A 122,706-nucleotide genomic window follows, 5' to 3' on the forward strand; every position below is an offset into this window, starting at 1 on the left:
GCTGTGGGTAACTTAAGTTACACACACACACGGCCGTTTAAGTACAGTGATATAATTAACTGTCGATTGGACCACGGATAAGCGATATAAATCATAGCTCTGTAAGCGCTATCGACAGTTAACCAAAAAATTAAAAATCAATGCAAACGATTTGAAAGAACCAACATTAAAAATTCATTGTTCATAGACATAGGAAGATGTGGCAGTCCAAATTTTCCCGACCATGATCCCAAAATGGCCTCTATTGTGAGAAGACCTACCTATAGTATATTTGTGTACTTGTTCCCGTCCTGAATATGCATGAAATATTTGCCACTGGACGGCAAGCAACCAATAATTTGGTATTCTTGTTCACCATGTTAGTTGTACATTGAACTACATTTTAAACATCAAACATTCTTTAAATATCTCCTCAGCGTTTTTAATGGCTGTCTCTCTTTGACTTTTTTTACAGCTGTTTTCATTTCCTTAAAACCCCCAAGGGTGACTGGGGTATAGAAATATGGTCACTTGGTCTTCTCTCGACCGGCAGTAAGACGCTTGCCGAAGTGGGGCGTCCGTTTGGCTGTGCGGGATGTACCAAGTTAGCAGTCACGTCCGGTCAGAAGGGGGACGCTAAATCCAATGCCTCGTGTAAAGAGATTGCCACGCTCTTTGTACGTTAAGAACCCTTGCAACAACTCTTCGAGGGGTCCGTAGGTGGCCTGTTGCAAGGCAAAATTTCTGTCCCTATCCAATATACCCTCATTTTCTAGTGGCAGTCCAAATTTTCTTGACCATCATCCCAGATGACCTCTATTGTATCAACCTACCTATTGTATTTATTGTGAACTTGTTCTCGTCCTGAATATGCATGAACTATTTGCCACTGGACGTTAAGCAACCAACAATCAATCAATCATTTCCTTAAACTTCAATTGTATCATCTCTCGAACAGGTGAAAAGTCTTGCAATGGCTTCGCATTGACTTTAATCTGTTGCTATAGTTTTAATTTAACAACAATGTCTACTGCACCATGATGACGAGAATAGCCTTCTATGAAATGTGCTGCATCTTCAATAAATAACGGACATGGGTGTGTTTGTCTAGAGTCCATGGTAAAGATCCTGTCTTTCATCACACGAATAGCCAGCCAGTGTGCCGAACTTTTCAAACGTACCAGTAAATCGCATGCCTCAGCTTTTGCTTGATGTACCGATAGTAAATGTATTTCTGTAGGTGGTAAATCTTCAAAAGCGTTTGCACTTACTCTTGTAAGAGATATTCCTTTTGCTTCTAGTGTTACAGATTTGACCTTGTAACTGTAGAAACCTTCTCGTTCACGTAAAGGTTCCGCTCGCTCTAACAAACCTAATGCTGAATTGGTTATCATATTTATGCACAATAATTCCTTGATTTTAACCGAGTCAAGGTTCTAAATGCCATATTACCGATAGATAAATCGAAAAATAAATAAATGTAAATTAATAACATTGCAATAGTACACTTCACTCATAGTCCAATATACACATAATTCTACCAAAATTTTCATAACTGCCTCTCAAAATCATACCCCCAACTGAATATTCGTGGTATGCTGTTTCTTCAATGAATTTGTCCAATTCTTTATATACCTCCACCGTAGCGGAGGAGGCAATTGAGTTCTTTCCTTGTCTAACTTTACGCACGTACGTACGTCCCAAAGTCGGTTTCCGTTCTCTGACTTCATTTTGCCTTAACCAACTGTTATGCAGCTTCTACACAATGCGTGTAAATAATTTGAATACTATGGACAAACTTTGCCCAAGATTGACAATTGTGATGACACAGCAACAGTTGTTGTCATCTTAAATAGAAATTTATCAACATTGGATTAGTTGGACGTCAAAGTATAAAACTAATCAAACGAATGACTATCTAGGTTTAAAATACTGTCCGCAAGTTAAGATGGCGGACATGGCTAAAAATAGTACACATGGTAAATTGCAGTGTTAAGCTCATATCTCTGAAACCATAACAAAACTGACGATTAAATGTTCATTAGGTCAAGATATATCTGCCCGGACCATTCAGGCAACGTGTTGTTGGGTTGCTGCCCCTGAATTGGTAAGTTTATGAAAATTTTGTAGCTTCTGGTTATTATCTGAAATATTATTATAGATAGAGGTAAGCTGTAAACAGCAATAATGTACATAAAGTAAGACTTATCTTATTTCAACCAAAATGGGTCAACTGACCATTTAATAAGTTATTCCCTTTAATAGTCAATTTCGAACAATTTTCGTAATTTTGTGGATTTTTACAAAATATTGTCCACTGTAACCACTAGGTCTAGTTAATTGTAGATAGAGATAATGTAAGCAGCAAGAATGTTCAGTAAAGTAAGATCTACAAACACATCATCATCATCGCCAAAATACAATTTTGTCATGAATCCATCTGTGTCCTTTGTTTAGTATGCACATAAACCACAAGGTGAGCGACACGTTACTGATATCAATGGGTGAATGTCCCTATTTCTAGAAGAATAAACTCGCGCAAAACTTCACTAAATTCGTGTTCATTGTTTTGATTTTGACGCCCGACAACTTCACATAAATGACCGTTTGGCTGTGGGGGATGTATCAAGTTCACAGTCACGTCCGTTAAATCCGATGCCTAGTGTAAAGAGAGTGCCACGCTCTTTGCACGTTATGAACCCCTTCAACAACCCTTTGAGGGGTCCGTAGGTGGCCTGTTGCAAGGCAACATTTATGTCCATATCAATATAACCTCATTTTCCAGTGGCCGTCAAAATTTTCCCGACCATCATCCCAGATGGCCTCTCCCGTGAAAAGACCTACCTATTGTATTTATTGTGAACTTGTTCTCGTCCTGAATTTGCATAAAATGTTTGCCACTGGACGTTAAGCAACCAACAATCAATCAATCCCTCCCCTGTACCAATTTATCCCTTTGATAGAAAACACGATCAAAGATGGGATCCTCTCTGCTCAGGCTCCTTGCCATGCTTCCTACTTAAAACTGAAATCTAGTTTGTCGTAAGTCAGTGAGTGAGTTAATATAATGTTAAAATGGTAATTAAGCAAGTTGATCTATCATAAGGTCATGCTTGTGCTAGGCTAAGTCAGGAATATGACAGTTGTTGTCTATTTGTTTGATGTGTTTTCCCTTTGAATATGATACTTGATCGGGGACTTTCCGCTTTGAATTTGCCTCGGATCTCGGTATTTTTGTAAATGTACTTTTTCCAACAGACGAGCAGATGAAAACTCTGCTTTTCCTGGTAACCTCTGAAATGCTATCCATAAGGGACATTGAAAGCTGATACCGATATGTAAGCTACATTATAAAGGCTCTGAATGACGATGAAAAATATTTCTATCGAGACAACTAAGGGCCTAATTTTTGAACAAAAATGTATGAAAAGCAAATAGGTTACATTTAAACAAACAGCAACCACTAAATTAAAGTCCCTTGACTTGGTGGTAATTTGGTTAGGTGAATTTAATGTTCTAATATGCAATTTGGATGTAACAATTTTTTTCATTGGCTAAAAGTTGCCGTCAAATCCACAGTTGACCAGGCGTAACTAAGGCGAGACCCGCCATTTTGAATTGATGAATCAACAAATGTTCGATTACTGCTATATAATCGAACTTAAAACAACACCTACCTCGAATTCGCCGTTTTAATGTAATTTTATTCGAATTTGAAGCGTACAGGTAACGTAATAACCTCCAGTTTGTAAATTTTCATTTGTATGACGTCACGTTTAGCCATGACGTCTTTGTGCCAAAATCATTCATGAAGTTTCGCGGATTTTTTTTTTATTTGACAAATTTCGACTTTTTTTAAAGTTTTATCTTTTTTTTTCTTTTCGTAATAAACCCCAAGGGTGACTGGGGTTAAGAAATATGGTCACTTGGTCTTCTCCCGACCGGCAGTAAAACGCTTGCCGAAGTGGGGCGTCCGTTTGGCTGTGCGGGATGTATCAAGTTCGAAGTCACGTCCGGTCAGAAGGGGGACGTTAAATCCGATGCTTCGTGTAAAGAGAGTGCCACGCTCTTTGCACGTTAAGAACCCTTGCAACAACTCTTTGAGGGGTCCGTAGATGGCCTGTTGCAAGGCAAAATTTCGGCCCCTATCCAATATACCCTCATTTTCCTGTGGCAGTTCAAATTTTCCCGACCATCATCCCGAATGGCCTCTATTAGGACCAGACCTACCTATTGTATTTATTGTGAACTTGTTCTCGTCCTGAATATGCATGAAATATTTGCCACTGGACGTTAAGCAACCAACAATCAATCATGAATGTGACCTACCGAATTAGACTATATACCGGATTTGTAATCACATAAGCAACACGACGGGTGCCATATGTGGAGCAGGATCTGCTTACCCGGAGCACCTGAGATGACCCCTAGTTTTTGGTGGCGTTCGTGTTGTTTATTCTTTACTTTTGTATGTTGTATCATGTGTACTATTGTTTTTCTGTTTGTCTTTTTCATTTTTATCCATGGCGTTGTCAGATTTATGAGTTTGACTGTCCCTTTGGTATCTTTCGTCCCTCTTTGAAAGTTGAATCCCGACAATTTCAAGCTATTTTTCATGGACCTACATTGAAGTTCAATTATATGCTCTTCTAGACGTTTCATTTTTTCCAAATTTTCAGATATGTATGGCTTATTTTTATCTGCCTCGATTTCCAGAAGTTTTACTTTTATTTTGTATATTTCTGGTCTGTTTTAACACGAACGATAACGACATTTCTACCGTACTCAAACCTCCCACACTGATTTCTATTTTAAAATTCCGTCAATTTATTTCGCTTTATTTTATTGCTATAGGGGAAGCTGAAAAGGTTAAATTTCCTCTGCCATTGTTGCTATGTAAGGATGACGAATATATTTAGGAATAATGGATTCCATCCATTTGAATGGTCCATTTCAGCTAATAATCCTTGATATCCATTTGCGAAATAAGACATACATGTACACGAAGCTTTTTATATATTTAATAGACTAACTAACATGTGCAGATTATAAAATTCAAATCAAATTAATACCGCATTGGAGGAGACTGCTAAATATAATCCTTCTTTCCCTATTTTTGTTCAACTGGTAATACTTCTATCATACTAACGCTACTATCTTTACAATGATTCGTATTCCTAAAAACCTTCGCGTATATACAAAAATCAAATAAATATATAATATAGAAAAACACATAACAGAAAAGAATGATTATATAGTTATCATCAATTTTAAAATAGTTAAGCGAAGATAACAATTGATATCTAGTAATTCTTAAAAAGAGGTGTAATGTATAATATTAACCAATTGATTTAATCAACGTTTATTTTTAGTATTTCTTTACCTTTACTATGTATTCTGATCATGCAAACTTCTCAGCTACATTTCATTATGGCATCTCGACAGTTTCTGCTGCTGTTTGTCATTCCTTCCTCATACTCCACGTTCAAAATTTCTTTATTCTCTTTACACAAAAATAAATTCACTTCTTTTTCTGTGACCATCTGTATCTCTGGACTAACAACTTCCGACAGTGCACCATTGGATTATTGTCTTTGTCTCACATGATGATACCTCTTTGCAAGGTCTACTGTTTGGTAAGTTCGAAATTAAAATCGGTTGTCTCAACATGTGGCAGTATGGGTGTTGAAGATGATATTCCTGTTTAAGACGGCGTCTGACTTAATGAGACTGTGATGGGAGAAATTTGATACAATGTTTCTGATGCTAACGGTTGCTTTGATGATGATGTTTTTATTAGTTCAATTGTTTCAATCATGTCAGAAGCTTTGAGACAACACATAATCTGATCCTAAGTACGTTGGTTGTGTTTATCTATACAGGTCTAGTTATGATGGGCGTGATTGTTTCTTCATTCAATGATAGAGCTGTTATGATTGGCATGGTTGTTTCTGCCATGACTCGATACTGTTGGATGATTATTTAAATCTGCTGGCTTTTTTTCATCTTCAGGTGATGGGTACTTTGTGGTGTATTTGATATACTTTGTAGATGTGGTTCACTATTATCTTATATATAAGGTATGTTGTTTGTTAGATTTTGAATATCAACCTTGGTACAAAACAGTTATTTCTTGCCCATTTGTGCCCTGGAAATATAACTGATTAATTTTAATTATATTAAAATATAGTTCATGAAAAAAATATAACTGAATAGTTAAAATGAAATAAAATGTTTCTTTATTTCATTTTTTATTTTGATTCAATTTTCTGAATTAATTTTGTTAGTTCTCGAGGTTTTTATGCCTTGATCTCTTATTTGCTGTAGCAAATTCATCTTGCTTTAATTTTTATTAGTTCCAAATTTATGATATCAAATTATCCTTTAAAATGACCAAATACATACACATAATATTTTGTAATGTCCTCCTTCAGAAAATTATAATAAGTAGCGGTCAATTAGTAAATTTCTAGCCCAGATAGATTAACTGATGCAGAAATATCTTTGTTTTATGTAGTGATTTCAAGTCCCGCATAATCATCGCAGTAGTTCATGACAATAACATACTTGGAAGATAATGAAAACACGGCACAGTCTATAGTAACTTCTTCTTTCGTTAAGAACCCTTGCAACAACTCTTTGAGGGGTCCGTAGGTGGCCTGTTGCAAGGCAAAATGTATGTCCCTATCCAATATACCCTCATTTTCCTGTGGCAGTTCAAATTTCTCCGACCATCATCCTGAATGGCCTCTATTATGACCAGACCTACCTATTGTATTTATTGTGAACTTGTTCTCGTCCTGAATATGCATGAAATATTTGCCACTTGACGTTAAGCAACCAACAATCAATCAAACTTTCCATTCATTAAGTCTCCTGATGACTGGTTTCATTCCTTCGGCAACGTTGTCATTCCCGAGTATGAATCGTACACATTCACTGACTCTAAAACCCAACGTACACTTAATTCGAGTAACTCATCTCTAAAGACATCATGTTTATATTATTTGTCACAAACTTATTGTTCAGCGTTTATATGACAATAAATATTTGAATTGAATTGAATTAAAATAAGATTCAAAGGGTTTACTCCTTTTTAGGGAAAGTGTATCGGAAAAACTTTTAAACGTTGCTAGATTGTCTAATTGCATTAAGGCTTTAACTTCTGCTCGATAAATTGACATGTCATCTGCGTTGCCATCATGTGTTCGTAACCACTGTTTGACATCTCGCTGCAAAAGCTTGGCTTGAGGCACGTGTGTTTTAATGCATTGCCCAAAAAAAATTCTCTATCAGTACCAATTACAACCGTGTCTCTCTTCATATTAAGTACATGTTAAATCGTTCTCTCCCGAAACTGACAATGTTCATCACCACATTCTATCATGTATATAAATAGGCTGCTGGTACGGTTACTCCGCCTTGATACAGAACATGTTTTAAGGTAAGAGTATGTTAAAAGTAATGTCATATGATAACAATGCAGGTACTTCTGACTTCACCAATAACACCTTGTTGAAATAGGTTAATATGTGTGAATGAGCTACTATACAGACCAAGTCTGGAATATGGTAATGTCGTGGACAACACCGTATAAATGATAGACTAGTTCTAACGTACTATAATCTCGTCAGGTGTCAGACGCTTCTATCTGCGCAACAGACGCTGTTGGTTTCTTACTTGCTCTGTATTCCCATGATTTAGGACTCCTTAGTACATCTTCGACCAGTTTGCTGACAACCATTTCTTTATATATTTTATGTGATTCTTTTCACATTTAGAACACTTGCAATAACTCTTTGAGGGGTCGGCAGGTTGCCTGTTTCAAGCCAAATTTCGGACCCTAATTTAATTAACCCTCATTTTCCTGTAACAATCCAATTTCCCCGACCATCATCCCAGATGGCATCTATTGTTACAAGACCTTCCTATTGTATTTGATATTCTCGTCCTGAACAACCATAAAATATTGCCACTGAACGTTAAGCAACTCACAAACAATCAATTTAGCACCTAACAAAAACGTTTGGGCTATTCTTTGGAAGTCCATAGCGAATTCTGCTTATTCATCTGTAACCATCGCAACTCCAGTTTCTTTGATATTCCCAGTATTCGTTGGTGGTATAGTAGATCTTTTTGATCTGTCGGGGTTTTCAAACAGTGATAAAATTTCAATGCTTCGTTTCTTGTGTGATATACTATTGTGTGCAGTTCAACACCTCCGCCAACAATGTCACATAATGGAAATCGACTAATGTAAAATGTTATAATAAATTTTGCGTTTCGTTAAGCTGAAGCTTACTTGTGTTCAATAATGATAAAGACTGCTTGGAACGGTTTTCAATTGTAGCTTTCTGATATAGCGTAGACACTCTTGATGGTCTGATAAAGGTTGACAGAGACAGGACTGATCGGCAAACAAAACCTTGTACTGTTGGTAACACGCGGCATCTGCCGCGATTAACTATCTTTATAAGTGGGGCGTCTGTTTGGCTGTGCGGGATGTATCAAGTTCGCAGTCACGTCCGGTCAGAAGGTAGACGTTAAATCCGTTGCCTCGGGTAAAGAGAGTGCCACGCTCTTTGCACGTTAAGAACCCTTGCAACAACACTTTGAGGGGTGGCCTGTTGCAAGGCAAAATACTGTCCCTATCCAATATACCCTCCTTTTCCGGTGGCATTCCAAATTTCCCCGACCATCATCCCAGATGGCCTCTATTGTATCAACCTACCTATTGTATTAATTTTGAACTTGTTCTCGTCCTGAATATGCATGAAATATTTGCCACTGGACTTTAAGCAACCAACAATCAATCAATTTACCATTGTTACAGTTGTTAAAATTTTGAAAAATTCATACCAACTAAAATTTATCTTATAATTTTTTCAATTGAGATAAAACAAGATTCTTCAACTTCATCATTCAAAGATTTCACTAAAACAATATTCAAAGTCCCTTTCAAAATGGTATAACGATTCTTCATTACTCCAATGAATCTTTCAATGTGAATTCTTACACTCGCTAGCTTTCGTGAGCTTTCAACCTCTCTTGACAGGTAATTGTTTTTTACCTTAAGTAAAGGCTGGTATAAGTATAAGATGAGCACTCTGTTGCAAAGTCATCTTTAAATAGGAAGTCCCTATCTGCCAGAATCTGATCACCTGGGTGGTGGTATTTACGGTCGATAAAACAAGAGCGCACAAGTGCATTATCTTATACTCTACCATCCCATGCATTTGATAGAAAAGTAACAACCCCTAATTAATGGGTTGCATGCTATGAAAAACTTTACAGTGCTATGTTTTTTGTGATTTGTATATACTTTAGCTCTTGTCTGTAGGTTTTTAGGACGTTCAATAAAAATTTCAAAACTGTCCACAATTGATGTAAGTCTTTGGAATTTGGCCTTAAAAATACCCGGAGTAGTCTGTTAAATAATTTCTCGGTCTGGCCAGTGAATCAGGCAGTCCAATTGTGCATGCATTAGGTTAATCCAGCGCCATAAAGTATTGTTTATTGTTGATAATGCAATACCTCTGTGATGAGCTATAAACTCAAATGTCAAGTTTAACCGTAGTTAATTAAAGTTGTGAACATTTGATCTCTTAGTGAAAATGTGTCAGTAAGAGGAGTCATTGGCAAACATTGGGACAAATAAGTATTTACACTCATAAACAGTCCAAGAGAGTCCAGTAAAATATTTACATTTCTGGTCAGGTTTTTCTTCACAGGCCGAGTTTAACTGAGCTTTCACTAGCTTATCATGTACACTTTGGTTCTCAATCAGAATATTGTCATTTTCATCACTTAAATTGCTGATTTCTTCGAAGAACATTACACGCTCAGGTTGTTCTGTTGGTTTGTTGAAGCCGTGTGTACAAGTAGAAATGGGTTCTGATATATACATCGGCTGTATTATTTTTTCTAATTTCCTGGAAATAGCTCTTTTGGAAATAGCATTAGTTTCTTGCACTCGTGACACCTGATTTACAATAGGGGTTGTTTCATACTTTCTTTTCAATGCATTTCCATGCCTCTGAAGTTTTTGTTGTTGATGTTTCTTTGAGCTTAGATTCGTGTTGTAGTTGAAAAATGTTGGAACATAATCTGGGTGAGTTTGATCACTTTATGGTTTTCCTACAAGAGCAAAAACAAAATATTTGTCAAGTAATATGAATAAAAACATAGAAAAAAGGTGTTTGTAAAGATTCTGTAAAGACTGTTAATTTACAAATATAAGAGAAGCATGATTTAGTTTACTTATACTTATATATAGAATATAGCAACTCTTCTCACATGTCTGACAAAATATAATATCTGTGACTGAGACTCACCAAATTTTATGAACAGATTAAATATAAATAATCAAGGACAGATATATAATATTCATCCTTGGTATAAAACATTCGAATAACATTTTCAGACTGTATATTTCTTCGTTCATATGACAACCAACGTGAATTGTATATGGAAGCGAAATAAAAATGCTACATTTAATGTTATGTATAAAACAGGTTAATTTTAGCGAAAAATAGCTTTTATTCTAACAGGTTATCGACATAGTATGTCATGCTTCGTTCAGAGTTTATTTAATCCCACAGTTTATCAACTTGAACATCAGCAAACTACTTGATCTTTTATTTCTTGTCTTGTAACAGGGTTTGTACCAACACGACAGGTGCCACATGTGTAGCAGGGCCTGTTACCTTTCCTATTCACCTCAGATCACACCTAGATATTGTTAAGCTTCGTATTGCTGGGTCTTTAGTTTTCTAAATTTTGATGGCGTACTTTTGTTTGTAAGGAAGTTAGGGGAAATATATCTTTAAATCATCAGTTTGTTTGTGTCAACCATTTTGATAACTATATTTTAAGTTTGCAGGTTACACAAATTATTTCAAATCTGTTTCAGGTAAATGCAAAACGTACATTGATAATATTTGACTTTAAAAAACGCAAAACTGATTGATTTAAAGATTATCTCTATGAACCAATATACAAAAGATTAAATTTACCTTTTTTAATTGCTTGCTCCCAAGAAGCAATTCTCCGCCATATATTTCTGTCTGCAAGTTACTTTAGCGTCATCCTACTCGTAAAAATCAGGTGATCGCAATACGCACGGGTCTGTCATTGAAACAAACTATTATCTGATTGAACATGCTATACACGTGTTCAATACCCATGCTTGTTTGTTGATAGTTTACTATATATACCTTATAAGTTGACACTCGGCCAAATACGGATTCAAAACACGACAAAAATTACCTGCTATATTTTCAATTCAAAACACACAGACAGAGAAAAAATCTGACGATTATGTGATATGTAAATAGCTACAGATAAAAGTAGGAGTCGACATCTCGACACTGTGATATAAACTCAAATGGCAAGTCTAACCGTAGTTAATTAAAGTTGTGAACAGTTGATCTCTTAGTGAAAATGTGTCAGTATGAGGAGTCATTGGCAAAAATTGGGACAAATAAGTATTTACACTCATAAACAGTCCAAGAGAGTCCAGTAAAATATTTACATTTCTGGTCAGGTTTTTTCTTCACAGGCCGAGTTTAACTGAGCTTTCACTAGCTTATCATGTACACTTTGGTTCTCAATCAGAATATTGTCATTTTCATCACTTAAATTGCTGATTTCTTCGAAGAACATTCCACGCTCAGATTGTTCTGTTGGTTTCTTGAAATCGTGTGTATTTATACAAGTAGAAATGGGTTCTAATATATACATCGGCTGTATGTTTTTCTCATTTCCTGGAAATAGCTCTTTTGGAGATAGCATTAGTTTCTTGCACTCTGACACCTGATTTACAATAGGGGTTGTTTCATACTTTCTTTTCAATGCATTTCCATGCCTCTGAAGTTTTTGTTGTTGCTGTTTCTTTGAGCTTAGATTAGTGTTGTAGTTGAACAATGTCGGAACATATTCTGGGTGAGTTTCATCACTTGATGGTTTTCCTACAAGAGCAAAAACAAAATATATGTCAAGTAATATGTCTAAAAACATAGAAAAGAGGTGTTTGTAAAGATTCTGTTAACACTGTTAATTAACAAATATAGGATGATCATGATTTAGTTTACTTATACTTATATATAGAATATAGCAACTCTTCTCACATGTCTGACAAAATATAATATCTGTGACTGAGACTCACCAAATTTTATGAACAGATTTTAAAAATATAAATAATCAAGGACAGATATACAATATACATCCTTGGTATAAAACATTCGAATAACATTTTCAGACTGTATATATCTTCGTTCACATGACAACCAACGTGAAGTGTATATGGAAACGAAATAAAATTTGTTAATTTTAGCGAAAAATAGCTTTTATTCTAACAGGTTATCGACATAGTATGTCATGCTCTGTTCAGAGTTTATTTAATTCCACAATTTATCAACTTGAAAATCAGCAAACTACTTGATCTTTGATTTCTTGTCTTATTTTCTATCAAAAACCAAAGAAATCAAAGATCAAGTAGTTTGCTGATGTTCAAGTCGATAAACTGTGGGATTAAATAAACTCTGAACGGAGCATGACATACTATGTCGATAACCTGTTAGAATAAATAAACTCTGAAAGGAGCAATATTAAGTATGTTGATGACTTGTGGAATTGCGTGAACTCTTAAGTCTCGGTTACAACAGATCGTACGTTTTTTGTCGTGGAAGATCTATAAAGTAGTTGTCGTGGCGCTGTCGTGCAAAATGTAAAAAAAATTATTTCGAGTGGTCACATCAGCTACGACATGTCCATGATGGTTCCACAATAGGTACAATACAGAAAAACAGAATTATAATTGTAATGTCGTGGGTTTGTCGCAAGTAGGTAGGTCGTGCGACAGTCGTGCGATAATCGTACGACCATCGTAAGTTGTTTGGGGCTTTTTTCAGGTTTTCATGTCATGGAATGCGCGTGTTACTGTCGTTTCACTGTGGTGCCACTGCCGTACGACTGTATTGTCACTGTGATGCAACTTTCAACAAAAGCTCTTGAAAGATGCCAGGCTGCATTCGCGTGAATCCAACGAAATCATCGACAGATTCTCACCCCAACTCTTACATCAGTGTTCTATACTGCCCAAACAACAGGCGCCGTTCGATCAATGACCTAACCCAACAACGTCGGGCGTTTCTCTGCTTTCTATACGGTTCACGGGCTCGAATCAACACTTACAGGACCATAGTTTGCCCTTGTTGGAGTCAGACAAGGCGCCTTTTCAGCAGAAGCAAGCATAATCGTTCTGATAAAATAGCCATCCTGTTTAAACGGTAGCGGAATAATTTTCCGAACATTCATTCCCGCCGAATTGTATTCTTCTAAATGAAACGAAAATATATTGAACGACGAACGTACCACTGTCGTACGACAGACACTCAATTTTGTGCGATCATCGTACGAAATTTGGTATTCGTGAGACAATATTGCAACTGTATCACGAGTGTCTTGCGACAGTCGTGAGATTGTCGTAGGACAGTCGTGCGACGATCGTTTGATTAAAATGCATTATATTTATACCCACGGCAATGTGTTTATCGCACGACGATTGTAAGACACTTTCACGACATAAAAAATACAGTGACACGATAAAACATCGTAGAGCAAAATAGCGTCATGTCCAATTTTCGTTACACGACAGCTCTACGATGCTCAAAATATTGTGCGACTGTCGTGCGGTAGTCTTACGATGACCCGCGATTCGACCAAATTGCATGTCGTGGCGCTGTATAGATGTGTCATGGGTTCGTTGTGACCAGGGCTTTAAGGAAGCAAGACAAAGTTTTTTGATAAGATCTGTGATCAAATGAACACTGTACCATGTGGACAGAGTATGTTGTTAACCTGTGGGATTAAATAAACACTAAAAAGAGCAAGACCGAGTATGTTGATAACCTTAACAGAAAGTGATTAAAAAAACATTTTTTTAAGAATTTGGCCTACAGAATTAGACTTGTAACAGGATTTATACTAGCACGACATGTGCCACATGTGTAGCAGGGCCTGTTACCTTTCCTGGTCACCTGAGATCACACATTGTTAAGCTTCGTGTTCTCTTTTGATGGTGTACTTTTGTGTGTAAGGAAGTTCACCTACGTTAAGGGAAATGTATCTTAAAATCATCAGCATGTTTTTGTCAACCATTTTGATTATTATATTTTAAGTTAGCAGGTTACACCAATTATTTCAAATCTGTTTCATGTAAAAGCAAAAAGTACATTGATAATATTTGAATTTAAAAAACGCATAACTGATTGATTCAAAGAATTATCTTCATGAACCAAGATCTGTCATTGAAACAAACTATTATCTGATTGTACATGTTATATATGTGCTCAATACCCATGCTTGTTTGTTGATAGTTTACTATATATACCTTATAATAAAATTAACGGTACCAATTTTCTTGCACCAGATGCGCATTTCGACAATACATGTCTCTTCAGTGATGCTCGCGGTCAAAATATTTGAAATCCAAAGCTTATATAAAAGATGAAGAGCTATAATCCAAAAGGTCCAAAAAGTATAGCCAAATCCATAAAAGGAATCAGAGCTTTGCATGAGGGAGATACATTCCTTAATTTATAATAATTTCTAGTATTTTATAACAGCAAATTTTAATAACACAAAACATCCGTATGTTCATGCCAGTACCGAAGTACTGGCTACTGGGCTGGTGATACCCTCGGGGACTAATAGTCCACCAGCAGAGGCATTATAAGGTGACACTTGGCAAACCCAACAAAAATTACCTGTTATATTTTCAATTCAAAACAAACAGACAGAACAAAATCTGATTATATAATATGTAAATAGCTAAAGATAAATAAAAAAGGGGGGTCGACATCTCGACACTGTGATATAGGGTTTATACATGTGTATTTGTAAGCCAAAAACAAACAGATAAAAAAATGGAGGGAGTAACAATGGAAATAAATTATTGTATGTTAAAAGTATAATGTACGCAGAAAATAATTATTAATCATTTAGTTTATTCCGTGTTTATGTTATGGATTAGTGTAAAGTTCTCTTTTTGTTTCCGCATCTCTATTTGTTTTTTATCAAATGATGGTATGGCTGACTTAAAGGAGTGTTTTGCTTCCTTTGAGTGTTATTCAAAGTGGTTATCAAAGGTACCAGGATTATAATTTAGTACACCAGAGGCGCATTTCGTCTACATAAGACTCATCAGTGACGCTCATATCAAATTAGTTATAAAGCCAAAGAACTTAAATATTTTACTTAGGGAAAAAAAATCATCAGTTTAAAAAAAAATAAGGAGGAATCAATGACAATGAATATACTATATTCAATATGTTTGCATAGAAAATAATTACTGATCATTTACGTAGTTTCTTCCGTGTTTATGTTATGTTTTAGTGTAAAGTTCACTTTTTAATACAGCATCTCTGTTTTTTTATGATAAACGTATGGTTGACTTGATGGTCAACTACCTTTCAGTTTTATTCCCTTGAATTAACCGTTATTAATCTTGAAATGGTGAACCTATTTACTACATAATAAAATTATAAAGAATCTTAAATTCTCAAATTGTGAAGTAACCTTTTTACAAATTACGCCAAAACGTCCAGAATCGTGCAAAATGAACATACTGATTTCCTAAATAACTTTAAGTTAACAAAGATCAGCCTGAAATACATATATAAATCGAATAATAAATACCCTTGCTACATAAGGATTTGTAAAAATATATAAATGAAAATTATTGTTTACCTTCCATCTTGTTGGCCTGTTGTGGTTTAAGTGAGAAATATTTATCTACTTAAAATCTACATTCGTTTCCTTTTCGCTGGAAACTTTTCATTTATACTCACGTAATGCTATGTTTGAGTCATTATAAATATTGTGAATATGAGAAAGATACGATTAATTACAAAACAAAGGCTCGAAATAATGTGCGGTTTGCGTAGAACTACTTTTCTTTTAAACTTTGATTTTCTTTGGAATTCCGTAGTATTCCTTAAAAAGATTTAATTTGGTCGACTGTTGGTTGTTAAACGTGCAGTGGCAAATATTTCATGAATTTTCAGAACGAAAGCAAATTAGTAATAGCGTTGCACTCTCTTTACACGAGACATCAGATTTAACGCCCAAATCTGACCGGACGCGTCTGCAAATGTGTACATATGACAAAACCATACGGACACCAAACTTTGGCGAGGGTATTACTGTTGGTCAGGGGAAGACCAATGGTGACCATACTTCTATACCCCGTTACACTTTCGGTTCATTTTACTTTTTGTGAAAAGGGAAGTAGTTAGTCTTTCTCTTCACATCAAGTCCTGTGTCGTACCTCCCTTTGATAAATGATTGATACTGAGCATCAAAAGGCATCAAGCAAAACTAACGGACAGGTTGGTCTCATGAACCTAGTAAGGCGTTCTGTTTAGGAGAAGGGACACTCTTATTTCAAATCCCGGTTGCTGGTATTCGTACGTCCTTTCAAGACAATTACTCCAGTTATTTGACAAATAGAAACCTTTCAGTATTCGAACCCCCCGCTTGGACAAATGTTTGGGGTTAAAGCGGATTACAGCAACACGAAAACGAAAATTAACGAACCTTGGGTGAAAGAGAAAGACGTCTTACATAGAAGGAGAATGACGAGGGAGCTTTTCAACTGAGGCTTCTTTGCTTTAAATCTGCAACAAAGATAGGAACATGCAAAAGAGAGATATATACCAAAGGGACAGTCAAACTCATAAATCTAAAACAAACTGACAACGCCATGGCTAAAAATGAAAAAAGACAAACAGACAAACAATAGTACACATGATACAACATAGAAATCCAAAGAATAAACAACACGAACCCCACCAAAAACTATGGGTGATCTCAGGTGCTCCGGAAGGGTAAGCAGATCCTGCTCCACATGTGGCACCCGTAGTGTTGCTTATGTGATATAAATGTGCGGTCTAATTCGGTAGGTCACATTCATGAAAGGGATATATGTGAGATCTATGATGGATCTGTACCAATCACTGTGCAAATCACAATCTGATAATAGGTGGAAAGGTCTTCAAACACCAAAAATGTCATCTAGTTATAACATGGGTATCTCCAGACAAGAACACTGAAAATCAAAAAGACCATGTTTACATCTCAAAGAAATTTAGAAGAAGTGTACAATGTGTTCGAGTTAAAAGAGAAGTAAACGCTGCCACTGACCACCGACTTACTACTGCACTACTATTACTTTTATTACTATATAAATGAAAGTGTTATTACTATACTTAATCCATATATATTTCTAGAGTTAGTTCATAGAATGCTTATTATGCTTATTTATTTTACTTGCTTGCTTATTGTGCCACAAGATATATATAATTATGTTGATACATGTAAATTCATGAAGAAAAAACAAAGTTATAAAAATATATATACGAATAATAGTTATCAAATGTACCAGGATTATAATGTAGTACGCCAGACGCGCGTTTCGTCTACATAAGACTCATCAGTGACGCTCATATCACAATACTAATAAAGCCAAACAAGTACAAAGTTGACAACAAAGCTCCAGGTCCTGACAATATACTTGCTTAAGCACTGAAAGCAAACATTGAACGATCAACTCAAATGCTATATGAACTGTTTGAAAAAGATCCGAGGAGAAACAAAGGTCCCTTTAAATGGAAAGAAGGACACATGGTAAAACTTTGTGACAACCAAGTTGGATTTGAAAATATTGAAAACTTTTCATTGATAGTGAGTTGCTACCACTAAACACAGCAAGAAAAAAATAACACGGAAATAAATAGTGTTCATGATACCGGGGTATGTCATCTGAGTCATCGGCTATATATTAGGACACGGCATGAACATTATTACACCGATAATAGTTAACAAATTCGTGCAAGAAAGATTGGTTGATTGCTGGTTGCTTAGCGTACAGTGGCAAGTATGAAGAAAAAACATTAACAAAAGATACAATATGTGACAGAGGACGTTCGGGATTAAGGTCACGGAAATATGTACTGTTGAGGCTATATTTGAAAGGGACAAGCCGTCTATGAATCGTTTACCCAGCTTTGCTCCAAAATAAGCTGACCACGTAACGGTGAAATGATACAAGATCAGTTTTGATGGAAATGTCATGATAATACTCAGAGCAACACAACGACACTTTGATTGCTGTTGTTCGTCTAAAAGTGATTGTCAGTAAATGCTAAGACTAAAATTGATCGAAAGTTATATTGAAATAGTCACGATTTATTGGTATTTTTGTTGTAACATTGTTTCAGAAGAGAACATGCTGCTCCTTATTAACGCGCGTCTGGCGTACTAAATTAGTATCCTGGTACCTTTGATAACTGAACTACCAATAATATCACATTGTGCTACAAGATTATTTAGGTGGCTTGCTGTCGTACTAAGTAGGTTGCATACCGACTTTGTACTGGTTCCACAAAAGTTGTAAATAAAAATCCACCTTATCATTAATGGTGTTAAGAATTTCGGTGATAACTGGGTCAAAATACGAAACAGTGGCGTGAGTAGGTTTTAATAAATCTTCTGTTCTGATCCTTCAAGATGTCTATGGAACCAGTCTGAACACATACTACATATTGTTATTCAAGGCATCAGTTAGGAAAAAAACCATCAGCAAATCATTGTAGTATATTTTTCTATATTGCATTTGATGTTGTTCGCAGCTTTAAAAGCGACACGGCAAAACAAATTACGCTTGATAATCAATTTTACGATTTAGTATGTCTTCGTTTAGCATCTATAGAAAAGAGCGCTATGGCATATTTGATGTCTTTCTAAAGTGTAGCCTTGATTTTAGAGTAGTTGCAGTAGGTTTTATTAATTTCATTTTGTAAGATGGATTAACAAGTTCTTGCTGTCACGAATAATACGTCTATAATTTTAACTAGATTTCGTGTGATTTTAGTCTTAATCGATTGCTATTCTTTCGGTTACAAGGTCACATACATAAGAACACACACACGAAACAATATTGTACATATCACATTAGCAGGTGAGTAATTCTTGAAAACATCGCGTGCACACCGAATATTTAGAAGTAGAATTTTACTTGATTTTGGCACCGACATGTTGGGATCAGTTAAACACCAGGATCTCTACTTAGAAGATTCTGGCCTATGTTAGTCTTGTTTAATTTTTAATTTTAGTTTCTTGTGTATAATTCGGAGTTTAGTATGGCGTCCATTATCACTGAACTGGTACATATGTTTAAGGTGCCAGCTGAAAGAAGCCACCGGGTGCAGGAGTTTTCTAGCTGCATTGAAGACCCATTGGTGGCCTTTGGTTGTTTCTTGCTCGTTGGTCGGTTTGTTGTCTCTTTGACACGTTCCCTATTTCTATCCTCAATGTTTTTTCAATCATCAAAGAATTTGACAAAGCTGGCTTTACATCTTTGTGTTGCAGCATTAAGCATACTTTTTTTCTTTTCTCTTATACTATAACTTTGATGTATACACGTCATCTCCAACTTCAGGGCACTTTTTCTTGTCATCAGATGGAGCTAGTTTAACCAGGAATTTACAATGTGTTGTGTAAATAGAAATTATCATTTTAATTACATGTTTGTATTTTTACCATTTACGGAGATGATGAGGATCGGTATACGTAGACATTTCCACAGGAATAAATATAACAGTACATGTTCCTAACAGAATAAATGGTATAGTATATTTGTTCCAACAGAAATAGATATTCTGACAATGTTTATAACAAGGTTTCCATTGGAACTTCTGTTAGGCGGAACAAATAAACGTTGACAGGCACTTGTCATTATACATTGCAATTTATAATCTATCTTTTATTCATCCTAAGAAACACGTAAGGAAAGACGATTTCGGTACTGTGTACTTTTTGCGTGAACCCATTGAGGGGCAAAAACAAATTCAACAACATTTTGTTGGTGACCAGTCAGCGGACTTGGGTTCAAGTATTGCTTTTCTTTCATTTCTTTTTAAAGAAAGCAACTTGTTTATTGTCCAGTTAAGGTTACACTACGATTAAGCCGGGTTGTTATCGTGTAAGATAGGCGAACGATACCAAAAGGACATATACATGTAACTCATCAGTCGAGAATAAACTTACAATCTCGTGTAAAATAGTGAATGGAAATGGGTTTTTTTATTATCTCATTAGGGAGAAAATTACAATTTAGCCGTCTTGTGCTCATGATTAAAGATCTTGTAAGATATGCGAACAATACCAAAGGGACATATTTCATTAGCTGAAAATAAATCGACAAAGCGATGGTAAAACAAAGAAAAAGTAAAGTGGTCAATAGTTCATTCGGTATGAGGTGAATAATTGTTATACAATTATACCGCATCTTCTTGATCATATGTTTTATGCATGTTAAACGCAGGGTATCCAACTTTGTTTACGACATAATGGTGTAAATATTTATATTTTCCAGTTTATTCGTTTAATCGCAATTTCGGTGTACTTTGTTATCCCGTTAGGGAGAAAATAGTTATTCGGTCTCTGTTCAATAGTTGTCATATTTGCAATCATATTGTTATATATATATTTCCTATTTTGTAAATTCGAAATTTCAAAATATATCTATAACATATTTTGAAATTTCAAATTTGCAAAATAAATAGGAAATATAACAATATCACATCTCCTTATGTTTAAATAGTCTAGTGATATTTTTCTTTGTTGTATAGAAATATGATACTTAACATTCAAATAATGGACAAAGCCACAACTTTTTACACGTTTTTTAAGTATTAACCAGAGATAAGCTTCTGACACATATCAATATATCATAGATTAATTACATTAGATGTATGTTTCATTAAAATACTTTATTCTGATTGGCCAACTAGACTGCACATCACGTGTTATTCCTTAAGCAATTGCATTACCCAATGAAACTTATCATTCATGATAACACGTGGTCCCACAATAAAGTGCATAGGTAAATTAAATAAAAAAAATGTTTTCATGATCATAGCTAAAAAAAAATGTAATTATAAGTATTGAATGCTTCTTTTTGTAACTTCATAGGGTTGTAAAAGCGTTGACCGTGCGCATATTTTTAGATCTTCGGTCAACGCTTTTACTCCCCAATGAAGTTACATTCAATTCTTATTTAAGATTTAGTTTATTGTTAATCGTTATTGGTGTATTGATGTTCTCTAATCGCAATATGATAATATTATTATATATTATCTTAGAAAAGAAAGGATGAAGGGTATCCATCCGTAACACAACATATATGAACAGCTAAAAAAGTACAAAAAGCATAGGAGCTTGTATTGAGATTCTTCATCTCAATATTATGTATCCTGATTAACCTGATAAGAATCATACGCTTCAAATAATTTTCCTTAAACTGTGAAAGCCTCAATTCTCGTTTTGACTTACTAGTATTTTTCCTACCGACGGTTGGTGGTTCTTTCTGGGCACTCCGACTTTCCTCCAATAAAAACTTAACTAATTTCTTTATAGTGCTGTATGTGGCTTTAAACTCCAATCAATCAATCATTCTGATTATTTTCAACAAATTTCATTTAGACAAAAAAAATCTTCATTTGACTTGACCATCAGACGAAAAGTTTTAGAATGTGTTATAAATCAAATTACAAGACATTTAACAGTGTTGTTCGGATAGGCGGAAGTAGGTAAAAATTGCCACATTCACAAATCGCCCTATAAACAAATTGTCCCACATCAAGTCATTGATTCTGATCAGCAAATTAAGCCTTTGATGTCAGATTAATCATCGCACAACTATATTATATCACACTTCAGTACAGGCGGGTGCATGCAGACATTTTTATGATTGGAATCAACTGCCTGTTAAAAAGTAGACCCGCTCCAGCCATATGCTTCAATGATACCCTAAATAATCAATATTATCTTCCAACAAAAGGCACCGGGCCTAATAGCTCCCTCCTACATTCGTCGCTGCATGTAAAATAAAAATCTAGGAACATATTGCTGCATGTTTGTCCTTCCAAAAGTATTTGACTTGCAACCCTCTAACTTGACAATGTAATTTAACGCCTTAGATTATCATGGCCGCATAGCATGCGTGCTCTTCTACGGAGCCATTCTATAAAATTCTGTTTAAACGACTTTTAAATATTACATTTAATTCTTTGCAACTATTTCAAAATTTATAATAAGGGCACATCATGAATTCTGGGAGAATTTCAGTGCTGATTCCCTTAGTCTCATGTTAGATGAGCAACATACCGATTCTTTTATTTAAAGTGGTCAAACAACTTGACTTAAATTAATTTTGCTCGTTTGATTTCCATAGAATGTTTACAAAATATTTACTTGACCCTTTGACGGAAAAATAAAATTTCCTCCAAAAACAATTGAATCACACATTTCATTATTCGAAAAAAAAATCATTGGATATGTATCCGTTTGTCAAAGACTTATTTTGATCATTAAGAAGCTGATGTTAACATATTTATCTCCCCTATTGTAACAGCACAATCTAATATTGAACGCTACATGTATGTTCAGGCGATGACAGAGAAACTGTATATATATATTTGTTTTCATACAACCGAGGCATGGCATCAGTACAAAGATAACAACAACAATACATATAAACAATATATACACAGATGTGTTATTAATAGCAAGAACATAATTAATCCAAATTCTAAATCTTATTGAAAACATCTGTAACACGAAAAATGTGTATCAAACCTTTTTGGAGGAAGCGACATCTACCTGTTTTGAGGGTCTTGTTTTATGGAATACTATAGTGGTGGATCCAGAGGTTAGAACCCCTCTTCTTCTCGATTTTTTGTTTATCTTTTTTATTTTTTTAATCATGTGAACGTTTTATTGTGTTCCAGCCCCCCTCTCCCTCTTCCTCTTTTGAAAAGTGCTGGACACCCGTCAGAACTACGTGCAATTTTCAATTTATTTAGAATGAAAGTGATGAAGAAAAGACGTATAAGTAAAACTAATTTTCTTATTAAAATTTTTCACACTCGGGTATAATTATAAAAAAACCATCAATATGAGAAAAAAGATCATATCTATTTTGAAAGAAAAACAAATTAATTCCTTGATTTTCCGACCGATAATTTTCATCTGTATACAAGGGATTTCACGCTTTGGATTTCATAGGACATGCGCAGGTATCAATAACCGCTGTATGTATACTTAGAAAGATTACACCTTGTGAAGTCCGTTAACAGTTTATAATTTCACCAGTTTCATAGATTTAGATACTGAAAAATTGCAGCACTTTCAAGTACGGTAAGATATTTGTTTGTTTCATATTATTTATTCTTCATATGTTATATCTGAATATATTCAAAGGGGTACCCAACACTTGGATTAAACTACATGAAATAATTTTCAAACAAAAATTGGCAAAATATTCGCTTAGATCTGTTGATAAAAACGTAAATAATAAATAAAACATACAATTTACTGGAATAATTTTTGGCTTTACAGTATAGCAGTTTTACACTCGCAAATTTCATATTTGAAAAACTTGATTATCTTTACTAATTGAAAGAGTAACTCTCTTATGTGTTTAATAACACATTGCAGAAAATATAGTCAGTCATATTTTAGCTAAGTTTCTTAATTGAAAGAACGAAACTTAGTAATTGGTTTATTATTTCAAAATAACTGCGAACAAAAGAGTTTATTGCAGTTCTTAATCTCAGTTCCTTTGAGACCAATTATGGTATTTCAATTATCAAATGTAAGCGGTAAAAAAAGTGATTTTTCTATGTTTTTTTTCTGTTTCAATTTACTCCTGCAATTTTGTATCCATTCTATAGCTATATTTTGTATTTACGACTCAATGTAAAATCTATATAACCATGTTGTTCAAATGTCCGCCCTTCGTAAACAACATTAAATAATATAAACACAATTAAAACAGTAAAGACTGACAAGAGAATAGTCAACTTTAAAAATAGTTTGTACTAATTAAATTTTGGATGTAACGCGTCTTCTTATTTTGTTATGAGCCCATAGACATGATTTAGTCATGTCAGCGAGACGTTTTTTCATGGTTTTCTACGGTTTAAAATTTTGTATTAATTTTGCTATTTTTCCTCCAGATCAATCAAATCAAATACAGACGTAATGATGATGCGTGTTCTGCCTGTGATGTTGTTGTTTATCTCTGTTGCTATGGTGATTGGCTGTCCAGAATTGTGTGAGTGTGTCGATTACAGGGTCCACTGTAATAAAACTGGGTTATCTACCATACCAGATGATTTACCGCCAACAACAAAAGTTCTGTAAGATTTTACTTATAGGCGTAGATTTAGTCAAAATGATTGTATTCTAAAGGATCCTGGAATAGTCCGGGATCTCCATGTGGTCTCCTGGAATAGTCCGGGATCTCCATGTGGTCTCCTGGAATAGTCCGGGATCTCCATGTGGTCTCCTGGAATAGTCCGGGATCTTCATGTGGTCTCCTGGAATAGTCCGGGATCTCCATGTGGTCTCCTGGAATAGTCCGGGATCTCCATGTGGTCTCCTGGAATAGTCCGGGATCTTCATGTGGTCTCCTGGAATAGTCCGGGATCTTCATGTGGTCTCCTGGAATAGTCCGGGATCTCCATCTGGTCTTGATGGGGATTTGTCAATTCTGTATTCTTTCTTTCCTTATGCCACTTTTCTCTATCGTTTATATATCAGCGGCTTATTATTCTCTATTTCTAATTTCCAGATCTGCGTGAGGGTTTGAATGGGGTTCTCTGTATTCTTTATATTTGAACACCCCATTATTCCATATTCTGTATTTATAGCCTTATCTGCCCTTATTTCCCATCACTCTATGCACACCCCAATCAGGCATCCTCCATAAATGAAATCAGGACGTTCACACTTCTATTTGAGATCTCCGCAATTCCATTTCGAGATAAATCAACCTGACGTATATATAAATATTTTGACTTAATTCGCGCCTCACATGTATGCACAAATAACTAACTTATTTATCGTACATTGTTTATAATATAATTATATTTCAGAGAAGGTTCAAGCAATTAGATGCAAACCGAGGCTAATACACGAAACCAAGGTTGATGTAACTTACACTAGACATGAATATTGGTTTTTTTAAGTCTAGTGTATAAATGTGTTTTATAGTTGTCTTTAAAAAAAAAATACATTAGCACCAATTTTATTACAAATATTATAGAAAAAAATCAAGGATCTTTTTACATTATGAAACTATGAAAAGAAAAGAAGAGGTTAGTAGGGAATTTAGTAAATGGCACAACATGGATAAAACCAGAGGATTCCGAATATCTAGAGAATATTCACATAGCCTGGGATCCAGCCCAATCTAGCTGCGCGTCGTAAGGTATACTGACAAGATTAGCCAGGACCCCAGGCTAATATTCACAAACAAGAGGAACGAACATCCTTAATTCATTTTCAAACTGAAAGCAGACTACTATATTCAAAGATGATAAAATTTTACATTTTCAATTTGATGAAATAAGATACAATATAAATAATCGAGAGGTTTAGAAAGTGACCTTGAGCGAGATCAGTATCACGCTAATTATTCTGTCCATCACCTGTTTATTTATCTGTAAATGTAAAATGAGACTTTTTACACATAAAAATAGCCTTAGGTTTTCTCATTATTACTTTTTTTTAGAACGGTGATAAGAAGGGTAAATTCAAAAAGTTAATGGACCTAAACAACTCACGGCTGATCTTACTTCTAGTAGCTCCGTAATATTAAAATCATTCTTTTAATAAATTAAGCCGCGTATAAACAGTTGAAATAGTGCCATTTTTTTTATTATACTGATCAAAGGTCAGATAGGGGAGGGGTCTTTAAAAATATCCATTTTTTGTATATTGCGAACACTTTTTTGGGAAACCAGTAAACTACTTTTTAGTTAAATACAGATAGATTTTATGTGTAACACGGTCAGCGGCAATCGTGTTGTACCGTGTGACATAAAAAAAATCTACGTGAGGTAAATGATAAATTGTATATGATATTGGTTTTTCAATATTACACACTATATAAATGCACAACCATTATAATCACTCGAGCAAAGCGCCGCTCATTTTAATGGTGTCTCGGTTTCCCGATTTGACACAATTTCCTGATTCAAGGTTGAATAATGCGTTTTGGGTTATTGTGATTTAACATTGTTTCAGGTCTGTTTCAAGCAATCAGATGACTAAGATAAACAGTAATGCACTCAACAATATGTCAAACCTACTTGTTTTGTAAGTATTTATGTGTTTTGGAAAGATCGAGTCTAAGTGTTTTGTAAATTTTTATGTGTTTTTAAAAAAGATAGAGTCTAAGTGTTTTGTAAGTATTTATGTGTTTTGGAAAGATCGAGTCTAAGAGTTTTGTAAGTATTTATGTGTTTTGAAAAGATCGAGTCTAAGTGTTTTGTAAATTTTTATGTGTTTTTAAAAAAGATCGAGTCTAAGTGTTTTGTAAGTATTTATGTGTTTTGGAAAGATCGAGTCTAAGAGTTTTGTAAGTATTTATGTGTTTTGGAAAGATCGAGTCTAAGTGTTTTGTAAGTATTTATGTGTTTTGTAAGTATTTATGTGTTTTGGAAAGATCGAGTCTAAGTGTTTTGTAAGTATTTATGTGTTTTGGAAAGATCGAGTATAAGTGTTTTGTAAGTATTTATGTGTTTTGGAAAGATCGAGTCTAAGTGTTTTGTAAATATTTATGTATTTTTTGGACAAGTTTATGTCCAGCCTTCTTGTTTTGTAAGTATTTGTTTTTTGGACAAGTCTATGTAAAACCTTCTTGTTTTGTAAGTATTCATGTTTTTGGACAAGTGTTTGTCAAGCCTACGGGTTTTTGTAAGTATTTATGTCTTTGAACAAGTTTATGTCAAGCCTTCTTGTTTTGTAAGTATTCCTGTTTTTGGACAAGTTTATGTCAGGCCTTCTTGTTTTGTAAGTATCCATGTTTTTGGACAAGTTTATGTCAGGCCTACGTGTTTTGTAGGTATCTATGTTTTTTTGACAACTTTATGTCAAGCCTACGTGATTTTTTTAAGTATTAATGGTTTTTTAGTAAATTTTATGTCAAGCATACCTGTTTTGTACGTATTTATGTTTTCTTCGATAAGTTTATGTTAACCCCACGTGTATTGTACGTATTTTTTTTCTTAGTTTATGTTTAGCCTACGTGTATTGTACGGCGCAGCTACATTAAGGACGCAATTTTGTAAATTTGACGAAAAAAGGGGGGTGAAAACGGAATTGTCAGAATCGGCTTAATGTCAAATATTTCATAGTCGTACATGGACAATAACGAAAGGCCGTCTGATTTCTCATCACTGAACATAAAAATATGACCCCGTGACCCTAACACTGTCACGTGACATGCCATTTTCATATGTTAAAACTGTCGTCTGTATTTGGCTCCAGCACAACCTTTTACCCTTCACCATTCTCATCCAAATTTTAACAATAGGTTAAGCAACTACCAGTGTCACTTAAAAGTGCTGGGGGTCAGAACAGTTTGTTAAACATGTTTATTTAGAATGATTTTACGTCTTTGAAGGTCAAATTCCGTGATTTTGTCATCTTTGCTTACCTCGTATGACTCTCAGAAACAAAATTGGAGAAACCCCCAGCAAGATTCATGATCGTATTTAAATTCTTAAAATAATTTTCCTCAGTTGGTGGCATTTGTTTGAGATTAAAAGGTTGTGCTAGGTCAAAATATTGAAAATTAAACGAAAATTCTATTGTCGGCAATATTTTAAAGCGCAACAAAGATAACGATTTTAAATCGGTACCGGGGAAAGCGAGGGTTGTTTCCGCGCTTAATGAGAGATGATATAATACGTTTTTTAAATATAAAAGCCGGTGTTTTTAAAATTTATAAGAATATTTACACTTTGTGTGAGTGAATAAAAGTACTCAAAATATATAAGATGTGTCCGTTTTTATTTATGGGACCTTATATTGATTAACTAAAAACGGCAAAGCTTTCAATCTACATGTATCTGCAATGATCATGTTAAATACAATTTTGTCAACATGTGACTTTTCATTTTAAAAGAACCTATAATCTTTAAACTTAACAAGATACATTTAAGTGTATACAATGTACCATGTATACTCTGATATATCTGAAAAAAAATTGCAAGCATAATATTCCAACAGAAATTAAGGAAGAAAAATTACTCTACATTTTGTAATGAACTTAGACAAATGTTAGACAAAAATAGATTTTACTTTTACAAACTTATGAGTTTTTAGTCTGTGATCTTACAAATCTAACAATGCAATAACAAAATCTCCAAATTTCAGTAGTAATATAACCCTTTTTGCAAGCCCATTTATACCAGTAATCAGTGTCAGATATGCAAGAATAAATTTACAGAAATTCTATTTGTTAAATTGTGACCGCAAAATCAACCATTGACATATTTGCAACATAAAAACACTAAACAAAATATAGAGATAAATATATCTTTAACATCTCTTTAATGTTATAGAATGAATTTTGCACCCATTAATTGTATATTTATTATTTTAAAATCTCATGGTAAGATTGTATTGCAAGAATTTACAATTAATTTATGAAATAATATTGTTACAAATTTATGCTATAAGCACGAATTTAACCATCTTTTAAATCATAATATATCTTTGATATATTGGTAAAGGGAATCAAAGCAATATGTTTTTTTAAGTTTGGATATAAAATAACTATCATGGTCCTATAATTTGGTTTAAATTAAAATGATATGAACTTACAAGTATCTCAATTGTTACAGTTAACTGTTACATATAAAAAAATAATGTACAAATATATTAAATTCAACATCTGTTACACTTACTTTTAAAATGCAAAAAGCGTGAGTGACCTAGGGATTATAGTGTTTTGTCATATTAAATAACGGTCCATAATTTTTTATTGTCAGCAATAAGAACAAATAATTTTCATTCCTCACACATATCTTCTTCGGTTTAATTTTAATTTTGAATGTATGATGCTTTCTACGATTGAATACATTTATTACAGTGCTTACAATGAATAACCGTGGTTTCCAAGTGATATAAAATTAATGCGTTGTTCGGTCATTTGTTGACTATTTTTCTCTATTTAAATTCCTCCATAAGATTTTTTTTTAGCTTTTGATCATAAACAACCTTCTGTCCAAGTTTCGTACAAATCCAGGATAGTTTAAGAAAGTTATTAAAATTTTAAACTTTAACCACAGAGTATTTGTAATGTTTACTAGAATAAAAACTCCATTTATAAGTAAAATAGGGATAATCAAGTTTCTTTTTTACAAAACTTTAACCGCAGAGTGAATATTTGTGGAAGCCGTTGTCAATGCAATGTAGAATCGTGATGTCTCCCTTCTATGACAAAAGTCGGTGACTCAACAAAAATGAGATGTGGTATGATTGCCACACATGATCAGACAGAAAATGAAGTGGCGATAAGCAATTATATGACTTCATACAGTCTTAAATAAGTTAGTGCTGATAATATAAGTAAAACAGCATATTCCAGATAGTAAAACTTACAAGTACATGGTCAGTATGGACTTCTTTTACATCAACAATTGAAATAGGCAATGACCCAAGGAACTTATCATTTCAGTTTCATTTTTTCATGCCTCATCTTCTTTATTGCTGCCATGTTCTTAATGATGAGATATTTTAACCTACCCAGCAACTGTTAAGTGCTACAATTTTAATGTAAATAGCACATAAACAGTTACCAGCCAGGTAATATGGCATAATGCCAAGAGTTACCCTGTCTGATCTTCTAGGAAGCTATATATACCCTGCCTGATCTTCTAGGAAGCTATATATAAAGTAAAAATAGCATGTGCCTGTTGAATAAAAAAGTTGACATCAGCAAACGCCATTAAATTACAAAACTAAATAACATAATGAATATAATCAAAAGTGGAAACAACTATATAATGCCTATATACCAGACCGTATGAGTTATTGGACTGTACGCGTACCGTTTGGACTGTATGCATACTTTTTTTAAATACTCATATGGTCGACCGTACGCGAACAGTCTGACTAGTATTAAGAAGTTAGTCAAGTTTATTGGATACAAATGCATATAACAGATCAAAATAACTTTACTCTCAAATTAATATAAAAGTTCAATTGTAATTGAAATAAGAAGTTTATATTCAAACTATTTAAAAAAAGTCACGCTTATTAAATCTGTTAATCTCATATATTTAGCATGTCGATCAGTAATTCATCTGACACTTGAATTATGGCCACTGAAATTGAAGTTATGGGAAGTAAATATAATGTGGGAGGGCAATTGTTTTATTATATTTAGCAACTTTACAAAAAGTGCAAATGCTTAGGATCATGCATGAACTGCAACATGTTAATATAAAAAAATATTACGTTACTTGTGGTAGCAAGTGTCACCTTGGGCGAGAGAACAAAAATAGCATTCAGATTTATAATTAATCAAATGTCTAATTTCAATTGCTCGCTTGTTCACTTTATCCATCTTATGGTAATAATTTCAACTTTTAAAACTAAAAATAAAGATTTTGATAAATCTTTAATTCAATTTAACCCAAATGCGGCGTAAAGCAACCAACAATCAATCAATCAATGATTTAAATACATGTATGGTCAGGTTCAAATACTCATGTGGTCTGGAACACCTATATGGTTTTATAGCTGACTATGAGGTATAGGCTTTGTTCATTGTTGAAGGCAGTAAAGTGACCTATAGCTGTTAATTTCTGTTACATTTGGTCTCTGTGGAGTGGTCTCAATGACAATCATATCACATCTTCTTTTTTGTATATAATATCTTGCTTAAATAACTATATCATTTTAGTAAGTTGGTAGTCATCCAGAACCGGCTTCAAATATATTATATTCAAGATGTACATGTACAAATGTATGTTGGTACAAATGTACGTACATGTACGATGAATGTATTTAACTCAAAGCTGACATGTCAACATAGCTGGCTAACTTAGCATACATTTGAATTTTAATATTTATTTCTCACTTGCCTACCTTTCTGGCATGCAATTTCTGGATATAGTAAAATTGTACCCAGTTTTAGTGAAAGGACTGAAGCTCTCACCGAGTCATTCTAATAGTGACATCATGCCATGACAATAAGAGATATGTCCATATTAAAAGTTATTTTAACATAGACGACGGGAAATGTTAATTAATGTTTATGTATATACAGTGTATCTGGCACATGACTTCTTTTCTGGCATATATGTGTCTATGTCATGTATGTACAGTATATTGAATTTTTGTATCCAGTATGAAATAAAACGCATTCAAAAATGATGATATGAAAAGCATTATGTCCATAGGGTATTATGTGATAATTATTACTCAAACTGACTATATATATATATATATATATATATATATGTTCCGGACCATACGAGTATGGTCATGACTATATGGGTATTATTAGTTACATAGTGTGCTACATGTAGTGACCTAATACGAAATATATGGGGTCAGTAAATTCCATATGGGGTGAGAGCGAGGCTCGACTCCCCATATTGAATTTACTGACCCCATATATACCGTATCACGTCACTAGCACACTAGTTAACGAATTTATCTTAGCGACTATCTTAACGTGTGAAATTTAGACTACTATCAAAATGAGCAAGTCTTCACTACTGTTAGCATTAAGAACCTTTTTCTGGCGATCCTACAAAGACAGATGCCAATATATATAATAACAACTTGTTAGGTTTAAATGCATTTCATGAATTTATTTCCATCTTAATCATCAATTTAGTAGCTGTTGAACCGTTAAGATTTTTTCTCAGTACCTTTTGTTTTTATAAAGCGACACTACTAACTATGTATGAAATAAGCCCCACCTCCCTTTTGCCTAATATAGAGTATTCAGGGACAAAACACCACTACTAACCATGTATGAAATAAGCCACGTCTCCCTACTAACCTGATATCAAATATACACAGTCTCCACGAGGACGCTTTTAACCGATCATATTCCTAGAAATGTATAGGAGGTAAGATAAATACTCATATGGTCCAACTGTACGCATATGATCTGGGTAATTAACACGTTTTCTAAACTCTTCGTAAGGTATGTCAGACCCTTCTAGTTGTCATGTCATTAAAATGGTAATTTTATTATATTTTTATAAGAATTTTTTTTAACTAAATAAAAAAAAAGCAGTTTCACACATTGAAGTTTACTGACTACTTGTAAGAACAATAAGAAGATCTCAAAAATCAATTGCACTTATTGTAAAATGAAGTTTTGTTATGTTGCGCATATCGGTGGTTAACAGGGCAGGGCGTCTGGTGATTTACCACGTTTATTGTGTAAAGTAGATGACATCACCGCCAAGGACCATAGTTTAAAGTTAATTTATAAATATTTTTTCTGTGAATATACTAGAAGTGTACTGCAGTCATGTTACGATATTGAAGATCTAGAGCCTCTTAAAGACACTGCAGACACATCGGTATGGCCCGAGACCTTGATATCACTGCACGCAGCTGCAAAGAATGCTAGTTTAATTGTCACTTACAAGCAAAACATGCACAAGATGTTAATAAAAAGATTCGTGCACAACCAAGACGTGCAAATGCAAAAAAGCTATAAGATATAAACGTGTGGAAGTAAATGCCATCCTAAACATACAAGCAAAAGTACAGTTAGAGATGAAAACTTATGTACATGTATCTCAAATTATCATTATCGTTAGAAACTACTGACTCAATATACTGTACAGCGTAGACGAAAGGCGTGTCTGGCGTACTAAATTATAATCCTGGTACCTTTGATAACTATTTTAAACATATGCTAACTAAACTAATCATTAAGTCTATTCCAATCGGTCATAGGAAAGTGCCAAAGTAAAAATAACAAGCATTGAAAGCGTGACATCACAATTCTTAATGGCAAGAACAACCAAGAGACGAGGATAATGTTGAGCTACGCCTATTAAACGATAACTTTTAGAATTTTTAGAGGAGCTTTAAGTTAATTGCTGCATATAGCTATCACAAAATGAATGACTGAAAGGACTTGACCACACATTCAGCAAGATGGTCTGCATAACTGCACCAATTCTGGTATAAATATATCACTTTCCTGGCTTGAAGACTATATGAACATGATAAGGGGGTATAATTTCACCATCTTGAAACAAATGTGCCCCCCCCCCCTTTTTGTGTAATATCTTCATTTGTAAAGTAAATGCATCAAACATTCATTAAAATCAACAAAAATGTGAAAACAATAGATTGGATCAGTGCAAATAACTTCTTTTAACCGAGAGAATGCATATATTAGGCTAGTTATACCCCCGACACTGTCGGAGGCACAACATCACAAGTCGGAGGCCTGAGATTTGCAGACTACTCCGTTTAAACGTACCGTTTCCATTTTTTGTGATGTTGTTGGGTTAATTCTTACTAAATATCTATCTAGATTAACACAAATTCCACATTTCTGTCCATATTTCCTATTTTTCGTCACATTACAGGTGCTCGAGAAAAATATTGATGCAAGCTTCTAAATGAAGCAGGTATTTTTTGATTGGCTAAATATTCGTAGAGGGCGGGGCTTAATACTCGACAGAAAATCGCCTAAATCATATAATTTATCCATGACTTTTTACAATTTTTCTATAATTACCCTGACTTGGACCATTCCGCATCCTAAGGCAACGATTGCTGCAACGCTGCTTCATCAAAAGATGGTAAACTGGACATTTTTTCTTCTCCATCATGGCGGCGTGTACAACGACGCATGAATATTTAATGAGATTGAACGGAGTTATCTGCCCTTGTCGAAAGTAGTGTGAAAACGGCCTTAATGTAGCTGCGGGGTTTTTTTTCTTTAATAAGTTTATTTTTAGCCTACGTGTACTATACGTATTTTTTGTGATTTTGTAATAAGTTTATGGTGAGCCTACGCGTTCGAATTTTGTGAGTATTTAATATGTAATTGGGCAAGTGTTTGTCAAGTTAATTATTTTGCAAGTATTTATGATTTTTAGACAAATTTAGATGAATAAAATTCAATTATTCATTTATTCGTCTTTCGTTTGTTCGTCTTTCGTTCGTTTGGTTTATTTATTCATTCATTCATTTATTAAATCATTTATTTGGTTACTCATTTTCTTGTTTATTCCTTGGCTCTTTATGTACACATTAATAAACATCCATGTTTATATTTCAGGGACTTGTCAGACAATTTGATCTCAGTTATAAATGGATCAATGTTCGAAGGCCTCAACAATTTATCGACACTGTATGTACTTTTATTTAATAATTGAATGATTCTTTTTGTAAATTTATTGGGATGTAAAAGCGCTGATCGTAAAAATATTTTGTATGGAGCACGAAGCGCTTCATTCTAAACATGTGCACACGGTTATCGCTTTTACAATTAAAAGCATCATTCAATACTCATAATAACAGTTTTAATGACCCTAGATTCAGGTCACGTGATTCAGGTCAGCCAATTAAAAGAACGTATTGTAACGAAACATATGTGTAATGTAATTATGTACTTTTATCAAAAACAATATTATACACCTATTGACTGTGTGTGAGGGTGATAGCAAGTTTGTTGTCCCTGAGATACCAACTATTGCTCGAGGCAAAGCGGAAAGCAATAGTTGGTATGCGAAAGGACAACAAACTTGCTATTACCCACACAACCAGTCATTAGGTGTTCTATTATACCAAACAACACAGTCATAAAGTGTTTTTATATACCAAATTAACTAATTTTCTTCTCAAAGTGTACATGTTCCTTTCTCGATTTTATATATCATCTGAAAGAAAAGAAAAAATATAACTTGACATGCACCAGATGAACTATACGTTTTTTATATTTCTTCTTGCATTTGTAAATATTTCATTAATTGGAATCAAGACTAGAAATACTTGTTATAAATTTTCCGTGCATATGATAAATACAAGTACACCAAACGCAAATTCACTTTTAGAATACGACAACCGAACCCATAGAAAAACTTTGAATAAGGTATTATATTTTAGATCTTTAAAAATGCGCGCGAAGATTTTCTCTCTTTTATTATGTCTTTTTGTAAGTGAAATTACAATCGACACACACAGATTTGACCGTTTACAATATTAGAGTTTGACGTTGCCAAGCAAAATAGGCAATGACATCATTACTGTCCAATGAAAAAGAAAGCATGAAAAAGTACGGGAAAGATGATTCTGAAAATATTAACCGGGGTAATAGTCTTTGAAACTATCGACTTGCAAATAGACTGTGGAATAAAATAGAACAACTATTTCATTATTTTTCTTATATAAAACATACTGAGGTATAATAACATCATTTATTACATAGATGCAGATTCAATATTTAATTATAGACTCACTAATTATAGAAAATAATTTAACAATTATATTTAGGAAGAAAAAGACTCTAACTTGTGTTTACCTCAACCAAATGTTACGTAACTCATACACAGTGCGTCTTACCACAAAACTCAGATGCAGTTTGAACGTGAATGGCGTCACTTTAGTTTTCAAGAGTTATGCCCCTTTATTTTCTTTCTACAAGAATGATAACACATCGTGAATTCTCGCGATATAAGCAAATGATTTATGTTTGGGGGTTTTTATTGATAAAAACATAAAATATCAATGCAAAACTGACCCTATTAAATAATTTAGTTTATGTTTGTAATGATAAAGGACTCTCCGTTTTGAATAGACCATTTTTTCTTATTAAGGACCTTTGCCTCCACCAGTCCGAATTAACAATTTTTCAGCATCTTATAGGTAAGACATCCTGGTACCAAGTCAAGTAAGAGCAACGTAAAGAAGTAAAATCCAAAATTCAATCGGAACAATTTTCAGAGGAAAATAAACTGCTTAACATTTTCTTTATACGACAAATCATTCAGAAGCAGTGAACTTTCACCTCGATTCACCGATTATATGTTTGAGTTTACTAATTTTGGTGGCTCTTACTTGACGGGGTTATAAGATGTCCTACCACAGATAAGGGAACCTGTTGAAAAATTATATAATTCGGAGTCAAAAGTCGATGTTATGAGAAAACTTCCGGTTTTGTTGTTGTTGTTATTTTACGATTTTGTGTATTTATTTCAGGAGGATGGATTCCAACAAATTGACGACTCTTGACGAATATACATTTATATCTTTGACTGAATTGGACTTTTTGTATGTAGTTTGTTTTTATATATAAAAAAGAAGATGTGGTATGATTGACAATGATACAACTCCCCACAAGAGACCAAACGACAAATACATGAACAGCTATAGGATGGCGTACGGCCTTCAACATTGCTCAAATCCGATACTGTGTAGTCAGTTATGAAAGCTTGCGAAATCACAAATGTTATACAATTTAAACGAGAACATTAAACGCCCCAATTTATGAACAAAAATAATGAACGAAAAACAAATATGTTGTATAACAAGAAGCGACTACCATTGAATTACAGGTTTGTGACAGACACATACATACCGAATGTGGCGGGGTTAAACATGTAAGCGAGATGTTAAGTTACATCAGAAAACCATGTCACAGTTCAATCTATGTAGCATATGTATTCAATGGTTTAAAATCTAGCTGTTTCACAGTATAGGTATAAATTAATTTATTTTATTTTTTGGGGGGTGGGGGTTGCTTTTAAAGAAAATGTTATTTGATTAGCGACACTAGAGTATACCACTGTTCAAAAGTTACAAATCGATTTAACCGAAGCAAGTCCGTGTCACAAACCAACTGAGGGTAGCACATCAACTATAAGAGGCAAAAAACACAGAATTATGGAACTGCTAAACAAACAAACGTCAACATGCATAGAAATGGACTGCCATATTCCTGACTTGGGACAGGACATTTTAAGAAAAAAATGTGGTTTGAACCTGGTTGTATGGCTAGCCAAACCTCCCTATGACATGGCAATGTTAAAATACCAATAAAAAGACAACCTTTCGTGACAAGAATACAGTTCAGATGAATGCAAGACTAAGGACAGAAGAAGACAGAGAAATATGTAAATAAATAATATAAAAGTACATTTCAACATGTAAACCACAAATTAACATCGAACACTTAATATTAATTTACGACAGAACACAGATACGGCACAGCACAATATATATAGGAACTGTTCGTCACACAAATGTACTAGCTAGAACACAGATACGGCACAGCACAATATATATAGGAACTGTTCGTCACACAAATGTACTAGCTAGAACACAGATACGGCACAGCACAATATATATAGGAACTGTTCGTCACACAAATGTACTAGCTAGAACACAGATACGGCACAGCACAATATATATAGGAACTGTTCGTCACACAAATGTACTAGCTAGAACACAGATACGGCACAGCACAATATATATAGGAACTGTTCGTCACACAAATGTACTAGCTAGAACACAGATACGGCACAGCACAATATATATATGAACTGTTCGTCACACAAATGTACTAGCTAGAACACAGATACGGCACAGCACAATATATATAGGAACTGTTCGTCACACAAATGTACTAGCTAGAACACAGATACGGCACAGCACAATATATATAGGAACTGTTCGTCACACAAATGTACTAGCTAGAACACAGATACGGCACAGCACAATATATATAGGAACTGTTCGTCACACAAATGTACTAGCTAGAACACAGATACGTCACAGCACAATATATATATGAACTGTTCGTCACACAAATGTACTAGCTAGTTATCTATGCTACTGGTAAGTTATTGTATAATCATGACTTGTTTTTAAATTTTAGGCGCCTTGATAAGAACGAGCTGTCAGAAATTAGTCCTTCTGCGTTTAAGAATCTCTCAAGTCTGAGAACATTGTAAGATATTTATGGCGTGTCTTTCATATGTTTTAGGAAATTATTGCATACTTAGATATGATTCGTTGAAAGTTAACGATTTATAGTCACAGAAAACTGAACTGTATTTTTCATGAGTATATGGAATAACTAGACTTATCATGAGTATATAAAATAACTAGACTTCTCATGAGTATATAAAATAACTGTTCTTCCATCAAGATTATAATATGACTTCTTATGGCGATATAAAAATGTAGAAAAATCATTTCTGCAGTGACGTTCTGGATTGCAATGAATAAACTCGAGGTATTACTGCTAAATATTTAGTTTACTAAATTCTTACATAGATACTAAGATTGGATTGAAAGTTTGGCTGCACATGTAATTTTTTTTAATAACAAAACCTAACTAAATTATTTACGATTATGGTGTTTACACAGCTCGTAAATTTGTTCAATCAGATTCTTTAAATATAGATTCTTACATTGATACGAGTGGATTATCGGATTTATCCAATCGAGATAGTTTTAAAATAATCAATTTTAAAGTCCGAGCCTTCGAGGACTTTAAAATTTATAATTTTACTATCGAGATTGTATAAATCCGATAATCCACGAGTAACTATGTAAGAATCTGTTTCTCTAATGATTTAAAAATAATTATTATTTTTTTGTTCAACGAAAATCCCCTTTGAGAGCCTTCAACATTCCTCACAGTTGTCAATTTCATTAATACCTGTTGGCATATTTTGATTTATTCAATTATGACCCACAACTCATCCAATCATATTCTGCGATCATCAGTAACCACAATGAGTGCAGAAAGGTATAAATTGGCAAATAATTAGAGAAATACTAGTAAACTTAGAAGAATACCAATTAAAACTGTACATTTTTAATACAATTTTTATCAGTATACAATATATAAATTTCGTTATCAATTAATTAAAACCTAACAAATTATATTGTTATACACATATGTAGATTTACGGTCCTATAATGGATCGATACCTATGTTTTGGCATAGCTGCATATAGCTGCAAATACTTCATATCTGTTCTTTGTGTATTTTGTATTTGTTCTTTTTAAATAACATTTTGTCTAAATCTGGAAAGAAAAAAAAAAGAAAAAAAAATTCCATGTCAATTTACACAAGACTATTGTCAAAATGGTGTCAATTAAATTTGCTTTGATAGTCTTTTGTGCTTATATCCGTGTAAAATGTATTTGATATTCACGGAACAGAACATTGGGTGCTTACATCCTTGTATAATGTGTACATTATTGTTAATGGGACGGCTTACGCTTGTCTCCGGATGAAGGATTTTCTAACTATGTTGAAGGTTCATTTATGTCATTGGTATGTTTTCTGCTCCTTAGAGACATTCTTCGTTTATATTCTCTATGGTGACGATATATATAAGTGGTATGTATATCTCTGTTTCAAATTATTTTAATTTGTTCTACTTGTGTCAGTTATTACAAAAATCCCAATCCTGCTGTAAAACTCAAAGTCTCCTTAAATAACATAAACGGATCCATTTGTTTCTGCACCAGATGCGCATTAGTCTTTTCAGTGAAGGTCGCGGCCATAATATTTGAAAATCCAAAGCTTATTTTGACAATAATCCAGTTAATACAGTCCCTTCCCATAATCGATCTATCTTATATGGGCCTCATTTTGATTGTACCAAAAACTTTTAAAAAAAAGTCTGGGCTTGAAGTCACAAAACTTGCTCAGTGCTTGGAGCAAAAAAGTATGCTCGAAACATGAAATCCAACATTTGATTGGTTGATTTTCAAGTAAGAGTACAAAAAACTTATTCGAAAACTTTATGACTTTGGGGCCTGGATTACAAAACTATAAATTTGGTAATTTTGATTAATTTATTTTTTGTATATTTCAGGCGAATTGATTACAACATGTGGACAACAATTGGCGATTTCACTTTTGAGTCTCTGACCGCATTAGAGATTTTGTAAGTTTGCTCTATAAAACTGCATTAGATATTTAATTAGTGTCCCTACATAATTGCTGTGTAAGTTATCAGTATCATAAGAACATCAAAACATATTTTGGAAAAAATCAGTTTAAAAGGATATTTTGTATAAAAGATGAAATGCATGCAAATAACATAATCTTCATACAGAAGGTAACATACAATCACAAACCAATGGCTGAAAGGACATGAGTAATGAAAACATTGCGAATAAACAATTAAAGCAGTATCATTACTTCTTTACTGCAATAACAAAAACATGACTTTATGACATACAACAACTTCATACAAGTGGTTTGGCTCGGGACAATTTGGCAGTATTAAACATTTTGTTTATGAGATCTTTACTCTCACTTTTTTTAGAATCTGCTATATGTTGTTGACATATGTTCTTTACTATGTTGACTCTTCATATATTGTATTAACTCTTCATATATTGTCATGACAAATTTTATATAGTGCTGAGCGATCTAGACCAATCAGCAACATCTTTTGTTTTAATTGTGGAGTGTTTTTCTCTTTGATAATGTGTGTTAGCTTTTTTGTTTATGTTTGAGTTGGTCCGGCAGAAGAAGTTAACATAAAAAAGACAACAAAGATGTTGTTTTAGTTTCTACTCTGTTTGTGTATTGTCCATTTTAAAGTAGTTCTAAACAATGCTCCGGAACGGTTGTTATAGAAACTGATATACTGATATATATTTTTAATCAAATTATTATTATTATTGTTCTCAGTTAAAACTATTCATAAATGTGTTTCTTCTTCTTCTTTTTTATGTAACAGACGACTAGACAACAATCGACTTACCAGAATTGCTGAAACTGCCTTTAATGATCTATCAAGTTTGAGAATCTTGTAAGATTATAACTCTATTTTTCAATTGATCTTGATTGTTCTAATACAATATTATTTAAAAGGACGTAAATATAATCAGTTTCTTTTGATTCACAAAATAAATGTGTGTATTGCTTCCAATTATGTATATTAAGACATAAGCAATAAATAAACTCATCCTATATACCAGGATTACAACTTTATATATACTCCAGACGTCTACAAAAGACTCATCAGTGCCGCTCGAATCAAAAAGATATGTGTATGCCTTTATGCATCATCTCAATACATGAATAAAATCATCAAAGATACCGGGACTAAATTGTATATATACGCCAGACGGGCGTTTCGTCTACAAAAGACTCATCAGTGACGCTCGAATCCAAAAAAGTTAAAAAGGCCAAATAAAGTACACAAATAAACTCATCATAGATACAAGGATTAATATTGTATTTATAAGAGACTTATCGTGCAGTGACGCTAGAATGAAAAAGGGAAAAGTCCAAATAAAGTTCGAAGTTAAATTGATAGTACTTGAAGACCCAAATTTTCAAAGGGTTTCCGAATACAGCTAAGGTAGTCCACTCCTGTGGTAGAAAATAAAAATATTTGTTTTTAAATTCAATGGGTTTTTTAAACAGTTAATTTCAAATTATAACCATATCAATGATAATCCATATCAACACACAAGAGCTGACTAGGTTGATAATACTATTGTGGTTAACATTGTAATATTGTCTAATTAATCTGTACCGAGTCAGTAATATTTCAGATGTTAGCCATTTGTTTGATGTATTTGAGCTTTTAATTTTGCCATTTGCTTAGGGACTTAGATTTCCGTTTAGAATTATCCTCGAAGTTTGTTTTTGTTATTTTACTTTTTAATAGTTTCTTTTGCGTAATGATGTGTTATGTTTTTAAAAGCAATTGTTATTCTGGTAATCGGACAAGATTCTCTACAAATACATTTCATTGAAATTTGATTGTTAATTCTGATGAAAATACAATTTCTTTGAGAAGTCCTCCTGATTCTGTATAAATGCCTCAGTCACGGCAGATTAATTTTGTACAAAACACAATTAAAATAGTGTAGCCAACATTAAGAAAAAAATATATTAAACACCGACCGATATTCTCCACAAACAATTAAGACAATACCAACAATTGAATCAAGACATCTTGCAATATTGGGACGCTAGATATCTTTTGCGATAAGTAGCCAATAGTTATTTATAATCACGAGTATATATATATATATATATGATGTAAATTATCCAAGCTTTTGTGAAACGCTGAAATATTTTTGTGGCAAAATATATGACAAATTTGTGATCATTTGAATAATTACGAGAGAGAAAAAAATCAGAAGTTTGACACGGAAAACACGAAAAACAAAGACACACATGGAGACTTATAAAAAATGTGAAATTACAAAAATACTGAACTTAGAGGAAAATAAATTCGGAAAATCCATAATCACATGGCAAAATCAAACAACAAAACGCATAAAAAACGAATGGACAAGCACTTTCATAGTCAAATATATTAGTCAACATTACAATTTATCATGATCAAACATGTCCAATATACATTTAGTTTTTGTTGAGCTCTTATTTTGTAATGTTAAATTCATATTGGATAAATTTTGCGAATTATACAGTTAAGGAATTAACTAAACCAATACATGCACATCTATAGATTTTTCTGTTGTAGACGGTTCGATAACAACTTTCTTACTTCAACCAGTGGCCTTCAAAATTGTACAGCATTGCAAGTACTGTATGTATCTAATACTTTCATATTAACATTAACATCAAGTCTATGCTGTGTACAATTAGCTAGGGATTTTTTTTATGGCGGCCAAATGCTAATGATTATCAAATTAGCATATTGTATCTGGCTGTTTTGCTCATCAATGTGACATTAAGCTAGCTTGTAAACCAAGTTATATTACCACATCTTCCTATATCTATTATATTACTGCAATCACTAGATATTCAACACTTACGTTATGAGTTCGAACTCTGATCATGCGGGTGCAATCGACTTCAATCTGAAATTACTAGGATTGTCGATTTTCCAATCGAAGGTCGGTGGTTTTCTCCGCATACTGCCTCTTCATTTACCCGTAAAAAATGACCGTTATAAAATAAAGTGGCGCTTAAGAGTAGCTTTAAACACCAACGATCAATCAGTCAATCAATCTTATTTAAATAAAAAAATTGATGATTGTTATTGTATCCATGCATAGCTGGAAACATTTATCCTATCAACTCATCCGGTCTCGATCCTTCTGAGGTACTAACGATAACATGAGTTTAAATTGTTACCTTGGTTAAAGTGCTAACTAACTTACAAAAGTTGCCTCGATAGTCAAGTAGTCTAAGTAGTCCAACGAATGTATTGTTGCCTTTAATGATATTTATCCAATTACAGCTGTTTGAATGGTAACAGATTGACAGTCATTGACCAGTTTGCCTTCAAGAATTGTGTTAATCTGGAAACACTGTAAGTTTTGTAGTAGTACAAAGTAAAATCACAAAAATACTGAACTCAGAGGAAAATCAATTTGGAAAGTCCATAATCACATGGCAAAATCAAAAAACAAAACGCATCAAAAACGAATGGACAAGAACTGTCATATTCCTGACTTGGTACAGGCATTTTCAAATGTAGAAAATGTTGGATTAAACCTGGTTCTATAGCGCTAACCCTCTCACTTTAATAACAGTCTCATCAAATTCCGTTACATTTACATGATGCGTTAAATAAACAGTCACAATCAATAAAATAGTCAAAATATGGGAACATAATTTGTTATACATCAACTGCCATACAAGTGAGAGGTTCAGCTAGCTATGAAACCTATTTTGGATCCTCAATGCTCTTCAACTTCGTATTTATTTGGCTTTTTAACTATTTTGATCTGAGCGTCACTGATGAGTCTTATGTAGACGAAACGCGCGTCTGGCGTATTAAATTATAATCCTGGTACTTTTGATAACTATTTAATGTACTATTTTCTTCTTTAGAAAATGCCTGTACCAATTCATGTCAGGAATATAACAGTTGATGTCCATTCGCTTGATGTGTTTTAGCTTTTGATTTTGCCATTTGATTAGGGACTTTTCGTTTTAAATTTCCCTTGGAGCTTAGTATTGAAGTGAATTTACTTGTTATAATATTATATTCAACGTGTGTAATTGAATAAGCCAGATAACATAATATTGTTCCTTTCTTTGTATAATAGAACAATAATTCTGTAATCTGTAATCTGTAATTGTCATATATTCCACGATCGATAACAAAGTAAAGCGAAGGATAACAAACGGACGTTCAAACTTATAAGATCGTATAATTCGAAAACTAACTGACAATACTAATTCGAAAAGACTAATAGAAAAGCAATAACATAGTAAAACCAAAGACTGAGTAACACAAACTCCACCGAAACTAGTGGTAAATGAGATACGATATTATATATATGATTGACAAGGCGATAACTGTATTTACAGGCACATACTAAAAGACTTTGTGAGCGCTCGACCCTCTCCTAATCAGGAACAACGGAACTAACAGCACAACACAGGAAAAAACCTGTAAAATCCAGTTGTAATTAGCATAACACATATGATCGATACGAGACACACAAACAACTTAAAACAAAGACACAAAGCGCCGCAATAAAAATACACGCGGTCAATGAAAGTTCTAATCCAATGACTTACTAATAATTTAGGTAAAATAAAGTAAGATTTGTTGATTTTTTTACAGGCGGTTGGAGAACAATCTTATTACATCAATTCACAAGAGATCTTTTGAGAGTTTAGTCAAATTAAAAATCCTGTAAGTATTGAGTTTTCGTGTTCCTGTTGTTCCCATGTTTTCCACTTATAGTTGATCATGTTGGTGTGTTTCCTCGGTTTGAGTTTGTGGCACAGATTTATGATTTTGAACATCGGTATACTACTGATGCTTTTATTTAGATATTAAACTTGGAAGTGAACTGTTCAATGACCTCCTACAAGTTCCACAAAAGGAAATACCAAGGTACTGTATCTACATAACTGTGTATTCATGAACACTGTATGATAATTGTAATCAATTTTGATTTGGTTAGGGACTTTTCGTTTTGAAAATGAAAATGTCCGACAATGTACTAATATGCTAAATTATCATGTATTGTCCAAAATAACGTTTTTTTTCAATATTTTTTCCCTTTTTTATGTTGTTTTTTTACCAGTAAGTGATTAAAGATTTATTAATCGGCCTATACTACAATGTAATTCAACATCAGCAACTTAGGTTATAATGTTTGAAAATAAGGTAGTTAAATATATCTGATAAAAAAAATCAGGCGCCTGCTGCGATTGTCATTTTTATTCATGTATTTCATATTTGTTTCTCGTAAATTGGTTTGCTATAGATAAGGCTGTTGAGCACTGTTCGTTCACATCGGAATGCCAATGGATCATTGAAAAAACGCGTCTAACAAAGGTCACAAATTCGTTGTCAACAGTTATTAAAACTAATATCAGAACATCAACATGTTTAAAATTGTTGTCTCCTTGTCACATCTCAGTGTCTGTAAATAGAACCACGACCGGTTGTTTATCTTATGTAATTTATTTTGTTGTTCTTATTGATTTGAATTTCTTGTCACAATCCTTTATTATAAAATCTGTGAATAGAAAAAAAACATCATGCATCAAACCATTTGTAAACTTTGTTATTTTTTTCAGGCGAATAGAAAACAACAAGTTAACATCAATTGAGACCCCTACATTTACATACCTTGTCAATTTGAAAACTCTGTAAGTTAATAGTATGTTAACTTAGGCAAACATGTAAAACACCACGACATTCTGTATGGTTTGTCATAAGTTTGTATGTCAACTTAGGCAAACATGTAATACACCACGACATTCTGTATGGTCTGTCGTAAAACTGTAGGTCAATGGTTGTCTTTAGTTCATAACTGGCATATTAGTTTTTCGTAAATTGTTTTATTATAATTTATATCGTTAGTTCTGTCAATTGAATTCTCCTTGTTAATATGATTACCTATAATTGTATTGGAACTTTGGTGTTTAGTTGTCTTATTAACAATCGTACAAAATATGGTGGGGTTGGGCATGTTTAAGAAACGTTTTAATGTTTCAATTGTTAGAACTTTTTCTCATCTTATTAAAATAGAGACAAAAAATATAAAAGGGATATACAAACTGAGAACACAAAGACAAAAAATGAAAACATAAAGACTGAGCAACATGGAACTTAAAAATAAGGATTGATCTCAAGTGCTCCGGAGGAGTAAGTAGAAATTGCTACACATGTTGAAACCAGCGTTTTCTTGATGCAAGTACAAACCCGATGATGAGCTGTTCTGGTCACATTCTATGGAGGAGGACTTGTGATGAGCTGTTCTGGTCACATTCTATGGAGGAGGACTTGATGTTACGACAAGTGTATTAATTCCGTCCATATCTGTGAATCTAATATTTTAAAACGGTCAACCAACTTGTGATGGTGTTCGTCAACTTTTCAAAGATATGACTTCAAAATCACCAATTCTAACTCTTGGTTCAATATATTCCTAGTAGGAAGAAATCTATTATCATGGAAGTCATGGTAGGAAATGAAAGCTTTGTAATATCGTGTAAGCGGGTAGATATATACGCCATATGCGGGCGCTGCAGGAATGTTGATAAAACATGTAAAAGGTGGATGAAACTAATTCTTAGATTGAAAATGATACTTTTAATTTAATTCTTTATGTTAACACTACTAAAGATTTGACGATGTGAATATTTCGTCAGCTGTTCGAGGTGTTTTCAAAAATCATGTCAGTTGGCGTTTGTTTTTGTTGCAGTTTAGTAGTGTTGTTGTTGTCTCGCTGCTTTCCTATTATACTTGTTGTGTTTCCCTCGGATTTGATTTGATAAGGAATTTCTTGGGTTCTGTTGAAAAAAATATGTTTATTCGTATCATTTCCTCATTGAGGCGCCAGATAAATATCTTTTTGGTCTTTGACCTTATTGAAACAGAAATTGCACTGCCTGACTATTCGAGGATCTGGCAACATAGAACTTCTTTTGATACAATTTCGAATCAAATACTAAGTGCATTCAAGACGTTAACTAAGGATTTAAGTACAAAGCCATGTGTCAACATAAGGCATTCAAATTGTAATACTGTATTTTGATAAATATATGTCACGGTACACTGTCCTTAAACCATTTACACAACATTATTGAATTAGAATTTACCATTGTTTCAACTGTAATAACATAAACGGTACCAATTTTTATGCACCAGATGAGCATTTCGACAATGTCTCTTCGAGGCTAAAATATTTGAGAATCCCAAGTTTAATGTTAGTTGCTTTGTTGCTTAAATTTGTATATTTCCAGGTATTTTTTCGACAATAGGTTGGAAACAATAGACGAAGATGCATTCTCAAATATGGAAAAATTAGAAATCTTGTATGTATTCAAGTATGCTATAATATTTAGTTATTTCGCATTAATTTAAATCAGCTAGTTTAATGTTTGGTATACGAGTAACATTTCTTAAATAAAGGAGTCTTTGTTGGTGAAAATTATCCAATCTGTTTTGGAAGAAAGTAAGTATATTTTTTTTTAAATTCACAAGCTTTGAAAAGCAAAATGATAATATTTTTTTTCTTGGATATTATGGAAAATTGAAATATATATTAGATTCCAAATGAATTTCTGAGAACAAACATATATTTCTATGTGAACTTTCAAAAATTTTGATGAAACAAACACTGCAACTTTTATGAAAATCTGTATGTGATAGTATTCAAACAGAAATCTATTTATAAATATGCTATAGTTATCAAAGGTACCAGGATTGTAATTTAGTACGCCAGACGCGCGTTTCGTCTACATTAGACTTATCAGTGACGCTCATGTCAAAATATTGATAAAGCCTATTCCAAATTATTCTCCCCTGTCCTCTGCAATTATTTTTTGAATAGCGACCAGACAAATATAAAATATCATGACCACCGTCATTGTTGGCTTATTATTATTATGGTTCAGCAACGGCTAAAATAATGTTTAGTTTTTCTTAATATGATTTTGTCACTTATAAGGCTTAATACACCTTATCGCTATTCCCGGCTGACCCTGCCGCTTGAACTTTTGACGTCAACAACAATAACGTTTACATTGTGGCGTCAAATATTTTGTTTTATGACGTCAACATTTTACGGGAACCTGTGTGAAATCCAGCAATGGCGGATAAATAGCGATAAGGTGTATTGTTGTGTTCTTGCGACAAGTAAAGAAAATAATAATTCACTATCATTCGAGTATAAAAAAAAACCTGCTATAAGAGTTATCTCCCTTTGCATTGCTAAGTTGAAATATCGCATCAGGATTTTGTTATTTGTTTAAACATTTTGGATAATGTTATAAATAATTTATTTTCTATATACAAATAAATAGTCAAACACAAAATTGCAATTTTTTCGGTTTATTTTCCGATTAAGGCCGAGGACTTGACTGATAGTGTACTGCTATTGTAGAATTTAGTGTAGCGATATACAGTTAAACTACCTATATGAAGGGGGTGTTCTAAATAAAACCTATAGATTTAATATATTTAAACATATATATATACTTATACTGTATTTTAGACGTTTGACTGGCAATAAGTTAGCGACTTTAGAAGAGAATACCTTTCTGTCTCTGCAATCACTACGATTTTTGTAAGTTTTGAATAGTTAAACATATTTCAAATCATATATATATTTATATCAGTTTCTCTGAATTTATAAATTTTACTTTCTTTTGAATTCCTCAAACGTTAATTATAGAAATTACCACCTCTTCTATGTTATAAAATTTACTGCCTATAGACTTTTATCAAATTAGTTTCTAACTACATTTCCGATATTTAATTCATACCTCAGTTCTCATTATATATTGTAAAACCTGGTCAGGATATTAATTTTATTTATCCGCTAAATTCCTCAGACATGAAAATATCTACTAGTATTCAGTTTTTTATACTTATAAAATTTACGGCATTTCTTCTAATTATGTGATAATTATCCTTTATGTTAGTGTGTGTTTGAAAGATCTTTCTTTATCATTTGTATTATTATTTGTTTGGACAATTTTGGTTTATTTAAGTTATTTTTTTCAGGCATTTGCATACCAATCAACTGACGACATTTGGCGGTAACACTTTCCAGCCTCTGACTAACCTAGAGGTGTTGTACGTATTTGAATAATTATACCCCCGCTTTAAAAAAGGGGGAGGGTATACGGTTTTACCTCTGTCTGTCCTTCCGTCAGTCCGTCAGTCAGTCCGTCCGTCCCATGAATATTTGTCGTCGCATTTTTCTCTGGAACTACAATACAAGGATTTCTGAAATTTGGTTTCAGGGTTTATATAAGTCAGCTATATCGTGTGATGCGTTTTCAGATTGATCACTTGACAACTTCCTGTTTACCGAACACTTGTATGATTTTACACATGATTGCCAAGTTGAAATTTTCGTCACATTTTTCTCAGGAACTACAAAACAAGGATTTCTGAAATTTGGTTTCAGGATTTATATAAGTCAGCTATACCGTGTGATGCGTTTTCAGATTCATCACTCGACAACTTCCTGTTTACCAAACACTTGCATATTTTTACACTATTAATATTATCCACTTGTGGCGAGAGTATCATCAGGGAGCAGTAGCTCGCAGTTTCACTTGTTATGTTTTACATTATTTCTCATAACATACTCGTATGTTTTTCAAAAAACTTTATATATAACAAAATTGTAAAAAGATATTTTTATATTTTCTTGATTATGTGTGTAAAAATTGAAGGTTTAAATGAAATAACAGATGATGCTAGAATAAAAGTAATATTTGATTACATCTACATCCCTTAAGGCCGTGGTAAATACTTGCCTTACTGACAATATAACCGCATCTCCTTATTTTCATATCACAGGGGGATGCTCTAACTGTCTATGCAGCTATCGGCAATAAACTTTGGAAAATAGTATTTGTTTAGTGCACTTACAATCATAACCGTGAAAAGTTCACAATTGAATAACCAAAAACCAAATATGATCTCCATATAAGAGTTGTTGCCCATTTTTGTTTGTTTTTCATGCTTTTTATTAATATCATTTTGGATGTTTGTAAATTGAAATGAAAAGTAAGATTTTTTTTTAATAAATTAGAAAAAAATGAGATTTACATATCGTGGTTTGTAATATTGTGATGATTTCTATATTGAGTGCAATTTGAATCAAAGAGGGATATGGTTATTGGGCCCGGAAAATTTTACCGAAACATCAAAATAACAAAAGTTCTTAAGAAACAAGAAATAATAAACTTTGAAAATAAATATTTTGTTTAATTGTGAAAATGTTGAGAACGAAACAATATATTTGAATGCTTTTAGGAACGTCCTGTCAAAACGATATTGTAGTTAGTAATTTATTTTGTAGTCTACAGCACAATTTGAACTGGAAATGATTCGATTTTTTTAGGGTGTTATTGTAAGCATTACATTCTTGATCACACATCGTTGTCAATACAGCTTGTGATTTAGCCATTTCATAAATTATATTCCGTTTTGAATTTTGCTTTATTTTTGATGTATTGATGTAACATTTACAGGACAATAAACAATAACTTTTTGGTTTGTGAATGCAGTCTTCATCCATTTGTCAAGTGGTTGAATCAGACAAAAAGCAAAGTGATCGGTGCCACCTGTAATGACACAAATATTCAGGTCACAGATTTTCCGTTCAGGAAATGCTATGGTATGTTTTATGTTTTTGTGGTGCATTTTTTATGCCCCATTTATGGGCTTTATGTTTTTTTGTCTGTACGTCCGTTAGTCCGTTAGTCCGTCCGTTCGTCCGTTCGTCAGTCTGTCCGTTCGTCGGTTCGTCCGTCCGTTTGTCCCGCTTCAGGTTAAAAATTTTGACCGAGGTAGTTTTTGATGAAGTTGAGGTCAAATTATCTAGTAACTTAGTACACACGTTCCTTATGATATGATCTTTCAAATTGTATGCCAAATTAGAGATTCTCCCCCATTTTCATGGTCCACTGAACATAGAAAATGATAGTGCGGATGGGGCATCCGTATACTATGGACACATTCTTGTTGTATGTGTTTTACGTGTTTGTTTTTATTCTGTGGTTAGCATGTCGAAGTGTACAATTGTGTTGTGTATTTGTGTATTTATCTGTGCTGAATGTTCTCACATCTTTTGTAATGTATTCCTGTCATTTTTTTCTTTATTTTACATTGCAATGAAAGTGCCAGGTTTGGGTAACCTCAAAACCAGGTTCAACCTATTATTTTTTCATAAAATGTGTTCGTTGCATTGCTTGTTGTTTATTTCAATTGCACTTCAGTGTTTCTGGTGTGTCGTTGTTTTCCTCTTATTGTTGATGTGTTTCGCTCCGTTTTAGTTTGTAACCCGAATTTGTTTTCTCTTAATCGATTTTATGACTTGCGAACAACGGTATACTAACTGTTTTCTTTATTTACAAAATGAACTTTTTATTCTGCTAGCAACTTATTAATTCTAAAAATAGGTTTTGAATGGCGTAATATAGTACGGGTTATTTCCCTTAATTTAGTACCAAAATTGTAACATGAGATACATACAAGCCTTTTAAAAAAGATACTAGTGGTGAATTAAGCAACGATAAAAGAAAGAAAACATGTACAGAAAGACCCAAGTTTAGCAATCAGTAATACAAGTGAAATTATCTGAACTATGAAGGAGTTTGATGACTTTGTCCTTCAACATGGTGACAAAATGGAAGTAACTCTTGGTCAAAATACGTCAATCGAATTTTTGATAAATTTATGATAAAAAATATTTCGTGTTTATATATGGTAGTCTAACTTGTTAATTGCAGGACTAATCAGATGAAAAAAATAACATACAGCATATTAGCACACATTTTCATCTCGTTCAATGAATAATAGTTTTTAGCAAATGATCATTTATATCGGTTTATTTGGAAGACTAACCACCTGCTAATGATACAGTAGTTCGATTACCTAAACCGTCGGCCACCAATGTCTTTTTCTTTATTTATTACTCCTTAACAGTAAAATAACTCCTTCTGATGAACCATATTTCAAAATACTAGTATTCAAACACTTAAGCTATTTCTTTAAACAGGTCCATTAAATATGTGTGTGTGCATGTATATACTAGTATATAAACGCACACACAAATTTAAATAACATGTTTAAAGAAATAAACTAAAGTTATCACATCTAAAATTTGGTTTGCATGTTTTTAAGTCTTGTTCTTGCATGGATTTATGAGATTAACTGTATATTGGTATTATAATCATAATGTTGAATTGGGTTTCAGATGAAGGCGTGAATGCCACTGAAATAACAGAATTTGTTCCAGCAGCTGGTATGTAGAAAACATAGCTTGAAAAAACAAGAGTTATCTAACCTTGAACATATTATGACCAATGAAGAGTTTCTTGAAATTTTCATTAACTTATCAATTGTAAAGGATATAAATCAAGGAATATCATACTTTTTTTTATAATTATATGTTAGACAATATTTGGTCATGTTTTATGAAGATTTAAGCCCAAGGCGAAGCCGATAGCTTAAATCTTCATAAAACATGACCAAGTATTGTATGACCAATTTAGAACATATTCACACTTTCGAGTGACCTTACAAAACTATACTTTCCCATTGTAGTATTCAAACCTAAATTAGAGTTCACTTTTTAATGAACTCAATATAAAACATAGGTAATGATCATTTCAATGGACGAAATGAAGTAGCACTGACATAGTTTGTGAAGGATAAATTGTTATTCTTCTGCTGCAGGTAAAATTTAATACTTATATATATATATTGTTATCTTAAAAAGCAACACAATGTTATCCCCTTTTTGAAATTTGGGTTTTTTTAATATAAAACTCACTGTATGAATATTTGAATTCAGACCATTCAACATTAAGTGCTTACTTTTTATTGATAAATTTAAATGTATTGTGTTTCTCCAAAAACAATACTTTGCTTTATATATCAGCAGCCTGGCATTTTTTTTTTAAATAAAAAGAAAATAATTCCCTCAATTGTAAAGTATATAAATTAAACAAAGATCATTTTATTTATCCTTACCATTTTTTTGGTGTATTTTATATATGTGTATTTTAAAAATTCCAAATGATTTATTTCAATTTTTGCTCTTTCGTCTTTAATCAGTAGGCCATTTTCTCAAGGAAAATGCCTTAAGGGATTGTACACTTCGTTAGTGCAGCTTTTAATAGTTCCCTTTTATAAATAACTGACAATGAAAAGTCATTCCTGTATATCATTTCATAGTGCATGGAAAACCATGTACTATGAAAATTAGAGGACAAAAAAATGACTTTTCATTGGACGAGAAGGGTTGAGTATGTTCTAAATAGGGAATGTGTAAATAATTCTCAACAGTACCAGGATTATAATTTAGTAAGCCAGAGACTATCCTATCATAGAGCAGAAAAGAGAATCGACCCTTACATAAAAACGTGTACTAGTTCAGTCGTATTATTAAACAAAATCAAAATCATAAAAGACTTAGAAATGACAGAGGATCCTGACTTGGGACAGGCGAAAAAATGCGGTAGGGTCAAACATATTTTTTGAGTTCCTAACCTTCCCCTATAAGTTATTACTCTACCTAGTTTAGAAAAAACAAACACACAGCAAAAGGATCTTAATTAAATGCGAATAAACTCATCATAGATACCAGGATTGAATTTTGTATTATCTATAAAATTGAGAATGGAAATGGGGAATGTGTCAAAGAGACAACAACCCGACCATATAACAGACATTATTATCTGCGTGTATGTAGACTTAAATAACAATTTCCAAAAAGGTTCTTAAATAGAGGCCATTATGAAATGTTTTTCTTTTATTAACTTTTAAAACTTTTCATAATCTGGAAACAAAAATATCTGTAAAACGCTATTTGCTTAAAAATGTATTATCTCAAATATCCTGGGTATGTCTTGATTTATTTAACATACGTTACCATTTTTATAGATGATGATAGTATTGGAATAGTTTTACTTTCAACGATCATGGCTGGATGTGTATTGTTTATAGTCGCAGTGTGTTTGTGCATCAAGTGCAGAACAAACCGTGAGTTCTTTTTTACACAGAATAATTTGATATTAAACAAGAAAAAAAAAAAAACAAAACCTTAATTCCGTTATATAACGACATTTATTCCGTGTTCGCAAGGAATAAACTATTAATTATAATCAATTGACAATTTTCTAGCCTAACTTATTTTAAAACTTCACCTCTCAAAAGACATTTTAATTTCGAAGCCGTTTTCATCTGACTATGCAGTAGACCCATACCATAACTGCCCACTGTTGAAGGGTTAAAGATCACTTGTAATTGCTTACATCATAATAATTTGATGAATATTTGTCACATATTAATCTTACTGTGGATTAATTTATTTACGTGGGTATCAATTTTCGTGGATTGAAGAAAACATGCATTTTCATGGATATTGAATTTCGTGGTTTTGGCAGTATCTGCAAACATTCCCTTTGAAAATTTATAAATTCGTGGTTCACCAGTTCCCACGAAATCAATGAAAATTGGTATCCAACGAATATTAACTTTATCATTAAACATGTTCATGGCCCTAATAGAAATGTTGCTTTTCTTTTATTTATATGCAGGTAAGGATTTGTTCGACCATAGCGAATTAACAAATTCCCTTTTCTTTTATTCACATTCAGGTAAAGATATGTTCGACCATAGCAAATTAACAAATTCCCTTTTCTTTTATTCACATTCAGGTAAAGATATGTTCGACCATAGCAAATTAACAAATTCCCTTTTCTTTTATTCACATTCAGGTCAAGATTTGTTCGACCATAGCAAATTAACAAATTCCCTTTTCTTTTATTCACATTCAGGTAAAGATGTGTTCGACCATAGCAAATTAACTAATTCCCTTTTCTTTTATTCACATTCAGGTAAAGATATGTTCGACCATAGCAAATTAACAAATTCCCTTTTCTTTTATTCACATTCAGGTAAAGATTTTTTCGACCATAGCGAATTAACAAATTCTCTTTTCTTTTATTTTCAAATGCAGGTAAGGATTTGTTCGACCATAGCGAATTAACAAATTCTCTTTTCTTTTATTCACATTTAGGTAAAGATTTGTTTCGACCTTAGCGAATTAACAAATTCCCTTTTCTTTTATTCACATCCAGGTAAAGATTTGTGCGACCATAGCGAATTAACGAATTCCCTTTTCTTTTATTCACATTCAGGTAAAGATTTGTTCGACCATAGCGAATTCACAAATTCCCCTTTTCTTTTATTCTCATTCAGGTAAAGATATGTTCGACCGTAGCGAATTAACAAATTCCCTTTTCTTTTATTCAAATTCAGGTAAAGATATGTTCGACCATAGCGAATTAACAAATTCCAAAAGCTTGGACAGGAGCTTAAGTGGTACTCGTAAGTAATATAGTAAAACTAGTATGTTCATTTATGTAACTCTTTTAAATGAATTGAATTCAGAATGTTCCTTACATATTCTGATATGATCAAAATAGAGAGACCAAATATACCAAAGGGATATTCAATCCTATAAGTCGAATTTAAACTGACAAAGCCATGGCCAAAAAATAAAAAGACCAACAAACAATAGTAAACAAAACAGAAGATAGAAAACTAAAGATTGCACTTCTGTTTAAACATTGGAACTCCTTTTTCCGGCTAGAAATGAGCCACTTTGACGATGAAGTTTCATAAAAATTCATATCCTAAAATGTTCTTATGTATTACTTACTTTTCTTGAAGGTCAAAACTGTGTGGCATTTTTTCAACATTTTCAATATGTATATGCCCAGAAATTCTAAAAGATCAAACTTAAACTTAAATTGTGTACATTCTACCTTCACTGTGGGTATTCTATTTGGCCGCTATTCATGTGAATTTGTACTGGTTATATTCCCAAGATCTTCCTCTATGAGAAGCAACATATAGATTATATCTGGAAACTAGAAATTAAGCAAACATAAATACCTATGAATACTATACATAAATAGAGGCTTAGTAAGTTAACTAGCTTTATTCACAAAGTGCAATCTATACGACTGATCAACCCAAATCCAACCGAAAACTAAAGGTCATCTCATGTGCTCCGGAAAGATAGCAAATATCCGTCGTCTTGCTAATTTTAGTATAACTATTTTGATCTGTGCGTCACTGTGGAGTCTAATGTAGACGAAACGTGCTTCGGAACTATTAAAATATAATCCTTGTACCTTTGAAAACTTTTAGTACAAACCTGTTAATAAGTCTAATTCGGTCGGTCACATTTGGAAAAGAAAAGACGGAATTGCAGATCAAATATATGTTGTCTTCTGTGAAACAGATATTTTATTACGGTCAACCAACTCGTGATGGCGTCCGCAAATTCTCAAAGGGATGATTTCAACTTAACCGACTTTTCTTTAAAAATCCGGCTTGAATGATAAATTGTCTGAGATCATATAAAAAGTAAAATCACAAAAATATTGAACTCAGAGGAAAATCAAATCGGGAAGTCCCTAATCACATGGCAAAATCAAATTTCAAAACACATCAAAAACGAATGGACAACAACTGTCATATTCCTGACTTGGTAATGGCATTTTCAAATGTAGAAAATGGTGGACTTAACCAGGTTTTATGGCGCTAAAGATCCATATACTTGTACAAATTAAAGGACAATGACTTAAATTTACTCTTTTTTTTTTAATTGCAGAGTCAAAATCAGCATCGTAAAATGGATAATACGGGAAGCTGAAAAAGTTGACAAACACAAAAAAATAAAAGTCTTTTATTTTGCCATTAAAGAAATGAAATGCTGTTTTATCTTGAGTTATACTTTTCTTTAAAGACACATAGTGTATCAAAATGATGTTTCCTGACATATATACTTTTAGTATCACCTTTCTTTTGAAAACTAATTCTTTGGTATATTATGAAACACATCGAAAATGTTTCAGGGGAAAAACAACTTCCTTCACTGGGCAGGCTATGTTGGTTCATGTTACTAATTATTTTCTCTTTTCAGTAGAAACACAAAGGTTCCTGGTTCGATTCCCGTTTGGGATGAAAATTTCAGAAACTCAATTTTCGGCTCTCCCTTGACACCATTAGCGAGTATGGTCTTAAGGAAACGATGATAGTCCGTCGGAAGGGACGATAAATGGCTGACCCGTGTTAAGAGAGAGCCATATCTCTTGCACGTTAAAGACACCCTTGTAGATTTCGAAAAAGAGTAGGCTAATGCCGCTACAAGGCAGCACTCGCACCCGCAAAGTGGAAAGGGATTAATATAAGTTGCAAAACTTGTTTCCCAATCCACTCTAAATAAATATGTTTAAACTAAACTAACGGTGTATCAATCTTATGAGCAATGATTCAATACAATGTGGCCTTTACCACTGTGGTTAATATCCCATCATTCGTTGTTTTCTTACTTAACTTTAATAACATACAATCAATGCAGTAGATACGTCCTATTTTATAGTGAGGTAAATGAAGTAGAGACCGCATGCACTTTACTCGCATTGAGGCATTCAATGTAGAACAAATATGAAGTGGTGGTGATTTTTTTACCTCATTTTTTCACATTAATTGCTACTGAATGAATACTAGTACATCATTACAAGCTATGTACAACATAAATTGTGGTTGGAATGTCAATGAGACAACTCTTTAAAAAGTAAAATCAGAAAAATACTGAACCCCGAGGACTAGTCAAAATGTCCATAATCATGCTAATCAAATGACCAAATCAAAAGCTCAAACACAAAATGTATGAACATTCTAACCACAATTTATGTTTTACATAGCTTGTAATGACACTAGTATTCATTTAGAAGCAATTGAGAAAAGGAGGTAAAAAATCCCTTAACCTGAAGCGAGACAGACGGACGGCGAACCAACATAAATTGGACATAAAAAGTTAAAATAGTCTATACAGTACTAGGTTGATAAGGTTTTGGAAAATAAAGATACTCTTGGAGAAGAAATTCTTTAGTCGTTCGAAAAAATTCAAACTTATAATTTATGACTATTCTTATGAATAATAATTATAGTTGACAGAGAAGTGCTGACTACTCGAATGTTGTTACTCTACGGAATATACCTTCCCCAACCAAGTGAAGATAAAAAGTAAAAGCAGAGGAAAATTCAAAACGAAAAGTCCAAAACAAATGGCATAATCAAAAGCTCAAACACATCAAACGAATTCACATCAACTGTAATATTATTGATTTGGCAAAGGCATTTTCTTATGTAGATGAACCCATCAGATATCAATATATAGATTATAAACCCGCGTTGCGAAAGACTCATCAATGACGTTCGAATAAGAAATAGTTAAACACGAAGTTGAAATGATGTAGAAGTCAGAAAACAATATAATGTCAATGTTAAGCATTCAAAATTGATATATACTCGCAATGTCAAAGTGTTAAGATTGCAAATATACATGTTTTTGATATCGATGAAACCTTTTTTTGTTACACAGTACAACCTTGCTTTAAAACTCTCAAAAGATAAACTGTTCCTGAACTAGTGAAGAAAAATGTATACTACGACAGCTAAAGGATGAAGTGAACTGTTGTTTTAACAGTATTCCAACATATCAGATATTTCATGTATAACTTTTATGTTGCAGTCTATATGGAATTCTAATGCAACAACGTTTGTAACATTCATTTTGATTGGATAACGTCACTTTCTTACATGGCATCAATTGACAATTGATGCTATGGGACGTACGCGCAAGCGCAGACGGCATATGCCAGATTTAAAATACATGTTTTAATGTTGTTTTCTGTCAGTTTCATTAGAATGGAGATAACAATATTGTATTTTAAGCTCCGACGGCATCAATTTGGGATTTGATGGTCGCAAATACCCGTTTACTTTCTCCGCTAACGCGTCGCCAGTAAAATTAATTTGCGACCATCAAATCCCCAATTGATGCCGTCGGAGCTTAAAATACAATACAGTTATCTCCTAATTCTTTTTCTCTGTTTTCTTAGGTACATGTGTTTCAATATGAGTTATAATATCTATAATTATAAACCTGACACATTCTTAATCTTTACATCTGGTTACACAAGAAATCCAATGTTTGTTTATCCGTAGTGGAAATGGTGTTTGTTTATCATATAAGAGAGACGAAATATACCAGAGATATCCAAATTCATCAACCAAAAACAAATTGACATTTTCATAGTAAAACGATAAAAAGACAAAAATTTTACAAAACACAACTAAGAAAATAAAAGACTTTAGGTCAACACGAACCCCATCAACAACTGTTGGTCAACACGAACCCCATCAACAACTGTTGGTCAACACGAACCCAATCAACAACTGTTGGTCAACACGAACCCTATCAACAACTGTTTGTCAACTCGAACCCCATCAACAACTGTTGGCGATAACATGTGCTACGGAAGGGCAAGTGTATAATGTTTCATATCCTTGGAACTGTTTCGAGTCCAGTGGTGATATCTGACATGGACAATTATTGACAATTAGGTGTGATGCGTCAAAGGTCTTCTTTTAATCAAGTTTGCTACATAATGGTTTCTTTTTTAATCATTCGTTTTAAAGTGATGAAAAGTGGAATCGACATTAAGCATTCTTACAATGTCTTAAATGAATGTGTTCAAATAAATAATATAGAAGATAATTCAATTTGATACTACAGGAAATCTGCTATTAATGATGACTTGGAATTGTACTTTACTGCAATAAGACTATTTGCTTTTACTTGAGGCAATTAGAGATGTGTAGGTCTGTCAAACAGCGGACTAGAGAAACCTAGGTTTATTAGAGATGGGTTGGCTTGTCTTGAAAAAAGGAACAACATATTGATTCACTGTTATAGTCAGCATTATGGCATTAAACTAGGTTCAACCAACATATTTTTTTAAATGTCCGTTTCTTTGCATATTGGATTTTTTTCGGGTGTTTTTTGTTGCACTTCAATGTTCTGTTGTTTCGTTATTTTTCTCTCATAGTAGATGCGTTTTCATCAGTTTTAGTTTGTAATCCAGATTTGTTTTCTCTCTATCGATTTATGACTTTAGAACATCGGAATACTGCTGGTACCTTTATCTGTACCAAGTCAAGAATATGGCAGTTGTTATCAATGTTTCTTTCTGTGTTAAATTTTGTTTTGTTGCACATCAGTGTTGCTGTTGTTACTTGGTGTTCCGCTTATGTTTAATGCATTTCCCTCAGTTTTGGTTTGTAACCAGGATTTATTTTTTTTCTCAGTCAATTTATGAGTTTGAACACCAGAATACTGCTGTTATTAATTATGACAAGTATTTCTGACTTGATGAGATTAGCCTGAGGCACATAAAGATGTGTCGGCCAGTGTGACGTATAGAAGGAAACAAGATATTGATTCACTGTTATAGCGAGTATTTTATTATTACAAGTATTTCTGATTTTTATTACAAGTATTTCTGATTTGTTAAGGTTGACCTGAGGTAATGTGTTTTCTTCAGTACAATAAAATAATGGATGTGTGAAGGTTTGAGAGGGCTACTTGAGAAAGAAACAAGATATATATTCACTGTTATAGCGAGTATTTTATTATTACAAGTATTTCTGATTTGTTGACGTTGACCTGAGGTAATGTTTTTTTTTCTTCTGTACAATAAAATAATGGATGTGTGATGGTTTGAGAGTGCTACTTAAGAAAGAAACAAGATTTTGATTCACTGTTATAGTGAGTATTTTATTATTACAAGTATTTCTGATTTGTTGAGGTTGACCTGAGGTAATGTGTTTTCTTCTGTACAATAAAATAATGGTACACCTCAACAAACTAGACAAAGAGGTACATGTATAATGATCTACCACTTTACAAACAAGGGGGCACCACGAAGGGACTGGAGAATGACCAAGCCTTTCATCATACTACTTCTTTTCACTATGGTATATTAGGTGATGATGTGAAATGACTTTTTAACAAACAAAAAGGATAAAATCATAAGTTAAGCATTTTGAATTCTCCAGATTCCCTTCAAATGGGCCCCCACTGATTTTGACAATTAAAAAAAAGCAAAACATGATGGAAATAAAAAACAAGATGCAAAAGAAGAGACACATAAAAATATTGTGTATTTTGACTCCTGAATCAGTGACCTTGACTCTTGAATCAGTCACTTTCACTCCTGAATCAGTGACCTTGACTCCAGAATCAGTGACCTTGACTCCTGAATCCAGTGACCTCAGTAAATACAACCTACTTTCCCTGTATATCATTCGGTCATTGTACAATAAAATTGTTCTCTAATAACATTCTGATATATTTATATATATAATGTAATAAACAGTGGTTTGTGATAAAAGTAACTATTTAAAATGTTTGGGGTCATTAATAGCTGACCTAGCACTTTTTTTAAAACTACACAAGTTTCTCCCTACAGCACCTCGTTGCTTTTTCCTTTATATTTGTCATTTAGTTCACAAATTCAATACTATGATCTTATTAATTATTAACTATTATCTTGATGAAAATATACAATAAACAAGAATATAACCAAAAATATCAGGTTTTATATGAGGTAAAACAGAAAGTTGGTTTTACATGAGGTAAAAAGGTTAATGACTTTTATAGGTTTTATGAGAGGTAAACAAAAAGGTTTATTGGTGTTAAATTTGTATAGAATCTATCAATGGGATGCTGCATATCAATCAATAATTTTTTTCATACAAAAGTAAAAAGACCATTCACAAGAAATCTTCCTCTTGTTTTTAAAAAAACCTTGTTTATAACAAAAGTTAGTAAATTCTACAAATTTAAGGTGGTACCGAACACTACAGGGAGATAACTCTGTAAAATCAGCTAAACGTTTTAATTACGTTCTGTTATAAGGGGAACATTAAGCTTCTCAATGATCAAAATTAGTGTTTGTCAAACTGCTATATAACCAGTTTTATTTTTTCTGATAAAATAGTTGGTTCAAATTTTTTGAAATTTATATATTTTTGTCAAAGGGTCGGTGTAAATACTTTGTCGAAATTTTAGGAACATTAAACAAGCCAAATTAATTTTAGTGACAGTGTTGGGTACCACCTTAATGGTAAAATTTGAAGACTTTGAATTGCTCAATTCTAGTATACATAATGTATTTCTGTCTCTTAAAATATTCAAGAAAATGAGCAAAATTGCATAAAAACGTAAAATATTGCCCATTTAAGGGTAACATCTCCTGTTAAATATCAATTTTTATTTTTGGTGAGATATCTGTCTTAATAATATAAAGGCTATGTGCTTCTCATAACTCTAGTTTCTACATTACTATCAAAGTAGTAACTATTGAAAATTCAAAAGTGGAAGAAATTTTAAAAAGATTTTTTGGTACAGTCTTCTATCAGAATACAACTGTATAATGAGAAAGAGAAATTCTGTTGAATGTTTGAAGAAAGAGAAGATTTCCGAATGGTCTTCAATTCATAAATGAAATTATCAGATCTAAAATCCACAACATTTAATAGCACTATCTTGCTTTGGGGATTTCAACAACAAAAAAATCATTATACAAAATTTAGATCAGTCTTCAAAAGGAACTAATTTTTCTTAAACAAAAATGAGATTACTTCTAATTCAAAATTTAGTACATAGAAAAAACTAAATAACACTTAGTTGTAAACAGGTTTCTTGGACACGATTTATTTAACTATTATGTTAAAGCAATGTGTCCAAACAAAACCAGAGATTTTTTACCATAAAAAGTTTATTTTGCAGATCTTATTTCTGACAAGTGTAAATAGGTTAAAGGTCAAGTGTAAATAGGTTTAAGGTCAGCTGCAAGTGATGCACAGTATAATTTTCTGACAAAAAAAAACCCACAAATATAATTATCATGCAACTTTTTAACAATTCATTATTTTGCTTCATTATTTTTTACCAATTGATTCAATTATACAATAAAAGTACTATTAAGGTTCCATAGTTTTACAGATTTCTTATCAAATTAAAGATACTGAATCAGTCCTAAATTCAAAATATGTAATGCATGTGGCAAAATTTGTTACAAAAAAATATTGTAATTCATAATAATGCTATTAGATATAATAAACAATCATTTATAAATCTTTTCATCAAAGCAGATCTTAACTATCCTGATATAAATACAAAATTTTGCACTGAAATGATATTGGTCAGATTCGAGTTGTAAAATGAGGCATTAAATGATGTAGACCTTAGTTCAGGGAGATAACTCTTTAATTCAGTGTTGCCTTTGTAAAAGTCAAGTTTCATCAATGTATTTTAAGCATTCACCTGAAACAGATTGGAAATAATCTGTTACCAAGAAGCTTAGAATGGAGGACATAAACATACTAATGATTTTAATAGTTATCTCCCTTAACCTAGGTCTATTTCCTTAAGTTTATCTTAATTGTATACAAGCACCTGCGAGAAAAAGAACAATTAAAATAAATTGGATTTTAAGATTACATGTCTAAGATTCACAAAATCACTGAAGAAAACAAAAAAGAGGTAGATAAGTAAAAAAAAAACACTCCACACAGTTTGTGTATAGAAAACAGTCAGGGTTGTCTCTATTATAATCATCTTCATTCCATCCTACTAGATTTTGTATACCTGATTATTTATTATAGATTTCAATTCCACTAAAAACATTTCCCATTCTGACAAATTAATGACAATTCCGATTCTCTGCCAAAGACAATTTGGATTCTCTTTGCCAAAGACAATTTTGATTATCTTTGCCAAGACAATTTCAATTCTCTTTGACAAAGACAATTTCGATTCTCCTTGCCCAAGACAATTTCGATTCTCTTTGCCACAGACAATTTCGATTCTCTTTGCCACAGACAATTTTGATCATCTTTGCCGAACACAAATAACTTTTCTCAATCTGACAAATTAATTGCCATTGAATGATCATTACCAGACTGTATGAATCCTGTTTTCTATACACAAAAGTTTCCAATGATAACAGAAAAAACAAAAATGATCTATGATTTCTGTAACAACATCCCTACGTTATGATTTCAAATGAACACATATGCATAATATATAGTAAATACCAATCTATACAAATAAACAGCTCCAGGACTGACAAACTAGTCGTAGCCTTGGCCAAAACCTGTCTTCAGCTCCACGGCTGACAAACCTTGGCCAAAACCTGACTCTAGCTCCAGGCCTGACAAACTAGTCATAGCCATGGCCAAAACCTGTCTCAATAGGCCTGAAATGTCCACAGCAATCTCTGACCAAGCTTGACCACAACAATGCATATCTCTCTGACCAATCATGTGACAAAATTTCTCTTTATAATTCTAAAACGTTGTTACAAATCAACCCCTTAACACCTTATATACTTTTTTATAAGGATGTTTGCTTCTTTGATTTGATTTGATTTGATTTTACTTTTATGTTAAATATTTGGAATCCTCTGTCTGTAATGCCAATAAAAAATTCCCCACTAAAACATATTTTTTCTTTCATAATTTTATAGTGTTCAAAGCTATTTTTAAATATTTTGTATGATCCTGATTATTTTCTTTCAGTCAGATGGAATAAAATTGCCAATGTTAAATGTATGAAAAATCTAGAGGATTCTTTCCCGCCATATTTTCAATTAATTGTATTTTAAAAACAAGGACACATACATATATCATTTTTTCTACTTCTAAAAGTGGTACCCAACACTACAGGGAGATCACTCTGTAAAATCAGCTAAACGTTTTAATCATTCTGTATTGTTAAGGAAATATTAAGCTTCTCAATGATCAAAAGATTTAAAAAATATTATTGGGTACCACCCTAAGTTCCTTTATAAAAATCTTTTGAAAATCTTGTTATTTAGAAACAGAAGAGCAAACATCCTTATACATACAATAACCTTATTGTACGAATCACAAATGGAGAAGTTGAAAGTTTAAACATATCTGTATACTTTTGTTGTTTTAATGTTCATGTTATACAAATAATAAGAAATATGTTCCTACAAAAATTTTCTTAAGATATAAATAGTGTGTTCTATTTCCCCTCGTAATTTACTTGTGAATAACCAGCATCTAACATGATTTAATTCTGTTCTGGATTTCACACAAAAATTGTCACAAAATAAGTTTCAAAAAGGATTCACAACTAAAACATACACTGGTGAACAACAATCAAGAGTATACATACGTTAAAAGGGAGATAACTCTGTAAATTATCTAGCATTTTAATGAAATCTTTAATAATAAGATTTTTTTTTCAAATCTGAAAGTGAAATAAATCACGCGACTTATCTCCCCTTTTTACAATTTCCTAAGATGGGCTTATAAAAAGATAATACATCGATTTCGTTCAAAAAACAATCACCGGGTTTAATGTCCATAACAACCAAAATGAATTGCCATGGCAACAATCATGTCAACATGCAATAAAAATTTCAATCACAGTCTCTCGCGGGCAGTAATCAGAACTTGATAAATATCATATAACAAACAATAGACGTAAACTTTGTCCTGGTTATTGAACTTTCTAATCCTGATAGAGCATGCAAGAGCATACATAAAATATACTGTTTCAAACAAAAATGCATTTTATAATCATGGTTTTGATCAATAAATCTAAAGAAATAAATAATAAATATATGGAGAAAATAAGTGCATTTAATCCATGTTGAAACATAAAGGTTTTTAACATCATAAGCTGTCAGAAAGGTTGAGTAGAGTCTTTCCATGTTTCTTAAAAAAAGTTTGTGGTTTGAAGTTTCAATGATAAATGATTGTGGCCATCTTTTATTAGAATTTTGATTGTTAATATAGACTAGTGCAAGATAATATTGATAACACAGTTTTAACTTTAGCCACAAGTTTTGTCAGTTTACACTGTTAACAATCTTTTCAGAGGTTTGCTCTAAATGGTAGAGCAGTTTGCATTGAAGATATCTTTTTATCAAATTATCCTCAAACATGTCTTTTGGAGGTGAAAGTGTTCTAGCAATGAAATCCATAGGACAATTTATTCAGTAATAAGTTATTCACTAACAACATCATTAACAAAGATAAAAATAGATTAACCATGATGTAACATAATATAAGAAATCTGATTACTTATGACATGATAAATACCCATTCTCACATATTGACCTCAACCTTCTATATAAAATCCTCATAGTTATATTGGCCACAATATTCCCAACTACCGTATCAAGAGGAGTATAATCCGCATTTTAATGGGTTAGAAAAATGTGGACAATACATGATACGGTATAAGAGGTTGTTTTGAATTCAGAGACAAAATGACTGTGAATATATACTATCAAATCATTCCATTCTCAATTTTATCAAATCATAACAACAATTTATGTATACACAACAATTACATTAAAAATATGATACACATAAAAATATGACCGGCATTGTTTGAAAAATGTCATTTCCTAAATTAATGCCTCTTAACCGAAGTGAATTATAAAATTTAATCAGTGCCTGTATGTTATATAAAATTTTGTCATCATTTACCAGGATGACTTCTTCCATTATCATTTCTCTAGTTAAAATTCCCATGGACATAGCAATTCAAATCCTGTCAAAAGTATGACACTGCTACTTAAAAGAATTCACAAAAGAAAAATTCTAACAAAAATAGTTTATCTGACTAAAGAATACAAATTTCAATTTGTTTATTAACGCAAAAATGATGCCTCCCCATTTAATTCACTCTATGGTAAAAAGGAATAAAATTACATAAAATATTATCAAATTCGTACAAAACTTTAAAATATGCCACTAAACATGTAAACCAGCAGGTCCATGTGGCAAAAAGGGTGTTTATATTTTGTTATAAATTTAGAAGTTGATTATAATCTACAGGAGATTAAAAGCTTAACAAAAGTATGTGTTCAACACAAGATATATTCATTCCAATTGAAGAGTATAATTTATTAATATTTGCCATCTCTTTCAGCATTCAGAATGATGAGACAAATTTATATATTGTGAACTAATAATGGGGGTGGTTAGCTTTATTAAAATTTATCAACTGCTTGGTGTTTGGTACCAGTCAACAGGCCTTTATTCTATAAATAGTTCTCAGAATTATGAAAAAAATCTTTAAAGTTTAGAACAAATATTCTGGCAAGAACAGACTGTTAATTTTTAAAATAGAATTGAAAATAATTTTGTGATTGAAATAGCATAAGTACAGGACAGGAAAACAGCAATTTTTTAAATCACAACATTTATGCTCATAAAATGACGGCTCCCTGAGTAGACAAACATTAGGCATCTTGGCCCTGCCTTTACAAAGTGCCTCCCCCAAACATCATATCAACTCAATAAAGATTCTATCAGCTGACAAATATAGCTTTTACTGGGAAATGACAAAACAATGGGAAAAAATTTAACTGCCTTGGAAAAAGTTTGTGTAACAAAACATTTTTTGAAGATAGTTTTAATGTCTGGAAAAAAGTTTTATGCTATCAAAATTTTATGAAAAAAAAGCCTGGAATTATTTACTTATTCAAACTTTTAGACAAAAAAGAAAACCTGAACCATTTATAGCCCATGTTTTAATTGACACACCTACCCTGTGCACAAAGATCTTAATATAAAAAACAAATTATTTGTTGCTTTTTTAAAAAGTTAATTGTGTAAGTTTTATTTTTCGAATCAAAATGTTTAAGTATTTTTATGTACCACATTACACTGTAAATAAGTCATGTAAGTCCTCCAGGGAAATTTTATATACAATTCTCAAATAACATAATGCTGTGATGTGTTTCTACGGGAAATCACCTATTCTTTATAAAAAGGGGGAGTGTATGTTAACTAGAACCAATATGATGCCAGTAATTATTCCCCCATCAAAAATGAATAGAATTCCCCATAGATAATGGAAATTAGTATAACACAATTTAATGAAGAGGTAGATATAATAAAATGAGGTATTTCCTTTGAAATAAGGCCATAATGACCTATTAGTTGTGTCTGTAGATTAATGCCCCTACACATGTAGTTTTTTTCAATAAATTTCAATTGTTTTGAAAGTTTTTCGTTTTTTGATATGAGTAATGTGTATTGCACTATTACTCAAAAGAACTCAGAAAATCAAATGAAGGAACTAAATCACCAACAACATCATTATATATACATTTATAGAAGAAAACATATGTTTGTCAAATGGTAGAGAAGTTTAAAGCCAAACAGAAGGACATTTAAAGGGAGATAACTCTTTAAATCAGTTATGTGTTTGTAAAAGTCAATTTGCATCAATGCATTCTAAGCATTTACCTGAAACAGATTGAAACTAATCTATGTAACCCAGAAGCTTAGAATATGCTTATGAAAATGGTTGACGCAAATGTACTGTTGATTTCTAAGAGTTACCTCCCTTAACCTAGGTCTACATCCTTAACTCGAGGTGGCCATGATAGATAACCTCTATCCTGCATACATTGAACTCAGCTGCCTTGAATGTGATGAGAAAAAGTGGAATAAATGACACGTCCATCATTCAATTGAAACATTAAATCTTCACTTTAACACAGAGGGATAACATCAGATCCACACTTTAGTACAAAGATAGATTTACAGCTAATTTCCTAATTCTTGTAGAGTAAAACTGTGGCTCGCTTGCTTTGTTAGAATAAATGTTAGCTCAAGCATTGTGATTAAGATTGACATCTGCACACAATATAGATAGGCATTATTAAACCAGTATATATCAAATTTGATAGAAAGTTATCCAAATTACAATTGTCAATATACAAATAGAAGCAGGCTAACCAAAGTCTTACCCTACATAAATTAGGAAATAAGCTGTAACATCAGTTTGTATTTCCTTCTTAAATATTGAGGCTTTCGCATAAAACAAATCTGGTTTTGAAAAATGTCATTATTCTAAATCTTTTTTTAACTGACGAATTCACTATTTCATATAACATATATAAAAATGAGCAACAAACTAAATGGGGCCAAATATATATTTAGAAATTATTGAATTGAATTGTGAAATTAACATGTCTTTCACAGTCTTATGAAAATTACGATTCATTCCGATTGATTTACAAATAGCACTATGAAACAATAAATATAATAATTTAAATATCTCAAAATCATAATTCATAGTACAAAATATCAGATGGTTTTGCTACTATTTCCAATAGTAAAAAAGAAAACTGTATAATTTTAAATGATATAAAATTCCATATACATAATACTAGCCACAGGTCAGTTATTTCTAGCATACTAATAATAATTTATCAGTTTATTTATACATTTGAGGCATTGGTGAACATAAGTTTATCTAAAGCTTTTAAAACGAATCCCTGATTTTCCAGACTTACAACAAATACATATATTGCTGGTCTCAACCCCTAAAAGCTGAGCAAAAACTTAATGTTGGGTCAAAATTTATTTTATTTCTACAAGCCTTTTGGTAAGGATAGCTAAAACTTTTTAGTAAGGATAGTACCATCGAAAATCTATTAAAACCTCTCTTGATGTTTACAAAACAAAAACCTATTTTCTTTAATTACAACTGGACACCGAAGTGTCAAAAGTCAAATCTACAAAACTAGTCATCAACAAAAATAATTCTACAAGTTGAGTTAAATATGAAATACAGTCCATAATAAAATAAACAAATATTTCAAATAATTTATAAAATATTTTCTATCTTAAAATTATATGCTAAAATAAATTACAGTGTGGGCTCTTGTATAATTTAGCTTTATATAGAGATGGTCATTTAATTCCAAGTGTAATACTAATATAAAATTTGAATATAACATTAAAAGACAATTGAGGCAATATAATAATTTGTATGCTGGATCAAAAATCACCGGTAATCTTTTGTCCACAGCTCACTTATTTTACCCTGTTATTCTTTTTCCTGCTCCATATGTTTTCACTTCCTTGTTCTACTTTCACTTTCACTTTACATCACTGCGAGGTCATGTGACTCATCTGAAGCTACTTTCACTTTTCCTCCTCCAAACTGATTATAATGTGAGATGATAATAAAATAGTCACGTGACACCTGAGGTATTTCACTATTTCGATCACATGATCGAGTCATGTGATCCTTGAGGTATATAAATGAATAATAACAACGATTATTCATAAAAAATGCAGTCTTTGTCTGCTAATAATAATATATAGGTAGATAAACGTCAGTGAGGTATCCTGTTTTTACGTATTCGACCAGGGAACAAAAATTATCAAGAGCTTATGTGTAAAACAAAGACAGTTTACCCGCATCATACCGAAAATATCATATAATAATATTCCTAAAATAACACACTATGCCAACCAACTCAAAAAATATGTCGTTAAAAACTTTTTAAAAATCATTTTGAAAAAAAGAGAAAAAAATGCATGTCAAAAAGCTTAACATACAAAACGGCTAAAAAATTTGTTCATAAAATCTCAGAGTCTGCAAACAACTGTTTTTACTTAAAAACAAATAATTAAAACATTAACCAGTCTTAACAAAAGTTTGAAAAAATCAAAAATCATAAATATAATAATATGAAATTCATGCATCAATTACTTGTTGTGAGTTGACACGATGTTCCTGAGGCGATGTGTTGGCATAGCAACGCTTTTTCCCTGGGTATGGCGGAGGAGGCGGTTGATACGTGTACGGCAACACGACCTCCTCCGGAGCCCTGATTCTACCATTCCGTAATGATGGAATTAAAGAGTCTGAGGTATTAGATTGAGGTTTGTCCTCGTTAAGTGAGGTATGGTGGTTGCTGCCGACATCCGAACAGTCCTCCACGCTGCTAACAGACCCCTCTGTCTCCACTGGCGATGGAGAATCATGACATGACGGGGGACCGGAGGTAGACTGTTGATTAGGGGCAGAAATCCTGAGAGATGATGGAGGGAGACAACTCCGTGATGAGTTATTTCCCTTTTGTACATCCTCTTCGACGGGAGAGGTATGTTCTTCACCGTTTTGTAAAATGTCTAAGTTCTGAGGTAGATCCTGGCCGACGTGGCTCTTATCATCTAAGGAACTTGTTTTGGGTCCTTTAGATGAATCTTCTGATGTATGACTTCCATCACTTGACGCTAACATGGAGGCTATAAGCCCTCGAGTTTCCTGAAATATTGATCAAAAAGATTAACATGGAGGCTATAAGCCCTCGAGTTTCCTGAAATATTGATCAAAAAGATTAACATGGAGGCTATAAGCCCTCGTGTTTCCTCAAATATTAACCATAAGTTAAACATGGAGGCTATAAGCCCTCGCGTTTCCTGAAATATGAACCATAAGTTTAACATGGAGGCTATACGCCCTCGAGTTTCCTGAAATATTAACAATAAGTTTAACATGGAGGCTATAAGCCCTCGCGTTTCCTGAAATATTAACCATAAGTTTAACATGGAGGCTATAAGCCCTCGCCTTTCCTGAAATATTAACCATAAGTTTAACATGGAGGCTATAAGCCCTTGAGCTTTCAACAAGTTTGAACCAGGTCTCATTTTAATTAATAGATAAGGGTGTTCTGTGGGTGTCAATTGTTGATGTGGTTCATACCGGTAAGTGTTTCTCATTTTTTTGATAAATTAGACAGTGGGTTTTTCTGTTTTTAATGGTTTTACACAAGTCATTTTTGGGGCCTTATATAGATTGCTGTTTTGTTTGAGCCTAGACTCTGTGCTGAAGACCATGTCCATCATTATACTTTATTTTCTCCTATAGGATATTGACACAAGACAAAATGTAAATGCTATGTACAATTATAAAGTTTTGAAATCACAAAATTAGAAATGTCAATAGCTTAATGTTTTGAATGGAAAAGTGTTTACAGTTTACAGTACTTGAGGAAGGAAAATCCTTCGTAATGACTTTCAAACGATGCTCTGGTATTAAAATGTCACAGAGATCTTCATGGCTGCCAAACAAAAGATCAGAGATCAAACTCAACTAACTTGTCATTATTTTCTCCGACTTTTAATGAACTCTTTACACTAAATCTGTGGTCTCATGTTAGAGGAAGGTTTTCTGCCTTCAAACCTCTTTAACCTGCCACATTTGTTGAGTCACAATCCTGTAGCTCAGTGGTTGTTGTTTGTTCATGTTTTTCGTAAATAGTTTTGCTGTAAGTTAGTTCCCCTCAATTGAATTGTTTCATATTTTTCATGTCAGGGTTTTTATATCCGACTATATGGAAGGTTTTTTTCTCATTGTTAAAGGTTGTTCAATTGCCAATAATTGCTTATATCCACTTCATTTGAACTTTGGTGTATAGTTGTTTGACTGGCACTCAAACCACATTTCCTAATTCCTACAAGAATTGGTGTATAAAATAAACCCTTTACACAGATTAATAGTTTGCATTCATTCCATTAAAAAAGAGCAAATATGTAAAAGGATAAATCACCATGATCAAATGTGTGATTTTATAGATTAACAAGGATGAAGAAGTACATGGATGCCCCACTTACACTATAATTTTCTATGTTGAGTGGACCGTGAAATAGGGGTAAAAACTCTTATTTAGCATTACATTAGAAAGATCATATCATAGTAAACATGAGTACTAAGTTTCAACTTGATTGGAATTCTACTTCATCAAAAACTTTGACCTAAAGCGGGACAGACGGACGAATGAAGGAACGGAAACACAGACTAGAAAACATATTTCCCATAAATGAGCATAAAAAGAACAAAAATACGGAACTCTGTCTTAGTTCCTAATCAAATGGCAAAATCATAACCTCAACATATCAAACTAATGGATAACAACTGTCATATTCCGGACTTGGTACATGTATTTTCTAATGGTAAATTAAACCTGGTTAAAATACAAACCTCTGGATTGGCTATTTCCCCTCGTCCGGGGAAAGCTGTGACATGTCCATTCGGCACATGACCATTTCTCATGCCATTCTTAAATGGAACATAGCCATTGATTCTTGTTCCATTAGGTGTGACGATCAAATTCCCACTGCCACATCCCTATAAAACACATCATACAACACTGTAGATTAGTCAGCTAGTACACAATTCTGAGGCAGAATTAGTCTTTACTATTCATAGAAAACTCCACTTTGTATCTTTTGTGTTTTTTTAGTGTTTAAATGTCATATCATGGCATTGCAAAAGGTCAGGTTTTTCTCTGTTTAAGAAGTTTTTATCCTAAAACTATTGAATATTGGATGTGTACTGATTGATACTATAGTCTTAGATACATATTTTTTTTTAGTTGATATTGGTTTTGAACAAGCTGTCAGTAACTGTGAGTACTCTCAGATCTGTGTATTTTTTATTTTTTCTTGGATATACACGTACATGACCATTCTTTGTTAGATGTATTTCTATTTGTATCCATCTGATGAGTTAAGCTTTTTTCAACTTATTATTATAGTTTATTATAATGTAGTACTGTTTCAGCACTGTCCTGGGGAGGATTTGCTGCTAACAAACATGTTATACCTGGCCACATTCTGTATGTCCCTATTATCCTTTCCAGTCTTTTATAGATTATTATGCAATAAGGGCTTTGCAGAAGGTTGCCTATAGCTGTTAATTTCTGTGTCATTTTATCTCTTGTTAAGAATTGTCTCATTGGCAATCATACCACATCTTCTTTTTTATATTGATATCTTTTGTATTTTTGTTTTCGTGTCAACAGTGCTTTTAATGAATTAAGCCGTTTTCCACTGGTTTTCATATTTTGTTTTTATGTTGTATTCTTGTACCAATGTCCAATCTATTTTTGGAAAGTGACCTCAAACTTTTTTTTTATGTAGTTGTTGAACTATATTGTATGTGAACTGACCTTGGAGTCACAATTTTGATTCTCTGTCAGAATTGGTGTGAACAGCTCCATCTGGTGGTGATCCAATAAACTCTGTTCTGCTGGACCAGTCACATGACCGTTACCATGGTTTGGTATGTGGCCATTACCATGGTAACAAGTTGTTTGTGTCTGTGGATAACTATTCTTAAAACATCTAAAAATAAACAAATAAATGAGGAATGGTAGAGGCCAACTAAAGTTAGAGAACGGAAACTAAAAATTTAGCAATTTTTATGTTTATAATGGGACATAATTCAAGCATGGTAAAAGTAACAAGACTGAATTTCAAAACTTGACTTTATGTAGTAATAAGCATTCTGTACAAGTTTCATGACATTAAGTTGCGGCAAACTAAAGTAAGAGAACAGAAACCAAATTTGGGATGTACTGGAGTACATACAACAGTCTAAACATATAGACCCACCTTTAGGGTAAAACATATGCTCCCTCTGCTACAGCAGGGGAATAAAAACAAATAGACATGCATTTACTTACAAACAAGAATGTGTCCCAAGTAAACGGATGCCCCATCTGTACTATCATTTTCTATGTTCAATGGACAGTGAAAATAGGATAAAATCTCTAATTTGGCATTAAAATTAGAAAGATCATATCATAGGGAACATGTCTACTAAGTTTGAAGTTTATTGGACTTCAACTTCATCAAAAACTACCTTGACCAAAAACTTGAACCTGAAGCGGGACAGAACCGGAAGGACCGACGGACAGATGCACAGACCAGAAAACATAATACAAGCCTTTCAAAGGTACACATAAGAGAAATTATACTAAAAATGCATGTGTAATGTTCCAGATGAGGGATTTTTTGCTGTGTTGAAGACAAATTTGTGGCATTGACCTAGCATTTTCTGCTCTTTGGTCTCTTCCACATATTCTCTATTTCCACTCTCAATTTTATCATTTACCTTGATAACAAATCAGAGAGTTATATGTTTCTGTTCCCTAGAAATAGTTCAGGACCCTTTCATACATGTCTTTGATGAGTGATGTCATTACCTGTTTCGACATAGTATGATCAGTATACAGATGATGATACACACAATTCCTATAAGACAGCCAATTATTATACCAATCTTCTGGTCTTTAGGACTACCACTCGGAGATACAACTGTAAACACAAAAACAAATTTAAAACATCATAAACAAAATGGGGCAATGCATTTTTTGTCAATCATTTAAATGTAAATAAATATAAGATTTGATTTAAATTAAAATGCCCTCCTAGAAGATTCACCATTGTATGTGCAATTACTGTTTCTTTCTAAGGCCGAGAAAAAAAAGATCTGTGTTTCCGGTAACCCGACCGACCCTGTTTTTTAGCCCGACCCTAAATTTTTTATTGGATCTTCCAAAAAAAAAGTTAAAAAATTTATCAACCGACCCTGTTTTTGACAAAGGCTTCTGATAGATGACGTAATATTTTTTCTCTCTTGCTTAGAAAGCCAGTAAAACATTTTATTAATGTCAAAAGGTATCCCAAATAGGTTAAAATCCAAGAAATTTGCACAGCAGGTGCTTCAAAAACATTGCAAATGGCACATTTCACAGATCCGGACTTGAAAAAACATGATAATTTTCAGGATTTCATTTACGATGTCAAAAAAAAAAAAAAAAATAATTCCCACCTACCAACCCTATTTTTCAAAATGATTTTACCGGAAACACATATCTTTTTTTTTTAGGCCTAAGTTGAATTTGAAGTCCATGAAGTTGTTAATTGTAGAATGATAATTATACAGGAGCAACACAACAGGTGCCACATGTGGAGCAGGATCTGCTTACCCTTCCGGAGTACCCGAGATCACCCCTAATTTTTTGTGTGTCTTGTGTACTTTTATTTCTGTTTGTCTTTTTCTTTTTTAGCCATGGTGTTGTCAGTTTATTTTTGATCTATGAGTTGGAATGTCCGTCTAGTATCTTTCAGCCCTCTTTATAAGCAATATACATACCGGTTTCCTTCTCAGGGATTACAATAGTAATTGTAGTATTACCAGGTCCTGCCCCTGTGCATGCTAACATCTTCAGATAATAATATATGCCTTCAGAATACTGTAAACTCCAGGATGTTATAGTTCCTACAAAACATTCTTACTATTATTCAAATTGTCACATACAAATGGTTTTATATATAACAAACTTTAGGTTTCACTTAGTAAAAACCACCATATCACAAACTGTATGACAAAAACTTGTCACTTTTGGAGAGATATCTTATATTCAAAGATATTTTGTTACATTTTCCTTCTGGTTCCAATATCAGAGAGACCAAGAGGAATTTTACAATTATAAATAAACATGGATAGCAGCCAGATTGAATTCTGAGGAATCCCAATGTGAAGGGAGGGGTAGAACAGAATATTACTCTTGAAGTTCAGACATCAAAGGTATGCCCCACAGTCCTATGTTTTGACATTTGAATATGAACTTTCCATTCTACAATAAAAAAAAAATCCTAACTTCATAGTAAAATGTGCCATAGATTTAGCCTTAAAAGGTGTTACTATGGGAAATTTCATTGCCTATATTTCCAGAAGTGCAACCTTAAATGAAATTCCAAAAGGGACAGAAAGTGTTTCAAAGGATGTAAACAAGCTCACTAAAAATGAAAGAAAACTAGGATATGAAAAGCTTTATATCATTTGACACAGAAATTTGTATTACATCATTTTAAGTTACAAGTATAATATCATTTCTGAGAAAACTGGTTATTTTTCATTGATTGTTGTTTCCTCATTGTCCAGTGTTATAATCCTTCCTTACGTGACATTTACATTTTCTGACCCCAACACAAGAAACAATGAATGTGTTTTTTAATTTGATAAATGCTTTATGTGCTTATTTGTAAATGTTTGTTTGTTTTGAGATTGTAACACAGTAATGACTGCTGTAACCATATTTTGACTATTTTGTTTACGCATCGTTGTATAAATGGAATTGGAGCGACTGTCATACAAGCGAGAGGTTTAGTGCTATAAAACCAGGTTCAATCAAACATTTCCTATATTTAAAATGCCTGTACCAAGTCAGGAATATGACAGTTGTTGTCCATTCGTTTAAAGTGTTTTTCATTTGATTTTGCCATTTGATTTCGGACTTTCCATATTGAATTTTCCTCATTCAGTATTTTTGTGATTTTACTTTTTTTTTTATTTTCGTGTGTACCTATTTTACTGGACTAAGGAAACTTGCATGTTCATGGACATTTTCTAAAGTTTTAATACAAGCCTTTAGAAAAGAGGTCATTACTTGTACATTAATTTTTGTGGTTTGCTAAAGTCTTAATACAAGCCTTTAGAAAAGAGGTCATTACTTGTACATTAATTTTTGTGGTTTGCTAAAGTCTTAATACAAGCCTTTAGAAGAGGTCATTACTTGTACATTAAATTTTGTGGTTTGCTAAAGTTTTAATACAAGCCTTTAGAAAAGAGGTCATTACTTGTACATTTAATTTTGTGGTTTGCTAAAGTCTTAATACAAGCATTTAGAAAAGAGGTTATTACTTGTACATTTAATTTTGTGGTTTGCTAAAGTCTTAATACAAGCCTTTAAAAAAGAGGTCATTACTTGTACATTAAATTTTGTGGTTTGCTAAAGTCTTAATACAAGCCTTTAGAAAAGAGGTCATTACTTGTACATTAAATTTTGTGGTTTGCTAAAGTCTTAATACAAGCCTTTAGAAAAGAGGTCATTACTTGTACATTAAAGTTTGTGGTTTGCTAAAGTCTTAATACAAGCCTTTAGAAAAGAGGTCATTACTTGTACATTAAAGTTTGTGGTTTGCTAAAGTCTTAATACAAGCCTTTAGAAAAGAGGTCATTACTTGTACATTAAAGTTTGTGGTTTGCTAAAGTCTTAATACAAGCCTTTAGAAAAGAAGTTATTACTTGTACATTAAAGTTTGTGGTTTGCTAAAGTCTTAATACAAGCCTTTAAAAGAAGTTATTACTTGTACATTAAATTTTGTGGTTGGCTAAAGTCTTAATACAAGCCTTTAAAAGAAGTTATTACTTGTACATTAAATTTTGTGGTTTGCTAAAGTCTTAATACAAGCCTTTAGAAAAGAAGTTATTACTTGTACATTAAATTTTGTGGTTTGCTAAAGTCTTAATACAAGCCTTTAGAAAAGAGGTTATTACTTGTACATTAAAGTTTGTGGTTTGCTAAAGTCTTAATACAAGCCTTTAAAAGAAGTTATTACTTGTACATTAAATTTTGTGGTTTGCTAAAGTCTTAATACAAGCCTTTAAAAGAAGTTATTACTTGTACATTAAATTTTGTGGTTGGCTAAAGTCTTAATACAAGCCTTTAGAAAAGAGGTCATTACTTGTACATTAAATTTTGTGGTTGGCTAAAGTCTTAATACAAGCCTTTAGAAAAGAGGTCATTACTTGTACATTAAAGTTTGTGGTTTGCTAAAGTCTTAATACAAGCCTTTAAAAGAAGTTATTACTTGTACATTAAATTTTGTGGTTGGCTAAAGTCTTAATACAAGCCTTTAGAAAAGAGGTCATTACTTGTACATTAAAGTTTGTGGTTTGCTAAAGTCTTAATACAAGCCTTTAAAAGAAGTTATTACTTGTACATTAAATTTTGTGGTTGGCTAAAGTTTTAATACAAGCCTTTAGAAAAGATGTCATTACTTGTACATTAAATTTTGTGGTTTGCTAAAGTTTTAATACAAGCCTTTAGAAAAGAAGTTATTACTTGTACATTAAAGTTTGTGGTTTGCTAAAGTCTTAATACAAGCCTTTAAAAGAAGTTATTACTTGTACATTAAATTTTGTGGTTGGCTAAAGTCTTAATACAAGCCTTTAGAAAAGAGGTCATTACTTGTACATTAAATTTTGTGGTTGGCTAAAGTCTTAATACAAGCCTTTAGAAAAGAGGTCATTACTTGTACATTAAAGTTTGTGGTTTGCTAAAGTCTTAATACAAGCCTTTAAAAGAAGTTATTACTTGTACATTAAATTTTGTGGTTGGCTAAAGTCTTAATACAAGCCTTTAGAAAAGAGGTTATTACTTGTACATTAATTTTTGTGGTTTGCTAAAGTCTTAATACAAGCCTTTAGAAAAGAGGTCATTACTTGTACATTAAAGTTTGTGGTTTGCTAAAGTCTTAATACAAGCCTTTAAAAGAAGTTATTACTTGTACATTAAATTTTGTGGTTGGCTAAAGTCTTAATACAAGCCTTTAGAAAAGAGGTCATTACTTGTACATTAAAGTTTGTGGTTTGCTAAAGTCTTAATACAAGCCTTTAAAAGAAGTTATTACTTGTACATTAAATTTTGTGGTTGGCTAAAGTTTTAATACAAGCCTTTAGAAAAGATGTCATTACTTGTACATTAAATTTTGTGGTTTGCTAAAGTTTTAATACAAGCCTTTAGAAAAGAGGTTTTTACTTGTACATTAAAGTTTGTGGTTTGCTAAAGTCTTCATACAAGCCTTTAGAAAAGAGGTCATTACTTGTACATTTTAGTTTGTGGTTTGCTAAAGTCTTCATACAAGCCTTTAGAAAAGATGTCATTACTTGTACATTAAATTTTGTGGTTTGCTCAAGTCTTAATACAAGCCTTTAGAAAAGAGGTCATTACTTGCACATTAAATTTTGTGGTTTGCTAAAGTCTTAATACAAGCCTTTAGAAAAGAGGTCATTACTTGTACATTAAATTTTGTCGTTTGCTAAAGTCTTAATACAAGCCTTTAGAAAAGAGGTCATTACTTGTACATTAAATTTGGTGATTCACCTGTATTCAGGAAATCCACAAAAATTGATATCTAAAGACTTATATTTAATCTGCAGTATGAAGAAAAGAATAATAAAACCTACCATTGACTTTGATTGTATACCAGTCACCTTGAGGTTCCTCATCAGATCCAAGCTGATATTTGATGACGTATGTTGTGATTTGACCGTTTGGTATTACAGGAGGTTTCCATGTGACCACAATATTACCATTCTTCATCAAAGCAGACATATTTACTGGTGGAGAGGGAACTAAAATAAAAGTAAAAAATGTTAATAAAGTACATACACATTGTTGGAAAATATATAACTTATTTGTGCAGAATTAGAAACAGTACGAAAACAAAACCCTTAATTGAATTATGGTTGTTCAAATCCAAATAGAGATCAACAAAGGGGAAACATGAAAATTAACTGCTATGCCAAAAAACTATTCACTTTACCACTAACAGGAGACTTTATTTGTTGGCAGATTTCAGGATACATCTGCATATCTGTGCACAGTAGATGTAGTAATTAAGCAATTTATTGAACCATGGTTTTATATTTTGTCATGGTGAACACAGTGTTCATGGGAAGTTTACACAACTTTATTGAGAACACAGAACAACCTCTCTGTAAAGATATTCTGAATGGAAACACAGCTTCGGTAAAATAAATGTATATAATATATGCAGTATTTAAAGTAGTATTTTTGAACAATAAGAACCTACCATCTTCCTTGGTCCTTGTGAAGACTGGTTTACTGTATGGACTGGATTTACCATCTCTTGTGTGAGCTCTTACATCAAACTGGTAGGAGGTGAAAGGATGCAGTTTGTCAATGGTAACAGTAGTCCTGCAATCATAAAAATGAAACATTAAAAAATAACAAACCTTTGTGAGCACGATCACATACGCCACACTTCCATATTTACACTGGCAAAACAAATCTAGCTAGATTTTCTAAGTAAAAAACCTGAACATTCCTACTAAAGTGATATGTCAAATACATTATACCCTAGGCAAATATAACTTGTAGTAACAGGATTTTCACTAAGGAATTATTGTCACATTAATACAGGGGGAAAAATCTAAATATTAAAAATTCAAGATAATAAATGGAGTCTTTAATTTTTTTTTATATCATATTGAAGGCATATCACCTATAGATAGCCTAGCCTACACATGCAAATTGTTACTTTTTTCATGGGGTCAAAGGCATATCACTCAATAGAGCCTACACAAGAAGATCTTTGGTACTCTTTGTCAACCTTTAACATATTGAAGGCATAACTCCTAATTGAGTATGATATCTCCCTTCCGGAATTGGCTATACTTTAAGTGCTTTCTGAATTGATCCACTTTTCAACATTTGTATTACATTTTGTATATTATTTTTTTGGCCTGAAGAGATTGCACATCTGGTGCATTAGACTTTGTACAAACTAGATATCATTGAGATGGGAGCCATCTCTGTGGGCCCCGCTGTCAATAACGTGGGGTAAATAAGTTGTATGGATAATCTGATATGAAGCATTATTTGAAGTTATTACAGTCTCACGTGTGATTTCAATCTAAGATTTTAAGTAAAAACTGATAAATATTCTCAACTTACTTTCATAGTATAATAGTGATATGACTGCATGATGTGAACTCATTGTTGACTACTCTAAGATGACTTCTGGATATATGGATTGATATTTGAACAAAATGTTTAAAGGTGCTGCCCAATTGATATTTGTCACATATTTTTAGAATTATGCCTTCAATATATTATGACCCACCAAGTATAAAGTATGAAATATTTACGGTTCTCGAGAGGTAGAGCGGACACAATTTGTTGAGAACAACAAGCGGATGGACAGACCGACGGACTGACCTTTGACCTAGGATGCATACATTATGACACATTCTCTGGTGTTGGTTAATATATATGTTAAGTTGAAAATGTTTGTCAGGTATAAAGTATGAAATAATAATAGCTGTCCTCTCAAAATATAGTGTGGATCAAATTTGTTAGCGATGGACAGACCAACAGACAGACAGACCTTTGACCTAGGAAGTGGTACATACATCATGACACACCCTCTGGTGTTGGTTAAAATGGATGTCAAGTATAATATTTAAAATCATAACGGTTCTCAAGATATAGAGCTGACACAATCTTCACAACAGGACACGGGGTTGTTAACTGAAACCAAAGTTTTTTTTACGTTAACCTTTGACCTAGGAAGTTGTACATACATCAAGACACGCCCTCTGGTGGTGGTTAAAATGGATGTCAAGTATAAACTTTGAAATCATAACGGTTATCTAGATATGGAGCGGACACCATCTTCACCACAGGACACAGGGTTGTCAACTGAAACCAAAGTTTTTGACCTTGACCTTTGACCTAGGAAGTTGTACATACATCATGACACACCCTCTGGTGTTGGTTAATAATCATGTTAAGTATTAAGTATAAAATCGTAACGGTTATCTAGATATGGAGGGGACACGATCTTCACCAAAGGCCACAGGGTCGTCAACTGAAACCAAAGTTCTTGACCTTGACCTTTGACCTAGGAAGTTGTACATACATCATGACACACCCTCTGGTGTTGGTCAAAATGGATGTCAAGTATAAACTTTGAAATCATAAGGGTTCTCAAGATATAGAGCGGACACGGTCTTCACCAAAGGACACAGGGTTGTCAACTGAAACTAAAGTTTTTGACCTTGACCTTTGACCTAGGAAGTTGTACATACATCATAACACACCCTCTGGTGTTGATTAAAATGGATGTCAAGTATAAACTTTGAAATCATAACGGTTCTCAAGATGTAGAGCGGACACACAAGTGTTACGGACAGACGGACGGACAGACGGACTGATCACTATAGGGCGACCCGCCTTAGGCGAGGCCCTAATTATGTAATTTAGTCTACACATGAAGATTATAAATTAGTCTACACATGAAAATTATAAATTTGAAGACATATCCCTCAATGCAGGCCACAAATGAAGATTTTTAGCAATTTATTTTAGATTTAAGTCATAACCACCAACCTAGTGACAGTGATTCTCTTTTCATCTCTATCAGGATTGGTATGGTAGTACCGCACAGTATAAAAGGCCACATCAGAACCAGCATCAGGCTGTATCCAGGTCAAGGTCACTCTGGTTTCCATGGTTGTGTTGATCTTTACATCTATTGGTGGTTGTACGGTGGAGTAGCCGGTCTCGAACTCGTCTACCACTGGGCCAGAGGTACCATGTTGGTTTTTGGCTACAAGTGTCACTACATAAAAAGTGTTGTTTTCTAAAAGGTAAAGCATATACAGGTTAATTCAAGCATGCATAAAGATAAACCAAGGTCATTGATAAAACATGAAACCTGATCTTTACAGACATTTCAAGTTGGATGAGCGTTATGGAATAACACAATTTATTGCTTGATGTTCAATGCATTTTTCACAATCTGCTTACCTACCTGGAGCACGAGAGACCACCCCCTGTCGTGTTCCTGTTGCTCAATCTTATCAATATATTTTATATAAGTACCACCATGGGTCTTTGGTTTTGTATGTTTAGTTAAGGATACTGTTTTGTCTTCTGATAATTTTTCGTCTTTTTCAATTTTTGCCATGGTGTTGTCTACTGTGAACTCAGAAATTATTGCCTGCATTTATAATTGCGATTTTGTCTTTTTAGACTTAAATGCGATTTAATTTTTACAATTTTGAGAAAAATCCTGTTCAATTCATATAAAATATTTCAAAATGCAAGTTTAAATTATTGCATTTCAACTCAGTCGCATTTTTCGCAATAATAAAAACTTCGCAATAATTTCTGAATTTACAGTATTAAATTGTTCGTTTCTAACTTTTGAGTTTGATCATTCATTTGGTATCTTTTGTCTCTCTTTTAAAAGCAGTAAAAAGGGAAACAATAGTACTTTTAAAATTGCAACTCTTTGCCAGTAAAAGCATGCAAACATATCTGTGCCTATAAATATTAGTACTTCTGATTATAAGTAGTTCAGACCTGCAGGTAAAGTCATGTCAGGTCTGCTCAGGTCATAAAATATGATGAAAATGAAAAGTTTAACTCGGATAATTTCACGAGTATGAATATGTGAACAATGAATGAGGCAAATATGATCATGAGTATGAAATAAATGAATACATATCAAAAGATTATTAAATATTTTGAGTTTAAATTTCAAAAAATCAATGCAGTTATGTGCAACTCCTTTTATCAATTCATTCAGTCCACAAGAAACCAATTACCACAAAAAAGGCTTGTAAAAGTTCATTTAGAAGGTGTTATGTTGTAACAAAAAACTTTTAGGAATTTTGTTTTAAATATTCATATTTCAACATAATATCTGCAACAATATCAACTACTGTGGACTCATTATTATTTGTGGAATACCAATTTTCGTGGCTTTCAGGGGTACTGGTGAACCACGAAATAAAATGTTCAACGAATAACAAATTTTCTATAGGCTTGTAACTAGACTTCAGCAAAACCACGAAATTAAATATCCATGAACTTGCAAGTTTTCCATAATCCACGAAAATTGGTACCCAAGAAAATAAATGAATCCACAGTATAATATCTGTTTATATTCTTTTGTTTTGCAGAAACATTTCTCATGAAGAATCTTAAAACATTAACTTGAGTAAAAGTTTGACCATATAAAGTAAAACATAATCTTAGGTAACCAAAACGTACCCAAATCAGTCAGAATGTAATTTCTCCTGTAAGCAGGCAGATTGAACTCCTCTGGAGGCTCCGTACTACTGATTTTATTGAGGGACAACAGGTAACCAGTTGTAGGTAGCTCTTCACTACTATGTTGCCAGGTAACATTCACGGAGGTAGAATTTATCTGGTTTACTTGTATTGTTGGGACTGAAAAAGAGCAAATCATATTCAATCAACCAAGTCCAAGATCCTGGACTAATGATAAAATTATGTACCAATGTTTCGTTACTATTCTTTAGATATTTTAGCAGATTTTGAAGCATTTTCTAGCTGTGTTAGAGACCCCTTGGTGGTCTTCAACTGTTTTTTGCTCTTTTGTCAGGTTTTTGGTGTTTAGACACATTTGGCCTTAATAAATAATAGGTATGTTTGCCCAAACGCTACCTACCCAGAAAAAAGCTGCCTACTCAAATTCTTTTATTGTCCTGATTTGAAGAAGTTTTTTTTTAATCAAAAAGGCATAGAGACTAATAAACATCTGATACTTCAATTTCTTTTTTTGAAAGAAAAGAAAATGCCTACCTACCTACCCACTGTCTCAACCTTTGGGTAGAATTTGGGCAAACCAAAATATTTTTAAGTGTGGCCTTTCCCATTTTAATTCTAAATTCTAAAGATAGACCATGAATGCCATTGTTCAGAGACATATGTGTTTCTCTTTCACATGCAGAATTAATTGAACAAAGACATCATGAAAACTGGTACACAAGACAATGAATGATTTTAGATGGAAATGAAGTTAGAGAACATTTGTAATGAAGTATAACTCTAGAACAGTAAAAGTGACACCAGCAAAACTCAAACTTGATCTGTATTCAGTTGTAATAAGCATTGTGTTGAAGGCCGAACTTTGACCTATAATGGTTTACTTTTTTTTTTTTTCAAAATTGTTATTTGGATGGAGAGTTGTCTCATTGGCACTCACAACACATCTTCCTTTATCTATTGTGTAGAAGCTTCATAACATTTGGTTAAAACAACTAAAGTTGGAGAAATGAAACCAAATTTGGGAGGTACCAACGGATTTGATACATCCAAGAGGTAAAGAAAACTTACCTGGGTTATTGCCGGTTGAAGTACGGTAGTCAACCCACGGCCAGTCCTTGTTTTCAATACGACAGTAGCCAGCCTTAGTGGATGCCAAGACTCTCACACGATAGTCTGTGTCAGGATCTAAACCTGAAAAAAATATAACATAGACAGATGGTCATTTATTTATGCCCATTTATGTCAATTCACTTTAATAGAATTTCTAAATTTTGCAAATCTTTCTCTTTTTATCATTCAAATTTATTAAATATCTTTAGATTACAAATTCTGTCTTGCAACAATAATATGTTTGACAATTTCATGACCTCAAGGCTTGAAATAGAATAAGGGCAATATTTCTGTTCACATTGAGGGAAATTTATCAATATCGCATCTTCTAAACATGAAAAAAACTGTTTTAAACTTTAATATTTAAACAACACAAAAGCGAATATAAAATAATAACAAAAATATGAATGCATTCAAGAACAATATACTTACCAAATTGCTGTTTCAGGGAAAAAAACCTTTCAGTTTTAAATAAGCATAGCTGGCTAGAGATTATTTTGTATGCAATAAACCAAAAGGCCACTTGATGGCAATGGAGGTGACCAGATTTTTAAAGGTGGTACCCAACACCTTGACTTAATTTAATTTAACTTGTTTAATTTTCATGAAATTTAGACAATATTTACTTTGACCCTTAGAGAAAATATAAAAAAATCAAAAAATTTGACCCTATCACTTTCTCGGAAAAATTTCATTGGATAGATAGATAGCAGTTTGACAATCACTCATTTTCATCATTGAGAAACTTAATATTTCCTAAACAATACAATGTGATTAAAACATTTGGTTGATTTTACAGAGTTATCTCACTGTATTGTTACCACCTTAACAGAAGATGTACAGGAAATGGATTGTGTTGGAGAAAATCATGGAGATATCTGGTATTCATACGAAACAGTTTCTATCCTACATGTAGTGATTATTTTAGAAAATTTGCATACAAGCTTTTTTTACTTAGTCAATTCAAATATGTAATAAAACATTTACCTTCATGTGCTAAATATGAAGATAAACAGTTACAGGGTAGAAATTTTAAATGTTTACTTAAAACTTTTGGTTTCTTGGACTTTCTATCCTTTGGACAGACATACGTAACTTTTTTATTACAGAAGATAAACAAATACAGAATTTTGTAAAACAATTTTGAATATCTGAGTTATAAAAGGATGCTTCTTAATTTGTGTAATAATTCTTTAAAAATAATTAATTTTTGTTAAAATATAATAATTTTAAGAAAAATTATTTATTACATTATCAACATCATTACCTCCCCTTTAACTGTATTAGTTGAAACATATTTATAAATAGTGGATTGAGAAACAAGGTTAATCCATCTCCAGCTTTACAGTTGCAACTGCTGCCTTGTAGCGGCATTAAGCAGCTCTTTTTCGAAATCTACAAGGGTGTCTTTTACGTGCAAGAGATATGGCTCTCTCTTAACATTTGTCGGCTATTTATCACCTCCTTCTGATGGACTATCATCATTTCTCAAGACCATACTTGCAAATTGTGTCAAGGGAGAGTCGAAAATTCTGTCCCTGAAATTTTCTCCCTAAAATTGGAATTAAACAAGGAACCTTTGTGTTTATAGTAGCCAGATGCACTAACCACTACCCCACAGCTTTAACTGTATTGTATGCCCTTAAGTGTGGCGTCTGTATTACCTTTTTAATATAACATTTGTTGTGTATGAATTACCTGTGATAAGGAAAGACGTAGCCGTCCCTGATGTCCTTTCCTTCATGATGATTTTACTCTCCACTTTCATGTAATAGATTGAGTACTCGACAATGACTCCATTTCTAAATCTGAGTGGGAGGGGATCCCATTTGACTGTGATTGTATTAGGTGTTGTGCTCACCAGTCTTATCAATGGTGCTTTACAAGGAACTGAAAACATAGAAATATTAATAAGATCAAAAGGCTCTCAGCTCAAAATCTTAAATTATTGTTTAAATTGACAATCAAAGTGTTTCTAAGTACTGAAGGGAAAGTAAAATTAAAGAATGCATTGTTTTAAGCATTGTTGTAGTTGATTCAACTACAATTCTGGACAAAGGAAGATAACTCCTTCTTTAAAGACAACTTTAACAAGTATGGATATTAGACTCATTCACCTTGCACGTAAGTCATGCAATTCTCTTATATCATTTGTCAATATCCTACAGAAACATAGTTGTAGGTGAGGACTCTTAAAGTTGATTGGAACTAGAAAGTATTACAAAAAAAAATCAAGGATAGTTTCTACCATAATATTCTATGAAGTCTTTTTCAAAAGGCCTAAAATAAAATATAATTTGTTCCCCCAATCCTGGCCAATCCCTGCAAAAAAGGTTTGACTCATAAAATTCTATTGTCAAAACTAAGTAAAATATATTTTTTTTTCATTTCCAATTTCAGGCCTGCCAAATTGTCTGTATTGTTCCAGCTATTTGGTAAAAAGAAAATTATTTCCCTACCTACCAACCCACACTAGGGTCAGGACTAGGGAAACAAATATTTTTTTGTTCTTGAAATAGTGTATAAATTAGAGTACATGCTTACCATCTTCTAGTGTTGCCACTGTGACTGGATCTGACTGTTCCCCTGCCCCACACTTTGATGTATAGGCTAACACAAATACTGTATAATTAGTATAAGGTACCAGATCTGTGAACATTTTCATTGTATCTGTTGCCAACATCACTTGTGTTTCTACATTACCTGAAAAATAATAAATATGATACTGTATAGCTGACTTATATTAACCCTTAAATCAAATTTCAGAAATCCATGAAGTGTAGTTCCTGAGAAAAATGTGACAAAAAATTTTCATTTGACTGAAGGAAGGATGGATGGATGAATGGATTGAAGGACAGAGGTAAAACAGTATACCCCCTTTTTTCAAAGCGGTGGTATAATTAAGTAACTTTATTTTCATTTTACCAATAGTCCTTTAGATTCTGAAAAGGCAAAGTCGACTTACTTCCAGTGTCTGCCACTTTCATTGTGACAGAATACGCCAAAATGGGACATTTCTTGTTTGCAGGTCTATACCATGAGACTTTTATACTTCTACTGGACACTGCCTCAGCGCTGACATTTGGTTTTCCAGGGGCTGTGTCTGTAAAAACAAATAATTAGTTATGTTGAGAGTCATTCACATGAATTAACTCAAATAAAAAATTCCTATTTCAGATGAATATATTACTGTGGATTCATTCACTTTCGTGGTTTTAGGAAATCTTTGTAGAAATCTAATATCCGGGTTTTGATAAAGTCTGCATAAATTCCTTTACAAAATTTGTAATACATTTAACATCTTGTATCTAGGCCACACTTAAAAACATTTTGGTTTGCTCAAACCCTACCCAAAGGTTGAGACAGTGGGTAGGTAGGTAGGCATTTTCTCTTTTTTTTTTCTTCAAAAAATTGAAGTATCAGATGTTTACAGGGTTGGCAAAAACCCGGGTTTTAAGAGTATTGCCCAGCCCAGTGGGAAATACTGGGAAAACCCGGGTTTTACTGGGTTTTATTGGGTAATACTGGGCAATACTGGGTAATATAAAATAATTGTCTGAATTTGAAAGAGGATTCAGTGATCAACACAAATGAAATGCATTTGATAAGATAGTTATACCCTATTTTGTTTGTCTAGCATGTGTCTAGATTGGGAAACTAAATATAAAGCAAATAATTTTTTTTCTTTAAAAAAAAATATAAATCCTAATTTAAGAATTAACAATTACTTGTAAGAAAAATTAAATTTCAATAATGTCACTAATTTAAAATTAGTAATTATTTAGATTAGAACACAGCTTTGTTTTATGGGCTATTTCAAAAAAATGATGCCTTTCCTTTAAACCTTTGTCAGTCTCTTGTATGATACTATATCTGTAATGTTTTTAGGTCAGATAATGTATTATGATTAGTTGGTCCTAACTACCAAAGATAATAGCAGTATGTGCTCTGTTTAAAAAATATTGTCCAAAATTGTACCTCAAAATGTCAAAGGAGTGTAACGCTTTTAGTGTGACATTTAGAAGAAAGCATGTGCATTCATTGATGATATAGAATAAATAAGGGCAGATACAATACCAAACAATATCTTGAATCCAACTATTATATCTTGACTATGATTTCTTGTTTAATTCTTCCATATATTTACATTTTTATGAGCCTCATAAGGTAAGTCAAATAAGTTTGTGTTAAAAAAAAAATGTTAGTAAAAGTCAATATGTTGCCAGAAAATGTCTTTGTAGGTGAAATAACATGTTTCTGTACATCTTGCACGGTTTATTTTTTTTGGTAAGTATCATAGCTTGGCACAGGTGCATCCAGTTGACCCTCAAGTTCTACTACTGGAATATTATGGTTACAATAAGAGGACTACCCAGGTCTGTCAGGAGTGTAACAACTGGGTTAAGATGTATTTTTTTTAGAAACAATGTTGTTATAGTTGTTGTTTTTTCTTGAATTTCAGTGAACATTACCTGTTACAGTTTATCAGTAACAAACATGCCATTATTATGGCCTTCATTGCTTTTGTATGCTCAATACTTCAATGTCAGGAGTGTAACACAAAAAAATGCCTTATTTCAATCTTATTAGCAAAGGTAAGTTATTGGAAGAAAAACAAGCTGACAATTATTATAAAATGACATTACTACACCTCAGCTTAACACAGAATACAAGTCTACATCATTACTTTTGAAATTTTTGAACTAAAATTGCAATTGAACTAGCTTGTTTAAATGTGTTACAGTCCTGACATACAAGTATTGAGCATAAACAAGCAATAAAGGCCATAATAATGGCATGTTTGTTACTGAAAATATGCAACAGATGGTGTTCACACTCAAATTCCAGAAAGGAAAACCAATAATAACAACATTGTTTCTATAAAAAATAACATGAATGTTACACTTAAACATTTTAAAGCGTTACACTCCTGACATTTTTGGGTACATTTTTGGACAATTTTTAATATACAGAGCACATACTGCTACCATCTTTGGTAGAACGAACAAACTTATCATAATACATTATCTGACATAAAAACAGCATATATATAGTATCAAACAAGAGACTGAACAAGGTTTAAAGGAAAGCCATCTTTTTTTTTAAATAGACAATTAGCAAAATTTGTAAATATGTAAGAAGTATATAATTTTTTTTAACCTGTTCTTAATTTGTACTAAAATAATATGTGAAATATAAAGACTCTACATGATTTCAGGTCAGTTTCAGGTTAAAATATTGTAGCAATAAATTATGGTCAGGAGTGTAACATTTGTTACACTCCTGACAAGTTTCTGATGTAGCTTATCTATAACAAAATTCAACATGATTCTTAATTAAAACAATTGTAACATCTTTACAATGTTATGAGAAAGCTGATCTGTCTTGTAAAATTGATTTTTCTGCACACTATTCACCAAAGATTCTTAAAAATTAAAGTGTAATTCTCATTAAACATGTTAAAAGTTTGCTCTTTGCTCAGAAATTAAAAAAATATGTAATCAAATATCTAATAAATTTATTTATTTGTGAGATTGTAGATTTAAAATAGATATCATTACTGATTTTCTAAACATTCCATTAAAAAACAGTCTTACAGTTACTGAAAAAATATGTCAGGAGTGTAACAAAAGGATAAAAAACACATGTTTGTATTTTTTAAATGAAGAAAACTTAGAATTGACTGAAGCAATTGTTGTGAAATTTTCAGAGGATGTAATTAGATCATATATGTTTGCTTCCTTATACTTTTTATATAAAATTAAAGCTTTTGCAAAGAGATATAAAAACTTTTGAAATAAGATATTAAAGAATACACTAAAAATTGGTGAAATTTACATATTTAGAAGAAAAAAAACTGTTTATAAGTAAAAAAAAATTGCAGGAAAATCATTTAGTACCTTTATTGCAACAAACAAAAAAATTACATTGATATTTATATTCTTATTTATGTTTGTTAGTTGATATTATTATTATGTTGTTTCCTTTAAAAAGTGGATGAATTCTTATGAGTAAAATGTTGTTAAAATTTTAGTTTTTATTATTTTGCATTAACCCTTGGTAGTTTTGTAAACTTGAATGTCTCTGGATTAAAGAAAAATGATAGAAAAAAGATTAGCAATGACTTAATTTTTTACCATGTTTGTCACACTTTGGCATTATTTTTTTTTAAATAGCCCTTATGTAACAATAATGAGCCCTTATAATTCTATAAGTGTTATTGGCATGACCCTTTAGGATGTTTATTTAGCAATATGAATGTATAACAAATAAAATTAACAAGTCACTTAAACACTGCAATACAATGCATGTTTCAAAGTCTGTATTATTAAAACAATGCTTGGTAATTAAAAAGGTATCTTTAAATGTACAAATCTTCTGTTCTACCTACACATAGAATTACTAGAGAAGAGAATGAAATTGACATTTCAATCTTCTAGAAATGACTGTCAATGGTTATCTGTATAAATTGTATATATTTAGCTGTTATACTATGAAACTGTACCAAGTCTTTACTATTTAGTGTTAAAATAAGCATAGAAAATCATATTGCCCAGTATAGCCCACTATTACCATTTCTGGGAGTATTGTCCAGCCCGGGAAAACCCGGGTTTTCCCACCCGGGAATTCCCGGGCGGGTAATACTTTGCCAACCCTGGATGTTTATTAGTCTTCATGCCTATTTGATTAAAAAAAAAATTCTTCAAATCAGGACAATAAAAAAATTTGAGTAGGCAGCTTTTTTCTGGGTAGGTAGCTTTTGGGCAAACAAACCTATTATTTATAATGGCCCTATGAAATCCACAAAACTTAGTATCCAACAAATATCAATGAATTGACAGTATCTACTATTATCATACAAACCTTTCAGGTTTACTAAATTGGCTTTAAAAAAACTCATTCCAGAAGGTTAAAATTTAAAACTGCAGTGAAATCTTTCAAAATGTTTATGGAGAGTACTAACAGTGATTTGAACATGTTGAAAGGATAATACTTTTTTTTTACTTTTAAAGTCTTGTTCTACTGGAATCAATTAAGTATGGATTTTCTGCACTCTCATCGCAATTATTTTCATTTGCATGTGCTGTTCAAACATCCTGTTTAAACATACAAAAGTTTTTCAATTGTATTTTTAAATCTGGAACTGGTTCATTCTACAATTGTGAAACTTCTCAAAATGTAGAAATTAATGAAACTACATCTTACAAATTAAGAAATACGAAATGTATAATTATGGCCCTCTATTCAACCTACCGTCTTTTTCAATGAGAAGCCTGGCGAATGCTGATACAAAGTCAACACTGTTCTCAGCTATACACTGATAATACCCAGAATCCTCCACTACCGTCTGCTCTATCACCAGTTGTCTCCCTTCATCTTTTATCTGTAACAAATTAAATTGGAATAAAAATTTGTATCCTTTTTATGAATTTGAAAATATATTATTGCAACTTTTATTGTATCATAATACGACATCACACAGTTTTGAGATTTGAAGCATGTATTTTCATGTCAGTAGTAATGTTGGCTCTTTTCAAAACTAGCTCTAACCTTTTTTATTTGGAAAATATGCGTCATTTTTAGAAAATTGGGAAATTAAGAATAACCCATGAATTTGACTGAAAATTCAATTTGCAGACCCCCTTTCAAGAGTCAAACCCTTCTTTGAAATAAGACTTGCACAAAGTCATTTTAGGCATGGCAAATGTTTAAATGAGTGATTTTCAGTTTGTATTAATGCACAATAAATACTTAGGTTGCACTGCTGTTTAGGAAAAAAATTGATGTTTTGGGAATAATTTTAAACTATTTTTTTTTACAAGTCAAGATTTTTCTCCACGGTAAATAGCCTTTATCCTCCGGTAATTTAAGGCAAACTATATCACTGCATGTATTTAGAAGATGATTTTTTTTACTCATATATATTTATCAGTGAGTGATAAGATATCTCTTAGAAGAAATTTAAATATTCCAATGAATTAACTCAAAGAACAATAGCTATTGTATCTATTGAACGGAACAATAGAGCAAACAAAAGTTCAAACAGATTGACCAATCAGAGACGACTATGGAAAACTTTAATCAATGTAGAGCTAACAAAAGTTCAAACAGATTGACCAATCAGAGACGACTATGGAAAACTTTAATCAATGTAGAGCAAACAAAAGTTCAAACAGATTGACCAATCAGAGACGACTATGGAAAACTTTAATCAATGTAGAGCTAACAAAAGTTCAAACAGATTGACCAATCAGAGACGACTATGGAAAACTTTAATCAATGTAGAGCAAACAAAAGTTCAAACAGATTGACCAATCAGAGACGACTATGGAAAACTTTAATCAATGTAGAGCAAACAAAAGTTCAAACAGATTGACCAATCAGAGACGACTATGGAAAACTTTAATCAATGTAGAGCAAACAAAAGTTCAAACAGATTGACCAATCAGAGACGACTATGGAAAACTTTAATCAATGTAGAGCAAACAAAAGTTCAAACAGATTGACCAATCAGAGACGACTATGGAAAACTTTAATCAATGTAGAGCAAACAAAAGTTCAAACAGATTGACCAATCAGAGACGACTATGGAAAACTTTAATCAATGTAGAGCAAACAAAAGTTCAAACAGATTGACCAATCAGAGACGACTATGGAAAACTTTAATCAATGTAGAGCAAACAAAAGTTCAAACAGATTGACCAATCAGAGACGACTATGGAAAACTTTAATCAATGTAGAGCAAACAAAAGTTCAAACAGATTGACCAATCAGAGACGACTATGGAAAACTTTAATCAATGTAGAGCAAACAAAAGTTCAAACAGATTGACCAATCAGAGACGACTATGGAAAACTTTAATCAATGTAGAGCAAACAAAAGTTCAAACAGATTGACCAATCACAGACGACTATGGAAAACTTTAATCAATGTAGAGCAAACAAAAGTTCAAACAGATTGACCAATCAGAGACGACTATGGAAAACTTTAATCAATGTAGAGCAAACAAAAGCTCAAACAGATTGACCAATCAGAGACGACTATGGAAAACTTTAATCAATGTAGAGCAAACAAAAGCTCAAACAGATTGACCAATCAGAGACGACTATGGAAAACTTTTATCAATGTAGAGCAAACAAAAGCTCAAACAGATTGACCAATCAGAGACAACTATAGATTTAATGCTATGGAAAACTCTTATAAATGACTCTTACTTTATATCTGCCATGAGTGTTGCTGATTAACGTCCTCTGTCCATCCTTGTACCAGGTGATCTTAGGCTTAGGAGATCCTTCTGCATCACACGTAAATATAATTACACGTGACCGGGGAAACTTCTGGTTTTTAGGTTTCTCTATTATTACAGGTGGGGCTACAAAAAGATAATAAATAATTAGTTTCTGAAGTTAAATTTAAATTCATGAATTAGGTCTTATTAATGTAGGTAAATTTTAATAAATTATTTGTTGTTTCTGCAGGTAAATTTTAATGAATTAGTTGTTGTTTCTGCAGGTAAATTTACAATATTAAACTAGTTGTTGATTCTCCAATAATTTACAATAATAAGATATAAACTATTTAACATTTATTTTATATGTTAACATTAGCCTTACTTGTAACTACGAGGTTAGCCTTAGCAGTAATCAAAGGTCCATTTTGACTAGAAACTTCACATATATAACTGCCTGTGTCTTTCTCTTCCAATTCTAACAGTTTTAGATTTGTCCCCTGTAACACGGCTTTCGTGATGTTTTTACCATCTAAAAAATACAACAGAAATTAACAACAAATTCAAAGTTAACACACACCAGATATCATTTGGTCTCTGGTGAAAGGTTGTCTAAATGTCCATCATACCACATCTTCTTATTTTGTCTGATTTGTGTTTTATATTTTGGCTATCACCATAAATACATAATATATATATATATATATATATCTCTTTTAAAATTACTCCTTATACTGCTATATTGGTGTAGCCAATAGTCAAACCTGTGTTAATATGTCAGTCAAGTTAAATCAGGTTAATTCATGTAGACAAGTGCAACCATGGAACCACCTTGCTTGTTTTTAGGTCACTGTATAATTTTAAAACTCCAATACACTCAGCAATGTTATATAAGTTTTCTTGTTTCAATTATTCTACATTTGGTTTTATTGCGTCTACAACCCTTACATTTTTCGCAATAATGAAAACCTGGCATTAATATCTGAATTTACAGCATCAGAGAGTTTTGGTCAATTTCTTTTCTACATTCACATTAGTCAGAATTTGCTCCTTTCAATCCATTCTGTCCTTTCAAAAGTGATAACTTCATGTGTTAGGCAGGAAAAATGCTCAATTTTTATAGAGGTGCCTATCAGACTAATTATTATGGCTATTTCATGCTTTTAATGGGTTTTTTTAATGTCGTTTTTATGTTGCAATGTTATTACACTACTGTCTCAGGTTAGGATGAAGGTTGACGCCTGTTTAAATGTTTAAATAAGTTAACAGCCAGTTTTTCTTTTCTCATATATTTTTTCCTAGTTATTTTGGGGCTCTTTGAGCTTGCGGTTCCATGACAAGGCTCTGTGAAGGCCTAACTATGGCATATAATTGTTTACTTTAACACATTGTGACTTGGATGGAGAGTTGTCTCATTGGCACTCATACCACATCTTCTTTTCTATATTATTTATATAACTTTTTAATTACCTTCTCTTCTCCATTTAACAATAGGTCTGGGACTACCATCCACCAGACATTCTAGCACCACTGTTTGACCAGACTGAGCAACTGTATCTGATGGTCCAGCAACTATCTTAGCTGGTCTTGGTTTATTCCCTGTAAAATACGTTTTATTTATTCTATTCGCTGTAATAAATATTAAATTTATTCTATTCCCTGTAATAAAAATTAAATTTATTCTATTCCCTGTAATAAATATTAAATTTATTCTATTCCCTGTAATAAATATCAAATTTATTTTATTCCCTGTAATAAATATTAAATTTATTCTATTTCCTGTAATAAATATAAAAGGAGTAGGGGCAAAATAAAATGTTTGATAACCATTTCAAATTGGCACATAATGTTCAGAAATGCATAGGGTCAAAAAATATAAATTAAAAACAGAAAGATTTTTATCTGATGACGTCACAATTACATCATAATATGTATTGTTTTCACAAAAACAAATAAGCCTTATTGCCCCTACTCCTTTATTCTATTCCCCGTAATAAATATTAAATTTATTCCTTCAGTGTATGTTTACTTGTGGTAATAATAACATTACATAAGTTTCAAACGATTTTATTCAGGGGTTCAAATTAATGCGGATAAGGTTTGGATCCTATCTTTTCTAGGAGGGGACTTTTCATTGTTTTAAATATTGAAAGTCAAGGTCCTACTATTCTTTATACTGATGCTTTATACAGACAGAACCCTTGATTTCTCATGCAGGAACTGTCGTTAGTATTTTCAATGGTTCTTGACCTTTTATTATTTCAAGCAAATAAGAACCCCCTGTTTTGTATATATTGTGTCAAAGGAGAATCTTCTGTTATACGAATACACAGACAAAATTAACGTCAAGAAAAATTTTTTACAAACTGCACTTATTTACTGTATGTTGTACCTGATTTGACTGTGAGGTAGGCTTCAGAACTTCTTTTCCAAGTAATACTATTAACTGTATCGGGGAGATGATGTAGTCCCCCTGAGGTAGCATGACAACTGTATTGGCCCGCATCGTCTGCATTCACATGTAAAATCTGCAGAATCCCTGAGTTTATAATGATATACCTGGGGAAAAAAAATAAAACACAATAGTTTGTCTATCTTTTTGTGTTGGATTACAGTCATTTACCAATAAGTTTTCTCTGTAAAAGTATGATGCAAAGGTCATGATGCTTAGTATACTACCACATTTTTAAGGAAATAAATATTTCTTTTTAGGAAACAAACTAGGTGCTGTAATGAGTCTGTGTGGCTGACTGGGCGCACTACGTTTGCGTGCATTTGGGGATTAAAATGTTTTACGTTTGCGAGCAGCTTTTGATTACGTTTGCGCGAATTCAATATAATTTTGAATTAAATCATAATTAAATAATAACTTTTCATTGATGGAACTTTCAGTATACTGTGGATTCATTTTTATTCGTGGTATACCAATTTTCATGGTTTTCGTGGGTCACAGCGAACCACGAATTTAAGAAATCAACGAAGAATAATCCCGATAAATGTGTAAGAAGTCGGATGTTTATTTCCAGTTATGGTATGCAGTTTTAGTATAGTGTTGACTACATTGTAACATAAAACGTGTTTTTTATTAAAAGAAGATACAAGTGTTTTAATTAAATCAATAAAAAATATATCCAATATCAGTGATAATCTACTTTTTAAAATTGATTAAAACTGTTCATGGAAAATAACTGCAAGTTTTTAATTACCGTGTCATAGTTTGGTTAACTAGTGATTGAAAATCAATAGGATTAAGTACGGGGATATTGCCTGTAGGTAATAATGTTTATGACAGGAACATTCATTTTCACACCTTTGACTTATATGACTGTTTATTATATCGTGATTAGGGAAATGAGCTTTCAATCATAAAGTTTTGATTGTCTTATAGAATCCCTACAAGCATTTATAAATTGTAAAACAAACAAATAATTAGTTGTCTTTGTCCATTATTGTAATCATGGTAATAGAAGTTTTCAATGAACACTTTAACCTAAAATGACCAAGCGAGGATTTTGACAATTCAAAACTTTTTCAATGAATTCCTTCTTTTTTGTTTGTTTTATTATTGATCAAACCAAGGAGGTTATATGAGCTTCTAAATCAAAAAGAAATACACGAATTACGCATCTGATTTTTTTTCTTTTGTAATCAGCGATCCACGAATTTACTTATACCACGAAACATCCTTTTTTCTCTATCCACGAAAATTGATACCCACGAAAATAAATGAATCCACAGTACTGTACAAAATATTTTGAACAACTTTTCACTTTTCATGTACTTATATTGGGACATTATGTACCACTAGTATTTGCTCTCGTACCATCCAAAACAGATGAAATTTACACTGTTTAGCTCAACATGATATCTTCGTAGTGTACATACAGAAACATTATGTTTAAACTAAGGATCGTACATGTTGACTTTAAAATCGCAATGCACAATGCATTTAAATCTGCGTTTCCAGATACTAGAAAAGACTGCTGCCGTTTTCATTTAAGCCAAAGTTGGTTGTGCAAAATTAAGAACCTAGGGATCAAATTTATTTGTTCATAGTGTGTTACCCTTTTTGATTAGTTAAGCCTTATATTTTATCGCGTGTTTTTCTATGTTGTGATGTTATACTATTGTTTCAGAAAAAGGGAGAAGGTTTGGTACCATTAAAACGTTGGTAATCCCTCTACAAATGTTTGCACCTGGCCTAAGTCATGAATCTGATGTACAGTAGTTGTCGTTTGCTTATGTAATTTATACGTGTTTTTGTAACTTGTTTTTTATATAGATTAGACTGTTGGTTTTCCCGTTTGAATGGTTTTACACTAAGTCTTGTAATTTTGGAACCATTTATAGCTTGTTGTTACTTTTATAAATTGTTATTTGGATGGGGAGTTGTCACATTGGCACTTATACCACATCTTCCTACATCTACTAAATCCGACTTCCACCTCCTCGTTGGTGAGCAGGAGACTTATACTAACGAAAGGGGTACTTATATTTGTAAAAATAGAACAATTTAATGAATAAATAAGTATTATTATCTGTATTTTACCCGAGTTTACCTGTAAAAAAATGCGCGCAAATGTTATCAAAAGCTGTGCGCAAACGTAATGATTTTTGCGCGCATATGTAATGGTAATGCACGCAAACGTAATGCACCGGGCTGACTTTGGTCAATGTGTATATTCAACACTGGACACCCTCTAACAATGTTGATAAGAATTCATGACAAAAATCACTGTTCTGTTGATCTTGTATTGATCATCATTTTGTCTGCTTAGTTTCTCTCTATCTTCTTTAGTTTTTGTAGGTAAAAAAAAAATCCTCATTTCAAGGCAATCACTCCTATTAAGAGTGACAGTCTACTAATTATATCGGCAAACTTTGACTTGTTAGTAGATCTTACCTTGCTGATCATTTTTGTGATTTAAAGTATCTATAATAATTTTCAAAATTATTTTGTAAATGAAGAGCAATGGCAAGATCACTGCAAGTCAAAGCAGTCTTCACGACGAACTGTTAAATATACAGGCCCGGAGCTCAATTTTTGAAATTTTTAGTTGGATTCTGTTGGCCTGTAGATATGATTTTTACAGGACCGAGAGCAATTTTACAAGCCTGGGCTGCCACTCAGCGTGAAGACTGTCAAGGCAGTTTATACAATGAATAATTTACCTGTCATTTGTTGCTAACTGGACTTCATCTTTGATCCATGTGTACAGAGGAGGGGGCACTGCTTTGATCTTACACTCGAACCGTGCCACGCCCCCTTCATCAACGATTTTATCTACAGGTTCAGAGCTATACTCTTTAGCTATGCCTAAAAATATAATAACAAATATTTATAACTCTTTTATAATAAGGTTCAGAGCTTTACTCTTTAGCTATGCCTAAAAATAGAATAACAAATATTTATATCTCTTTTATCAGGGTTTCAGAACTTTTGCTATGCTGAAGACCGTACTTTGACATATATATGATGGTTTACTTTTACAAATTGTGACTTGGATGGAGAGGTGTCACATTGGCACTCATACCACATCTTTTCATATCTACTAAAAAGTATCTTTCTTTTCTATATAACCATATTGCATATCATGTCTTCTTAAAATTAGAAGATCTTTTCAAGCTATCTAAGGAAAAGTTGAAATAGAATTGCAACTGTCATGTGTACATGTAATTGAGGAATTAAGCAAGCTATAAAACCAAGTTAATTCACCATTTTCTACATAAAAAATGCCTGAGCCAAGTCACGAGTATGACAGTTGTTGTCCATTCCATTGATGTATGTGAGCTTTGCCATAGGCAGATTCAGGGGGAGGGGGGGCTGGAGGGCCGGCCCCCCCTTTCGTGGGAAAAATTTGGTTGATTATATAGGGAATCATTGAAGCATGACTGAAGTGGCCCCCCTCTTAGGTCAGTCAGCAGGCCCCCCCTTAGGAAAAAATCTGGATCTGCCATTGCCATTTGATAAGCAACTTTCTGTTTTGAATTTTCCTTGGAATTCAATATTTTTGTAATTTTCATTTCCCTTATAGACGTTTACACTAGCAGCAAAAAATCAATATTATATAAAAATAGATATTTTTTTTCTCTAATAAAACTGGTAAAACAAAAGAGAGTTAAATCATCATTATAATGCTGCACCTTGTATTTTTATAAACACCCACAAGGTCACATGTCAATCAGCAATCTTTGAAGGTCATGTTGACATCAAGAAAATAGGCTTGTGGCACAAAATGTGTCCAATCATTGAATTATTATATATTTACATGCAAGTATAAAAAAAACAAAATTCCTTAATAATTACAACTTGTATAATATTACCTTTCATGTAGAGTTTTTCACAATGTTTAATATTAATATTTATTAATATATTATTATAATTCATGAAAATAAAAATGTCAAATTATGCATTTTGACATATTTCTTTATTCAATTATTTTTTTTACAGCTGTTTTAAATTAGAATTTCCAGATGTTATGTTCTATACAACATCCTCAGTTACACATTCCTAATATTTATATTGACAAATTCTTAATAAAATTGCTAGCAAAAAAAATAATTTTACAGGTTTTTTTCTCCTAAAAAGGCCTCAGAACTACTTAATTATTACAAGACTTGAATACTTTTTGGGGGTAAATAAAATATGTTTTTATATTTACCTCTTTATTAACTAATGAACATGTTTTTGTTATTGGAGCAAGCACATATTCCCTACCAGTACCTCAACACCTTGGCACTATTTCAGCCATAAGCTGACCCACAAATAAAAAAAAATAGTCCCTTCTCTATGCACTGGAATATTGTACAATCTATATCAGTATTATCCTAATTATGATGTTTATCATTACAGAAACACAAATAAAATACACTTCTTTCTATTTAAGTTGCAAAAAATGTTCTATTTACAAATGTATTATAAATCATATTCTTCTTCACGTAAATGACCTGATGTGACCTTTGCTGAATGGGTCACACATCAAGGAATTATGGGGCTACATAGAGGGGTACTATTTACTCTTTGTTTACAAATATTTGATTTAAGATTATAAAGGGTTTTAAAATTGAAAATGTAAAAACATAGCTTAAAAGGAATTAAACTTTATGTTTGCCCTTCTAATCCGTTTAAGAATGTTCCGATAGAAAAAATGTGTTAATTTATAGGATTTTGACTTGCGAGATGTGGTATTGATTTTTCCTGGGCTATAAAAATTCCAATTCAATGTAAATTTAAAATAAAATTCAGTTGTAAATAAAGAAAGAAACATCAATTAAAGGGTTCATTCAACAATTTCATGCATTTTAGATTTTAACCTCAACAAATTATATAAACACTACAAATAATAAGGATTGTCAGTTTAAAGATTTATTTCAACATGTTCAGTGAAGATTAAAAATATTTTTACACAAAATTACGTTTTGCAAAAAAATTATAAAAGGGTGATTTGCAAATCAGTTTGGATGTTTGAGTCAATTTGGTCAATATCATTAGAATTAAATCCAAACTTGCCCAATTTGAATTCACAACTGCCCCGTTTTTGATTAACTAATTTATAATTTGGGATCATGTTTTGTAAATGAAATAAGAAAATAAGTTATGAGATAAGATACATTTTTTTATGTTTTAGGGTCAGTTGCTGACATGAATTGTCATTGATATGGTTATATTTATAAATTTTCTGTTAACAAATTTTTAGAATTTTTTGAAAAACTAAGGCTTTTCTACCTCATGCATAAATTACCTTAGCTGTATTTAGGAAAACTTTTAGGAATTTTGATCTCAATGCTCTTCAACTTTATACTTTATTTGGCCTTTTTAACTTTTATAGATTTGAGCATCACTGATGAGTCTTTTGTAGACAAAACGCGCGACTGGCTTATCTACTAAATGTAGTCCTGGTATCTATGATGAGTTTATTTACAACCACTGGGTCGATGCCACTGCTGGTGGAGATTTATAACCCTAAGGATCTCACAAGCCCAGTAGTCAGCACTTTTTGTGCTGACATGAATTGTCATTGATATGGTTATATTTATAAATTTACTATTTACAAAGGAGAAGGTCCGGTAAGAACCGATTTTAGCCTCAAATTCTAGGTTCATCTGTCGAAAGATTTTGACCACTTTTGAAACACTTAAGTGTCTATTTTATTTGAATCAATCAGTTTGTGTGAAAGATTTTAACTGATTTTGTCATTCAAAACGTCCCGATTCAAGCTCAAATATTAAAATTCTACCACATATGCCGAAAAATTGCACTTTTCAGATGGTTTTCGTCAAAAATGAAAGTGGCCGCATCCGTGTTCATCCTCCATCTTTATATATCTGTTATGTATTATCATAAAATTCAACTAACATTTTAATATTAAAGATGAACACGAATGCGTCCACTTTCGTTTCACACGAAAACCGTCTTAAATTTAACTAATATGCTAGAATTATGAAGATTTCAGTAATTTATCATGACTTGGTGGTGCTAGTAACTGATATATGTGCATTGTATTGTGAAAAACAGCCCATATTTATGTAGCAGAAGCATTCTACTGTACAATAAATAACTAAAAGTTTACATTTGAACAATTTTATAAAACTGCTATATTTTGGGGCCAAAAAGGGGTCTTACTGGACCTACTCCTTTTTGAATTTTTTGAAATACTAAGGCTTTTCTACCTCAGGCATAGATTACCGTAGCTGTATTTGGCACAACTTTTAGGAATTTTGATCCTCAATGCTCTTCAACTTCATACTTTATTTGGCCTTTTTAACTTTTTTGGATTCGAGTGTCACTTACAATTCTTTTGTAGACGAAATGAGCGTCTGCCGTATACTAAATTTAGTCCAGGTATCTATGATGAGTTAATTGGACAACCAGAAAAAACCTTTTTATTTGGTTTTGCCTATCAGCATGCATAATTGTCAGTTTCAAAGAGTAATGGTCCTGCAGTTTTGACCACCAACAATTTTGCAAGGTGACTTAGGTCTAGGACCAACATAATTTTGGTATTTTTAAATAGAGATAATAGCAAGGACCAGCAGCTTTTCTTCAAGGACCACCAGGAATCAATTTATTTTGTGAAATGTGTAGATTATCAGTGTTTTTTTCTTGAATACCTTTTTCTGTGTGTCTTGGTAAGAGTTGAGGGAAATTTTTAAAGACCTTGACTACCCCCATGAAAAGTATGAATATATAATATATTTACATGATTTATGCATCCTTCACATGATCAAATGCTGAATTAAACCGAAAATTTTCTAATTGGTCAATAATAATAATCTATTTAAACAGACCATTAATGAACATGCCGAAAATGTTGCATATTTTCATCACACTTTAGAATTTTAGGGAGAATTAACATGTCAAGCACTGGAGAGGGAGACTTCATGGTGAATTGAAGGATCCCATTTATACAATTATGCATTTTATGAATTATTTACTAAACATCTCGACCTTTTTCGATGTTTTTGTTCCCAGTCTTTTGGTTGACAACTTCTAAGGTGATATTTTCTTTCCTTCAAAATAATGTAAAAAGGAAAATTACAAAAATACTGAACCCCCCAGAACATTCGGAATTTCCAATTGGACAGTCTGTAATCAAATGGCAAAATGAAAGCACAAACACATCAAATGAATGGAAAACAAAGTTCTGTGCAGAAACATGATGTTCAGCATGTTCAGTGGTTGTCGATTGTTGCTGTGGTTCATAAGTGTTTCTCTTGTTTAATATAGATAAGACTGTTGCCATATTCTATTCTGACCTAAACATTATAGATGTACTTACTTGCTACTTCAAGAGTGACCCGTCTAGCTATAATGCTGCCTATTTTATTCTGTACTAAACACTCATACATCCCCTCGTCCGATATATTCTTCTTCTTTTTATGCCATACACGTTTAAAGTACAGGGACCCATTCTGTACTTTCTGTATACGATTGTCAAAGTCTATTAATACACCATCCTTCCTCCACGTTATATTAGGAACACCATACTCGGAGGACTTCACCTCCACAGAACAGTTTAACAAAAGTTTGCCGTTCTTCTGTGCCACAACATGGTGGCCGTCCTGACTGTTGACCACTAATCCTGATACCAGTGGTTCATTGTTCCCATTGTTCCCTGTCATACAAACAAAAATAATCACGGTTAAAATTTGCATTATTAAATATAAAAGTTCAAATCATTATTTACATCCAGTTGGTGTTATCACCAAATTAATGTACTGTGGATTCATTTATTTTCGTGGGTACCAATTTTCGTGGATTATGGAAAACTTGCAAGTTCGTGGCTATTTAATTGCGTGGTTTTGCCAAAGTCTACATACAAGCCTATAGAAAATTTGTTATTTGTTGAACATTCAATTTCGTGGTTCACCAGTACCCACGAAAGTCACGAATATTGGTATCCCACGAATAATAATGAATCCACAGTAATTAAGTATCAAGTGGAAGAAATATTCTCTTATATTATTTCCTTTGCAACAAATATTACAGCAGAGATCTTGAAATCTTTTTCCTCCCATGGTTTATGAGAGAAATACACTATCATTTCTATTGCAAAATACTGAAATTTTGCCAGTTCTATGCAAATTTTGGTGGTCAAAACCTTAGGGGCACCACTTTCTTAGAATAACAGTATTTGTTCCTTACAGAATAAAGGCCTTGCCTTAGGTAAAGAATATTTTTTCCAACCGGAACATATATTATGACATTGTTCATAACTATGTTTCCGGTGAAATGGTTAGATGAACAAATATATATGGACAGTGTGAATACAAGTTTAAAGATAAACTACATCTGCACTGAATACTTATATCAAGATAAATAGTCTGCACTGTTAGCCACTAATCCAATGCAATCTGTTCTCCCCAGGGCCTTAGAGTACCATTGTACCCTGTTAGCCACTAATCCAATGCAATATGTTCTCCCCAGGGCCTTAGAGTACCATTGTACCCTGTTAGCCACTAATCCAATGCAATATGTTCTCCCCAGGGCCTTAGAGTACCATTGTACCCTGTTAGCCACTAATCCAATGCAATATGTTCTCCCCAGGGCCTTAGAGTACCATGGTACCCTGTTAGCCACTAATCCAATGCAATATGTTCTCCCCAGGGCCTTAGAGTACCATTGTACCCTGTTAGCCACTAATCCAATGCAATATGTTCTCCCCAGGGCCTTAGAGTACCATTGTACCCTGTTAGCCACTAATCCAATGCAATCTGTTCTCCCCAGGGCCTTAGAGTACCATTGTACCCTGTTAGCCACTAATCCAATGCAATCTGTTCTCCCCAGGGCCTTAGAGTACCATTGTACCCTGTTAGCCACTAATCCAATGCAATATGTTCTCCCCAGGGCCTTAGAGTACCAATGTACCCTGTTAGCCACTAATCCAATGCAATATGTTCTCCCCAGGGCCTTAGAGTACCATTGTACCCTGTTAGCCACTAATCCAATGCAATCTGTTCTCCCCAGGGCCTTAGAGTACCATTGTACCCTGTTAGCCACTAATCCAATGCAATCTGTTCTCCCCAGGGCCTTATAGTACCATTGTACCCTGTAAGCCACTAATCCAATGCAATCTGTTCTCCCCAGGGCCTTAGAGTACCATTGTACCCTGGTGTACATGTATATATATTCTATCTTGGATGATTTAATAATAGAATGTTTAGGTGCCATATGCATTGTGGCATATTTTTAGGAAAACCAGTGCTATGTTAATATTTTTTATATTTATGGTGCTATTTTCTAAATTTTTCGGAGAATGCATGTTATTTGCAATACAGAGTGTAACCTGCCTAATCGGACAGCCGAGTATTCCAACATTCTGATTTAACCAACACATTTTCATGGTCCCAAAATAGGCCTTTGCTTGCAGAAAAAAACCTGAGTCTTGCAACACACTGCTTAATCTGACATTTTTTTCTGGTCCCCCAGTGTGTCCGATACACTGTATGTATGTATGTACTGGCAAATGCCTCAGATATCAGAAGAACCCCTCGAAAGCTGGGAGGGTACAGTGGCATCCATGTACACTCCCTAACGGGATTAATGGAGATGTGTCCCTAACGTATATTTATACGACAATTATTTTTACAAGGACAATCAATCCCCACCCAAAACAAAGGGAGTGCTAGGACACCAGGAAGTCTTTTATTGTGGTGGAGCAAGCCGAAATACTCTGAGAGAACCACCGGGCCACTCAGTGGAAACAGACAAACCAGATATATCAGAAGATTGATCTCCAGGTCAAAGTAGGGGACAACTTTGACCAACCGAGGCCCCCAACATACCCATTCTAGTTTAAACTCCAGTCGGGGTACAAGAGATGTGTGTGAGAGGATGAAAATTACCCTTCTAATGTACTGATATGTTTAGCAGCCAGAGTGAGAATCCAACTCAGGACCTTCAGCACTGTAGCCATAGGTCTTACCACTAGATCACGAACTCACACTGTATATAAAGATGCATGCATGTTTGTATGTGATGTATGATAGAAAAAGACATTATCTGACTTTTGTGTAGTACTGGAAACAGGACTCCTACAATTTTTAGTGTTGCATCACATTTTGTGCATAAAGTTCAATAAGTATTTTCACAAACTGTGACACTAAAAATATGAGCACATCTGCTTATGACAATGAAAAAACAATTCATTTTTAAATTAAAATTGAAACCGCTCCGAAAAATTTGCAGATAATATTCATTGTAACCATGGATTTAAAAGAGATAAAAAATCTCCTCATAACAGCCAAACTGCAATGTACATCAGGCGTGTAGCTCCCTATACGCCAACACGCAGTTGCGTGCACATAGATTTGGCATGCAAAATAAAATTGCAAAATAAACATTTATAAATTAAATGTTTAAAGGAAACACATATGTTGTCACTTTTTTAATTGATGAAATGTTATTAAATATTAAGTAACGGCATTTGGTTTCAAAATAGAAGTTCAATTCAATTGGGAGGTCGCTCGATGGCGAATACGTACGTTGCATGGTTGATAACATCTCGCAAGTGCTACCGTGGAGATCTATCAGTGTACTAGTTTGTTGAAATCAAATGTATGATCAACAATGCACAACTACTGGTGATCATCGCTAGCATTACTGCATATTCATCAGCGTTTCAGTGTAAATATTGACAAAGTAATAGAGAAGTTCGTTTCTGCCTAGACCCGAAGAGCAGATTTTGGACAATTTTGAGTAAATTCTGTATCAGAAAAATGTGTAGTTCATGTTTTCAATTAACCATGATTTACTCTATTCAGAAGCTTTATTAATAGTTTTACATTCCTAAATTGTTAATAAGTTGTATCTACATGTAGCTCCTCTTTCAACTGTCCTATAATCGAAAACCGAAAAAAACATTTTTCTGCGTTAAAGGGTAGTTCCTTGCACATTGTTTCTTTCTACCTACGCCCCTGTACATGTACATCAAACTGTTTTCGACCTCCCACATGCCAGCACTAAAAACAGCTGGGGGAGAACACTGTGACTTAACCATCATCATTGTGTGCTTAATTTCATATGCTCAAATAGTGTACACAATAAATGAATAATGAGATAGGATAACTTTTATATACAATTGAGCCTTAAGGGTAGGATAACTATTTAATTACAGCAAAAATCAAATCAAACAGAAATAACACAGCACAAATGTACCAAAATTTTGAAGAATAAGTAACACAAACAATGTCCAAAATATGTGAAATATAACTAGAGATCTACATGTATAATACCAAACATTGACAACTTTTGGCATTTTAAATAATGTACAAAATACAATTCATACTTTAAATGTTGCATATATTCTAAAATACAAAAAAAAATCTCATCACCAGTAACTACATGAGTTATCTTTCCTGATTGTAAACACTGTACTCATTGTCCTTACATTCTTCATCACGCTTCTGCCCAACGGTCAAGAGGTCATTATTCAAACCGAGGCTAAGGTGAATGACCAAAGCTGTTTCTTAATGGTCATCCAATGAGCAAAGGTCAATTTCAGGTTAAAATCAATTTTGAACACTGAATACAAGTAATAAATTGCATAACTTGTCCCTTTCACTAACCTTTTAACCCTATTATAGAGTTCTATTTATATAGCTCATTGATTATTGAATGGAAATACAGAAAGAAAATTTTTAAATGTTTTAATCTTTCCTTTTAAATGACATTTTCACAGATAGAATGAATAATGTTTCAAAACTTTATTCCTTGCTAACGAGATTATCCTTTGGTTTTTTGGTGGGATTCATGTTGTTCAGTATTTTGTATTCTATGTTGTGTTTGTCTCTCGGTCTTTTTCTTTGTTTTGTCAACTGTTTTCTCTTTGTTTTCACTTTGTTTTCAACTTATGAGTTTAAAGAGTGTCTACATATATGTCAATGAAGTTATTATTAACTACATGTACATTATCTTCCTACATATATTATATTATCATCTATTAATTAACTACACTGCTATTGAACTAAATATGATGAAAACTGCCTATGCAATATAAGGTGTAAACTCAGCCAATACAGAATAACTCAGCCAACATGGATTTTTTTTCTGAATTGGCAGAGTTGACACAAATACAGAATTTCGGAACAATTCTAGTTTTGATTATGATATCGAAAGTCACAATAAACACAAACTGAAAGTAAACATTTGTTTGGAAGACGCAGTTTTCATTTAGTCATCATAAACATGCTGTAAAGATCAGTATGGTATATTTTTCAGGCTAAAGACGGTCACATACATTTAAGAGGCATTTTGAAAGCAAATGATGGAATTATTTCAGGTTTTGGGAACCAGTAGATTATCACAAAGTTCATTTCTTGACGACCTCGGACTGTTTACTTTTGCTTTTTTTTTTGTAAACTGTCATTTGTTTTTAAACCCGAACCAGTAATATGCATTCTGTTATTATGCAAATCTTCGTTCTTTGGTAATTTGGCTTATGGACATGATGGATAGTTGTAGCATTTTCAACTCCTACCTTCTTTTTTTTAATACCTGAACCATTTTGAAATTAACCCAGTTAAACAGAACACTTTCCTTTAAAAGAGTTATCCCCCAAAACACTGGGTTTCTTGTGATCAATACTTAATGTACAAGGCAACCGTTAACGTTATAACCTTAAAATTGAGGTAAATTTGACGTTCCAAGTTTTTGAACTTTGTTATAACTTCATATTATGCATGTTTAAAGTCTTTTGCATTAAATTCAAAGACAAATGACCTTCAAAGGTCAAATAAGAGTAAATTGTGTATTAAAACCAGCTAGTCTTCATGATCACAATAAACAAGCCCAGACCTTTTTTTGAAGGGACAATCCTAATTAGATTTTGTTGGACAACCTGGGTGGATTTTGCTTTTTCAACCGGCCCACCGTGGACAGCCCACCCATGCCCACTCCAGCTGTAATCTCTTTTTTTTGTAAAAACATTGATTATGATTGCTTATCTGCTTTTTTCAATTGATAGTACTTGCAAGTCTTTTGCTAAAACAAAAGAAATTGCATGCCCACTCCTATGGGTGGGCAGAGTGGACAAGCTAGAAATTTTACCCACCTGGTGCCCACTCCACCTGTGGACGGGTGGACAAAGCAAAATCCACCTGAGCTGTGGATGTAATTTTTACAGATTGAATGATGAAAACAATTTAACAAGCCTGGGCTGTTGGGCCTGAGGTCAAAATGGGCCAGGAAAAATGGGATTTTCTTACGACAATTTGCTAAGAGAGTTTTAGTGTTGTGTTGTCAGAAGATTAAGTTCTTCTTTTTTATATTGATCACTTTGATGATGGTTTAAAAACAATAACAAAAGAAATATAAAATCATAAATGGCAATCATGATTCATGTACAAAAATCTACATGTTGAACAATCCAACATGTAGTACATGTATCCTTATCCTATTAAAAAAAAATTCTAATGAACTTTTCACACTTAATCTTCCATCTGTTACACTTATAGTGGTGTTTTCCAACTACAATGTATCATTAAAAGCTGTGTTAAAAACCCCAAAATCTCTCCAGGGTCCCTTTAAAAAACAAACCAACATGTACATGCAAGAACATGTACATTGTATGCGTCTGTGTCTCTGTGAGGTAAAATTAACAAATTATCAACAATACAGTGCTGCAAATTTATCAAATTGCAATTAGTCTCAAAACAAAATCCAGAAACAATACTAACATTTCAGCAGCCAACCATTCTGACAATTCTGTACATCAAGTGAAGCGCTAGATTACTTATTTTGAAATAATATATACATGTAACAGGCTATCATTAGAACTGAAAAAATATTTCCAAGTTCAAATAACATGAATAATAGCGTGTTACATGTAGTGTAGAACAGTCAATGTGTTGGACAGCAGTAATCACTGGCCAGATTAAAAGATTGAAAATGCAATACAGTACATGTACCACCATATCTTTTTATAGCAAACATTAGGAATTTCTAAAGAATAAATGTGTCAATATACATGTAGTCTGTACAGTAAATTGTAAAATGTAAGAGTATATTTGGTGCCTAAAACATGTACAAATTTACATAGATTTTAAAGGTACTTTATGCACATTCATTTGTTCTTGCCACCATACATTATGTAGTGTATCCTAGATAAATCTGATGAGGAAACGCATTACATCTGCCACCAAAAACCTAAATAAAATTGTATGAATCCAAAAGGTGACAGGACCCAGTGCATGTGGTGTACATGTTGTCATGCTGTATAAGAAGCAAAGGCTCAAATCTATCAGGGCTAATTCTGACAAGTGCATTGGCATATATACACTTCAAAATGTTGGGAGTCACAGAAAAACAAGATCAATGATTGATTGATTGTTGGTTGCTTACCATCCAGTGGCAAATATTTCATGCATATTCAGGACAAGAAAAATTAACAATGCATACAATAGGTACATTTAGGTCCTGAAACAGAGGATGCAGGTCAGGAAAATTAAAGACTGACACTGGAAATTGAGGGAAAATTAGAGCAAGATGAATGAGTAGTCCCTTACAGATGTCAAAGAAATTCTATTGGTTTCCAATATTGTTATCATGGTCATAGCTACAATACTGTCTTCTTTTCCTTAAGGTTAATTATCTCTGTGGATCCAGCTAACAAAACTAGTTTAAATCCCCTGACCCTAGAACTTTTTTTCCATTTCTGATAAATTTACAAAAAATAAAATCTTGAGGACTGTGAATTCAAATAATTAAATTCATACATTTCTGTCATGATCTGAATTTCCATCTGAAGTATCTAATATGGCTAAATTGCAACAATTCATAACAGAATGCAAAAAATTCAACTAAAAAACATACATGTAACACCAACATGACTGTTTATTTTATTACCAAACACATGTAATAATTGGCAAACTTCAAATTCCAGTAGGGGTGTGTACATTGTATTATACCAGAATCAATTTCGGTAAACAAACGTTTTTTCCAAAATAAAAATCTAAAAAAAAACCAAAAAAAAACATTGCAGCCTACCAACCCTACAGGGTATATAGTTAGCAGCAGCCCACAGGCCAATGGCCCCTAAAATTTGGTGTGGGCTGCTTAAATTTCTGCTTTTCTTGTATAGGGCTACACATGTACAAAATGTGGGCTACATAATTTTAGCTGTGGGCTACCATTGCCAAAATCTTAAGTTCTATTCCTGCCCTATCTTTTAAAAGTAGGACGGTAAAATGTAACTATATCTTTATGTGGCCTCATTTGTTACATTACATGACAAAATTTGACATGAGCAGCATACATTGTATCCAATTGGTCCTGTGTTAATTTCAAGAAAGGCACATGTGGAGCAGGATACCCCTACCCTCCTAGGGCACCTGATGAGATCCCTTTAGGTGACAGGTTAAATTAGTCTTATTCAGTTTTAACTTACATGTAAGCTTTTAATGTTTTCTGGACTTAAGTTTGTCTTTTAGAGTTGTCAGGTCAGGGGCGGATCCAGCCATTTTAAAAGGAGGGTTCCTGACCCAGGATAAATTATTTTTTCATTATTTTGTACATTTATAAATTTGGCCGTTAAATAGTTTTCTAAAATCAATTGTTTTACATCTTATAATTTCAGAGCCTTTTATATCTGACTATGCAGTATGGGCTTTGCTCATTGTTGAAGGCTGTACATTGACCTGTAATTGTTAATTTCTGTGTCATTTGGTCTCCATTGGAGAGTTGTCTCATTACAGAGCTCCAGATAAGAATTCACAAATTGGGGTTTTTACCCACCATTTTCTTATATAATTGGGTGATAAAGTTTTTTAATTGCATTATCAATTTCAATTCACCTGTCAAGTTAATATCAAATTGGGTTTTTCACCACCGAGCTCCTTAATGTATTGGGTTTTTTCATCGACACAATATTGAAATATTTAGGCAATATCAACCCCTTTTTTTCCCATCTATATGTTTCTTTCTTTTTTTAACTGTTTTATTTGGTTTAGAGTTATGGTGAGGGTTATTTGCTAGCTGTTTTATTTGGTTTATTCACTGAGGAGCAATTGCAGGTTTAAATTGTGTCCCGTTTCAAACCTTTTGCCAGTTTTGTATTTTCTCACAAAAACGGATATGTGTATTCACAGCCACTCGTCTTATACCTTAAAGTTTATATGATAAATTCTGAGACCAGTCCCTGTGTGCATGGTTTGTATATTCATCAATTCTAACCGTAAAATGAATAAAAAATAGTCTATAAACTCTTACACTTGAATGATTTTGTTTTATTCAATTTACATAAATCTGGGTTTAGTTGACTTTTATTTAGAACTTTTGGTTTCTGATGCTTTATCATTTCGTAATTGATTTGGCCTTTCACTTTTTCCAACTGATTTCGTTTTTGATGAAACTCCGTGTTTATTAGCGATGTTCTCGTTATGGTACGCACACACGCCCGTGCGTTCGATGGACGTTTCCTTAAAACACTGGCTGAGTCTTGTTATCATCATAACTTTCCCTCAGCTTTTCAAAAGAAGCCGAAAACATGCTTATATTCAATATTTTTACCGGACATTCACTTTCGTTTTATTTCATTGTATGTTATGATAAATCCCGAGCAATGCGAAAATAATATGACACACGCTAATTGGATAAACGCCGAGAAGATTGAAATGTTTACAAAAACACATGTACCTATTAAGCAACGGAAAACTCAAACAGGGACCCATTTCAGTTACTTGATGCAGGGGTCTATTTTTAGAACGACAGGAAATTTACAATTATAAATATTATAAAAATAGTTTATGCGACGACTGTAAACAGATAAGGGTAAATAACGCAAATGGTAGCCAATAAAAGGGTTGAGAACTCAAGGTTTTGGCATATTATTGAGTTTTCCGTTGAATTAATTGGGTTGTTGAACCCTTCAATGGACAATTGCATTGGGTTTTCTAATATTTGTATTGTGTGATCACGCAAATACGCAGCTTATCTGGAGCTCTGACTCATTGGCATTCATACCACATCTTCTTTTTTATAGTGTATTTATACAAATAGATGAATTAAAACAAAAGGTGGTGAGAAGTACATTCTGATTTAATTGGTGAATAATCTTCAATTAATTATAATAAAATGCTTTTTCCTAGGAATAAATGTTTTTTAAATACAATTTACATGTAACATTACATTGTTTACAAATATTTAGTGCACATGTAAACAATACTTTAGCATGAAATTTAATACAACTTATACAATATACATAATGCAAATAAGGCTATTAAGTTGCATTTAATTTCATAATAAAATATATTGTTAATATTTATTTTATTTACTGATAACTTTTGTCAACAGATTATTTTTATCAATCGATGCAATAGAGAATGCACTTTGTAAAACAACACTTAGTTGAAATTCCACAAATCTTTTTTTGTTCATATGCAGATTTAAAAAAAACAATGATAATTCTTCTCATTAACTTAATTCTGAAAAAAAGGACCTCAAAATGGCTTCTTTTATACCAAGGTCACCAAGGCCATCTATGATGACCTATATAACTGTAATGAATTAATGTGTGGATAACCAATCATCTTCCAGAACATCACAAAAAAACAAAAATCTTTTATTTTATTTACACACAAAAAATCCTATAGGCTATTTGTAGTAAATTTATCATGTAAACAATTATCCATGTACAATTCAATTTTTGTTATCTTTTTTTAATTCTTATATAAAATACACATGTTTTTAGTAAATTCGAAATTTTTTATTTATGTCAATATAAACAGTTCAATTTTAACATAATCTTGATAAAAATGTTAATCATCACATACTAATCTTGTTTTGTTTTCAACCATTTGTTTATACAGCTCTTTCGTCATATCTTTAATATTTGTTCATCTTGACCCCATTTTCGCCTCTCGACACCAAGATCAGGCACAAATTCCATTCAGTGGTAAAAAAAAATCGCGAGAAAAAATCAAAACATGACCCAACTAAATTGGCATAAATTATTACAATCCATTCCGAGTCATGTTTCGTGTCCCAGAATAATATTAGGAATATGACTGGGGTATATATTGATGTCTTTGGTGTGGTCAAACTCGGACAAGCCAAAAGGTGAACAGAGAGGGCACAAATAAACTGCGGCCATGTTGATTTTGTTGGAGCGGGGTGACCGATATCAAAAATTCATGTATACATTATATTCATTATTTAAATAAGTAAATTCTTACCATTTGCAGGTGTAATCCAAAAAACTACATATAGAATACCAACAATATACAAACAGTGGGTCGCCATAAATGAGAAACCATGAGGATTTATAAAGCGTTTACATTGTTGTTGTGAAAAAGCTGCGAGCTGTGCTTGAATACACGCACTGAACCGTGTCACAACCCGTAATCTTTTAGCCTTGCGCTGTTCATTGAGATTACCGGAAAGTACCGCCGGATTATCATGAGAAAGATGTAAATTAGATAAAGATAGCTATATGAAACAATTTATACTATTTTTTTGTAACGATTTATTTCATAAGCAGTCATAATAACATTGAATCATAGTCTTTAAGCATGCGCAAAATATTGTAAACATAAAATAAGCAATACACAAATATTTGGGTGTGTCTGGGTAATGGAACAGCGCGGTGATATCGGGTCAAGCTACTGTACTGTTGAAGTGACCATGTAATTGAACGATTTTCACTTAATTTTCTAATTAATTCTTGAAACCATCGAAATCATCCAGGAATATTATTCGTGAATAAAATACAAATCAATGCACTGGATTTAAAATTACAAATGTGCTTTGTAAGTCCATTCATAAAATTCTTTATCGGACTGTTTTTACAACTATTTCTAACAGGTATACATACCGTTAGTACCCACTAGAGCCAGAAATGTACAGTATATGTTTTATTTGTATTAAACAGAATGTTAACTTATATTTAGCTGGTATAAGTCAATTTAAGGAGCTAGCTATTTATAGTGACTTACAAAACCGATATTTTTTTCTCGAATGAACTTTTAAAACACTGATTGAATTTCTTAATTTCACATAATAGTAAAGATAGGAGTCTGAATACTGGGTTCAACGGTAAAAATCTTTTGATTCTTGTCATTCTGTTTGCGGAGAAAAGATAACGGAACTGTCGCATTCGGGATGGTGCATTTTTTTATATGAATATTTTCAAGCAAATGGCACAGATGTGTTGCACTAATCTCTGTTGACCTTTGATCAGTATTCGATCATAATTTATTTTGAACGTGCAAAACTTACTCTTTCTGACGATCATAACTTGAATGAGAAGAATAATTTTTAGATTTTTATTCGTGAAATCACATATATGTATCATGTGTATACGAGGGTTTGGATGGGGTTAAATTATTAAAAAATAATGCCCCTAAAAAATGATGATTAGAGAATAACGGTAAAAAAAAAATGAAGATTAGAGGAAAAAAGGGGTTAATTTTTTTTAGATTAGAGAAGAAAGGGGTGAAATTAAATGTTTACAGAATAAAAGACTCCCCCCCCCCCCCCCCCCCCTAATCCAGACCCTCGTATACGGTGTAAAGTAGGAACTTCTTTTTTACTTTCTCCACTTTGCTAGTTTGATGTAATTATTACAATTATAATTACAATTACACCTAAACTCAAATGTAATTGATTACATATTAAATTGCTTTAGATTACTTATAATTACTTTGTATACTTTAGATTACTTATGCTTACATTGTATACTTTAGATTACTTATGATTACATTGTATACTGCGGAATTACATTAAACCTTTATAAACTTTTGATCCTCACATAAAAAAGCTGATCTGAACCCCCAAAAAATGTGTTAATATCTTAAATATAAACATGTTTTTTATAAGAAAGTAGAAAAGTAGCACTGTAGTATCGGTATAATTTATGTTATTTTATTTGACAGATTGATTCAGTTAGTTACCTTTTTTCTTTCAATCTTCCCCAAATTCTTTCTCATGTTTTTAATTGCCTTGTCAAATTCATCACTTGAGGCCATAATAAATAATAGGTTTGTTTGCCCAAACGCTACCTACCCAGAAAAAAGCTGCATACTCAAATACTTTTATTGTCCTGATTTGAAGTTTTTTTTTAATCAAATAGACATGAAGACTAATAAACATCTGACACTTCAATTTCTTTTTTGGAAAAAAAAGAAAATGCCTACCTACATGTACCTACCCACTGTCTCAACCTTTGGGTAGGGTATGGGCAAACCAAAATAGGTTTAAGTGTGGCCGGAAGATAAAGAACTTGAATCGTTAATCTGACCAAGGAGACATAATTCGGACAATTTTTTAGTGAATAACTGAACTGTCGCTAAACAGGGTTGTTTCATTATCTTTATCAGAATGGATTTTTTGTCTTATAATTTGTATTGTATTATCACCTTTCTTCTTCTTTTGGCTCCGTCTGTTTTATGTTGAGACGGAACTTCTCATCGTCTTTCATTTTTCGTTCTGCATTTTCGATTTTTTACTCGTCGTCTGCTATCTCCACAGCAGCTGTTGAAGTAATTTACCTTTTTTGGCTTTATAAATATTTTGATATGAGCATCACTGATGAGTCTTATATAGACGAAACGCGCGTCTGGCGTACTAAATTATAATCCTGGTACCTTTGATAACTATTTACACCACTGGATCGATGCCACTGCTGGTGGACGTTTCGACCCCGAGGGCATCACCAGCCCAGTAGTCAACACTTCGGTGTTGACATGAATATCAATTATGTGGTCATTTTTATAAATTTCCTGTTTACAAAACTTTGAATATTTTGAAAACTAAGGATATTCTTATCCCAGGTATAGATTACCTTAGCCGTATTTGGCACAACTTTTTGGAACTTTGGATCCTCAATGCTCTTCAAATATTGACCCTGAAATACTAATACAAATCAGTATAAACCAAGATAACTCTATTCATTTTACATACCAATATCCGAAATAATCAAATATTTCCTACTGGACAACTATGTTTCTCTATGAAACTTACTTATAAAACTAATTAAACAGGAAAGTTGAAATCGAATTTGGAAGGTCATGAAGTATATACATAGAGATTATCACATATTTTGTACTGATATGTACGTTTTTGCATGGCCAATAATAGCCGGAAGTCAAGGTTGGTTATCAGCCCTCGGGGCCGATATCGATATCAGCCCTCGAAATCCATATCAAGCCCCCGAGTTTAACTTCCGGCAACCTGTCAATCAAAGGCTATTTGTTGAACACAATGAAAAGAAATTAAGAAAGTTACAAATGTGCTGTAGAAGAAAAAAGTAGAAATCAACAGTGAAAATCACAAATGTTCTCGTAAAATTTTGACGTCATGAAGAATTTAGGAAATATATGACGCAACATTAGAATGAGTAGCGATATAGGATTCTTTCTAAGCATATTTTAACATTTGCAATGTAACACTTTAAAGTTGTTTACTATTTTCAATTCTTAGAATTAATATATTTATTGTTAATTATTTCTGAAACTTTCACATAACGTTGTTAACCTACTGTGATACGAACTTTTTTTTAACTCACAGTGATACATTTATTTACCTTTTTCTTTTAATATCTTTTTGATTTTTGATGAAATATCAAACATAATTTGGTGTAAGCTATTTGTTTTCTCCTGCTTGAAAATATGTGATAAATAGATTATATCATGTCATTTTCCACATGGTCCATGGTATCAGCCCACGACCCATATCAAGCCCTCGGGCTAAAGCCCTCTGGCTTGATATGGGAGTCTAGGGCTGATACCAGGGCCATATGGAAAATGCCATGTAATAATCTATAATTATCACATATTTTGTACTGATATGTACGTTTTTGCATGGCCAATAATAGCCGGAAGTCAAGGTTGGTTATCAGCCCTCGGGGCCGATATCGATATCAGCCCTCGAAATCCATATCAAGCCCCCGAGTTTAACTTTCGGTAACCTGTCAATCAAAGACTATTTGTACCAATGTGTATACAGTGGTTTTAAAGAATACAATTGTCTTGTCTTGTCTAAACAAGTTGAACACAATGAAAAGAAATTGAGAAAGTTACGATTCTGTTGTAGATGAAAAAAGTAGAAATCAACAGTGAAAATCACAAAAGCGTTCGTAAAATTTTGACGTCATTAAGAATTTAGAAAATATATGAAGCCACACTGCAATGAGTAGCGATATAGGGTTCTTCTTACGTATTTTTTAACATTTGTTATGTAACACTTTAAACGTTTGTTTAATATTTGCATTTCTTAGAATTAATATATTTACTGAAACTTTTCCCAAAAACGTTGTTTACCTACTGTGATACATATTTTCTTTTTTTTTCTTTTAATATCTTTTTTTATTTTTGAAGTAATATCAAATATAATTTGGTGTTAGCTTTTTGTTTTCTCTTGCTTAAAAATTTGTGATAAATAGATTATTACATGTCATTTTTCATATAGTCCCTGGTATCAGCCCACGACCCATATCAACAGCCCACGACCCATATCAAGCCCTCTGGCTTGATATGGGAGTCTAGGGCTGATACCAGGGCCATATGGAAAATGCCATGTAATAATCTATAAATAATACATGGCAAAATCCGTATCATATGGCATATCATCCCGTGACACCAATATCAGCCCAAGGGCCTTTAAGATCTAACACTGACTAAACCATAAACCATGAGTTTAAAACTTTTCAGCTGAGGTTGTTTGTCATGTCTGAAATTTACTCCACTGTCCCAGGTTAGTGTGTGTGTGTGTTGGGGGGGGGTTGACACCAGTAAATATATTTACCCTGCCTGTCCCAAGTTAGGAGCATTCAATTCAGTGATTGTGATTTGTTGATATATATCATACTTGTTTTTCATTATTGTTTTGTTCATAAATCAGACCTATAGTTTTTTAGCTCACCTGGCCCGAAGGGCCAAGTGAGCTTTTCCCATCACTTGGCGTCCGGCGTCCGTCGTCGTTAGCTTTTAGAAAAATCTTCTCCTCTGAAACTACTGGGCCAAATTAAACCAAACTTGGCCACAATCATAATTAGGGTATCTAGTTTAAAAAATGTGTGGCGTGACCCGGTCAACGAACCAAGATGGCCGCCACGGCTAAAAATAGAACATAGGGGTAAAATGCAGTTTTTGGCTTATAACTCAAAAAACAAAGCATTTAGAGCAAATCTATCAAGGGGTTTAATTGTTTATCAGGGCAAGATCTATCTGCTCTGAAATTTTCAGACGAATTGGACAACCCTTTGTTGGGTTGCTGCCCCTGAATTGGTAATTTTAAGGAAATTTTGACGTTTTTGGTTATTATCTTGAATATTAATATAGATAGAGATAAACTGTAAACAGCAATAATGTTCATCAAAGTAAGATTAACAAATAAGTCAACATGACCGAAATGGTCAGTTGACCCCTTTAGGAGTTATTGCCCTTTATAGTAAATTTTTAACCATTTTTCGTAAATCTAAGTTATCTTTTACAAAAATCTTCTCCTCTGAAACTTTTGGGCCAAATTAATCCAAACTTGGCCACAATCATTATTGGGTATCTAGTTTAAAAAATGTGTGGCGTGACTCGGTCAACCAACCAAGATGGCCGCCATGGCTAAAAATAGAACATAGGGGTAAAATGCAGTTTTTTGATTGTTTATCAGGTCAAGATCTATCTGCCCTGATATTTTCAGACGAATTGGACAACCCTTTGTTGGGTTGCTGCCCCTGAATTGGTAATTTTAAGGAAATTTTGCTGTTTTTTGTTATTATCTTGAATATTATTATAGATAGAGATAAACTGTAAACATCAATAATGTTCAGCAAAGTAGGATTGACAAATAAATCAACATAACCAAAATGGTCAATTGACCCCCTAAGGAGTAATTGTCCTTTATAGTCAATTTTTTACACAATTTTTTTATGAAATTGGTAAATTTTTATTAACATTTTCCACTGAAACTACTGGGCCAAGTTCATTATAGATAGAGATAATTGTAAGCAGCAAGACAGTTTATTACAGTAAGATTTACAAACACATCACCATCCCCAAATCACAATTTTGTCATGAATTAATCTGCTTCCTTTGTTAAATATTCACATAAACCAGGGTGAGCGACACAGGCTCTTAAGAGCCTCTAGTTTGTTTGATTTGTTGTTCATGTTATTGATAGCTGACCATAGGATATTGATGTCATTTATCTCTGGTGGAAAGTTGTCTCATTGCAGCCTCCTCATTGACAATGTTACCACATCTTCTTTTGTTTATTATTGAAAGTGTGTTTTCATGTTTTTCTGTGAGCCAAGACTTAACCCTTTCCCAGAATATTGCATTAATATCAATGACCGTTGTTTTCTATTATGTATGTGTGCATACATCACACTCATTAGGTTTATTGCCAGTGTGATCTCAGATGTTCTGATGAGCTTATTCTCTTGTTCAATCCTTTCTACCTTGTTATTAGTGACTGTTGAGTTCTAGTGTGCATCTGTGCCAGATCTACATTGTTATTAGTGACTGTTGAGTTCTAGTGTGCATCTGTGCCAGATCTACCTTGTTATTAGTGACTGTTGAGTTCTAGTGTGCATCTGTGCCAGATCTACATTGTTATTAGTGACTGTTGAGTTCTAGTGTGCATCTGTGCCAGATCTACCTTGTTATTAGTGACTGTTGAGTTCTAGTGTGCATGTGTGCCAGATCTACCTTGCTATTAGTGACTGTTGAGTTCTAGTGTGCATGTGTGCCAGATCTACCTTGTTATTAGTGACTGTTGAGTTCTAGTGTGCATGTGTGCCAGATCTACCTTGCTATTAGTGACTGTTGAGTTCTAGTGTGCATGTGTGCCAGATCTGCATTGTTATTAGTGACTGTTGAGTTCTAGTTTGCATGTGTACCAGATCTAACTCTAACAGAATAACTTTCCAAACACTTTTAAACTTTATAATTACTGCAGAAAAGCACATGACTCTTGGAAGAAAATAAACCCTGATGAACTTGGAATCAAGATAGAGATTTCTGCTTAAAACTGGGTTTATACTAATAGTATCATGAGCAACATAAGTGTTTTTGAGTAATTATTTGACATGTTGACGATAGACAGATGGACAGACTTCATATAAACAAAACAAAAACAATATAAAATGTAATGAAATTTAATGCGAACTTGAACATTATGAAGATAAAATCATATATTCATCAACAAATATTAAACAAATATAATGTAAATATAAAATTCTACTAAATATAAATAAATATATTAAAATATAACTGTACTCTAACTGAAAGTTTACACAATAACAAATACCTTTTAGTTTAAGGGGCATTAGCTGTCAAATTCATCATCACCGATTTGAATCAAACTCACGTATTTGATTTATAACATACTGAAACGTATATATCCAAGTAACCAAAATTAAAAATGAACAATTAACAATGCATGAATTCAATAATAATATTTAAATTACTAGACAGAACCTTTGAGCTAAAAGGGGCATTAGCTGTTAAATTCATCATCAACGATTTGACTCAAACTTGCATAAACTCCAATATTTGATTTATAACATACTAAAACATATGTTCAAGGAATAAAAAAGTATCCAATAAACAATTAACAAATCATAGACTCAATAATAATATTAATACTTGAAATAAAAAGAACTGTATTCTATTTTTTTGTCATACTGTGGATTCATTAATATTCGTTGGATACCAATTTTCGTGGATTTAGTTGGAACAGGGGATCCACGAATTTAAATGTTCAACGGAATACAAATTTTCTATACATGTATAGGAAAGTAAGCAAACTTTTCCGAAACCACGAATTTAAATATCCACGAATATGCAAGTTTTCCTCAATCCACGAAAATTAGTACCCACGAAAATAAATGAA

The 122,706-nt window shown here is 32.8% G+C and overlaps 2 protein-coding genes across 2 annotated transcripts; one reads left to right on the plus strand and one right to left on the minus strand.

Moving 5' to 3' along the window:
* The first annotated feature begins 23,138 nt into the window (after positions 1–23,138).
* Positions 23,139–56,539, plus strand: LOC134718264 (carboxypeptidase N subunit 2-like). Its single transcript, XM_063580757.1, has 20 exons — positions 23,139–23,241; positions 24,063–24,245; positions 26,137–26,208; positions 34,175–34,246; positions 36,094–36,165; positions 37,772–37,843; positions 39,732–39,803; positions 40,608–40,679; positions 42,372–42,437; positions 43,095–43,166; positions 44,433–44,504; positions 45,401–45,472; positions 47,072–47,143; positions 48,325–48,396; positions 48,837–48,908; positions 50,321–50,466; positions 52,048–52,095; positions 53,739–53,837; positions 55,119–55,187; positions 56,482–56,539. The coding sequence occupies exons 2-20, from the start codon at positions 24,088–24,090 to the stop codon at positions 56,499–56,501; spliced, it is 1,470 nt and encodes a 489-aa protein (XP_063436827.1). The 5' UTR covers positions 23,139–23,241; positions 24,063–24,087; the 3' UTR covers positions 56,502–56,539.
* Positions 56,540–69,294: 12,755 nt separating this feature from the next.
* LOC134719131 (protogenin-like) lies at positions 69,295–115,191 on the minus strand. The gene is made up of 21 exons (XM_063582102.1): positions 115,053–115,191; positions 104,162–104,497; positions 99,555–99,699; positions 96,775–96,941; positions 95,853–95,981; positions 94,768–94,914; positions 94,369–94,526; positions 92,408–92,537; positions 88,119–88,256; positions 87,698–87,856; positions 86,852–87,043; positions 85,112–85,234; positions 84,023–84,202; positions 82,352–82,604; positions 80,031–80,155; positions 79,402–79,569; positions 75,523–75,648; positions 74,570–74,681; positions 73,532–73,706; positions 72,562–72,708; positions 69,295–70,845 (listed from the first exon to the last, which is right to left on the minus strand). Exons 1-21 carry the CDS (start codon positions 115,117–115,119, stop codon positions 70,273–70,275), a joined length of 3,750 nt encoding a protein of 1,249 aa, XP_063438172.1. The 5' UTR covers positions 115,120–115,191; the 3' UTR covers positions 69,295–70,272.
* Between the last annotated feature and the right edge of the window lie 7,515 nt (positions 115,192–122,706).

This window comes from Mytilus trossulus, chromosome 5 (assembly GCF_036588685.1).
Source record: "Mytilus trossulus isolate FHL-02 chromosome 5, PNRI_Mtr1.1.1.hap1, whole genome shotgun sequence".
NCBI classification, from domain to species: Eukaryota; Metazoa; Mollusca; class Bivalvia; order Mytilida; family Mytilidae; genus Mytilus; species Mytilus trossulus.

What these genes read in the sequence shown, in the direction of transcription:
- LOC134719131 (XM_063582102.1), bottom strand. Translation starts at nt 115,119, where the DNA reads ATGGCGACCCACTGTTTGTATATTGTTGGTATTCTATATGTAGTTTTT. An exon ending in AGTGGCAACACTAGAAGATG is followed by an intron (nt 87,044 to 87,697) that starts GTAAGCATGTAC and finishes CTATGTTTTCAG; the next exon opens with TTCCTTGTAAAGCACCATTG. An exon ending in AATCCCTGAGAAGGAAACCG is followed by an intron (nt 74,682 to 75,522) that starts GTATGTATATTG and finishes TTGTGTTTACAG; the next exon opens with TTGTATCTCCGAGTGGTAGT.
- LOC134718264 (XM_063580757.1), top strand. Translation starts at nt 24,088, where the DNA reads ATGATGATGCGTGTTCTGCCTGTGATGTTGTTGTTTATCTCTGTTGCT. An exon ending in ATGTCAAACCTACTTGTTTT is followed by an intron (nt 26,209 to 34,174) that starts GTAAGTATTTAT and finishes TTTATATTTCAG; the next exon opens with GGACTTGTCAGACAATTTGA. An exon ending in AGAATTTGTTCCAGCAGCTG is followed by an intron (nt 52,096 to 53,738) that starts GTATGTAGAAAA and finishes CCATTTTTATAG; the next exon opens with ATGATGATAGTATTGGAATA.